Source organism: Bos indicus, chromosome 19, assembly GCF_029378745.1.
Source record: "Bos indicus isolate NIAB-ARS_2022 breed Sahiwal x Tharparkar chromosome 19, NIAB-ARS_B.indTharparkar_mat_pri_1.0, whole genome shotgun sequence".
NCBI lineage: Eukaryota > Metazoa > Chordata > Mammalia > Artiodactyla > Bovidae > Bos > Bos indicus.
This window is the reverse complement of record NC_091778.1, coordinates 41,756,656-41,897,605: the sequence shown is the minus strand read 5'-3', so window position 1 is coordinate 41,897,605 and position 140,950 is coordinate 41,756,656. Positions and strand designations below refer to the sequence as shown.

Sequence of the window (140,950 nt, the reverse complement as noted above, 5' to 3'; positions counted from 1 at the left end):
TCCTCAGCCTTACCCCCATCGCTATCTGGGATAATTCCTAGGAGGCAGGAAAACAGATATGAGAGCTCTTCCAAGCACCTTCCCATCATACATGCAACCCACCTTTACTGAACACCTACTGTGTGCAGGCTTTGTGCTAATACAGGGTATCCAGACACGGCTGAGACCACTGCCCACCCTCAGGGAGCTCACTGCCTAGTGAGGGGAGACAGACATATGAATAAAATAAGGGCAAGTGCCCTGGGAGTGTCTATATGGGGCATGGTGGGGACCCAGATGCACAAATGGTCAGTTCTACATCCAGGTCAAGGAAAGACTTCATGGAGGAAGTGACTCTTGAACCAACGGTCTTCCATCCATGCTAAAGGGATAAACACAGGTATTAGCATCAGGGGGACTTTCCAGGTGGCGCTAGTGGTAAAGAATCCACCTACCAATGTAGGAGACACAGATTTGATCCCTGGGTCGGTAAGAGCCCCTGGAGGAGAAAATGGCAACCTACGCCATTATTCTTGCCTGGAAAAATCCCATGGACAAAGGAGCCTGGTGGGCTACAGCCCTCGGGGTCTCAGAGTCAGACACAATTGAGCACACACACATTAGCATCAGGCTGACCTGGATTCTATCCCGGTTTTGTCACCAGTAACTGAAACAAGATACTCTCTGCATTTCACAGTTTCACAGAAAGAAGGGTAGGGAGGGAAGAGATTGAAAAGTAGCCCAGCACACATATGCTCCTCATCTCCCCTGCTAGAAACTAACTTCTCCACCTGGCTGGACATTCCCTGGTGGTAGGAACTGGTTCTCCTCCCCTAGATTAGAAGTTCCCAGAGGACTGGCTTGGGTGTCCCCTTCCCCTGTAGCCTGCTGGTATCCGGGAGAGGCTGTATGTAAAAGACATGGGATTTGGAGTTACCAGACCTGGGTTTGAGTTGCAGCACAGCCAACAAAGAGCTTTGTTATACTTGAAACTAACATAACATTGTAAATTAACTATACTTCAGTTTTTACAAAAAGAGTTTTGTGACCTTGGACATACACTTAATGTCTTGAAGGGTTATTTTCATCCTCTGTTTAAAAAAAAAAAAAAGGAGAGATAATAGTTGGGCATCCCCACAGTTTTGTTGTTGTTGTTTAATCACTAAGTCATGTCTGACTCTGCGATCCCATGGACTGTAGCCTGCCAGGCTCCTCTGTCCATGGGATTTCTCAGGCAAAAATACTGGAACGGGTTACCATTTCCTTCTCTAGGAAATCTTACTGACCCAGGGATGGAAACTGCATCTCCTGCATGGGCAGGAGGATTCTTTACCGCTGAGCCACCCCAAAGCAAGGTTGCAAGAAAAAGTGAGATCATGGACAAGAAAGGGCTTTGAGGAATGAAAAGCAGATGCTGTGTGTGGGTTTCCTCCACCTCACTGCTGCCTCTGAGGACTGGGAGCCCCCCAGAGACAGAAACCCAGTTCTCCTTCCCTGCAGTCTTTCCCAGCCCAGAGCTCTACCAGAAAAAAGAAAACTCCTCTTCCCCTCAGCATCCTTGTCCGTCCCTCACCTCCTGGGAGCTGGGGGGTGGGGGTCAGGAAGAGACTCCTGGACAGGTGGAAAGCCTCACTCTCTTCAGCCTCTTCCATCCCACCCCCTCACCAGCTTGTTGCTTAGAAAGAATCTCACTGTGTAGCTCATTGGTCTAGGGGTGTGATTCTCACTTAGGGTACAAGAGGTCCCGGGGTCAAATCCAGGATGATCCCCCCGCTTCTTGGGCTTCCCTGGTGGCTCAAATGGTAAAGAATCTGCCTGCAATACGGGAGACCCAAGTTCTATCCCTGGGTCAGGAAGATCCCCTGGAGAAGGGAATAGCAACCCACTCCAGTATTCTTGCCTGAAGAATTCCATAGACGGAGGAGCCTGGTGGGCTACAGTCTATGGGGTCAAAAAGAGTCGGATGTGGCTGAGCAACTAACACTTTCACAACTCCCTTGTTAGCTCAGTTTCAAATTTCTATTGTACGGCTCCAGCTAGGCTTCTTAGAGAATCAGTAAGAAAGAGAGCTCTGTTCCCAGGGGAAAGAAACAGTCCTGCCCTCAGGGAACACCCACTCTGCTGGCTTGCCCTTGGGAGCAGCTCATAGGAGTAGGGTAGAATATACATCCATATATATATATATATATATATATATATATATATACATATACATATATATATACACACACACACATACACATCCTATATATAAGATGGAATATACATAAAAATGAACGTTAACATTTAATGAGCATAGACCATATGCTAGACATGTTCTAAGTGCTTTACTATGTCCCTTTCACGACAACCTCATGAAGTAGTCCCTATCATGATTCCTTTTTAAAATGGTGAAAGTGAAGTACAGAGAGGCATGTGACTTACTCAAGGTCACACAGCAAGTAAGTGGAAGATCTGGCTCCAGAGTCTATATGATTAATCCCTATGTTTTACAGCCTTCCAAAACAGCTGTCAGAAGCATTCTAAGCAAATTTCAAGAGCAAATAGCTATGGTACAGAGTCCAAGCTAGGTGCACGGGATCAGAGCAGAGGTGGCATTGCCATGAGAAGGAGACTGACCCATAACTCTGGCTTCCTAGCCCCTCCCTGGCTGCCCCAGACTGTCCACTGTGCACACACCGAATAGGGAGCTCAGTCTCCCTCCATATTGGCTGATGTCTGGGTCCCAGATATGACATCCTCTGTGGTCACCCCAGGCATGGGCTGAGCAACGGTGCCCGAGTGCAGCTGCCTCCTTGACTACCAGGGCCCCACACTTGGACAGACCAGATCAGGAGAGCGAGGATCTCCAAAAAGACATTACAGTGAAGAGGGAGGTCTGGTCCAGAGGACAGAGCCTGGGTTCTTCCCACAGGACGTGCGACTCCAGAAGTGAACACCCAGGCAGGGAGCGGAAGGGGAAAGGAGAACCCATGTGGCCCTGGGCTGCCCAGAATCTGGTTTCATGTCTCCAGTTCATCCAGCTCTACCACCTGCCAGTTCTGTGGCACTTCCCCTTCCTCAGCTTCAGCTTTACCATCTGTAAAATAGGGGAGGGGAACTCATGGAATTGTGAAGCCCCTTCCAAACTGGAGTCATCTAGGAATCTAGAACCTCTGGAGTGCTTTTACGTGGTCCTAGGCCCAAAGCTGGCGTGGCCTCCAACCCTCCAAACAGAGTGCACACTGTTTCCAGGCCAACTGGCATCAGCAGAGTCTCTCTCTCATGGCTCAAGAAGCCTGCCCGGCAGAGGAGCCAAGTGAGTGATGTTGGGCTTTAAGAGAGCACTGTCACTACCCTGAAAGGTGAGGAGGCTCACCCAAGGGCACACAGCTAGGAAGTAATCCAGCCAAGACTTAAGCCAGATATCATGACTGTCTGCTGCAGACTTACCCCTCTGCACCATGTTGCTTCTGCTGTCAGAGCATCTCTGGTAAGCCATGGGCTCAGGACTCAAGGGAGGCAGAGATGGGGGAGCAAAAGCAGGTGCTACCCAGGAGAATCTAGCAGAGGACACTTGCAGAAGTAGAGACACAGAAGAGACTCTGGGCAGAGAGAGACAGCTGCTAGGTGGGGAAATCATTTCTCCCTGCCTGTCCTGACACCTATTATGTCAAAGAGCAAGGTGTCTGCTTGCCAGGTGCCTTTTGTCCTGATGGCTTAGAAGCCCAGAATTGGAGCAGACCCCAAGTTCTTCCCCCACACTCCCTGGAAGACCTCCAAGCCCTGCCTCCTACCCTCCTGGCCTCAGAGAACAGAGTGCTACCTACCCCTTAGAAAATCCCAAAGAGATATACCAAAGCACCACGGAACCCAGACAGATGACCCCAAAAGGGCTCTAGGGTTAGAAACCTCAGATAAGAGTCCTCAGATTCAGTAAAATCCTGGAGAGAGGGTTCCAGAAAGATGCCCCAGCACGCCCATTCCTGCCAGCACCGAGAATTCACAAATACCCTAGTCGTGCCTTCTGCTGAGTCCCATACCTCTCGTCTGGCCCCATCGCCCCATGCCCTGAGTCAGGATCTGTGGTCCCTCACATCAGGCTTGATGTGTCAGTCTTTCTCTCCTCCCCACCCCTGCCCTCTTCATCCCAGTCTTCCTCTTCTCCCCGCCCAGTAAAGCATCCTGGCCCGAGGAGCTTCCCAAGCTGACATCCCAACACCACTGGGGAACAGTAGGGAAGACCCCCCCAGGGAAAATGAGTGGATTGCAAGTGAGGAAAGGGAGTAACTATGGCCTCCATTTCTTCATCTGCAAAATAGGGATGATAACAACACCAGCCTCATAGGATTGTTATGAAAAGCTGTGCAGAGTGTTGCTTCTGATTATACCTCATTTAATAAATACATGTGGAAAACATAATGGGATACTACACATCCACCAGATTTGGTAACAATTTTAAATGCAATACCTGAATGTGGAGTAAGGGGACTCTTAAACAAAGTTGGCAAGAAAACAAATTTGTACAACCATATGGAAGCAGCCAACAGTCCCACCCCAAGAATATACCCAATAGAAATGTCTGGGGACTTCCATCATGGTACAGTAGATAAGAATCCACCTGCCAGTGCAGGAGACATGGGTTTGATCCCTGGTCCAGAGAGATCCCACATGCTGTGCAGCAACTAAGCCCAGACACTGCAACCACTAGGTCTGTGCTCAAGAGCCTGGAAGTCACAACTGCTGAGCCTGCACGCTGCCACCACTGAAGCCCATGTGCCTAGAGCCCGTGCTCCGCAACGAGAGAAGGCACTACACTGGGAAGCCCACACATGGCAATAAGGGAACAGACCCCACTCGCTGCAACTAGAGAAAGCCCGTGCACATCAGGGAAGATCCAGCACAGCCAAAAGTAAATAAATAATTAATTAAATTTTTAAAAGAAATGGCTGTGGGGGGGGGGGGGGGCGGTGTTCCAAAACACATGTGCAAGAGTATTCACAGTGGAATTATTCAGCCAAACATTGGAATCAATAGTAAAATAGGTAAGCCTACAGTTGAATAAACTATCACTACTCCCAACAACATAGATGAATCACATATTGAACAGATTACTACAGTATGATTCTATTATTCAAAAGCAGGCAAAACGAATCTATGGTTTTAGAAATCAGGATAGAGGTTACTTTTGGGGAGAAGGGTGGGAATAATCACTGGAAGGGGTCTTATAGGGTACAGGTAATGTTTACTATTTAGCCACATAGTGTATTAACTAGGTGAATTCATTAAACATTTCTTATTTCTGCACTTTTCTGTATATATGTTACGCTTTAATTTTAAGAAAAAACACTTTTATTTTTTAAAAGAGCAACAGGCTTTCAAGTTGGCCTGCCTGAACTCAATTCCTGGCAGTAGACTTAGGATAAGTTAGCTCACCTCTGTGCCTAAGTGTCCTCGTCTTTCATCGTGAGTGACTATTAGAGAGGGTGGCTATAGTGATTAAACGAATAAATCTGTGTAACATGCTCACAGTGATGTCTGCTCCTTGTTACGCACCCCTTGAGTATTATTAGCCGTAATCAGCCCAGTGCGTGAGATGAAGAGCCTGAAGCCAAAAATGCCTACACTGAATTCTGGATTTGCCATTTACTAGCCCTGTGACTTTAGCCAAATGACATCCTCCCTCTTATCCTTAAATGCCCTCTGTTGTAAAAGAGGAATAGTGCCAGCCCAGATTGACAGAGCTGTGCGAGAACCTACAGAAACTATCCATGTAAAGCGCTCAGCACAGTGCCCCGCAGATTAACATTAGCCGTGATGATTATTGGGCACCATGGTAATCCTATAAACCCATTTTATAGATGGGGGCCCAGGTAGTCAAAAGGTTGGCTTAAGGTCACATGCAATTAAATGTGATTTAAACCCATTTGGGGGATGACAGAGTTCCAACTGGCACCCCCACCACATTTCCCATCCACATAACCACCATCCTCTTCTCTCCTGAGCCTGTATTCCTCCCACTCTCGGCCCTCCCCATTCCCAGAGGCTCGATATTTGGAGCCAGGAATCCTCAAGATCTGTGCAGTCTGTTCCTCACCCCCACCCAGTCATGATGATCTAAAGCACAGCAGAAGCTGGGCCCGAAACCAGGGGAAAACCAGGCAGCCCGTAATGGAGAAGAGCTTTGCCCTCAGGTTGGGGTGCACAGGCTGTAAAGCAGAGAGCTCCTATAGTCAAAACCAAGGATTCAAATCCCAGCTGTGTCCTGATTAACCGTGCATTGTGGGTTTGTCTCTTCACCATGGCCGTCCCCAGTTTCCGCATCTGTAAATTGGGTACACCAGTCCCTACTTCACTCTGTAGGACTAACCAGAGGCTCAAACAAGGCTATCTGTGTAAGTGAAAGGACATATTTCCCAGAGAACAGGCTACAACTAGTGACTTCGTGCTCTGTCAAATCACATCAACACTCCTCCTCTACTCAGGCTCCCCTCAGCACCAACCAGGAAAACATGAATGGATGGGGGAGGGAGGGAAGAACTTGGAGCCCAAAGAGATGAGATGACCAGGGAAACAGATGGATGGGGTAGAAATGCACAGGCCCACACCCCAGCCTGCTCCTTCCTTTCATGCTCCCACCTCAATGCCTCTTGCAATTCTGACACCTATTCTGATGTGTGGGTTTTCCAACACCATCAAGCAATTCTCCAGTACTAGCTGGATGCCCTACAATTTAACCCAATTCTGACTGTCTACCTGGAGACATATCAGAGCCCCAGGTAAAAGACTCAGTCCTACAAGACTGCCGCCCCTCACCTTCAGATGCCAATTGCAAATTCAGGTTGTTGCCTGAACTTCTGACTGATCAGCTCCAGCTGTATATAAGAGATTCCAATGCCCCCTTCCTTAGGTTTAATTGGTTTGCTAGGACAGCTCACAGAACTCAAACATTTTCCGTATTAGAAAAAAAGAAAGTGAAATTATTAGTCGTTCAGTCATGTCTGACTCTGCCACTCCATGCAGTGTAGCCCGCCAGGTTCCTCTGTCCATGGGATTCTCCAGGCAAGAATACTGGAGTGGCTTGCCATTCCTTTCTCCAGGGGATCTTCCCAACCCAAGGATCCAACCCAGATCTCTGCATTGCAGGCAGATTCTTTACCACCTGAGCCACCAGGGAAGTTCCTTACCTACTAGATTACCCATTTATTATAAAAGGATGTAACTCAGGAACAGCCAGATGGAAGAGAGACATAGGGCAAGATTTGGGGAAAGGTAATGGAGCTTCCACTACCTCTTCCAGCAGCTCCACGTGTTCACTGATACACGAGCTCACCGAACCCCATCTCTTTGGGTTTTTATGGAGGCTTCATTACATGGTCATGGTTGATTAAATCATTGGCCATTGGTGATTGAACTCAATCTCTGGCCATTCTCTCCTCCCTGGAAGTCAGCCAGAGGTTCTAACCCTCTCATAACTGGGCCTTCATGGCTGTCCAAGTTTGCCAGGCCCATACGGGCTTGTGTGGAGTTCAGGAACCAGTAAGGGCCCTCTGGGCAAGAGTTCCCTCCAGGCCAGACACGCCAGCCAAGTCCTCAATCTCCTCTATCCCATGCCCTCCTGCAACCTCCCTCAGCACCCTTTTAAACTTCCTCTGGGGCCTGCTCACTTATCACTGAGCTTTTTAGCCATCCTTTTTCTAGTTGTCCCATTGCCACAACTAGAATGTGAGTTACTGGACATCAACAACTAGGCCTTTCTCCCCCGCTCTTCCCTCTGTTTTTTCCTCTCTCTTCCACCGTCCTCTTTAGCAACCCATATCCATCCTTTCCTTACACTCTTTCCCACAACAAATGCTATTCACGTGTAAGACACTGTGTCCCACGCACCCCCTCCGTGGTCTTAGACCAGCACATAATAGATGCTCAGGAATATTTACTGTTGGTTCACTGATCCTTTGTCCCACCTCTGCTGATGTCGCTCTCCCCTTGGGGGTCTTCCCCAGGACTGGGGAGCTCATCACATCCAGTGTCCTACCCTACTTCCCAGTTGTTGTCGTTCTTCAGTCGCTAAATTGTATCTAGCTCTTTGCGACCCCACGGGCTGCAGCACGCCAGACTCCCCTGTCCTTCCTATCTCCCAGTTTGCTCAAAGTCATGCCCACTGAGTCAATGATGCTATCTAACCATCTCATCCTCTGTCACCCTCTTCTCCTTTTGCCTTCAATCTTTCTTAGTATCAGGGGCTTTTCCAGTGAGTTGGCTCTTCACATCAGATGGCCAAAGGATTGGAACTTCAGCATCAGTCCTTCCAATGAATATTCAGGATTGATTTCCTTTAGAATTAACTGGTTTGATATCCTTGCTGTCCAAGGGACTCTCAGGAGTCTTCTCCAGCACCACCATTTGAAGGCATCAGTTCTTCAGTGCTCAACCTTCTTTACAGCCCAACTCTCACATCCACACATGACTACTGGAAAAACCATAGTTTTGACTATACAAACTTTGTTCTCAAGGCAAGAATGGTGGTTTAGTCGCTAAGTTGTGTCCAACTCTTGCAACCGCATGGACTGTAGCCCATCAAGCTCTGTCCACAGGATTTTCCAGGCAAGAATATTGGAGTGGGTTGCCATTTCCTTCTCCAGGAGATCTTCCTGACCCAGTGATTGAACCCGGGTCTTCTGCACTGCAGGCAGTTTATCAACTGAGCTACCAGGGAAGCCCAAGGCAAGAAGACTGGAGTGGTTTGCCATTACCTACTCCAGTGGAGCACATTTTATCAGGACTTTCCACTATGGGTGGCCCTGCACAGCACGGCTCATAGTTTCATTGAGTTACTCAAGCCCCCTTGCCATGACAAGACGGTGATCCATGAAGCAGCCTCTTTTAAGTACAGGGCCAGAAAGGAGAGGAAAGTTCCATGGATGTCCTTGGTTTGTCCCCTAGGCTTGGAGGGGCCTCCTGGAGTCCCGGGGCCCGTCTGGAAATGTCATCCATGGATCTTCCTGAGAGGACAGGACAGAGAACCCCTCCTTCACAGCTACTGTCTCCTCTTTCTCTTCTTCCTCCTTTTCCTCCCTGAAGCAACGTTCTCAGTTCGGCCTCTCAGATCTCACCATCCACTGTTAAAGACTAATGGGTTTTGAGGAAGCAGTGTGTGTAGCAGAACATCAATAGTCTGGGAATTGTGTGACCTTGGACATGTCACTTTGTATCTATCAGTGAAGTCTGTGCGAGTATCTTTCTTTTCTCTAAATAAATGATTCCAGATGCTTCCTTCCATCTGTCTTCTCGCATTTGTTTGCCCCAAATTTAAGTTATTTGCAGTGCCCTGCCATCCCCCTCATTCTTTCATCAGTTCCACCTCTGTGTGCTCTGGCATCAGTGGCTGAACTTGTCATCTCTCCTCCCCATTGCCTCCAGTACCCCCATCACCATCCCCCAGCACACACCTTTCTGCATCCAGGTAGCCCTGGAAAAGAAGTAGCAGGGTGCCCACAGAGACACCCTGGGACTGCCCTATCTCTGCTTCCAGAGGATAGACTGAACCTGATTCCCACTTCTCTGCTGAGCACATGTGAGGCACCACACTTATCTGCAACCCCACCTCACCCCATCCCTAGAAGTGGTCTGGAAGGAACAGAATATCTAAGAGCAGGAGAGGTGGAGGAGGGGAGTTTGTGCATGCCGTTGCTAGGGCTGCTGACTCTTTATCCATTTTCCAGTTAGGAGCAGGATTCATCTGCCCTGGTGGAGAATTCCTTCTCCTCCTCCTTTTTACCTCATGACGGTGCAGCCTTACTCAGGAAATTCTCTCCTGAGGCTCTTGCAGCTGATCCCTTCTGTTCCTCTGGATTTTCTTTCCTGCAGCTCCCTCACTGGATCCTTGAGTCCAAAGCACGGATGCTCCAGGACAGCCCCAGTGTCCTTGAGGCCTCCTCAGCTAGTATCAGCAATGGGTGCTGAGCTTTCCACTGAATTCCCAGAGGATGGGGCCAACTGTTGGAACAGTAGGCCGTAGCTTCCAGTGCTGGGAAAGACTGAAGGCAGGAGGAGAAACGGACGACAGAGGATGAGATGGTTGGATGGCATCACCAACTCGATGGATATGAGTCTGAGCAAACTCCGGGAGTTGGTGATGGACAGGGAGGCCTGCCGTGGGGTTGCAGAGTCAGACACAACTGAGCGACTGAACTGAACTGAACTGAGCTTCCAGTGGAGGGTGCAAGCAGAGGCATTTCCCTGCATGTTAGTGTTTGATTTTGCCCAGCCATCCTTCCTGCAGAGTCCTGCCCTCCTGCACCAGGGGTTTTGCCGCTGAGTATGTTGCCCCCAAGTGGACAATGATAGTACTGTCAGTACCGTTTACAGAGAGCCTCCTTGGGAATCTTGGGCCCAGACAAGGTTCTGAGGGTTCCAAGGCACAGGCAACCCCTGACTGCAGAAGGGCTTGTGGTGGAGGCTCTTCCCGACCCAGGGATTGAACCCAAGTCTCCTACATCTCTTGCATTGGCAGGTTCTTTACCACTAGCGCCACCTGGGAAATCCCTGAAGAGGGAGACCTGCAGGCAAACACCCCACAGTCACTGCTGTGTAAGAGAGAGAAATGCAGTCAGATACCAAGAAAACAGAGAGGACCCAGAGTGGTTAGGAAGAACTTCAGGGGAGGAGACGCTGGATCTGAGTCTTGAAAGATAAGTAGAAATTCACAATCTTGAGAAATCACCTAACCCCTCCAAGCCTCAGTTTTCTCAGTTTAAAGGGTTGTTGTAAAGATCGGGGGAAAATTATGTAAAGTGCTTATTATGGTGTCTGGTACATAACGGGCACTCAGAAATTTACATATATATATGATTTATTTTGAGGAACAGGCTCCGATTATGGGGGCTGACTAGTCTGCAATCTGCAGCAGGCTGGAGACTATGGCAGGATTTCTATGGTACAGTCCTGAGACAGAATTCTTTCTGGGAAATCTCAGTTTTCTGCTTTGCAGGCCTTCAACCAATCAGATGAGGCCCACTGACATTAGAGAGGGTAATCTTTCTACTTAAAATAGACTGATTGTAGATTATGCTAATTACATCTACAGCAAGGAGATCAAACCAGTCAATCCTACAGGAAATCAACCCTGAATATTCATTGGAAGGGCTGACACTGAAGCTGAAACTCCAATAATTTGGCCACCTGATGCGAAGAGCCAACTCACTAGAAAAGACCCTGATGCTGGGAAAGATTGAGGGCAGGAGGAGAAGAGGATGAGTTGGTTGAATGGCATCACCAACTCAATGGACATGAGTTTGGGCAAGCTCAGGGAGATAGTGAAGAACAGAGAAGCCTGGCGTGCTGCAATCCCTAGGGTTGCAAAGAGTCAGACACAACTTAGCGACTGAACAACATCTACAAAATACCTTCACAGCAATATCTAGACTAGAGTTCAACCAAACAACCAGACACCAGAGCCTCACCAAGCTGACAAAGAAAATTAACTGCTACAGACATTCCAAGCAGAAGCTACTCCAGACAGGAGCTATATTACCTTTCTCCACTTGATTAGGCTTTTTGAAAAATCACTCTGTTAAACTAGTAAAATGTCAGTGTTACATGGGACTAGGTTTAGACCTGATAAATAATTTATAGCACGATTTATAGAAATGTAAACTTCTAGGTAAAATCATCGTAACACCTTAAAGTTAGAAGTGATCTCGTAGCCCTTTGAGTCTAACTCTCACCCTGGAGAGATCCCTCCTGCAATAATACCTGGAAAATGGTCATCTAGACTCTTATTAAACATTCCAGTGGTGGGAGAAGTCCCTCTCTCCTAAGACTGTCCATTCTTGGACAGCTCTAATTGGAAACTTTTTCTTTACATGGTACTTTCTTATATCAGTATCTGTCTTATTAATTGTTCCTTTTAACCCATCCAAGGGCTTCCCAGGTGGTGCTAGTGGTTAAGAACCCACCTGCCAATGCAGGAGAAATAAGAAATGTGGGTTCTATCCCCGGGTCGGGAAGATCCCCTGGAGGAGGGCAAGGCAACCCACTCCAGTATTCTTGCCTGGAGAATCCCATGGACAGAGGAGCCTGGCTGACTACAGTCCATAGAGTCGCAGAGTTGGACACGACTGAAGCGACTTAGAACAACCTATCAAAGCTAATCGTATCCTGGATTTTTCCCAACCTCAAATAGAATACTTCCTTATACTTGCCCTAAATATTTATCTATCAGGTCAAAACTTCTTATACATTCAGAGGGCTCCAAACACCTTGATTCCAAAAGCCCATGGAGGTTTTCTCCTGTTGGAACCTCTGGTTCCTCTAGTTTTGTTTTTTCTTTTTGTTTTTTTTAAAAAAAAGACTAATATCCAGCTCCAACTGAGAGCCTTCTCTGTACTTTGTAAAATGCCTGCCTCCTGCCTGTGTCACTTCTTTCCTTTCATGATCAAGAGGGAAGAGAGAGAAACAAGGAAGCAGTATTTAGCTCTTTGGAAAAGACCATGATTTTCTTCAATTCCCCTAACAAAAGGGTATAGTTTTCTGTTCTCTTCAGGTGAATAACTTGCTCCTAACTCCACTCCATCCCTTTCAAACTTGCCTGGTCTCTCAGATCATCTGTGAATTGGGCCCTGAAGACCTAACCCTGTGGAGGACTCAGGAGGGATAGCTGTCAGGTTAAAGTCAGACAGATTAATGTCAGAAGACACCTCAGAGGGACTTCCCTAGTGGGACTTACATTCTCACACAAACATGCAGAGTCAGGTATGCCTCACCTTCAGTGAAGTGGAGAAAAGGGATGAGAGTAAGAAGGGTGTAGAACATGGATGAAAACACTTGGAAAATCACATGGCAAAAAGTAATGAAACAGAGAATTGCCCAGACCTACAATTATTGAGGGAAATCTTTTAAATTCTCCTAATTTAAGCTAATTTTCCACATTAAAAAATAATAGGTTCGTAACTTAAAATTTTTCAAATAAGATAGAAGGGAAAATATGAAAAGTTTTCTCTGTCTCCATGTATTTACAATTCCTTTAGATGTTTTCAAAGCATGAACATTTACCCAAATGGGATTATGCCCTACATACTATTCTTTACCTCACTTTTTTAAACTTAACAATATATCTTCATGATATTTCTATGTCAGTACACCTACATCAACTTCATTCTATATAAAAGAAATACTGCCCTTTCAAGGGGGGATGTCCAGCTGGAGGGTGGAGCCCCTCCTCCTGCTTCTGAGCAGAGAGACAGGAAATGCACATCTAGCAGAAATGCTTATGAAAGGATCTCATCCATATATGAAAATATACTCCAAAGGTCTTGAAAGAGCCTCAGTTTTATAAGCTGGCCTGAGAAGAGTCCCTGGAGACTCCCTGGAAAAGGAAATTTTGAATTGGTTTTGCAAGCATTAACTACAAATTGGCACTTGCCATGGGTGCTTGCCATCTACGTCTACAGGATTAAATCAAGTGCTGCTGCAACTGCTGACCTTCGGCACTCCCTGAAAGGAATCCAGGGCGGACAGCAGAAATGAGGCACTCTGTACTGGGGGGTGGGGAGTTGGGGGGAAGCTTGCAGAACAGGTCTTCAGACAGTTTCAGGAGTGAAAAGCATATGAAAAAGTTTCATATTTAGAAAAGCACTAAAATCCTTCATGGTGATGTCTATTCCTCGTGACTAGCAGAAAGCTTCATGAGACTAGCAGAAAACTGTTGGTAAAATATGTGGTTGAATGCATTTATTTCCCCTTCACCAAAATCACATATTTAACTATCCCTCCCCCTCTGCTTCTTTGGAACAGTTTCTCAGAGCTATCTGAGGTGTTGTCTCCCAGGCTCCAGTCCTTATTTTGCCCCAAATAAAACTTAACTCGCAATTCTCATGTTGTGCGTTTTTTTTTTAAGTCAACAGAAGAGCGGACTTGGGAAAACTGGCCGGGACAAGGGAGGAGGATCTTCACAAGGAGTAGAGGTAATATCTGCTAATGTGTTTTGAGCACTTACTATTTGCCAAGGATTGTGGACAGAGGAGCCTGGTGGGCTGCAGTCCACGGGGTCGCACAGAGTCAGGCACGACTGAAGCGACTTAGCAGCAGCAGCAGCAGCACTAAGTGCTTTGCATGTATTGTCTCACCCTCTGTGAAGGTACTCTCATTATCCTTTTTTTTTTGGGTGGACCATTCTTTTAAAATCCACATAAAAATTTGTTACAATACTGCTTCTGTTTTATGTTTTGGTTTTTTTGGCTGCAAGGCATGTGAGGTCTTATCTTCCCAAACAGGGATCAAACCCACACCCCCTGCATTGGAAGGCGAAGTCTTAACCACTGGACCACCAGGGACATCCCACATCATCTCCATTTTAGATGAAGAAAAGGAAGTACAGTGAGCCTGAGTGACTCACCCAAGGTCATACACCCAACAAATCAGCAGTCTGACTCAGGTACTCAACTTCACCCCTATAGGTCGGGGTAGAGATGGGAACAAGGTCAGAGTATGTAGTTTGGGCCCCTGCAGAGTTGGGGGAAGGTGGGAGTTGGGGAGGACTGTGAGAATGATAGCAGCCCCCTCTCTCCTTGGAACTGACTCCCAATCCCTTCCTGCCTCCCAGGACTAGAGGCTGTCGGGCCCCCAGAACTCCCTGTTTGTGGACAATGCCTGCCAGGACACTCATCCAGACTTCCTTCCTCCCCTTCTCCCCACTCAAGTCCTGCAGGATCCTCTGTGATAGTCTCTGGAAAGGAGAAGGGGCTAAAAGAGAAACAGTTTTTGTCCAGAAGAGAAACCCACCCCCTACCACCCCACCCCACCCCAAGATCACCCTGTATTAGAGGACTGGAAGGCTGTCTTAGGTGCTTCCATATCTCATTTAGCCCTGTGTACCTTAGATAGTGGGCTTCCCTGATGGCTCAGACGGTAAAAGTGTCTGTCTGCAACGCAGAAGACCCGGGTTCGATCCCTGGGTAGGGAAGATCCCCTGGATAAGGAAATGGCAGCCCACTCCAGCATTCTTGCCTGGAAAATCCCATGGATGGCAGAGCCTCGTGGGCTACTGTCCATGGGGTCTCAAAGAGTCGGACATGACTGAGCAACTTCACTTCACTTCACCTTAGATAAAGGGCTTTCCAGGTGACACTAATGGTAAAGAACCCTCCTGCCAATGCAGGAGACATAAGAGATGTGGGTTTGATCCCTGGGTCAGAAAGATCCCCTGGAGGAAGGCATGGCAACCTACTCCAATATTCTTGCCTGGAGAATCCCATGGACAGAGGAGGCTGGTGGGCCATAGTCCATACAGTCACAAAGAGTTGGATGCAACTGAAGCAACTTAGCACACATGCACGCACCTTTGATAAAAGATAATGGCATGGGAAACTGAGGCTCAGGGAGATATCTGATTCAGGCATGCGTGACTCCACAGTCCTTTTGACTCCCCAGCTCTGCTTCAGGGACATTGGAACAAAGACCCACACAGTCAGGATCAGGCTAAAATGCAAGGGGGATTTAAAACTGGATACCAGAAAATAGAACTGGAGCAGCTTATTAAGTTCCTATTGCCTCATCCTCAGATGGGTCTTGCAGGGAATTGCAGACTGGGCAAAGTGGAGGCCATGAAGCAGAGGCTGCATTGCCATTTTAAGGAAGGATGCCCACCCTCCCTTAATATATGGGGCCTTTGTGTTCCAAGAGATAGAAGGCAGCATGGCTGGTCTCTGACTTTCAAGGTAATCCTCTGTCTTGGGGAAGCTACAGGGAATGACAGGTTTGCCCTGGAGCCCAGGGCCTGGTCAGCCTTCTAGATGGACAGAAGCTACTGAACGGGCTTCCCTACAACTGCTCTGAGACCCTGGTGGTCTGGTGCATTAAGATTGCCTTTCTGTATCAATGCACATGCTTGAGCAGAGTGGAGCTGAAAACACTGGAGACCAGGAAACCAAGAGGATAGGGACCAGAGCAATGCCAAAACCCTATTCCTTTGGCTTTTCCAATTACCCTAGCCTGGCAGGCTACAGTCCATAGGGTTACAAAGAGTCAGACACTACTGAAGTGACTTGGCACATAGCACATGGGCCACTTCCATCCTTGACTTCCTGTCACAACATACTCTCTCCTCACTGGCCTCACTGGCCTCACTGGTCTTCCCTGGGGCTTTGCCAGCAGAGTGGGCGTTGGATACCCTGCAGTGGTTGACTTGGTTTTAGAAGGAAAAAAAGGATTAAGCCCACAAATTTATGCTAACCTAAAGAAAACCCCTGCTTCCTGATTCTGTTAGTCTACTGTTCTAAACACCTTATGTTTACATTCTGTAATCCTCACACTACCCTGAGGTAATGCTGTTATTTTTATTCCCTTTTTTGAGCAGAGGAAAAGAAAGCAACTGAGAAGCTGCCTTCATCAAGACCACACAACTGGTAAAATGCCTAGTCAGGGTTGAAACTCAGGGAATAATGATTGGAAGGAGGTATTAATATTTCTGATGGAATTCGCAGTCACTCAAATTGTGCAGTTTTTTTTTCTAGCATCTTGTGAGGGCAATGACTTTTCTGTCATTTTAACATTGTGGATTGAAGACAGAAAAAAAACACACACACATTTGAACATTTAAACGTCAGAGTAGTAAACATTTCGGTCTTTGGCATTTCCTAGTCAAATATGGACTACAGGGTTCAAGGAATAACACAGAGAAGAGTAAAAGTAACAACTACGAGGACATTCTGCTGGTCGTCTGAGGAAAAAGTTACTGTCTTAGAATGGCACCTAAACCATCCTCGACTCCTGAGGCGGTGACTTTAAATTATCCCCTTTGATTGACAAGTCGCTGTCTCAAGCCGCTCTTTCGGGGGTTTTGAACGCTGGTCTGTTTTATGTGGGCTCTCTATGCCCTGCCATTATACGAAAACCCAAGCTACGTTCACGTACGGCCAAGTATGGCTTTTGTTTCTTCAAAGTTAGGGGTGGGAGGGCCGGCTTTGAGACAGACTCCTGGTTTGCTGAACTGAACCGAATGCCCCGGCTGCTTGTCCAGAAAGCTGGCGCTCAGTTTTCCCAGGAAACGGAGCTAGGACTCCCGTTTCTTTCAAATTAAAAAAAAAAAAAAATCAGGATAGAGGACAGTCTTCAGATTTTAGGGATCCCGAAAGAAGACAGCAGCTCCGGGGCATACATATCTTCTCCTTTTTCTTTTCACCCCAACCTGGATCCCACTTCCGCAGCGCATTTTTCCAGAGTTACACAGAAAGAACAAACTAGCCCTCCTCATTGGCTAGATTCCCTGTCCGTGCCTCAGCTACGACTCCGAGTGGTGTCTTTTAAAACGGTCTAGTCCCGCCTCCCTCGTCTAATTGGTTCATTCAAAAGGACCAGCTCAGCTGTTTATTGGTGAATATAAAAAACCAGCTCTGATTGGTTTCTCTGGACGGAACTGATGAGAGCGCGTCAACGATTGGCCTATCTGGTTTGGGCGGGCTAGCGGAAGGTTCAAACCGGAGTGGAAGCTCTCTCCTAACCGACGTGCGTCTGTGGAGAAGAGGCTTGCTCAGTGATTGTCTCGAGGGTCCCACCGGTTTAGTCACTTGCAGGGTTCTCGAGCCTCTTCACGACCGTCACCATGGAGGTGTCGCCACTACAGGTACAGCTCGCGGGAGGGGCGCGTCGCGGAGCCTCAGCGCGTCCCGGCATCTCTCCGGCTGCCCGTGAGAGAGAGGCGTCTGGGTCGTAGTCCGGCCGCCGAGGGCTGGGCGTGGGTTTTCCGCGTCTACTCGGGTCCCCTGGGCTCGGCGTGATCGCGAAGAGACTGAAACCTTTTTCTGGTGCAAGTAGTGAAGTATTGTCGGCTGTACTGGCTTCTAGGGTGCGGCGTTGTGTTTCAGTTTCTAGAGATTCATTTGGTCCCGGTGTAGGTCGATGGCATCGTGGTCCGCATGTAGCTTTACGCGGCACTGAGAGATGCTTTCCTCTCCTACCTGGGGCTGAAAATGGGATTGGACGACCCTGACCTTGGACAGTGCAGAGCAAGGAACACGGTTCCCACTATGGAGCCGGCAGGTCCGAGATGCTCAAAATACGTCCCTCCTGTGTTTAAAACGTTAACGTGTCCAAAGGATGGAATCCTTATCCTCCCGTACTGCTACTGTAGAATCTGTTAAGTGCCTGAGACCTGGTAGGCACTCAGTAGATACGTGTGGAGTATCTGAAAGAAGGGGGTGTGTGCTGTTGATGGCATCTAACGCATGAAAGTATTTCCATGTCAGATACACATGGCAAAATAATACGTCTGTTTAAACTGACACTTGGGGGAACCTGCTGCAGTTAACTTATATTGCCATGTTTGTACAAAACTATGCCAGCTCCATTGATACCTACCAAAAGGCTGTGCGATTTGTTTTGGTGTGTGTAAGCAGACCACTACGATAGGTATTTTGTTTCTGGTTTCTGATAAACCTATGATTCAAAATCCCTTTTCTTTAATTTTTTAAAAAATTGCTAGCCTGTAAATGAAAATATGCAAGTCAGCAAAACAAAGAAAAATGAAGATGCTAAGAAAAGATTGTCTATTGAAAGAATCTATCAAAAGAAAACACAACTGGAACATATCCTGCTCCGCCCAGACACCTACATTGGCTCTGTGGAATCAGTGACCCAGGTAAAATCAGGCTAATTAAGTGTAGTTAAGATGAATACTTTTCCAGGTTAATTTTCTATATTTCATGTACTTTGTCTTCTGGAACTGGCCTAAGCTATCATCTACATTGTCATACTAATTCAGAAGACTTTACAGTAACCATGATAATAAAACAAAGTAGATATATAAAGTAACCGTATTTCTTTTTCTTATTTCCAGCAAATGTGGGTTTATGATGAAGATATTGGCATTAACTATAGGGAAGTCACTTATGTTCCTGGTTTGTACAAAATCTTTGATGAGATTCTAGGTAAGTATATTCTTAATACAAAGATCTACTGGTCAGATGTGAGAAGTATTATTCATAGCAAAAAACAGTTGGCAAAGGTTAGACAGTCTGCTGGAATCTAGGAAGTTGAGTTCTTAGAAACAGTCCTATGAATAAAAATTGCTAAATGAATACCTCATCAATGTTACTCCTGCACTGCTTGAGACTTTTTTCTTTTTATATCTTAGAGGTAAAGAGTGTTTTCTAAAATACTTTAAGTTTTTACAAATGTGTATTTTCTTTCAGTCAATGCTGCAGACAACAAACAAAGGGACCCAAAAATGTCTTGTATTAGAATCACAATTGACCCGTAAGTCTCCTGCTTAGTCTTTTGTTTTTTTGTAGCACCCTGTTGCTGTTAATTGCATTTACTTGATTTATAGTAAAGTTGAGCTTTTTTTTAATGGGATTTTGCAAAAGTGCAGAAAGGTAGAGTGCTAAAATAAACAATCTAGATAGCTACCATCTAGATCCAACAGTTGTCAACACTTTGCCATATTGTGTACCATCTATATTTTTTAATCATTTCAAAATAAATTATAGACATTATAACACTTTATCTCTAAATATTTCAATAAACATCTCCAATAAGTTCTCTAAGTATTCCAGAGTCTATAGCTATAACTTTTTCTCATGATGCTATTCAAACAGTAAACCAGCAGATGGTGATAAAGAATAATTTGATCTAACATTTCTGCTTATAAATGTCCTTTTGTGGGTAGTCAGGGTGTAGCTTCCCTTTGTTATTATCCTATTCAGTTATAACATAAACTATACTTTAGATTCTTTTTGGGAAATGTGTTAATGATGTGCTTGAGTGCTCCTAAGGACTTGATGCCATAGTCTTTTAAAAAATATTAAGCTAGTTTTAAACTACGTGTCGGAGAGGGCGATGGCACCCCACTCCAGTACTCTTGCCTGGAAAATCCATGGATGGAGGAGCCTGGTAGGCTGCAGTCCATGGCGTCGCTAGGAGTCGGACACAACTGAGCGACTTCACCTTCACTTTTCTCAACTGAGCGACTTCACCTTCACTTTTCTCTTCCATGCAGTGGAGAAGGAAATGGCAACCCACTCCAGTGTTCTTGCCTGGAGAATCCCAGGGATGGCGGAGCCTGGTGGGCTGCCGTCTATGGGGTCACACAGAGTTGGACACGACTGAAGCGACTTAGCAGTAGCAGCAGCAAGCTACATGTAATAAGAACCATAGTGTGTGTCGTTAGAACTAAAATATGAGTCCGAATAAATTTTGAATATTTTATTGGTGAGCAGGGACGTTTACAATTGATAATGCGCTTTCATATTTGTTTTGCCAGTGTGCTTTGTCAGGTGGGAAAGCTAAGGGAGCTGGGACAGTGCAGATGATCCTCTTAAAAGCGGTATAATAATATTGTTTCCAAATTTTGTCCTTTTCTTTCCATTGGGCATAAGTCATTTCCCTTTGTTTATCCTAACATTTTAAAGCTTCATATTTTTTCAGTATTATCAGTGTCTGCCCAGGTGTTGGAAAAGGATTGATTTTTTTTTTTTCCTTTTGGCTCCTGTTTCATGAGTGTTAGGAACTAAGTGTGCTGAATTTCAGAAGGTATATATATAAAGAGTCATAAAGAAATTGAGACGTGTGTTTTAGAGACAATGGAATTTAAATATGAAAAGAATTAAGCACTAGCTTAACATCTGTTTTACAAAAAAAGAATTCAATCTTCTTTTCTTAGGGAAAACAATTTAATTAGTATATGGAATAATGGAAAAGGTATTCCTGTTGTCGAACACAAAGTTGAGAAGATGTATGTCCCAGCTCTTATCTTTGGACAGCTCCTAACTTCTAGCAACTATGATGATGAAGAAAAGAAAGTAACAGGTAGAGTATTGAGGAAAATAAAAAACACATTTGTTGCTGAAAAAATACATCTTTTCAAAGATTGTGGCCTAAAGGTTAAAAATATGGGAGTAAATCTCTATAATTAAATAGCATTGCCAGTGATTAAGAAATAAAGCTGTAAATGAGATAAGAACAATTAAATCACATTTTACATTTATTTGCCCAGGTGGTCGAAATGGCTATGGAGCCAAACTGTGTAACATATTCAGTACCAAATTTACTGTGGAAACAGCAAGTAGAGAATATAAGAAAATGTTCAAACAGGTAAGTAAATGAGTATCTTGTGCCTTGATTATAAATTATGCTATAGCAATAATAATTATAAAATAGTGGCATTAATGGTTTAACATAATTTATAATCTATTAAATCATGGGAGAGGGAAAGTGAAGTTGCTCAGCCGTGTCTGACTCTTTGTGACACCACAGACTGTAGTCTACCACGCTTCTCCATCCATGGTATTTTCCAGGCAAGAGTACTGAAGTGGGTTGCCATTTCCTTCTCGAGGGGATCTTCCCCACCCAGGGATCAAACCCGGGCCTCCTGCATTGCAGGCAGACGCTTTACCCTCTACCCTGAGCCACTAGGGAAGCTCATAGAAAGTTACTCATAAACGTATATTAGGGGAGTTGGGGGGTGGGGGTTGGTTTGGTTGAGTGTGTGTTTTTCTTTTTTTAGGACTTGTAAATTTGTGTTATTTAATTCTAGTTTGTGAGATAACTTGAATTTTTTTTCTCTCCTCTATTCTTTATTTCCATAGACATGGATGGATAACATGGGGAAAGCTGGTGAGATGGAACTCAAGCCCTTTAGTGGAGAAGATTATACATGTATTACCTTCCACCCTGATTTGTCTAAGTTTAAAATGGAAAGCCTAGACAAAGATATTGTTGCACTGATGGTTAGAAGAGCATATGATATTGCTGGATCCACTAAAGATGTCAAGGTCTATCTCAATGGAAATAGGCTTCCAGTAAGTATTTTACTGAATGTAGGCAATGAGGTACTTTGTGTGACCATCATCAAAAGCAAAGTTGATTTTTTTTTCCTCCCATTTGTTTTTCTTAGCACTTCTCAGATATGTTCTGTAAAGAAAACATAATGCCACATTTTAAAAAAATCAGTTAACTTATTTTAAGTTCACTGAAGTCTTTCTCAAAGAATCTTCTAACTAAATCCTTTTGTGTCCTTTAATGACCACCCTCGTATACATATCAGTGAACACCGTTTCATTAGTTTTGAAAAATCTTTATAACCTACTTTTTCATTTACTTAAAAAAAATTAATACTATTATTTTTTAGGTGAAAGGATTCCGTAGCTATGTAGATCTGTATCTGAAGGATAAGGTAGATGAAACTGGCAATCCATTGAAAGTTATCCATGAACAAGTAAACCACAGGTGGGAAGTATGTTTAACAATGAGTGAAAAAGGCTTTCAGCAAATTAGCTTTGTCAACAGCATTGCTACTTCCAAGGTAATTTTATTTTGAATTATCAATCATGATTTATATTTACATATTTCATATAAGTATTCTTGTTTTAAATATATAAAATGAACTTGAATATTTGGCTACCTTGGCATCAAGGAAACTAAATTAGCTTTTAAAATGTTTGATTATTATTACAATTTTGAGGGTAATGGATTTACAGTTTGGTATTTTTCCTCATTAGGGTGGCAGACATGTTGATTATGTAGCTGATCAGATTGTGACTAAACTTGTTGATGTTGTGAAGAAAAAGAACAAGGGTGGTGTTGCAGTAAAAGCACATCAGGTACGATACTTTAACACTGTTCTTTCTTGAAAGTCAAGAAAGAAGCAAAAGTCTATAAATAAAGCATGAGTAAATTTTTAGTAATTTACTGTCAATTTTTACTGCAGGTAAAAAATCACATGTGGATTTTTGTGAATGCCTTAATTGAAAACCCAACCTTCGACTCCCAGACAAAAGAGAACATGACTTTACAAGTCAAGAGCTTTGGATCAACATGCCAGCTGAGTGAAAAATTCATCAAAGCTGTGAGTACTTGGAAGGAAATAAACGATAGAAGCATCTTCCTTTATTTTCCATTGCCCTTCTCAACTCTGCAGAAACCAGAATTCCTCCCACGTGTCTTCTCTCTCTGAAAAGGAAATTAAAAAAACAACCCTTACCGCTTACCAACTCTTACCAAGCCCTTAATTATCATCTATATGCCATCTCTATTTATTTGGCCATTGCATGTCACCAGTTCAGATCACTTCTGAATTTATCTCATCTAACTAGTTACCAAGCACTGAATGCCTTAAGTTGCTCTCAGCGGACACATCCAAAACTGAATCAGTTCTCTCCATACTCACTAATCACCATTCATGGAACTTCCCCACCCTCAAAAAACAAAACTATGTCCTGTTTTAGTCAAAGGTTCCAACCAACTGTTAGGTTGCATAAACCTGAATTCCTTAATTCAGCCTACAAGACCCTGCCGTTTCCAACCTTATCTCAGTACCACTTTTCCCACATTACCTAAGTCTCACTCCTACTGGCTTTAAATTACTCAAAAACAGAGTACTCTTTCCCTCTTTAGAGCTTTTTCACATTTCAGGCAGAGGGATTACCTTGCCTGAAACGCTTTTCACTTGGCTGACTACTTTTAGGTCTTAACTGTCATTTCTTTAGGAAAACCTTTACTTTATATTCATTTCCCTAAAAATTTGTTCCCATAAGACACTGGCCATATATTATTATACATGATATGCTTTCCACTTATCTCTTCATACTGTAATCACTCATTTTATTTCTGTCTTCCTTGTTGTACCAAACTCCTTTAGGACAAGGACTACAGCTAATTTGTTTTAACCACTAGATCTCCACATGGAGCTCAGTGCCTGGCACCATATAAGTATGTAGTCAGTAAATATTGAATGAAAACCCAAAGGAACCAGCTGCCTCAATAGTGATAATCTGAGACAGGAAAATGTGCCACATCCTGCCCATTTTTGTGGGAATTCATTTGTATTCCGTATTTCTGACAGAACTCTTTTTCCCTAACATGAATCTTCTCATTTTCAGGCGATTGGCTGTGGTATTGTAGAAAGTATACTAAATTGGGTGAAATTTAAGGCCCAAATCCAGTTAAACAAGAAGTGTTCTGCTGTAAAACATAACAGAATCAAAGGAATTCCCAAACTTGATGATGCCAATGATGCAGGTACATATTTAATGTTTCCAAAGTTTAAATCTTATACTTATTTGATTTGATTCATTGACAGCATACTGTGGGTATTTTTCCCTTGACACTTAATATTCAACAGAATATTTGTACTTTGTTAAAAATCAGCCAGTTCCCTGTTACTGAACACTTGGGTCATTTATGTTTTTAACTGTTAAAAATAATTTTGAAATGATTATTTTGGTGTATAAAACAAGAATGTTTATACAGTAGTCTTCTCAACCTTCCTAAGTCCCTGGCTATCTCTGAAAAATAAAATGACAGACATTAACAGGAAAAAAACAAGTGTATTTATTTAATATAGTTTTCCTGTGACCTGAAAATTTGTAAGGAAGTGAAAACCCAAAAAAATGGTTAAACTTAAGTGATTTTATGCTAGCTTTGATGAAGAATGCAAAGTTCTGGAAAGATATGATAGGACAGTGATTATTAGCTGATTATAGTAAACCTGGGGAAACTTAGTATGGCCTTTTCATTCAGATTCTTCTTGGTGACCTTTAATCTTAGATTAAAATGTTCTTTTCTTCCGGGTTTAAGGCGAGCACCTCCTTCATGAGGATCTTATGACCTGCTTCAGGAGAGAAGTTTAGGGGAGAGATCAGAGAGATATTCTTGCTTCTACTAAAGTTTTCTTTTCTCAAAACTCCCTGAGCTTAATAAGATAATGTGCCAAGGTGCCATATTTTAGAGGCATGTCCTAAACCTCATTACCCACAAAATATGTTAAATGTAATATGATCAAGCAAATGTTTGGCAACAGTATAATCATCATGAAAGATGAGTCTAGGAAACTAAGACTTTATTAACTTACAAACTTTAGTTAAACTATAAGTCCAATTACTTAACTCTATTTCACTCTCAAGCCAACTTGTTATGAATTGTAAGTTATTTGTGTTTTATCACATGTCTGAATTAGTATATTTGAGGTTGGACTAAATATGCTAATATTTATTTATTTTAGGAGGCCGAAACTCTACTGAGTGTACACTTATCCTGACAGAGGGAGACTCAGCTAAAACTTTGGCTGTTTCAGGTCTTGGTGTGGTTGGGAGAGACAAGTATGGGGTTTTCCCTCTTAGAGGAAAAATCCTCAATGTTCGAGAAGCTTCTCATAAACAGGTAGAGTATATAAAAACTATCTTCAGAATCTAAGCTTATATTTCACCCCCTTATTGGGAGGATATAAGATATATATAAGATTTTAAAATATATCTTAGTTTGTCGTTATTTTAGAAAATTGTGTATAATGTAGCATATCTTAACAGATCTTTCTGACTTAGTAAAGTATAGGCTGCTGCTAATAACTCAAAAATACTGGAATTCCAAAAAATCCAAGCAACGTATACTGTTATAATTCTTTGTTCCTTTAAAGTTTGTAAATAAAATCTTACCTTTTTGTCTATATGTCCATTTCAGATAATGGAAAATGCTGAAATTAACAATATAATTAAGATTGTGGGTCTTCAGTACAAGAAAAACTATGAAGATGAAGATTCACTGAAGACTCTACGTTATGGAAAGATAATGATTATGACAGATCAGGTCAGAATTAAACATGTCTTATTGTTGCATTGCTTTTCTGCCATGAAAGGATATTATTTATCTTTAGTCCACATCTAATAAGATATGTTTCTATTTTATGCATATTATATAATACAGGTTAAGTGAGTCTAAATTTGAATAGCTTTTTTTTTCTTTAATCCCCACAGAAAAACTTTTGAGAAATTGCCAGTATGTCAGTCACAATTTTTTTTAGTTTCTAAGCAAATCTTTTGTGTTTTGGCTTTCCAAATATTTCTAGGACCAAGACGGTTCCCATATCAAAGGCTTGCTGATTAATTTTATCCATCACAACTGGCCCTCTCTTCTGCGACATCGTTTTCTGGAGGAATTTATCACTCCCATTGTAAAGGTATACTGATTTCTAAGGTACCATAATGGATATTTGAAGGCTCTACTCCTCAACCCTGGATACACATATAACCTCAGTGATGTGTGATGGTATGCAGGGAACCCAGCAGTGTGGAAAGCCATAGCAATGTGTTTTTTTTACTTCAGGTGTCTAAAAACAAACAAGAAATGGCATTCTATAGCCTTCCTGAGTTTGAAGAATGGAAGAGTTCTACACCAAATCATAAAAAATGGAAAGTCAAATATTACAAAGGTTTGTACTGAAACTCACATAGAACTTCTCATTTTGTTATATACCATTGTACAGGTTTATATGGAGTAACTTGGTGTTCTTGCTTTTGTAGGTTTGGGTACCAGCACATCAAAGGAAGCTAAAGAATACTTTGCAGATATGAAAAGACATCGTATCCAATTTAAATATTCCGGTCCCGAAGATGATGCTGCAATCAGCCTGGTGAGTTTGAGTGTATTTCACAAATACATTCTGGTTTTAGAGGGGCTTCCCAGGTGGAGCAGTAGTAAAAAAAAAATTGCCTGCCAATGCAGGAGATGCAAGAAACATGGGTTCCATCCCTGGGTCGGGAAGATCCCCTAGAGAAAGAAATGGCAGCCCACTCCAGTATAGTTGACTGGAAAATCCCATGGACAAGGGAGCCTGGTGGGCTACAGTCCATTGGGTTGCAGAGTCAGACACAACTGAGCACATACACACACTGGTTTTAGAAATCAATGTTTTAACTAGTCAACTGAAACATTTAATTTTTCATGTAATAAAATGTTCTATAAAATAGATGATTTTCAGTACACATATTCCAAAGAAAGGAATCAGATATTTTAGAAACTGAGTTATTATGGTTTGTTAGTTTTTTCTAGAAAAAATATTTTGGTATCTGTTAGTGCCAGTAACATCTTTTTTACCTTCTAATTTGTAGGCCTTTAGCAAAAAGCAGACAGATGATCGAAAGGAATGGTTAACTCATTTCATGGAAGATAGAAGACAACGAAAGTTACTTGGCCTTCCTGATGTAAGAAAATTTTAAATATATCCCACAAAATGTACTATTTACTGACCTTTTAGAATTGATAGTATAGCAAATTAAGGCTACTAAATAAATGTTTCAGTAAAAAAGTTAATAGATAACTACTTATAAATATCCTTATTTAATGATTGCTGCATAGATGTATTAGACCTGAAAGAAACTACAGTCAATAAACTTTTTTCCTAATTGTATAGCAAATAAATTTGCTTTGTCTTTAAAACATAAAATACTTTATAATTCTTTGTTTTTGAAAGAATTACCATAGAAATGATAATGCTTTGTTTTATTTTTGCATTAAGCATTGTTAAGACCAGTGATGTTTTTTATCTTAAACTAGATCATTTAATACTCTCTTTGGTTCCTCAGGATTATTTGTATGGGCAAGCTACCACATATCTGACATACAATGACTTCATAAACAAGGAACTTATCCTGTTTTCAAATTCTGATAATGAAAGGTCTATCCCATCTATGGTGGATGGTGAGTTCTATTTTTACCATAAGATGGAAATCAATGCCTAGAAATGATTAAATTAATGATATTAATATTTGCACGTCTTTCATTTTGAAGGTTTGAAACCAGGTCAGAGAAAGGTTTTGTTTACATGTTTCAAACGGAATGACAAGCGAGAGGTGAAGGTTGCCCAGTTAGCTGGGTCAGTAGCTGAGATGTCCTCTTATCATCATGGTGAGGTAAACACATTATCTATAATGTTTCTGGAAAGCATTATAGCAGAAATACCTGCAAAGTCATTCTCCAAACAGTTGGTGAAAGTATAAGCTGGTACATCCATAGTAGAGAATAATTTGGTGAAATATATCAAACTATAAAATTGTTTATTTTGTAACTTAACAATCTGATTATAAAAATAATGTGCCTATAATGGGCTTCCCTGATGGCTCAGAGGCTAAGGAATATGTCTGCAATGCAGGAGACCCACATTCGATCCCTGGTTTGGGAAGATCCCCTGGAGAAGGGAATGTCTAAAACAAGGCTACTATAATCAAAAGATATGCAAGGATCTACATTCAAAGATATTAATATTTAGTAATGTTTGCTATAACTTTGTTATGCCAAAATTTAGACATGGAAAGTGTCCATCAAATGGAAAATTATTATAAATTATGACATCTGTACATGGAATCTGTGATATAAGTGATAGGTGGGGCTTCCCTGGTGGCTTAGAGGTAAAGAATCTGCCTGCCAATGCCGGAGACACGTGTTCGGTCCTTGGGTCAGGAATATCCCCTGGAGAAGGAAACGGTATTCTTCAACCCACTCCAGTATTCTTGCCTGGGAAATCCCGTGGACAGAGGAGGAGCCTGGCAGGCTAGAGTCCATGGGGTCACAAAAGAGTCAGACATGACTTAGCAACAACAACATATCTATAGGTACTAACACTGAAGAGCATAGTGAGGGAAAAGAAAAGAAGACCAGAATAATAATATACTCCAAACTGTTATCTTTGGTTATCCCTGGGAATGGGAAAGGGCAGTTTTCTAATTTTTCATATATGTCTGAATTGATTGCCTTTATACAAACATACATCTGTTCGTTTTTTATTTTGAAATTGGTTTTTTGCATTTATTATATAAAACATTTTTAAAGAATAAGATTTCCTGTAAGTTTCTAGAGTTTTAAAGAGATGATTGTCTTGCTTGTTGCTTCAAATCAAAATATAGTAGGTACTTTGTAGATGTTCACCTAGTAAATATTTGTTTAATGCTTACCGTGTACAGAGTATACAAAATTAAATCATATATATTCTCTACCTTTAACATATAATCACAGTTAAGCCAGAGGGCTACCACACATGTGCACATACACTCACACAACTATAGAGTGAAACGTGCTAGAATAGAAAGGAGTAGTGTTTAACACAGAGGAGGAAATACTTCATTCTGCAGAGGGTAAATGGAGGAGCTGTGCCTTCAGGGTTAAGACTTGATAGAAATTGCTGGAAGGCAAGCAATTTCTGAACTAGGGGCCAGAAGTCTTAGGTTTACGTACTACGTCTGCCATGTATTTATCTTGGAAAAGCCAGTAAACATCTACACTTCATAAAACCTTACAGGATTATAGTGAAATATAGTCATAACAATAGACATGTTATTATTGAGGCTATGGATGAGACTAATGAATCTTTTTTCCCCCAGATGTCACTAATGATGACCATTATCAATTTGGCTCAGAACTTTGTGGGCAGCAATAATCTGAACCTTTTGCAGCCCATTGGTCAGTTTGGTACCAGGTTGCATGGTGGCAAGGACTCTGCTAGTCCTCGATACATCTTCACAATGCTCAGGTGGGTATGCTTCCGATTTTTAGTAAATTGTCATTTCCAATTTTGAAGTCTTGTGAGTTAGTTGACCAAAAACAGAAAAATTCAGTTAATCAGAAAATGGATTTTTGATGCAAATGTTTGCATTCTTAATTGTTTTAAACTAGCTCATTAAAGTTTAGTCTACTCTTTGCAATGAGTAGAAAATCAAAATTCTATTTCAGTTTGATAGCTTAGCCTTTATATCCCTTAAAATGTTGTTTCCTTGCCAAACTATAAATGTTTTACTCTTGTTTCTTTTTATTTTCTTCTCTTTTCTTCCATCTAGAGCTGTGGTTATCAACCAGGGTAGATTTCACCCTTGAGGGGACATATGCCAATGTCTGGAGAATTTTTGATTGTCATGACTAGGGGAGCCATGCTATTGGCATCTAGTGAGGCCAGGGGTATTGCTGAACGCTCTGTAATGCACAGGACAGCACTTGCACAGCATAGAACTATCTGACCCAGTAGTGCCAAGATTAAGAAACTCCGATATAGAGTTTAAGCCAGAGTCAAGATAAGAACTTAATTCTTCTTAAATACCAAAGTGGAACTACTGCTTCCTTTACAAGTCTGTGGAAAGTACATTATGATTGGTCAATTTTCAACTGTCATCTTATTCATTCTTTCAACAGCATAGGGCATAATTAATAATTCCATCCCTGAACCTCTTTTTTTCTCTATTTGTCCTCCAGGACACTAGGCTGTTGGTTCTCCTCCTTATTAGTCTTCTTCACTGGGTCCTTCTCATCTTCCCAACCTCCAAATTATGGCCTGCCCTGGGGCTTCTTCATCTGATCTCTTTCTACTAACTATACTGCCTTCCCATCCAGGGATGATATCTCATGCATCCAGTCTCAGCTCCAGCCCTGGCCTCTAAATTTCATGTCCCTCTCAGCTTTTACTACTTGGATGTCTAATAAATATCTCAAACATAAGTTCAAAACTACACTCTTAGTCCCTGTCTCAGTAAATGAAATACCATCCTCCTAATTCTCAGGCTAAAAATTTGGAGTTACCTTTGACTTGTTTTCTCTACACTTGCATCCAGTTCATCAACAAGTCCTGGGGACTCTGAACTGGAAAAATACTTAGTCACCCCATTCAATATATAGACTAGTATAGTCTACCACCCTTCTTTCTGTTGGCAGTAGATTAACTTTTTTAATAGGTTACTCGAGTTCAAAACCTTCCAACTTTTTAAAAAATATTTATTTATTTGGCTGTATCGGGTCTTAGTTGTCACGTGCAGAATCCTTGTTGCAGCACATGAGCTTCTCTTTAGTTGTGGTGCATGGACTCTAGAGTGTACGGGCTCATTAGCTGCCTCACAGCATATGGGATCTTAGTTCCCCGACCAGGGATCAAACCCATGTCCCCTGCATTGGAAGGTGGATTCTTAGCCACTGGAATAACTTCTTCATTCAGAAAAAAATTAGAGCTTTATTTTAGCAAGCCAGACCCTATATGATCTGTGCTCCCCCTCCCCATGTCTTGATTCCATCTCATACTATCTCTTCTTCAAACACACCTGGCCTCTTTGCCTATAATCAAAGAGGCCAAGCACACTCCCTCAGTGCCTCTGACTTACTGGTACCTCTGTTTGCTGTATGTACACTTTCTCTCAGTTTCTTCTGTGTTCAAATATTATCCTATCAGAAAGGGCTTAGCATTCCTTAGCAACCCCTCAACCAATTTTAGGTACTTTATCTATTTAATATTTACCATACCACCTGACAAAATGTACATTCATTGGCTGTACTACTAGAGTATCTACCTGTACTGAGCTCCTTAAAGACTGAGACTTAATATCTGCAGTGCTTGACATATATGTAGAAAATACTCTAAATAATATTGGTAAATGAATATTAACAGGTAAAGCCAAGGTAGTTTTTATGTATATATCTGAAATAACACATGTTCTTTCCATGAAAGTTGTGTCAAAGCCAATATTTTTCTAAAACAACATTCTTTGTTTTCTCTTTAGCCCTTTGGCTCGGTTGTTATTTCCAGCAAAAGATGACCATACATTAAAGTTTTTATATGATGACAACCAGCGTGTTGAGCCTGAATGGTATATTCCTATTATACCCATGGTGTTGATAAATGGCGCTGAAGGAATTGGTACTGGGTGGTCCTGCAAAATCCCCAACTTTGATGTTCGTGAAGTTGTGAATAACATCAGACGTTTGATGGATGGAGAAGAACCTTTGCCAATGGTAACTATTCTGTGGACTAAGAACCTTAGTTTTCCTCTGGTTTCAATTCAGCAGATGATGTAGTTAAAGAGCATAAAAATTTATTTATTGCTTAATGTTAGATTTACTGTTTAATGCTGTTGGGATTTGTTTTAGTATCACATTTCGAAAACATTCTTTTTTTAAATACCAATTTAGCTTCCAAGTTACAAGAACTTCAAGGGTACTGTTGAGGAGCTGGCTCCAAATCAATATGTGATTAGTGGTGAAGTGGCTATTCTTAATTCTACAACCATTGAAATCTCAGAGCTTCCCATCAGAACGTGGACCCAGGTAAGTAAGGATTTCTTTTTTGATTTCTGTGATGGGGAAACATTTTTTATACTAACGTATGTTGAATACACAGGAGCCTAAGTTTTAGAAACTTACAAAAGGATTCTTTCTTTTAGACGTATAAGGAACAGGTTCTTGAGCCCATGTTGAATGGCACTGAGAAGACACCGCCTCTCATAACAGATTATAGGGAATACCACACAGACACCACTGTGAAGTTTGTTGTGAAGATGACTGAAGAAAAGCTGGCGGAGGCAGAGAGAGCTGGACTACACAAAGTCTTCAAACTCCAAACTAGTCTCACATGCAACTCTATGGTATGTCCTGTTTTATGATAAACGTGTTTCCATGTATATTACAGGTTAATATCAATTTTTAAAGGATGTCTTAGGCTACTTTTACATTTTCAAAGAATGAGGTCATTCCTCTAAAACCATTAAAGTTTAGCCAATTTATCTACTGTTGACTCTAATCTTGTTTTTTCTTTTCTAGGTCCTCTTTGACCATGTAGGCTGTTTAAAGAAATACGACACAGTTTTGGATATTCTAAGAGACTTCTTTGAACTAAGGCTTAAATATTATGGATTAAGAAAAGAATGGCTTCTAGGAATGCTTGGTGCTGAATCTGCTAAACTGAATAATCAGGCTCGCTTTATCTTAGAGAAAATAGATGGCAAAATAATCATTGGTATGTTTCTGGACCGATAACTACCTGTACTAAAATTACAATCTTGCCTCACTTCTTTAAACAGTTTTGGTAAGAGGAATGATAGGGAGGGAGGACAAAATCCATTTATTTCTGCTGGTTCCATGTGTGTCTTTCATATATCTAAATAAGCATTTATGGTTTAAAAGAGATAGCTTTTCCTAGACTGAGCATCTTGAGAAATCAGAAATTAGTTAACATTCCCTGGTGGCTCAGACGGTAAAGTGCCCACAATGCGGGAGACCCGGGTTCAATTCCCGGGTCGGGAAGATCTCCTGGAGAAGGAAATGGCAACCCACTCCAGTACTCTTGCCTAGAAAACTCCATGGATGGAGGGTCCTGGTGGGCTACGGATGGAGGGTCCTGGTGGGCTACAGTCCATGGGGTCACAAAGAGTCTGACAGAACTGAGCGACTTCACTTTCACTTTAGACAGAAGAGAATGGAGAGCTAGAAGAGGTCCCTGTGTAAACTGATTGATAACAGCAGAGAGAAGTCTGATAGAAAAACCAAAAAGGAAGGAGGATTTTAAATGGATTATATTATAAGTAAATTGTATACCCAAGACTGAAAGTCCTGTCTAAGGGAATTTTAAGACATTCCAGAAGCAACAAAATCAAAGTTTAAGTATTAACCAGGAATAAAACAGTTTTGACTAAAGTTAGAAGCCTCAGCTCTGGCCAGGATTAACTAAAAAAGCCAGGTAACTATGGGTTGTAGTAGCAAGTACCAAAACACGACAACACAAGTTACATAGTGATCACAGGATAATTTTCTAATGGTACACAAAAATGTTTAGTTTAATAGTTACATATTCATGGGTCTTTTAAAATACTATAACAGTGCATCTCAGTCCCCTAATTTTACAGATACTACCGCTTAAGACAAAGCTAAATAAATAATATTGGGTATGACTCAAAAAGTAAAGATTATATTTAGTTGACTAGAATTTAGGAAATACTAGAGACTGTCCAGGCTTCTTGAAGAGTTAATATAGAAGGCCTAAAGGTGTGACTTATGTCAAGTTAATTGGCACTTAGAACCTCACTATATCACAGCTAGTAACATTCAGTATCCCTCAAAGTCTAATAAATTGACTATAGTAGACACTGAGAAGGGGGTACTATAGAAAAAAGGGAACAAATGCATTGTAAGGGGCCATAATCAAGAGAAATCAATGTTTGGATGGTGGCACTAAGAACTTACCTGCTCAAGTGTTGAAATGAAAAGAACAGAGTATAATTGAGGTTGATATTTATCAGAAATAAAGGTTTTGATTGTCTTCTGTTATGATTAGATCACAACCTCATATATGATTTGACTGCCCCCTTGTGGTAATTTATATTTATCAGTGGTTTAGGGAGAAGACTTGGTGTCCACCAGGATGTACAAATTTATGCAAAAAGACCTTATAAGTTCCAGTTTTAATCTTTTGACTTAATATGGTAAAAACTTTATCCTTTCCTAAAATATTGCTCAAAACTACTGTCTCTGTGTTCACATTTGTTTAAATAGAAAATAAGCCTAAGAAAGAGTTAATTAAAGTTCTGATTCAGAGAGGATATGATTCGGATCCTGTGAAGGCTTGGAAAGAAGCCCAGCAAAAGGTAATTTCTTGGTTAGCATTTTCTATGTTATTAGAGATTGTGTACAATCTAATGTCTATATTTCACATTTCCTATTAAAGATACATTTTAATTTCTTGTTTAGGTTCCAGATGAAGAAGAAAATGAAGAAAGTGACAGTGAAAAGGAAACTGAAAAGAGTGACCCTGCAACAGATTCTGGACCTACCTTCAACTACCTTCTTGACATGCCTCTTTGGTATCTAACCAAGGAAAAGAAAGATGAACTGTGCAAACTAAGAAATGAAAAAGTGAGTTGTTGCTGGATAGTACATGTTGCTTGGTTGTAGTCTAATGGTGAAAGAAAATTGTGGGGTTTGGGAAAATGCTGTTTATGCACATAAATTAACTCTTAATTTTCTGACTGTCTTATGAAGGAGCAAGAGCTAGAAACATTGAAGAGAAAGAGTCCATCAGATTTGTGGAAAGAAGACTTGGCTGCTTTTGTTGAAGAGCTGGAGGTGTGTAGTTTATAATGCCCATGTTAGAATTTGTATTAATGAAATAAGCTATTCTAGCAATATACCTCGTCAGGAAATTTCACAGTTGACAATAGAAAGAATATAGGGGGCATAAGTAAATGGTACCAGGAAACACACTACCTAGAAGTTTTCACAGGAAGAAGGGAAAGGACAAAAGTTGATTTTTGACCTATTGGGAGTGAGAATTTAAATGTAGAAGAACACCAACCCAGCCCCCCAAGTAAACCTGAAAGGACAAAGACAGTTTCCTTCAGGGCTGGCTAATCAGTAGTTTAAGAAGATCCTTTGTTTCCAAATCAGTAATACTGTTTTGCAACATTATCTTTAACATAAGAAAAAGTATCTTAATTCCATAAATTAAGCTAAAATCTTTAATGTGAAGATTTATGTTATTGCACTTCAGTTTGGATGTCTAGCTTGTAATTGGTGATTGGATACATTACTGGAATCACATCCTTTCTGTTTATTTGAGTTTATAAACGTATACATTTATGTGTATGTATATGTATTTTATCCTTAATTCTGATTCCCCATTTTATCCTCAAAGGTTAAGTTGTAGAATCAAACGTAGAACTCAGTCTTTTATCTCCACTTTTCAAAGTGTGCCTTAATGTTTGAACAGCTTATCACAAATTTACCTTTGAGATGTAACAAACTGAAATCAGTTTAATCATTGCCTTTTATTCTGTCCCTAGGGATAAAGTGACATCTATGCTGTAATGTCCTTGTTAACTTATAGACTTGCTTTCTTTTTTTTTTGATGTGACCCCATTGTATATATATATTTTTTAATTGAAGGATAATTGCTTTACAGAATTTTGTTGTTTTCCGTCAAACCTCAACATGAATCAGCCATAGGTATACATATATCCCCTCTGTTTTGAACTTCCCTTCCATCTTCCTCCCCATAGCCTTGCTTTCTTATATCCACCTTTTCTAGGTTGTTGAAGCAAAGGAGAAACAAGATGAACAAATAGGACTTCCTGGGAAAGGTGGGAAAGCAAAGGGGAAAAAAACACAAATGGTAGAAATTTTGCCTTCTCCAAGTGGAAAAAGAGTCATCCCCCGAGTGACTGAAGAAATGAAAGCAGAGGCAGAAAAGAAAATTAAAAAGAAAATTAAGGTAATACTCTTGAAAGCTTATACATAAAACACTTTAAGCATTTTTCCACTTAGAACTGAACTAATCATAGAACTTCTAATCCCGTAGTTTGGAGTTTATCAACTCATCATAACTTCCCTTTCTTACGAGCCTGATTTATTTTCAATGTTTAAGTATCTTTGAAAAAGTCATACCCATACCATTATTCAGAGCTCTTAGCCAAAATAGAAAGAAAAAAAAAATCACTCTTTGACCAAATATATATTTGTATATTTGACCCTATATTATTCTGAATAATAAGTTGGCAGAATTTGCCCATTTTTGTTGTGCGGTCTTTTAGAGTGAAAATACTGAAGGAAGCCCTCAAGAGGATGGAATGGAAATGGAAAGCCAAAAACTGAGACTGGAAAAGAAACAGAAAAGAGAGCCAGGTATTGAAACATCTTAAGAAAAATGATGTAGAGTTGAGATTAAATTCTGTTTGTTACCTAGTATGTTCCACATAGATATTCAGAAGTTCTTCTTGAGGTCCATGAAGGACTATATCTGAAATTCCCTATCTTTTTCCTTGGTATTTGATTTTTGTAATGAAATACTTTATTGGGCTCTGAAGAAAATGCTCAGTTTGTTAAGTTTCACTTTCTAGCTGGTTATAAGGTTTTAATATATATAACATCAGTTCAGTCGCTCAGTCGTGTCCGACTCTTTGCGACCCCATGAATTGCAGCACACCAGGCCTCCCTGTCCATCACCAACTTCCGGAGTTCACTCAGACTCACGTCCATCGAGTCAGTGATGCCATCCAGCCATCTCATCCTCTGTTGTCCCCTTCTCCTCCTGCCCCCAATCCCTCCCAGCATCTGAGTCTTTTCCAATGAGTCAACTCTTCACATGAGGTGGCCAAAGTACTGGAGTTTCAGCTTTAGCATCAGTCCTTCCAGTGAATACCCAGGACTGATATCCTTTAGAATGGACTGGTTGGATCTCCTTGCAGTCCAAGGGACTCTCAAGAGTCTTCTCCAACACCACAGTTCAAAAGCATCAATTCTTCCACTCTCAGCTTTCTTCACAATCCAACTCTCACATCCATACATGACCACTGGAAAAATCATAGCCTTGACTAGACAGGCCTTTGTTGGCAAAGTAATGTCTCTGCTTTTTAATATGCTGTCTAGGTTGGTCATAACTTTCCTTGTCCAAGGAGTAAGCGTCTTTTAATTTCATGGCTGCAGTCACCATCTGCAGTGATTTTGGAGCCCAAAAAAATAAAGTCTGACATTGTTTCCACTGTTTCCCCATCTATTTGCCATGAAGTGATGGGACCAGATGCCATGATCTTAGTTTTCTGAATGTTGAGCTTTAAGCCAACTTTTTCACTCTTCTCTTTCACTTTCATCAAGAGGCTTTTGAGTTCCTCTTCACTTTCTGCCATAAGGGTGGTGTCATCTGCATATCTGAGGTTATTGAGATTTCTCCCGGCAATCTTGATTCCAGCTTGTGCTTCTTCCAGCTCAGCGTTTCTCATGATGTACTCTGCATAGAAGTTAAATGAGCAGGGTGACAATATACAGCCTTGACGTACTCCTTTTCCTATTTGGAACCATATTCATATATAAAGTTTCTTGAAGACAGTCACCACATCTTAGTCATGTTGTTTTATCCCCAGAGTTCAGCACTGTACCTGGGATATACTTAACACTCACTCAGTAAATTAAATAGAAATAACAACTCTAACCATTTGTTTATGCCTTTACTGAATATCTACTTATTTTTAAGATCTTCATTGAGCTGTTTTAACATACTCACATGCAAGATTCACTCATTTAAAGTGTACCATTTGGTGATTTTAGTATACTCAGTTTTAGAACAGTTTCTTGCCCTGCAAAGAACACTGTACCCATTAATGGTCACTCTCCATTTTCTCCCAACTCCCCCTCCCCCCAGGCAACCACCAATCTACTTTCTGTGTCTAGATTTGTCTATTCTGGACATTTTATATGAATGGAATCATGTAATATTTTCCTTTGTGGCTGACTTCTTCACTTAACATAATGTTTTCAAGGGTCAGCCATGTAGTAACATGTATCAATACTTCATTCTGTTTTGTTGCCAAATAGTTTTTCATTGTATGAATATACCACATTATATTTATTTGGTCATCAGCTGATATTTGGATTGTTTCCACTTTCTTTGGAGAAGTGTCTGTTCAGATCCTTTGCCCATTTTTTACATTGGGTTATTTGTCTTTTTATTGTTGAGTTAGTTGGAAGAGTTCTTTATATTCTAGATGCCAGATCTTTATCAGATATATGATTCTCAAATATTTTCTGCCAGCCTGTGAAATATCTTTTCATTTTCTTGATGGTGTCCTTTGAAGCACAATTTTTAATTTTGATGAAGTCTAATTTATCTTTTTCTAATGTTGCTCATATTTTTGGTGTCATATCTAATCTTTTGCCTAAGGAATTCCCTGGCAGTCCAGTGATTAGGACTCCATGCTTTCACTGCTGAGGGCCCAGGTTTGATCCCTAGTTGGGGAACTAAGATCCTGCGAGCCCTGTGGTGTAGCCAAAAAAAGAAGAAAAGATTTATCCCTATTTTCCTCTAAGAGTTTTTAGTTTTAGCTTTTACATTTAGGTAATTTTGAAGTAAGTAAGTTGCATATGGTATAAGCAAGGGGTCCAACTTCATTCTTTTGCATGTGGATATCCAGATGACCCAGCATCATATATTGAAAAAACTTTCCCTATTGAATTGTTTTCACTTTTGCCAAAAATCTAAAGTTTATTTATGGATTCTCAACTCTATTCCATTGATTGATGTATATATCTATCCTTGAGTACCTACTTTTGATAGGTAATGTGTGCTCAGTTCTGTGGGGAGTACAAAGATGAATAAAACAAATAGAAACATTTTTTGTTGTTGTTCAGTTGACTGGTCACATCCGAGTCTTTGAGACTCCCTGGACTACAGCACTGCAGGCTTCCCTGTCCTTCACTGTCTCCCAGAGTTTGCTCAAACTCATGTCCAGATGCCATCCAACCATGTCTGTTGTCCCCTAAAGATCTTAGTGTTGAAAAAGAAGTAGTAAGAAAATGGGAGGGGGGCTCAAGAGGGAAGGGATATATATATAGTTACGGCTGATTCACATTGTTGTATGGCAGAAACCAACAACGTTGCACAGCAGTTATCCTCCAAAAAAGTAATAAAAGTATGCCGTATGTACTACGCTGTTTAAACTACCTAGCAATCAGTACTTTGGCCACTTGATGCTAGTGGCCAACTCATTAGAAAAGACCGTGATGCTGGGAAAGATTGAAGGCAAAAGGAGAAGGGGGTGGCAGAGGATGAGATGGTTAGATAGCATCACCAATTCAATGAACATGAATTTGAGCAAACTCCAGGAGATAGTGAAGGATGGGGAAGCCTGGCTGCAGTTCATGAGGTCACCAAGAGTGGGTCACAAATTAGCAACTGAACAACACAAAGCAATCAATTAGCATATAAAGCCAATGAATCAAATAAGTATTATATAATGTGCATGGGACAATGAGAAGGCCCCCTTCGCAGAGTGGGAGGGTTTATTTTGAAAAATAGTAGCAAATAGTTATATCAAATTGTGGAGAGTTAGGAAACCAGGTTGTTGGAGAGGGTGGATATGTTGGATTCAACTAGGTATATGAAGAAAGAACTAAGTAGACCAGTAGGGAGACTGTTCTTCTTATCTTTGGGCCTAAATGAGGGAAATAAATAGCAAAGGGTGGGTATGAGAGACAGTTGGGGTTAAGAATTAACAAGACTTAGTGACTTTAAACCTCAACTCAGCCATTAAATGCCCCTTAAGGTTTGGGCCAAGCCATTCTTCCCTTTGCATTGTCTCCCTTGCCTTGACTTGTATAACTTATTGATCTTCCAGCTGTTCTTATGCCTTTCCCATCTCCACACTGTAGCCTACAAAACTCTTTAAAAATGCAAATCTGGTCATGTAAGTTCCCTTTTTAAAACAAAATTCTTAACAAGACCAGCCATTCTCCTCCTGACTTCTGTTTTCCAGCCATAATGGATTTCTTTCAGCTTCCTAAACGCACTGTATTTTCTCACTGAACTTTGTACGTGTTATATCCTGAACTAGAATGTTTGTCATCCATTTCCCTTCAGCTAGTTAACTCTTGTTTAAACTTCAGATCTCAGCTCAAACACCTCTTTCTTGCAAAAGCCTCATATTTATATATATATACATGCATCCATGGAAAATCCCATGAGAGGAGCCTGGTAGGCTGCAGTCCATGGGGTCGTGCAGGGTCGGACACGACTGAGTGACTTCACTTTCACTTTTCACTTTCATGCATTGGAGAAGGAAATGGCAACCCACTCCAGTGTTCCTGCCTGGAGAATCCTGGGGATGGCGGAGCTTAATGGGCTGCCGTCTCTGGGGTCGCACAGAGTCGGACATGACTGAAGCGACTTAGCAGCAGCAGCAGCACACGCATACTATTGATGCATGCCCTATGTAAACACATATACTGTGGGATTACTACTACTATGGGATTAGATGACCAAGCTATAAGCTCCTTAGCAAGGGGGACTATGTCTGTCTCCGTTCACCATTGTATTCCCAGTACTAGCACAGAGTTAAGTATTAGGTTGGCCAAAAAGTTCATTCAGTTAGTGACTGCTTTGTTGAATAAAGTCCTTGGTAAATAGAAAAAATATATCTTTTATTTTTACACTTTAAGCCAAATGAAGTTTTTGGGCAACCTAATATTTGAAGGATAGATGGATGATAGATGGAGAAAAGTGAGTCAGAGAATATGTAAAGATGGTTAATTCCTATCTCCTTTCCAGTTACCAAGACAAAGAAACAAACTACATTGCCATTTAAACCAATCAAGAAAGCAAAGAAAAGAAACCCCTGGTCCGATTCAGAATCAGATATGAGCAGTAACGAAAGTAATTTTGATGTCCCTCCACGAGAAAAAGAGTCACGGAGAGCAGCAGGTAAGGAAAAGTGAAGAACATGCTGCATATTCTGAAAAATTCAAACAACCTGTGTATTTCAAGATACATAATCCCAGAAATTGTTATCTTAGAGCAGTAATTAAATTTTTGAGAAATTAAGACATCTTTTCAAAGATTAAACTGAAGCTTATATCTTCAGGACATATTGTATTAATATGTGGATTAAATATTTCTCCTGTTGTCCTCTTTGATTCTTTGCATATGTATATTTTTAACAGCAAAAACCAAATTCACAATGGATTTGGATTCAGATGAAGATTTTTCAGATTTTGATGAAGACACTCAAGATGATTTTGTCCCATCAAATGCTAGTCCACCTAAGATCCAAACTTCCCCAAAGTAAGTATCCTCTCTAATAGGGATTTTAGCATGATTGTTTTTAATAGTTGATGATATATTCTTTGTTGTTTGACACATTTAGAACTGGTCGTCAGGATGTTTTGTTTTATTTTATTCTAGACATAGTAACAAAGAACTGAAGCCACTGAAGAGTGCCTCATCAGGTATGTATTTAAGTAAAAATTGTGAGATGTCTGCTTTACTGGACACTCAGGTCCACCTGGCTTCTAACCCAGACTATATTATCCAAGTCCTGTCTTTGAAAATAAATGTGGGTTCTTGTTAGTATTACATTGATATTGGTCATTAGATTTAGTTTTGCACATGAATAAGTTCTCCATTTAATATATTAAAAGTAACCATGTGCTTGCCAGGTACTGTGCTAGAGATACAAAAAATAACTTTGCTGATGAAGAACCCAGAAATTAGAACAAAGTTATAAAAGTGTGTTTGAAATATTCCAGAAAAGTCACAAACATGGTGTTTGAATAGGAATTCAGAGCAGGGACAAAGCACGGATTTTTGTGTATTGCTTATATGTACTACTTTCCTTTCCATTTGAAGTAACAGAGCTTGATGCTGATGATGCTGAGGATAATGCACCACCTCCTCCAAGCTCTCCTGCTGCAGATTTCCCAGCTGTAACTGAAACCATAAACCCTGTTCCTAAAAAGAATGTGACAGCAAAGAAGACAGCAGCAAAAAGTGAGCCTCAGTCTTTGAATTGGGTAATATTGGGATTAACTAACTGGCTTCTACAAGTCAACTTCAAATTTTTATTCTCCAAATTTACTATAGGTATTAAAATAAAGACCTTGTCTAAATGAAAACAAATCCTTAGATCTTTATAATCAAAATTGCTAGTCAGAAGATTTTTAAAAAGTGTTTCTCAAAATGCCAGGTGTTATCCTAACTAGTCATACCTATGACAGGGATGGGACTTAGAAACAGTTACAAACACTTAACATGAAGCCTATAACTACAAAAAAAATCAGATACTTAAGAATATTTCAATTCTCTTATGCATTTTCGTCTCGATTGTTGTCTTTTCCTATGTTAAATATAAGCGGAAAGCAAGTTGCTAAAGAAAGTTCACTGTGGAAACAGTTCAGCTAAGAGTGACCATGATGAATGCCTGTCTTACAGGTCAGTCTTCCACCTCCACTACAGGCACCAAAAAAAGGGCTGCACCAAAGAAAACCAAAAAGGATCCAGACTTGGATTCCGATGTCTCTAAAAAGCCTAATGCCCCCAAAACCAAGACTCGCCGCAAAAGGAAGGCGTCCTCCTCTGATGATTCCGACTCTAATTTTGAGAAACTGATCTCCAAAGCAGTCACGAGCAAGGTACTCGTTCTAGTCGGTCCTTTCACTGTAGGTTTTTTTTCCCCCACTGAAAAAAGTTACTGTGAAACACGTAATCAAGCTTTGCTGCTAATAATTTGGCTCATTTTTAAGAAAATAAATGTAAATCCATTACCCTTGTACTCTATGTAGTTTAGCTGTAAAACAGCTAAATGTCACTAATCAGTCAATGAGAGGTTTGCCTTTGGTCTGTTTCTTACTACTTGTTAGAAGGTGGAAAATTCCTTGAGTTGTAGTCTGTTGGTATATTTTTTGCATTGAAATTCTACTGTCCGGTTGATACTGGAAATTATTTGCGCTGTTCTTTTTTAGAAACCCAAGGAGGAAAGTGATGATTTCCATCTGGACTTGGACTCAGCTGTGGGTTCTCGGGCAAAATCTGTAAGAACAAAGAAACCTATAAAGTACCTTGAAGAATCAGATGAAGATGATTTCTTTTAAAATGTGAGGTGATATTTTAAGTAATGATCTTAAAGTTAGGTAAATGTCTCAATTTCCTCCCCTCTGAATTTAGTTTGGGGAAGGCAGTTTTAGTTCAGGACCATTAAAGTGAAGTATGTAGAGCCCAAGTGTCCTTTATCTCTCTGTAATACTGTATAATACTGTGACCATCTCGTGGACAGTGTTTTGTTTTCTTCTCTGCTTTGTATATGTATTTAGTCTGTTTTCTTGTCTTTTAAAGTATGATTTTAGGTTCTCCTGGCCTCTCCGGATAGTTGTGTGGTAACTTTAGCATAATGTAGTTTGACAGTTCATTAAGCTAAAATTGGAGCCCTTTGACATAAAGTTTCTACTCTGCCTACTTTCAGTAAATATGAGATAGAGCATGATTAGTTCTCTGTTTTATCTTAGTTTTATAAGTAATTTTCCATCAGATAGAACTCTATGTAGTTCCAGTTCCAAATACTCACTCAGCCTTTTATATGCTGAATTTTTAAGCAGTGAAAAATTGTTCATATTCTTCATATCCTTTTGAATAACAGCAGAAACCGTCAATAAAATGAAGAAAATTAGATCCTAAGTTGTGATTATCTCAACACTTGACTTGTCCCCTCAGATTGCAAAGGAGTCAGGAACAATATTCTCAAAGAATATTGATACTATACTCAGCAGTGAGCTTTTATATCCATTTTGGGAAATCTCCATAATTTTCCATTTATAAACTTTTCAAGACCTTCCTGCATTCATTACATGTGTGTGACTTGAGTGATGTTAATGTTTTTGTAAATATTTACTACGTTTTTCTATTTAGCTTAATTCCAACTATTTTGTACTTTAATAAAATGTTGTAAACATTGCAACCCTTGATTGTTGCCCTTATTTCACCCTGCACTACACTCTTTTCCTTAGTCTGAAATATATCCTCTTCACTTTTCACTATAAAATAGCTTTGAGAACTATTCTCATCATTTTCTGATGTCCCTCATAACTCCTGGCCACAGTGATAGTTCTAAGAGAAAGGCACCATGACTAACAGCCAAGCAGATTTTTCCCTGAGCTTTTAAACATGGGTGCTAAATTCATCTCTTCCACACTCAAAAGGTGTTGACCCTACATCAATAAATAGCTTTAAATATAAATTTCGACTCCCTACTTTAATATTTTGATAATCCAGTCAACTGCTTGATGATGTCAGTAAATTATATTGGGGCAATTGGCTAATCATTTATGGGGGGAAAAAATGTTAGAAAGGCCCAACCCCTTCTCATCTTACAGGAAAGTTAAACTCAGACCTTTTTCCCCCTCCCCCACCCCCATGGCACACATTATGCAGGATCCCAGTTCCCTAACCAGGGATCAAACCCGTGCTTCCTGCATTGGGAACTGAGAGTCACCCACTGGACCACCAGGGAAATCCTTCACATAGACTATTAAGTATCAAAAACAAAACTGAAGGGACTTCCTGGTGGTCCAGTGGTTAAAAACTTACCTGCCAGCGCAGGGGACCTGAGTTCGATCCCTGGTCCAGGAAGATCCCACAAGCCACGGAGCAACTTAAGCCCGGGCATCACAGCTATGAAGCCCACCCACTTAGAGCCTGTGCTCCACAAGAGAATCCACTGCAATGAGTAGCTCCTACTTGCCTCAACTAGAGAAAACCCAAGAGTAGCAGTGACCCAGTACAGCCATAATTTTTTTTTTTTTAATTAAAGAAGTACTAGAAGGAAAGTCTTGAGTTACAGAAGGATAGCCATCCTAAACACATCCCCGAGGGTGGCGTTGTCCAAAGAATGGAAAATGAGCCCTTTTATCAGAACCTGAACAAAAAAAAAGGTCAAGCTCTTTTTGTCGCAGTTCTCACCTTAAGAAATTGGAGAAGGGGACGTGTGGAAATCGACGTAAATACAAAGGAGAGTTCAAGTAACACAAGAAATATCAGTGTCTTGGTTACAACATAATTTTACAAAATGCTTCCAAAGGGGAAAGTAGGCAAAGTGTTCAATCCCTGGGTTGGGAAGATCCCCTGGAGTAGGAAAGGGCAATCCATACCAGTATTCTTGTCTAGAAAATTCCATGGACGGAGGAGCCTGACAGGCTACAGTCTGTGTGGGACAGCAAAGAGGCAGACACCACTGAGCACGTACACACACGGAGGCAAAGTGTGCAATCGCTCTATTTTTCACAACTACATGTAAACCTATAATATCACAAAAAAAGTTACATACAAAGCTGCCTATTAAAGCTTCTATAATAATAAACTGAAAGTTACCTAAATGTCCAACAAGAGACATCTGGTAAAGCAAATTATGGTACAATGAGGAATACCAAGTGCTCACTATGAACGACCATGCAGGGACTTCCCTGGAAGTCCAGTGGTTAAGACTCTGAGGACTTGCCTGGTGGCACAGTGGATGAGAATCCGCCTGCCAGTGCAGGGGATTTGGGTTCCATCCCTGGTCTGGGAAGATTCCACATGCCATGGAGTAACAAAGCCCAAGTGCCAGAACTACTGAGCCTGAGCTCTAGAGCCCTCGAACTCCAACTACCGAGCCCACACACCAACTGCTGAGGAAGCCCTTTGCTCCAAGGCCCACGTGCAGCAACTACTGAAGCCTGATACCTAGAGCTCATGCTCTGCAATAGCAGAAGCCACTGGAATGAGAAGCCCATGCAATGAAGAATAACCCCCACTCGCTGCAATTAGAGAAAGCCCGCACAGAGAAAAGACCCAGGGCAATTAAAAACAAAAAAAAACCTCATTCCGGTGCAGCAGGCGTAGGTTCAATCCCTGGTCAAGGAACAAAGATCCCACTTGGCACACAACCAAAAGATTTAAAAAAAAAAAATCATTTAGATTATTTGACTTGATATTAAGTGAAGAAAGCAAGTTGCAAATCAAAGGTGAAATCCCTGTCTGATGTGTATGCATTTGCTTACAAAATGAATCGTGGGAAAGTGGGAGAAAAGCATATAAACCTTTGGAAAGAAAAAAATCAAAAATGTTTCCCTTCAGAAACCAAAAGTTCTCTCTTGATCATTAATGCACTTGCTAACTAAAAAGACTCCAAGTGAATTCAGTCCTTGACTCCTCATTCCTTAAGCTGCTGACATTCTAGGAGATGAAAATTCTAGTTCTAATAAACTTAGTGTTTATATACGCTTAAACCCTTTAGAGATTATAGTGATTTCCTACACATATGAAACATTGCTTAGATACATAAGCACGTGTGTGCCAAGTTGATTCAGTCATGTCTAACTCTGCAACCCTATGGACTAGCCAACCAGGCTCCTCTGTCCATGGGACTTGCCAGGCAAGAATACTGGAGTGGGTTGCCTATGCCCTCCTCCAGGGGTCTTCCTGACCCAGGAAAACAAAATATATTTAAATAAAATTATTTAAAAAAACAATTTCTTACCAGGTCCACCCCAGAACTACTGACTTTTTAAAAAGCACTTGTTTTAACAAGCACTCCACCTAATCATGATGGAGAACCAATGCAATGTGCATTGAAAGGCCTTACTGTAAGTTGCAGCAAAATGTCAGTTGCTTTTCTCTGGATAATGAGATTTGGGTGATTTTTGTTTTCTTCTTTGTATCTTCCTATGGTTGACAAAAATAGTAAATATTACATGTTCTCTTTCAAAATGAAAGTAACTTTATATGTATTTTTCTGCTTCTGAAAATAATGTGAACTCCCAGGTTGCTCAGTGGTAAAGCATCTGCCTGTGAATGCAGATGTAAGAGATGTAGGTTCCATCCCTAGGTCAGAAAGATACCTGGGAAATTTCATGGACAGAGGAGCCTGGCAGGTACAGTCCATGGGGTCGGCTGCGACTGAGTGACTGAGCACGCATGTACAAGTAATGTATGGGTTCTGGTTCTAATATGATGCTGAACTGTTAGCGCTCCAGGAATTGCCCTCAGGGCTTTTTCTCTTTCACTCAGGGGCTGCACCCTTGCAAATCTCAGCAGGATGTCTGCAGGGTGTATTGAAAACTGTGATGGTTAACTGTGTGTGTCAACTTGACTGGGTTAAGGCATGCCCAGATAGCTAGTAAAATAGAACTTCTGAATGTGTTCTGTGAGGGTGTCTCTGGAAAAGATCAGCATCTGAATCAGTAGGCTGAGTTAAGATGATTCCCACCAATGCAGGTGGGATCAACCACTCCACTGAAAAGAACAAAAATGTCGGGGGGGTGTGAATTTGCTCTCTCTGAGCTGAGGTGTCTGTTTTCTGCCCTCGGACCTCCATACTCCTGGTTCTCCACCCATGGGACTCAAACTGAATTACACCCCAGCTTTCCCAATTCCCCAGGTTGCAAATGGCAGATTGTGGGACTTAGCCTCCATAATTATGTGAGCCAGTTCCTATAATAAATCTCTTAAATAAATATATATACATCCTATTGGTTCTGTTTTTCTGGAGAATCCTGCCTATGCAAGCTCCAAAGTCCATTTAGTACCGAAAGAACTGAAAATAACCTAGGATAGTGGATGTGGCAGCCTTGGTTCTGAATGCTGCAGAGAAGATCACATGGACGTGAAAAGAAATGCAAATAAAAACTACATCGAGGGGTGACTGCTTAATCCCAGGCCTTGCAGGTTAGTTTTTTCTAGGTTTGGACCCAAGGCTTCTGTTGAAACCATGCTCCACCAGATCATTGGTCAGGCCAAGAAGTATTCTAGCTTGATCCCCCTCTTCATATTTATTGGGCCAGGATGTACTAGAACAGCATCATATGTCACGTGCCTGGCATTGTTTAATCCCGTTGTCAGCTGGGACAGAAAGAATAACCCAGACCTCTGGAACCAGCTGGGACCTAATCAGTACAAGTTCAACTCTGTGAGTGTAGATTACAGCAGACTGAAGAAAGAAGGTCCAGACTTCTAAATGAAGCATTTCACTATAAAGTTGCTTAGAAGGAAGGTCTTCCAGAAGCCATTCACACAATTCCATCTAACCAGGAAATACTTGCCCTCTAAATGCACAAAACCATGTTAGTGTATTGTGTTGGAGTTTACACTGATTAATAAGTAGTCTGAAACTTAAAAAAAAAAAAAAATACAATGAGGGGCTTCCCTGGTGGCTCAGCAGTGAAGAGTACATCTGCTAATGCAGAAGACACAGTTTCCACCCCTGATCTAGGAAGATACCGCGTGCCGAGGAGCAACTCAGCCCATGTGCTACAACCACTGAGCCTGTGCTCCAGAGCCCGGGAGCCATGACTACTGAACCCAAGTGCCACAACTACTGAAGTCCGAGTGCTCTGGAGCACATGCTCTGCAACAAGAGAAGCCACCTCAATGAGGAGCCCACACACCATACCTAGAGAGTAGCCCCCACACCTAGAGAGTAGCCCCCACTCTCCACAACTACAGAAAATCTGATCACAGCAACCAAGACCCAGCACAGCCAAAAATAATTTAAAAAAATTTTTAAGGCAATTTTCTTTTTTAAATCTACAATGCAGGGGACTTCCCTTATGATCCAGTGGTTAAAACTCCATGCTCCCAATGCAAGGGACCTGATATCCATCCTTGGTCAGGGAATTAGAGTCTGCATGCCCTAAGAGCCCATTATGCCAAGACTAAAGATCCTGCATGCCACAGTGAAGACCGGGCACAGCCAAATTAAAACAAAAGCTACAATGAGGTATCACACTGGTCAGAATCAGATCAGATCAGTCGCTCAGTCATGTCCGACTCTTTGCGACCCCATGAATCGCAGCACGCCAGGCCTCCCTGTCCATCACCAACTCCCGGAGTTCACTCAGACTCACGTCCATTGAGTCAGTGATGCCATCCAGCCATCTCATCCTCTGTCATCCCCTTCTCCTCCTGCCCCCAATCCCTCCCAGCATCTGAGTCTTTTCCAATGAGTCAACTCTTCGCATGAGGTGGCCAAAGTACTGGAGTTTCAGCTTTAGCATCATTCCTTCCAAAGAAATCCCAGGGCTGATCTCCTTCAGAATGGACTGGTTTGATCTCCTTACAGTCCAAGGGACTCTCAAGAGTCTTCTCCAACACCACAGTTCAAAAGCATCAATTCTTTGGCGCTCAGCCTTCTTCACAGTCCAACTCTCACATCCATACATGACAACAGGAAAAACCATAGCCTTGACTAGACGAAACTTTGTTGGCAAAGTAATGTCTCTGCTTTTGAAAATGCTATCTAGGTTGGTCATAACTTTTCTTCCAAGGAGTAAGCGTCTTTTAATTTCATGGCTGCAGTCACCATCTGTAGTGATTTTGGAGCCCAGAAAAATAAAGTCTGACACTGTTTCCACTGTTTCCCCATCTATTTCCCATGAAGTGGTGGGACCGGATGCCATGATCTTCATTTTCTGAATGTTGAGCTTTAAGCCAACTTTTTCACTCTCCACTTTCACTTTCATTAAGAGGCTTTTGAGTTCCTCTTCACTTTCTGCCATAAGGGTGGTGTCATCTGCATATCTGAGGTTATTGAGATTTCTCCCGGCAATCTTGATTCCAGTTTGTGTTTCTTCCAGTCCAGCGTTTCTCATGATGTACTCTGCATAGAAGTTAAATAAACAGGGTGACAATATACAGCCTTGACGAACTCCTTTTCCTATTTGGAACCAGTCTGTTGTTCCATGTCCAGTTCTAACTGTTGCTTCCTGACCTGCATACAAATTTCTCGAGAGGCAGATCAGGTGTTCTGGTATTCCCATCTCTTTCAGAATTTTCCACAGTTTATTGTGATCCACACAGTCAAAGGCTTTGGCATAGTCAATAAAGCAGAAATAGATGTTTTTCTGGAACTCTCTTGCTTTTTCCATGATCCAGCGGATGTTGGCAATTTGATCTCTATATAGAAGCTCTATACAGTCAGCAAAAACAAGACCAGGAGCTGACTGTGGCTCAGACCATGAACTCCTTATTGCCAAATTGAGACTTAAATTGAAGAAAGTAGGGAAAACCACTAGACCATTCAGGTATGACCTAAATCAAATCCCTTATGATTATACAGTGGAAGTGAGAAATAGATTTAAGGGCCTAGATCTGATTGATAGAGTGCCTGATGAGCTGTGGAATGAGGTTCGTGACATTGTACAGGAGACAGGGATCAAGACCATCCCCATGGAAAAGAAATGCAAAAAAGCAAAATGGCTGTCTGGGGAGGCCTTACAAATAGCTGTGAAAAGAAGAGAAGCGAAAAGCAAAGGAGAAAAGGAAAGATATAAACATCTGAATGCAGAGTTCCAAAGAATAGCACGAAGAGATAAGAAAGCCTTCTTCAGCGATCAATGCAAAGAAATAGAGGAAAACGACAGAATGGGAAAGACTAGGGATCTCTTCAAGAAAATCAGAGATACCAAAGGAACATTTCATGCAAAGATGAGCTCGATAAAGGACAGAAATGGTATGGACCTAACAGAAGCAGAAGATATTAAGAAGAGATGGCAAGAATACTCAGAAGAACTGTACAAAAAAGTTCTTCACGACCCAGATAATCACGATGGTGTGATCACTGACCTAGAGCCGGACATCCTGGAATGTGAAGTCAAGTGGGCCTTGGAAAGCATCACTACGAACAAAGTTAGTGGAGGTGATGGAATTCCAGTTGAGCTATTCCAAATCCTGAAAGATGATGCTGTGAAAGTGCTGCACTCAATATGCCAGCAAATTTGGAAAACTCAGCAGTGGCCACAGGACTGGAAAAGGTCAGTTTTCATTCCAATCCCAAAGAAAGGCAATGCCAAAGAATGCTCAAACTACCACACAATTGCACTCCTCTCACAAGCTAGTAAAGTAATGCTCAAAATTCTCCAAGCCAGGCTTCAGCAATATGTGAACTGTGAACTTCCTGATGTTCAAGCTGGTTTTAGAAAAGGCAGAGGAACCAAAGTTCAAATTGCCAACATCCGCTGGTCAGAACAGTCATCATCAAAAAATCTACAGCCAGGACTTCCCTGGTGGGCCAGTGGCTAAGACTCGGCAGGCATACTCCCATTGCAGGGGGCCCAAGTTTGATCCCTGGTTGGGGATCTAGATCCCACATGCCACAGCTAAGACCAAGTACAGCCGAATAAATAAAATTTTTAAAAATCTACAGCCATCAGACTAAGGAAGGCCTGGAAACGTAGGGGCCACATGAGCTACAGCCTCAGCTGCATCAGCAAACACCGGGAGCACCCGGGAGGCTGGGACAATGCTGGTGGCATTCATCACCACAGGCTCAACTTCAACAAATATCACCCAGGATACTTTGGGCAAGCTGGTATGAGGCATTACCAATTAAAGAGGAACTAGAGCAGAACTTCCCTGGAGTTGAGGGTGATCCAGTGGTTGGGACTCTGAGCATCCAGTGCAGGGAGTATGGGTTGGATCCCTGGTTGGGGAACTGAGACCCCACATACTGTGCAGCCAAAAAAAAAAAAGAAGAAACAGAGCTTCTGCCCAGATGTCAACCTTGATAAATTGTCAACTTTAGTCAGTGAACAGACATGGGTATAAACGCTGCCAAGAACAAGAGGAGGTGCTCCTATCGTCAATGCAGTGCATTCAGGCTACTAAATACAAACTTCTGAGCAAGGAAAAGATCCCAAAGCAGCCTGTCATGGTGAAGGTCAAATTCTTCAGCAGCAGAGCTGGGAAGGTTAAGGATGTGAGTAGGGCATGTGCCCTAGTAGCTTGAAGCCACGTGGTAGGAGATGCATTAAATGTTAACAACTGCTTTAAAAAAAAAAAGAAGAAGGTCTACAAATAATAAACTCTGGAGAGAGTATGGAGAAAAGGGAAACCCTCCTACACTGTCATTGAAAATGTAAATTGGTGCAGCCACTAAAGAGAACAGAATAAAAGTTTCTTAAAAAATTAAAAATAGAGCTGCCATATGACCCAGCTATCCCACTCCTGGGCATGTATCTGGAGAAAATCATAATTCAGAAAGATACATGCATCACTGCAGCACTATTTACAATAGCCAGGACATGGAAGCAACCTAATGTCTATCAACAGAGGGATGGATTAAGAAGATGTACATATATACACTGGAGTATTACTCAGTAGTAAGAAAAGAGCAAAATAATGCCATTTGCAGCAATATGGATGGACCTAAAGATTATCATACGGAGAAGGCGATGGCACCCACTCCAGTGCTCTTGCCTGGAAAATCCCATGGACGGAGGAGCCTGGTGGGCTGCAGTCCATGAGGTCGCTAAGAGTCGGACACGACTGAGTGACTTCACTTTCACTTTTCACTTTCATGCATTGGAGAAGGAAATGGCAATCCACTCCAGTGTTCTTTCCTGGAGAATCCCAGGGATGGGGGAGCCTGGTGGGCTGCCGTCTATAGGTTCACACAGAGTCGGACACGACTGAAGCGACTTATCAGCAGCAGAAGCAAAGATTATCATAGTAAGTGAAGTAAGTCCAAAGAGAAAGACAAATACCATATGATATCACTTATATATGGAGTCTTTAAAAAAAAAAAGAGAGAGAGAGAGAGCAAATGAACTTATTTGCAAAACATAAGTAGAGTCATGGATGTAGGAAACAAACTTAAAGTTATCAAAGTAGTGGGGAACTGGAATTACTTTTACTGGCGCGATACACAGCAAGATTTCCAAGGACCCTGAAGCGCTTTGTCCATATATATTCCTCTTTGCTTTGCTGTGATGACTCCAACTATGAACTGGAGGAGAGTGTATGGACAGAAAACTTAGAGACCCGCTGAAAGGTATGACACAGTAGGATGAGCAGGCAAGGGTGAGCCCACTGTCTCATGCTCAGCAGTCAGGGTCCACACTGTAATTGTGTGATGACACTGAACCTCTTATAGAGTAGCTTCCCAAGGTCTGAAACAGTGGCCACAAGACAGACGAGCACATCCTTTGCCTGGGCTGCAGCTTTTAGGAATAGCATTTTGTATAGTGCACAAGACTCCATTCTGACAGAGTAGACAGGTTTTTCATAATTGTGGAAAATCACAGTGTTAATGTTAAAAGTGAATGGGAGGAATTCTCTGCTTTCAATACATGATCTATGTAACCATGGAAGTTCAGTTCAGTCGCTCAGTCATGTCCAACTCTTTGTGACCCCATAGACTGCAGCATGCCAGACTTCCCTGTCCATCACCAACTCCCGGAGCTTGCTCAAACACATGTCCATCAAGTCGATGATGCCATCCAACTATCTCATCCTCTGTCGTCCCCTTCTCCTCCTGCCTTCAATCTTTGCAAGCATCAGGGTATTTTCCAAGGAGTCAGTTCTTTGCATCGGGTGGCCAAAGTATTGAAACTTCAGCTTCAGCATCAATTCCTCCAGTGAATATTCATGATTGATTTCCTTTAGGATTCAGTGGTATGATCTCCTTGAAGTCCAAGGGACTCTCAAGAGTCTTCTCCAACACCACAGTTCAAAAGCATCAATTCTTCGGTGCTCAGCTTTCTTTATCTTTATGGTCCAACTCTCACATCCATGCATGACTACTGGAAAAGCCATAGCTTTGACTAGATGGACCTTTGTTGGCAAAATAATATCTCTGCTTTTTAATACGCTGTCTAGATTGGTCATAGTTTTTCTTCCAAGGAGCAAGCATCTTTTAATTTCTTGGCTGTAGTCACCAACTGCAGTGACTTTGGCACCCAAGAAAATAAAGTCTGCCACTGTTTCCATTGTTTACCCTTCTATTTGCCATGATCTTAGCTTTTTGAATGTTTAGTTTTAAGCCAACTTTTTCACTCTCCTCTTTCACTTTTAAGAGGCTCTTTAGTTCTTCACTTTCTGCCATAAGGGTGGTGTCATCTGCATATCTGAGGTTATTGATATTTCTCCCAGCAATCTTGAGTCCAGCTTGTGCTTCATCCAGCCCAGCATTTCACTTGATATACTCTGCATATAAGTTAAATAAGCAGAGTGACAATATACCTCCTTGACGTACTCCTTTCCCAATTTGGAACCAGTCTGTTGTTTCATGGCTGGTTCTAACTGTTGCTTCTTGACTTGCACATACAGATTTCTCAGGAGGCAGGTAAGGTGGTCTGGCATTCCCATCTCTTTCAGAATTTTCCACAGTTTGTTGTGATCCACACAGTCAAAGGCTTTAGCATAGTCAATAAAGCAAAAATAGATGGTTTTCTGGAACCCTCTTGCCTTCTCTATGATCCAATGAATGTTGGCAATTTGATCTCTGGTTCCTCTGCCTTTTCTAAATCCAGCTTGAACATCTGGAAGTTCTGGGTTCACATAGTGCGAGACCTGGCTTGGAGAATTTTGAGCATTACTTTGGTAGCATGTGAGATGAGTGGAATTATGTGGTAGTTTGAGCATTCTTTGGCATCGCCTTTCTTTGGGATTGGAATGAAAACTGACCTTTTCCAGTGCCATGGCCACTGCTAACTGTTCCAAATTTGCTGAGATGTTGAGTGCAGCACTTTCACAGCATCATCTTTCAAGATTTGAAATAGCTCAACTGGAATTTCATCACTTCCGCTAGCTTTGTTCATAGTAATGCTTCCTAAGCTCCACTTGACTTCACATTCCAGGATGTCTGGCTCTAGGTGAGTGATCACACCATCGTGGTTATCTGCGTCATGAAGATCTTTTTTTGTATAGTTCTGTGTATTCTTGCCACCTCTTCTTACTATCTTCTGCTTCTGTTTCTGTCCTTTATTGTGCCCATCTTTGCATGAAATATTCCCTTCGTATCTCTAATTTTCTTGAAGACATCTCTAGTCTTTCCCATTCTATTGTTTTCCTATATTTCTTTGTATTGATCACTGAGGAAGGCTTTCTTATCTCTCCTTACTATTCTTTGGAACTCTGCATTCAGATGGATATATCTTTCCTTTTCTCCTTTGTCTTTAGCCTCTCTTCTTTTCTCAGCTATTTGTAAGGCCTCCTCAGACAACCATTTTACCTTTTTGCATTTCTTTTTCTTGGGGATGGTCTTGATCACCACCTCTTGTACAATGTCATGAACCTCCGTCCACAGTTCTTCAGGCACTCTATCAGATCGAATTCCTTTAATCTATTTGTCACTTCCACTGTATAATCATAAGGGATTTGATTTAGGTCATACCTGAATGGTTTAGGGGTTTTCCTTACTTCAATTTACGCCTGAATTTTGCACTGAGTTCATGGTCTGAGCCATAGTCAGCTTCCTGTCTTGTTTTTGCTGACTGTATAGAGCTTCTCCATCTTTGACTGCAAAGAATATAATCAATCTGATTTCAGTATTGACCATCTGGTGATGTCCTTGTGTAGAGTCATCTCTTGTGTTGTTGGAAGAGGATGTTTGCTATGACCAGTGTGTTTTCTTGACATAATTCTGTTAGCCTTTGCCCTGCTTCATTCTGTACTCCAAGGCCAAACTTGCCTGTTACTCCAAGTATCTCTCAACTTTCTACTTTTGCATTCCACAACATGTGAAAGTGAAAATCGCTCAGTCATGTCCAACTTTTTGTGACCTCATGGACTATACAGTCCATGGACTTCTCTAGGCCAGAATACTGGAGTGGGTAGCCTTTTCCTTCTCCAGGGGATCTTCCCAACCCATGGTTCATATCCAGGTCTCCTGCATTGCAGGCAGATTCTTTACTCGCTAAGCCACAAGGGAAACCCAAGTATACTGGAGTGGGTAGCCTATCCCTTCTCCAGCAGGTCTTCCCGACTCAGGAATAGACTCATGGTCTCCTGCATTGCAGGTGGATTCTTTACCAACTGAACTATCAGAGAAGCCCATTCCAGAATATACATTGCAGTTACTGGGGAGAGATTTGCAATGCACCATGGGGAAATGGCAACCTACTCCAGTATTCCTGCCTGGGAAACCCCATGGACAGAGGAGCCTGGAGGGCTACAGTTCATGGGGTTTCAAAGAATCAGACACAACTGAGAGACTAAGCACTAGCTTGATGGGGAAACTATCAATCCCGCCTTCAAGAATCTCCATGGAAACCACAATTGTATCTTCTCTTGCTGGATGGAACAGACAAGTCTGAATTGGATGGAGAAATAATTGCATTACCACCTGTATGGTTAGAGAATTCCAGGGCACATATTCAAATTATGTGCTTTGTAATGGTCTTTCTAAACAAAAAACATGAAGCAATGAACATGAAAAGGCTAAAAATGGGAACATAAACACATACCTTTAATAAATTCCAAAGCAAAAATTTGGAGAGCTACATGGTGGAGAAGAGCTCTGGCAGATGCCACATTAACTAAGAAATCAGTGTAGGAACCCTCCTACACTGTTGGTGGGATGTAAGTTGGTGCAGCCACTATGGAGAACAGTATGGAGATTACTCAGAAAACTAAAAATAGAGCTACTATATGATCCAGCAATCCCACTCCTGGACATATATCTAGACAAAACTCTAATTCAAAAAGATACATGCACCCCTATATTCATAGCAGCAGTATTCACAATAACCAAGACATGGAAAAAAAAACTAAATGTCCATTGACAGATGAATGGATACAGAAGATGTGGTACGTACATACAATGGAATACTACTCAGCCATAAAAAGAACAAAATAATGCATTTGCAGCAACGTGGATGCAACTAAAGATTATCAGTAAGTCAGTGAAGTAAGTCAATATCATATTGACTTACTACTACTCTTGCCGGATGGGACGGACAAGTATGAATTGGATAGAGAAATAATTGCATTACCACCTGTATGGTTACAGAATTCCGGGGCACATATTCAAATTATGTGCTTTGTAATGGTCTTTGCTAAACAAAAAACATGAAGCAATGAACATGAAAAGGCATGTAAGTCAATATCATCTTCAAGAGTAGATATTGAAGTAAGACAAATATCATATGATATCACTTATATGTGGAATCTGAAAACAACCTATCCACAAAATAGAAACAGAAATAGACTCACGGACATAGAGAACAGACTTATGATTGCCAGGGGGGAAGGGGCTGGAGGAGAGACAGAGGAGGAGACTGGGGTCAGCAAATGTAAGCTATTATATATAGATTAGATAAACAACAAGGTCCTACTGTGTAGCACGGGCAGCTACATTCAATATCCTGGGATAAATGGAAAAGAATATAAAAAAATGCATATGGATGTATAACTGAATCACTTTGCTGTACAGCAGAAATTAACACAACATTATAAAAAAGAACTATACTTCAATTTTTTAAAAAAATTTCAGTCCACGTTACATGATTAAACCATTTTGAGTTGGGTAAATGACTCCATACAAACTGGAAGGTAAAGATAGAACTATAGAAATGATGAAGCAATCAAACTCACGGTATTTATGATTTTGTGTTAAATTTAGGAACATTCAGAATGTGTTTGTGTTACATATTTTTTTTAAAGATTTATTTATTCATTCATTTATTTTTAGGCTGCACCCCATGCGGCATGTGGGATCTTAGTTCCCCAACCTGGGATCAAAACGTGCCCCTCCCACACTGGAAGCACAGAGTCCCAACCACTGAACCACCAGGGAAGTCCCTGTATTACATATTTTTAATGTTCCTAATGTTTAAAAGAATTTAAGTAAAGAAATCTGATAGATTAGCCCTGTAATTTCAATTTAAATATGTAACATTTTTATTTATTTTTTAATTTAAATTTATTTAATTGGAGGCTAATTACTTTATAATATTGTATTGGTTTTGCCATACATCAACATGAATCTACCACGGATGTACACGTGCTCCCCATCCTGAACCCCCCCTCCCTCCTCCCTCCCCGTACCATCCCTCTGGGTCATCCCAGTGCACCAGCCCCAAGCATCCTGTATCCTGCATCGAACCTGGACTGGCGATTCGTTTCTTATATGATATTATACATGTTTCAATGCCATTCTCCCAAATAATCCCACCCTCTCCTTCTCCCACAGAGTCCTAAAGACTGTTCTATACATGTGTGTCTCTTTTGCTGTCTCGCATATTTTTAGATGATGTTTTGATTTCAACTTTGGGGGAGGTGTGCCGCACAACTTGTAGGATCTTAATTTCCCCAGCAGGGCCTGAACCTGCACCCCTGGCGATGGAAGTGCAGAGTCCTAACCGCTGGACTGCCAGCGGATTCTCAGAGTTCAACAGATTGGATTACATTTGTAAACACTACCATAAAATTGAAAAGAACTTGAATCTGGACATTTGTACATTTGGTTTGTTTACATAAGTTATTTTAATGCATCAGAAGATAAGTATCTGTTAGAGTTTTCAGTCCCATCGGACATTGGAAGTGTTCGGAAATTCAATTAAACAGGTTTGCAATTAGTGTCCATTATGCAAATTTAACTTAAAAATTATAATTGAATATGAAACAGCAAGTGAAAATGATTATTCTTATTTTTATACTCAAATTATATTACCTGTATAACTAAAATAGCAAAGTGTATAAGTTGAAGACTTCAAAAGGAAAAAGTTAGAATTTTTTGTTTTAATTGAATAAATTCAAACCCAAGGATATTGATTTTGTGCACAAAAGCGTCCTTCAGACATCAAACTCAGATTAGTAGGAACGAGCCAATTTGCTCTATTTCATAAAGGATGGGAAAAAGGCAGTTGTTAAGGGGGGAAGGATGACCAGAGTGGATTGTGGAGGGACAAGAGGGTGAAGGGAGAGGAAGAGGAAAGAGAGTTGCCAAAAGAGTTGGAGAGAGAGGTGTAAAAATGACTTTTAATAAGTCTTAATTGCTCTCATCACTCCTGCAAACACAAAGTAACATTACTTTTTTCTTTTTAAATCAACTTTATTGAGGTATAATTTACATACATAAAATGCACTCACTATAAGTATACATGGAGAAGGCAATGGCACCCCACTCCAGTACTCTTGCCTGGAAAATCCCATGGACAGAGGAGCCTGGTGGGCTGCAGTCCATGGGGTCGCTAAAAGTCAGGCACACCTGACTTCACTTTCACTTTCACTTTCATGCACTGGAGAAGGAAATGGCAACCCACTCCAGTATTCTTGCCTGGAGAATCCCAGGGACAGAGGAGCCTAGTGGGCTGCTGTATGGGGTCGCATAGAGTCAGACACGACTGAAGCGACTTAGCAGCAGCAGCATAAGTATACGTATCGATGACTTTTGACAAATGTGTACTCCTGCATATCCACCATCACTACCAAGATATAAAACTTTTCCATCACTCCCCAAAATTCTTTAGTGTCTCTTCAACCCTGACCCCCAACATGGATCTGATTCTACCATTATAGGTTAATTTTACCTATTCTAGAACTTCATATATATATGTGTGTGTGTGTGTGTGTGTGTGTGTGTGTGTGTGCGTATGTGTGTATATATATATATGCTTTTAACTTTATATACATATATTAATATATATGTATGTATGCTTTTGTGTCCGACCTTTCATTTAACATCATGTTTTTGAATTTAACCATATTTAGGTATCAAGTAGTCATTCTTTTTTTAAATTGCTGAATATTATTCCATTGTAGGACTTCTCTGGTGACTCAAATGGGAAGGAATCTGCCTGCAATGCAGGAGACCCAGGTTCTATCCCTGGATCTGGACAATCCCCTGGAGAAGGGAATGGCAACCCACTCCAGTATTCTTGCCTGGGGAATTCCATGGACAGAGGAGCCTGGTGGGCTATACAGTCCATGGGGTCGCAAAAAGTCGGCAACAACTGAGCGCCTAACACACACGCGCACGCACACACACACGCATTCCATTGTATGGATCTGTCTGTCCATTCACCTGTTGACAGACATTTGGGTTGTACCAGTTTGCACCCATTGTAAATAAAACTGTTATGAACGTGAGAATACAAATCTTGTTTATAAGCATATTTTTTCATGTCTCTTGGGTAGCTACCTAGAAGTGGGCATTTGTTTAATAAATCTTTGCCTTTCTAAGAACCTGCCAAACTTTTCAAAGCAGTTGTATCATTTTACCCTCCCCCTTATATTTTTCCTCGGTAATTTCTGGAATCAGATTTGTTTGAGTAAGACAGTATCTTCAATGGCCTCAAGGTGGCCCCAGTACATCCCGGTGAATGCAAAAGATGTTTTAACTGGAGGAAAAGAAGCCAAATCCATAAGTGACTTTGTCTTCTGCATTTAGTCTTTCTGTAATTTTCCAGGGCCTGGTGGGCAGCACTCCTTTGAACCCAGGAGTATCTCTTTCAGGGAGGGAGTTACTTTGGTCTGCCCATCAACTGAGCTGGAGTCAACCTGATCCCACTTCTGCCCCCGGGGTGATGGAGAGAAGGTCACAGGTCCACCAGCAGCGATTCTAGCAGCTTACGGATCTTGGCAGTTATAAATACCAGCTATTCAGAGCTCCGGGGCGGGAAAGGGGACTTGGAAAGACGCTTCTTGATAACAAACCTGTCCCCTTCCCCACCTCAGTCCCAAAGTAGTTTCTCCCTTCCGTCTTTCACTCTAGGCTTTCGAGGAAAGGAAGAGGAACTCCCAAGCCTCTTTGTCTCTCAGATGAGGCTGCCTGCAGGGCCCAACCACACTCAGGCCCAGTTATCGTCCTTACTGAACAAAGCTGCCCCACGTACAACCTAGAAAAGCGCGGCATGGGCCAAGAGACCAGCTGGGGCCTCCGGTTGGTAAGAGTGATTCTTCTGCCCAAGGACGCGAACAAGGGCCTGGCACAGGCACGTGAATGAAGGTGCACTGGTTTGGTAGGACCTGAGGTGACAAGGTGACAAGGTAGACTGAGGCGGCCTCCTCCTTCCTCAGGAAGCAGCTGGTGGGGGCAGACCTGGGGCAAACCTTATCTGCCCGACTCTCCATCTCAGGGCGGAAGGTGAATACCAGAAGTGGACTTCTGACAGTGAGGGCTACATTCTCGCTTCTTCCACGTAACGCCACTCAGAATAAAGATTCCATTTCCCAGGCTTCCTTGTGGAGGGAAGACCAATGATATGCGAGCAGGTGGGTCACGTGGCAGCCTCTCGGGACTTTTTAGATGTTCTTGCGCCTGTTTCAGCCACTTCATCGCTTTCTCTCTCCGCTGCCTGGAATATGATTGATACATTCTGTGAATCCTGCAGGAGGGGGCTACACCCCAGGAGGGGTTTGGAAGGAGCCGACTGCTCCCTACTTAGGACTTTTGGGCGCAGAGCTGCTCTGCCAGTGCTGAATAGCCCCCACCGTCCTTTTATGTGAGAAACAAGGTTCCCTCTGGTTTGAGCCACTGTTCAGTATCTTTGCTCTTAGAGCCAAATCTCATCTTAAATAATTATAGAGCTAAGGGAAGAAGTAAGGCTGGACAGGGAAGCAGGTCCCAGCTGGTGATAAATCACAGAGCCTGAGGGGTCTATGGTGAACCAAAGGCTGAGGACAGAGGGGAGGAGGCAGAGAGCTGGGGCGACCAGTGACCAGAAGATCATCTGGTCTGGAGGCTTTTCAGACCAGCCTGGGGACCGGCTCAGAAACGGCACAGCTCTGCGGGGAAGGGGCTGCAGCGGATTTGAAGGGAGTAATCAAGGAGAAGCGGCCATGCCCCCTGCCTCTCACCCACTCTTCCTTCCTGCTCTGTTTGAGCTGGGGCAGATTTTCTCCATTAACCGATTTTGGAGTTTTCTTTTCTACCCAAGACTGGACATTCTGATTGCCGATCTCAGACTGGATATTCACTTAAGTGATCACAAGCCCTGGAGGAGATCAGAGGGAACAACGGAGCCGTGGGACCCAGCAGCGTCATCCTCTTGAGGCAGAGAAGATCTGCACCCTCTAAAACGCTTCCACCCCAATTCACTCATTCAGCCACCGCACAGATCTACTAAAGTGCCAGGAACTGTCTAGGCATTGAGGGCAGGACAGTATATAAAGCACCAAAAATTTCTGCCCTCCTGGAGCTTCCGTGCTAATAAAGGAGACAGATGCCACACAGAATAAATAAGAAAAATATAAAGTATGTTATGAAGTGGTCAGTGCAAAGGAAATAAAGCTCAGAAAGGAGATAGGAAGTCAGGGGTTAAATTCCAGTTAGGGCAGCTAGGAAAGGCCTTACTAAAAGGCAGCATTTATGTAAAGATTTTTTTAATGTTAGAGGGACACAGTGGAGAGAAAATATAGTTGTGGGTTGCTGATGTCATGGGTATTAATTTACCAACATGAGTGTGCCTGCCTATGTGTGTTCGTGTGTGATGGACATCATGTGTGATGGACATGGGAAGTTGTTCCACAGTCCAGCGGACCAGGGTGAGGTGTCTGGGATGGAGACCAAGTGTGAACCAGTCTGAGCCCAGCCCCAGACCGCAAGTTGGGCCAAGAATGGGGCCAAGTGCTGCCAGCTCTGGGCAGCATCAGTGACACCTCCTGCCAGGCTGGCACTATCTGAGAAGGAGGATGGGCCCCAGAGATTGCTGAGTCTCCTGTGTCTGGCCCTGCAGTATCAGGGCTGGGCACAGTGCAGGGGAACCACAGCTCCACAGCTCCCCGGCTCCCCCCTTGCCCACCCACCACCTCTGCCATTTTCCACTCTCCACAGGCAGATGCATCTGCTCTGATGAGGATTTTTCCAGGCTGGGCTGGTGGGCTAACCCGGCAGTGGCCATGAGGTCAGGGCAGGGACTATTCCAGGGGCGATGAGGTGTGTCCTTGGGCCCCCATGGCTGGGGGCAGGATTCATGGGTCAGGGAGCAGCTTTGCCAGGAGCAGATGGAGGTAGGGAATGGGGAGGTGGCCAGTGCTCCCAGCCCACATCCTGTTTTTGGAAAGGGCCCCAGCATATGCTTTCCTTTGGACTTGATCCAGGCTGATGTCTCCCCACCCAGGCCCAGTCCCTAGGGAACCCCAGCACTCCGGAGCATTAACCTAGGGTTTTTCCAGGCAGGGCTGGGCCGGAGCCAGTGTGGGTGAAGGACACATTTCCCACCCCTTCTTGAAATCGGACCAGGGGTCCCCATCAGCACATGGAAAACCAGACAGGCCCCCATGGCCGGAGAGGAGAGAAAGTGTCACCAAAGAGGTGAGTCCTGGCATGGCTGCCACCAGCCCCACACAAAGCCCTAGGGACTGTGAGGCCCTGGGAAATCCAGGCAGGCTGGAACTGGAACAGATCTACCATGAGCTTCAGAACGTGGGCTCCAAACCAGTGAGGCTGGGTGTGAGGCCAGGACCCTCTCTTTCTTACTGCATGACTGTGCCTTAGACCCTCTGAGTCTCAGCTTCCCATCCTTGTCAGGAGGATGAAATAAGTTAATTCTTATGATGAGTGGGGCCTGGGGCCCGACCCAGAGCAACTGCACAGGCGAAGGAGGAGAATGGTGTGGGCCCAGGCTCCTGGAAAGGCAGAGAGGACAAATGAGCACTTAACCTGGGAGTGTCCCCTCCATGGCTGCTCAGGTCACCCTCGGTCATCCTAATTGCCCTTCTCTATGGGACAGCTTCTCCAGCTACCTAGAGCAGTAGAAGGTGGCTCAGTTCAAAGCCTTGTAAGGGAAAAGAAACCTTTCTTTTACTTTTCACATTATAAAATGGCATGCTCATTACAGTAAATCTGGAAGTTACAGAAAAGCAGGAAGGAAGCAAAAGCTTTTATTCAAGTCCCAAGGCCAGAACACCCTTGAAACCCTAATGTTTTTCCAAAAGAGAAATTTCTCTGGGCTTGGGCTTTTTTGGTTGGGACCTCAGCATTAAGATGCAGAGCTGGAAGGGAACTTGGGGATCAGCTGGCCCAGGCTCCTCAGCTGACAAGCCAGGAGACTCTGGCCCAGAAGAACTAAGGGACTTGTAATATCAGGGCTTGAAGAAGAGTTAGCAGGTGTCTGCTGCTGCTTAAAATACCAGTGCCACCAATACCAGCATCAAACCCCACGCCAGCCCTGAAGACCACCTTCAGGGGGGATAGTCCCTTGATCGTGGATCTAAGCCTTCCATTAGGAGAGTCTGTTGGAGATGGGCTTCCTTCAGCAGGGATGTAGCTCTGGGTAACCCGTTTCCTCATTTCCAGTGGGGGACTCAGCCCTGGGATGGGGGTGGGGGTGGGGAGATGAGGGGATGGGAAGGGAAGGCTGGCAGAGTCCAGCAAGGGGCGTGGCCCTGGCTCTGTTCCCAGGGGTGGAGCCAGTCAACAGGGTCACCCTGTCCCTTTAAGAGAAGGGGGAGCACTGACCCCTCTCAGCCATCCTGTCTTGTCATCCATCCTGGCCAAATCCAAAAGGGAAAATGAAAGAGGGACCAGGAGGAACAGGTCCCAACCATCTCCCAAGGTTCTTCACTCGGCTTTGACATCCCAGCGCCAGCTGCAGCGTGAGTGGTTACGGGTGAGGGTCTGGGGGCCTGTGGGAGCTGTGAGGGGGGTGTTGGGGAAGCTGGAAGCAGAGGGACACCAGGGAGGAGATGGGAAGAGTGGGCCAGCATTCCCACCGCACAGATGGTAGGGGACACCTAGGACGACGGATCCTGATGGAAGTGGGGATCCTTCCCTTTGTGTCCACTCCCCAATTCTGAGAGGAGTTCACTGCAGTTAAAAAAAAAAAAAAAGGAGGGAGGCAAGAGAAATGGTGGGCGGAGAAAGAAGAAGGTGAATCCTTCTGGGTCTGCTGGCTCCATTTCACCCAGAAGTACCAAATTGGGTCAGAGCCTTGGGTTCAGGGCACCACTCTTGCCCACAGAAAGCATCCTGGAGCACACGAGGGCACTGCTGGGTTTCTGCTTCCACACATGTAGTCAGGGGCCGGCAGGGCTCATGTCCGAGGTCCTTTCCCTCCAACTTGGACTCGGAGGAGCGCAGGATCCAACCCAGCAGTTCCATGGGTGTCTGACCAGAGCACTGGGGCGGAGCTCCTCCTCAGCGCCCAAACTGAGACTCATCTGAGTCCCCCTAAGCTAAGCCCTTTGTTCCCTCAAAGTCCCTGCTAAAGCCAGGTCTGGCTGAGCCCCTGGCTCACCTCGAAGTTAGAGGCGGTCCAGCTGATCCCACCCCGATGGGCGGGCGCAGAGGGTTGGGATCCTGATCCTTCGGCCTTTTAACTGCCCGCGCCGCGTCTATCTCCAGCGCCATGGGGGAGTGGGCGTTCCTCGGCTCGCTGCTGGACGCCGTGCAGCTGCAGTCGCCGCTCTTGGGCCGCCTGTGGCTGGTGGTCATGCTGATCTTCCGCATCCTGGTGCTGGCCACGGTGGGCGGCGCCGTGTTCGAGGACGAGCAGGAGGAGTTTGTGTGCAACACTCTGCAGCCTGGCTGTCGCCAGACCTGCTACGACCGTGCCTTCCCCGTCTCCCACTACCGCTTCTGGCTCTTCCACATCCTGCTGCTGTCGGCCCCGCCGGTGCTCTTCGTCATCTACTCGGTGCACCGGGCCAGCAAAGAGCCGGGCGGCGCGGACGGCGGGGCGGGGGCCCCGGGGCGCCCGGGGGACCGCCGCGCGCGCCGCTGCTACCTGCTGAGCGTGGCGCTGCGCCTGCTGGCTGAGCTGACCTTCCTGGCGGGCCAGGCGCTGCTCTACGGCTTCCGCGTGGCCCCGCGCTTCGTGTGCGCAGGTCCCCCGTGCCCGCACACCGTGGACTGCTTCGTGAGCCGGCCCACCGAGAAGACTGTCTTCCTGGTCTTCTACTTCGCGGTGGGGCTGCTCTCGGCGCTGCTCAGCGTGGCCGAGCTGGGCCACCTGCTCTGGAAGGGCGGCTCGCGTGCCGGCAGCTATCTCCAGGCCGCCGAGCGCGACAACCGCTGCAACCGCGCGCACGAGAAGGCGCAGCAGCTGCTCCAGCCGCTGCCGGCCCTGCCCACGCGGCGACCGGGCACCGACCCCTACGCCCCACCGGCTTATGCGCACGGGGCGCCTGCCGGTGACAGCGAGGGCGGCAGCGGCCGCAGCAAGGCGTCGCTGGCCACCATCCGTCAGGACCTGGCCATCTAGAACTGCCTGGGGCAGGAGGTGAGGCCAGAGGCCGGACCCCACCATCCCGGAGCAAGAAGTGTCTCCTCACCCCCTGTTGGCAGGGTTTCCTGCCCCAGCAGATGACACGCAGGGCGCATGGCCCTCCAGGCAGCACCCACACTTCCCAGCGGAGCTAGGGACATCGAATCAACTAAGGCCTGTCCTTGGTGCCCTGATCCAGGCAGAAAGGAAGGAGGCCAGGGAGGCTGAGAGAAGGTGGACCAGAGGAGGGCAGAGTCAGTGGAGAGTGGACGTTCTGGAGGAGCCCTGGGTGTTTTACTGGAAAGGAAAACAGCTGTGATACCAGCATCCCCCGGGCCCTCTCCTTGTTCAGACTGAGGTGTAGCCTCTGCTAAGGCTCTCTGTGTACATACACAAACACGGGTACACACATTTGGTGTGAGCATAGGTGCCCTCGCATGTGTAAAACCTGTGTAAGCACTTTGTGTGTGTGTATGCATGCATATATATCCTGTGTGAGCTCTGGATGTGCACACGTGTGCATATACACATGTCCATCTTGCGCAGGCTTTCTGCACACACGTGTGCCTACCCCTGTGTGCATTCTGCGTCTGTGCGTGTGACGGTGTGTCCTATGTGAGTTGTGTGTGTGATCTGTGACATGCCCGGTGTGGGTGGCCAGGATCCAGGGCAAGCAGCAGCCACGGTGGCTCCTCCCATTCTCAGGAAGATCTCCCCTCCTGATCGAGCCTGCGCAGGAGAGGCGCTGGAGGGGAGGCAGTCCTTCACCCTGGGCAGGCTTCAGTCCAGGTACCATCTGCACTCTCAACTTTGTGGCCTGGGCAAGGTGGCTGGGCCCTTCTTTCATGAAGACAGAGTGGGGCTGGGGCTGGGGTCAGAGGGCAGGACTCTTTTCTAGCTTCCTCCTCCTTACCCTGCTGCTGTTACCCCAGTCCATAAACATCCTCCTGGCCCTGCATTTTCTTCCTTCACTTCTTCCCTCACTCCAACCCTCTGGAAATACAAGGAACTGTCTACAGGGCTGCCTCCTGTTCATTCCTGCCTCTCCTCTGCCCCTATCAGCTTCCTCCTTCACCACACCCATGGGGATGCTGTCCATAAGCAGCCAGCACCTAAGTAAAGGGCTTCTCTGGTGGCTCATACAGTGAAGAATCTGCCTGGAATGCAGGATACCTGGGTTCGATCCCTGGACCAGGAAGATCCCCTGGAGAAGAAAATGGCAACCCACTCCTGGCAAATCCATGGACAGAGGAGCCTTGTGGGCTACAGTCCACGGGGTTGCAAAGAGTCGGACACTGCTGAGCAATGAACACACACACACACACCCCCTACGTGAAAAATCCAGGGGTCACCATCTAACCACAGGACCGTCACCAGACTCTGCTGAGCAGGCTGCCAGAGCCCCACTCTGCACGATTGTCTTCTATGCCTCTGGTCATTCCCTGTCTATCCTCCATTCCTTCATGCCTCTTCCTCAGCTTTTCTGCCTGGACTGCACATAAGCAGAGGGAAGAGTCTTTCTAAACAGGTACCCCTGCTTACTCTTTGGGGCTCCCCTGTCCTCAGGTAAGTCAAGCACCTGAGCGAGGCTTCTGAATCCCCCACGTCTGGCCCTGTTGCATCAGGTCTTCTCCAGCCCCTTCACCTCAGCTCCTCCAAAGTTTCCATGCTCCAAACCGATCTAAACTTTCTGTTCCTGCCAAGCTGTACCAGATTTGCTTCTAAATGTTTCAACTTGCTGTTCCTTTGCCTGGAGCAGCCTCCCTCTCTGCTGACCCCCTTCCTCTAGTTAACGCCTCCCTGCCTTTTGGTCTCATTTGGGAAGAAAATGGATGCCTTCCTGGACAGACAGACCAACCCCACAAAACCAGAGCTAAGGCCCCAAAGCAGCACTTCTGTTGGATGCATAGTTCTCTCCTCCTTGCAGGCCCATAGTAGGTGCTTAGTAAACTCGCGCTGGGGGGCTTCCCAGATGGTGCTGATGGTAAAGAACCGGCCCGCCAATGCAGGAGACATAAGAGACATGGGATCAATCCCTGGATCGGGAAGATCCCCTGGAGGAGGGCATGGCAACCTACTTCAGTATTCTTGCCTGGAAAATCCCATGTAAAGAGGAGCCTGGCAGGCTACAGTCCATAGGGTTGCACAGAGTCGGACACGACTGACGTGACTTAGCACACACACACACAAACTTGTGTTGAAAGTGTTCTCCAAGCCCAAACACTTACCCACGCCCACAGAGTGTGCCGCCATCTCTCTGCCCAGAGTGAGTTCTGTGTCTGCCTCCCAGACCCTTCCGCACAGACTCAAACATGAATGTCCAACTGTTTGCCATGTATATTCATTCAACAAATACTTGTGAGCACATACTATATGCCAGGCACTGTTCTGCAGAAAGAGGACGCGAGCCACCTATGTCATTCCAAGTTTTCCATTAGTCACATTACAAATTGAAAGGAAACAGGTGAAATTCATTTTCGTAATATATTTTGTTTAACCCAATACATCTAAAATATCATTTCAAACACATCATCAGTGTAAAAAAAATATCACGGAGATGCTTTACATGTTTCATTTTGTGCAAAGTCTGGTGTGTGTTCAGTGCTTGAAATCCTTCTCAATTTGGACCACCCACGTATCTCAGGTTCGGCTGTCGTCTGTGACAAGTGGCTGCTGTATTAGCAGATCCACTTGCAAAACTTGCCCTCTCAAAGCTCACATTCTGGTGGAGAAGGCAGACAATGAACACAGACTGTGCTACCAATCAGGGTAAGAGTCAAGGGAGAGAGTGCGGCCCCTGGGGAGTGTCGGGGAGAAGAACTGGCAACGGTCTAGCTGGACGTCTCTCCAGGGAGAGCATTCATGTTGGAGGAAATGGCAAGAGCAAAGGTCCTGAGGAGGAATAAGCTGAAAGTGTTGGAGGCCCAAGACGAGACTGGTGTGGCAGCAGTGGAATGAGGGGGCAGTGGGGGTCACCAGTAACTGAGATGGCATCTCAGCTTCCTTAGCTCTCACTTCAGTTGCTGGGGCCCAGGCACCCCGGCCATCTCCATCCGCTGTTGCCATAGCCTGTCTTCTGCCCGCCTTCCGCATCCTGTCAACCATCTGATCCTCTCGTTTCTCCACCTAAGCATTTCATCCCCTCGTCACCTGTTTAGAAGCTGCCCAGGAGCAGCCGTCACCGATGGCCCGGTGTATGCCCTCCCTCAGCCTCTGCTCCGGCCCCTGTGATTCTAACCTGAACACTTCACTCATCAGCTTCAAACCCTTCACTGCCAGGGCCCTCAGGATCCAGTCCCACTCCTGAACTAGCCTTGTCCTGATACTGTCCCAGCCTCTACACCCTCATCTCTTTAAATTTATTTTTTTTAATGGAAGGATAATCACTTTACAGAATGGCATTGGTTTCTGCCAAACGTCAACATGAATCAGCCATAGGTATACATGTGTCCTCTCCCTCCTGAACCTCCTTCCCACCTTCGTCCCCATCCCACCCCTCTAGGTTGTTTCAGAGCCCGGTCTGAGTTCCCTGAGTCATATAGCAAACTCCCATTGGCTCTCTAGTTTACATATGGTAATTGTTTCCATGTCACTCTCTCCATGCATCCCGCCCTCTCCTTCCTCTTCCCCCCAGTTGTGTCTGCAAGTCTGTCCTCTGCGTTTCCATTGCTGCCCTGTAAATAATTTCATTGGTACCACCCTCCTAGATTCCATATATATGCGTTAATACATGGTATTTGTTTTTCTCTTCACTGTGCATAATAGGCTCTAGGTTCATCCACCTCATTAGAACTGATTCAAATCCATTCCTTTTTATCAGCCTCACCTCTTTTACCACTTCAACCAAAGCCCAAAATGGTTAAAACACAGAGCTGGGGATAATGGCTGAGCCCAGAAGCTTTTATTACCTCTGCATCCCACCTAGCTAACTCGTCCCCTTACAGAGTTAGGTGGGCAGCAGGGGTACCTCTTTCAGGAAGCTGTCTCAGCCCTGCTCCAGGTCTGGTTAAATGTCTGAGTTGTGGGTTCCCGTAGGCAAAGCACATGTCAGCCGTTGATGACCAAACTCCACAGCAGTGGTTCTCAACTTGGGGCGATTTTGCCCCCTAGGGGACATTCGGCAATGTCTGGAGACATTGATGGCCCCTCACGACAAATAATTCCCAGTGCAAAATGTCCCTCGTGCCATGGATGAAAACTGCTCTACGGTGATGCACTGCGAACCATCCAGAGCGTCCTCAGACCCCAAAGGTTCTCAGCAGCAAAGTTACTATCCCAGGGTGGGCGTTCTGTATGTTTGGGGGTCACTGACTTAGTCATCACAAGGAGGGGGATCCTGCTGGCATTTGGTGAGCAGGGGCTAGGAATGTCAGTGTCCCCCCACAATAAAGAATTGTGACACACCCCTATAGAATGTCCCACTGACATTTACATAGTGAAAAACCTCTTTATAATTACCTGAGCCCGAAACTTTACTCTGTTTTACATACAAAATATTGAGGGTTTAGTTTTTGTTTTTTTTTTTCACATGGTTGCATTATTCATTATCTGTTTTTATTTCAACATACACCCGTATTCTTTAACTTTCCTGAGCTTCCTGTACAGAATAACTTCTGACCTTCTTCTTTTAGATCCAAATATTTGTTAAAAATAGAAGCAAACATAGAACTATGTCCTATTGTCTGGTGATTGTGCCCGTGCATTGACATATTGAAATTCACAGTTCAGGTCAGTTCAATTCAGTTGCTCAGATCAGATCAGATCAGTCGCTCAGTCATGTCCGACTCTTTGCGACCCCATGAATCACAGCACGCCAGGCCTCCCTGTCCATCACCAACTCCCGGAGTTCACTCAGACTCACGTCCATCGAGTCAGTGATGCCATCCAGCCATCTCATCCTCTGTCGTCCCCTTCTCCTCCTGCCCCCAATCCCTCCCAGCATCTGAGTCTTTTCCAATGAGTCAACTCTTCGCAAGAGGTGGCCAAAGTACTGGAGTTTCAGCTTTAGCATCATTCCTTCCAAAGAAATCCCAGGGCTGATCTCCTTCAGAATGGACTGGTTGGATCTCCTTGCAGTCCAAGGGACTCTCAAGAGTCTTCTCCAACACCACAGTTCAAAAGCATCAATTCTTCGTGCTCAGCCTTCTTCACAGTCCAATTCTCACATCCATACATGACCACAGGAAAAACCATAGCCTTGACTAGACAAACCTTTGTTGGCAAAGTAATGTCTCTGCTTTTGAAAATGCTATCTAGGTTGGTCATAACTTTTCTTCCAAGGAGTAAGCGTCTTTTAATTTCATGGCTGCAGTCACCATCTGCAGTGATTTTGGAGCCCAGAAAAATAAAGTCTGACACTGTTTCCACTGTTTCCCCATCTATTTCCCATGAAGTGGTGGGACCGGATGCCATGATCTTCATTTTCTGAATGTTGAGCTTTAAGCCAACTTTTTCACTCTCCACTTTCACTTTCATTAAGAGGCTTTTGAGTTCCTCTTCACTTTCTGCCATAAGGGTGGTGTCATCTGCATATCTGAGGTTGTTGAGATTTCTCCCGGCAATCTTGATTCCAGCTTGTGTTTCTTCCAGTCCAGCGTTTCTCATGATGTACTCTGCATATAAGTTAAATAAACAGGGTGACAATATACAGCCTTGACGAACTCCTTTTCCTATTTGGAACCAGTCTGTTGTTCCATGTCCAGTTCTAACTGTTGCTTCCTGACCTGCATACAAATTTCTCAAGAGGCAGATCAGGTGTTCTGGTATTCCCATCTCTTTCAGAATTTTCCACAGTTTATTGTGACCCACACAGTCAAAGGCTTTGGCATAGTCAATAAAGCAGAAATAGATGTTTTTCTGGAACTCTCTTGCTTTTTCCATGATCCAGCGGATGTTGGCAATTTGATCTCTGGTTCCTCTGCCTTTTCTAAAATCAGCTTGAACATCAGGAAGTTCACAGTTCACATATTGCTGAAGCCTGGCTTGGAGAATTTTGAGCATTACTTTACTAGTGTGTGAGAGGAGTGCAATTGTGTGGTAGTTTGAGCATTCTTTGGCATTGCCTTTCTTTGGGATTGGAATGAAAACTGACCTTTTCCAGTCCTGTGGCCACTGCTGAGTTTTCCAAATTTGCTGGCATATTGAGTGCAGCACTTTCACAGCATCATCTTTCAGGATTTGGAATAGCTCAACTGGAATTCCATCACCTCCACTAACTTTGTTCGTAGTGATGCTTTCCAAGGCCCACTTGACTTCACATTCCAGGATGTCTGGCTCTAGGTCAGTGAGCACACCATCGTGATTATCTGGGTCGTGAAGAACTTTTTTGTACAGTTCTTCTGAGTATTCTTGCCATCTCTTCTTAATATCTTCTGCTTCTGTTAGGTCCATACCATTTCTGTCCTTTATCGAGCTCATCTTTGCATGAAATGTTCCTTTGGTATCTCTGATTTTCTTGAAGAGATCCCTAGTCTTTCCCATTCTGTTGTTTTCCTCTATTTCTTTGCATTGATCGCTGAAGAAGGCTTTCTTATCTCTTCGTGCTATTCTTTGGAACTCTGCATTCAGATGTTTATATCTTTCCTTTTCTCCTTTGCTTTTCGCTTCTCTTCTTTTCACAGCTATTTGTAAGGCCTCCCCAGACAGCCATTTTGCTTTTTTGCATTTCTTTTCCATGGGGATGGTCTTGATCCCTGTCTCCTGTACAATGTCACGAACCTCATTCCATAGCTCATCAGGCACTCTATCTATCAGATCTAGGCCCTTAAATCTATTTCTCACTTCCACTGTATAATCATAAGGGATTTGATTTAGGTCATACCTGAATGGTCTAGTGGTTTTCCCTACTTTCTTCAATTTAAGTCTCAATTTGGCAATAAGGAGTTCATGGTCTGAGCCACAGTCAGCTCCTGGTCTTGTTTTTGCTGACTGTATAGAGCTTCTCCATCTTTGGCTGCAAAGAATATAATCAGTCTGATTTCGGTGTTGACCATCTGGTGATGTCCATGTGCAGAGTCTTCTCTAGTGTTGTTGGAAGAGGGTGTTTGTTATGACCAGTGCATTTTCTTGGCAAAACTCTATCAGTCTTTGCCCTGCTTCATTCCATATTCCAAGGCCAAATTTGCCTGTTACTCCAGGTGTTTCTTGACTTCCTACTTTTGCATTCCAGTCCCCTATAATGAAAAGGACATCTTTTTGGGGTGTTAGTTCTAAAAGGTCTTGTGGGTCTTCATAGAACCATTCAACTTCAGCTTCTTCAGCATTACTGTTTGGGACATAGACTTGGATTACTGTGATATTGAATGACTTGCCTTGGAAACGAACACAGATCACTCTGTCGTTTTTGAGATTGCATCCAAATACTGCATTTCGGACTCTTTTGTTGACCATGATGGCCACTCCATTTCTTCTGAGGGATTCCTGCCCACAGTAGTAGATATAATGGTCATCTGAGTTAAATTCACCCATTCCAGTCCATTTTAGTTCGCTGATTCCTAGAATGTCGACATTCACTCTTGCCATCACTTGTTTAACCATTTCCAATTTGCCTTGATTCATGGACCTGACATTCCACGTTCCTATGCAATATTGCTCTTTACAGCATCGGACCTTGCTTCTATCACCAGTCACATCCACAGCTGGGTATTCTTTTTGCTTTGGCTCCATCCCTTCATTCTTTCTGGAGTTATTTCTCCACTGATCTCCAGTAGCATATTGGGCCCCTATTGACCTGGGGAGTTTCTCTTTCAGTATCCTATCATTTTGCCTTTTCATACTGTTCCTGGGGTTCTCAAGGCAAGAATACTGAAGTGGTTTGCCATTCCCTTCTCCAGTGGACCACATTCTGCCAAATCTCTCCACCATGACCCGCCCGTCCTCGGTTGCCCCACGGGCATGGCTTAGTTTCACTGAGTTAGACAAGGCTGTGGTCCTAGTGTGATTAGATTGACTAGTTTTCTGTGAGTATGGTTTCAGTGTGTTTGCCCTCTGATGCCCTCTTGCAACACCTGTCTTACTTGGGTTGCTCAGTCATGTCCAACTCTGCCACCCCATGGACTGTAGCACACCAGGCTTCCCTATCCATCACCAACTCCAGGAGCTTTCCTTTACCGGACAGTGTGACAGCATGGTGATTTTTTTAAAGCATGTGTTTGGTATGTTATATTAAATTTCTGTCTAGTTCATAAAGAAACCTGATGGGAAGTGTTAGAAAATATTTGCTAGAGGACGAGAACCTCTGTCCCACTCCAACCTAGGCCAGACTGTGACATAAGTGTGAAGCTGGCGCCACCTGATGGCTGAAGTAGAAATGGCCGGTGGTCTCCCACAGAAGAGACTTCCCACACAGGAATCGCATCCTGCAGGGGAGCCTGCTAATTGTCCCCAAACACAGCCTCTCCTGCCAATTCCCTAGACCTCCCCCAGGCCTCGGTGCTTGACATTTCTTCAAGGGCTTCAGAGATCCAGGAAAGAGTTCTGGCTGAGAGGCGGGAGCCCTACTGTTGTTCAGTTGTTAAGTCGTGTCCAACTCTGTGATCCCTTGGACTACAGCATGCCAGGCTTCCCTGTCCTTCACTATCTCCGAGTTTGCTCAGATTCATGTCCATTGAGTTGGCGATGCCATCCAACCATCTCATCCTCTGTTGCCCCCTTCTCCTTCTGTCTTCAATCTTTCCCAGCATCAGGGTTTTTTCCACTGAGTTGGCTCTTTGCATCAGGTGGTCAAAGTATTGGAGCTTCAGCTTCAGCATCAGTCCTTCCAATGAATATTCAGGATTGATTTTCTTTAGGATTGACTGGTTTGATCTCCGAGTCCAAGGAACTCTCGAGAATCTTCTCCAGCACTACAGCAGCAGTTCTTTGGTATTCAGCCTTCTTTACAGCCCGTCTCACGTCTGTGCATGACTCCTGGAAAAACCATAGCTTTGACTACACAGACCTTTGTCCACAAAGTGATGTCTCTGCTTTTCAATACTGTGTAGGTTTATCATACTTTTCTTCCAAGGAGCAAGTGTCTTTTAATTTCATGGCTGCACTCACTGTCCACAGTGATTTTGGAGCCCAATAAAATCAAATCTGTCAGTTTCCATTTTTTTCCCCATCTATTTGCCATGAAGTGATAGCAGCCCTTAGTACTGTTCCCTGATCTGCCACTTATTTGTTGGGTGACCCTGGGCAAGGGCACTGCCCTCTCTGGACCTTGATGTCTAGTGTGAGGGGGTTAAAACTGGTTTCTAAGGACCCTCAAGGCCTATCACACTCCACTCTCTCGATCAGGAGCATCCAGGTGCCATCACCTGCCTGTCCCCTGTGCCTCCTGCCCACAGACGTGACGTTGGGGGCGGGACAGGGACAGTTCTTCCTGGAGGTGGAAGAACAAGTGGCCCGGCCTCCCAGGTTCCATCCCAATCCTGAGTTCTTCTTAGATTGCAATGAGCGAGCCCCTGGCCCAAGTCCCCCAGGCCAACTGCCACTCTTGTTGTGGTCATCGGTGGTCACTAAAGATAGAACTCTGCCACTAAATGGCTCTGATTCAAGCTCTAGCTTCCCAAGGGCTAGGGACTCTCAGAGAGCTGAGGTGGCTTTCTCTCTCGGGCTGGGGACTCCCTGAAGGCTGAGGCGGTCTCTCCCTCTCTCCCTCCCACCTCTCTACATGGGTCCCTGACAGGCTGTGAGACCCCTAGACCAAGGGCTTCCTAAGGGCAGGCCTGTCTCCTCCCAGTATCTCCAAAGCTCTGAGCACAGCAAGGCAGGTCCCGAAGGCAGCTTGGGCCCCAGTCCCTGCCCAGACACCGAGAGAAGGCGGCGAGGCAGCGAGGCTCTGAGGCGCGTGTAGAATAAATATAACTTTATTCTTTATCCAGTAGATCTCAGTGGCAAGTCCAACAGTAACAGGTGCACCAGCGGGCTCTGGGGGGGATGAGACCCCAACCCCAGGGCAAGGAGGGCAGGGCAGAGCCAGCTCCCCCAGCCCCGGGGGAGCAGGGGTGACGTGAGGGGACCCCCTGTAGGCCCGTCCTGCGGGGCAAAGAGGGGGCATGGGTGTGGGGTGGGGGGCAGGCCAGGGAAATGGAGGAACTCAGGCCACGTGTCTGTCGGCCTGTCTGTCCACTGTGTGTGTGGGTGTGTCTGTGTGTGTCCGGGGGCCCTGTGGGCGGTGCTGGTGGCCATGAGGCTGGAGGGCAGGGGAGCTCGGACCCCCTGGCCAGCCCCTTCATAGGGAGGGGAGCGCTGGAGGGCTTCGATGACGTGGGCTCTGATGGGGAAGCAGAGGACACAGGGCGGAGAAACACACGCCTGGAGGTCCTGAGGCCCCGGTGCTCTGCCCCCAGCCCCATCCCGGGGGTGAGCCACTCCTTCCAGGGGTTGCCAGGAAACTGTCCTTGCCCAGTGGTTAGGCAGAGAGAGAGGAGAGGGCAGGCCTTGGAAAGTTAGTACTTCACAGTTTTAAAGAGAAAACTGAGGAGGAAATGGCTGGGGAGGGGGCCTTGGGGGGCACAGGGACTTGGAGAGACAGGGGAAGCCCCTTTCAAGCCACTCCCCTCCCCCGGGGCCCATCCCCCCCTCCAGCTCTGAATCCAGCTCCCCCCAATACACAGCACACTTCAGTATAAATGTGCTTAAAATGAAAATTCTTATTTAAAAAAATCAAAACCAGAAAAAAAAATTAAAATAAAAACAAAACCAGCGAGAATTAATACCTGGGGGTTGGTATGGCAAAGTATGTACAGGGGATTCCCCCACCCCGGCCCACCCCCTCTGTCACCAACCGAGGCAGGGGGGGTTCCCCAACCGGGGGGCAATGGCTTGCAAGTTCTGAGGATGGGGGAGCCAGGTCCTGGCATTTGCTGGTGATGAAGATGTGGCGAGGTGGGCAGAAGGGTGTCTTGATGAACACAAAGCCCGCAGGCCCCATCCCGAGGCCCGGGACCAGGGGTCCTCACTCAGTCCACGGCCACGGCCCTGACGTCAGCCCAGGCTCCAAGAGCGGGCAGTCCATCGCAGGCCCGGGCCTCTGTCCGAAGAGTCGCCGCCACCTCCTCCCTCCAGCCCCCCGGGCAAGGGAGGGCAGGTGGGGCGCAGGGCTGGTGGGGGTTGCATGGTTGGTAGAAAGGCAGAGAAAAGCCAGGGCACGGGGTGAGGGCTGTGTCCATGGGGCAAGGGCAGTCACGGGGAGTGGGTGGCCGGGCTGCTTCTGTTTGAGCTGGGGCTGAGGCTGGGGCTACAGCTGCCGGGCGGGGGAGCCAGGCCACCCCCGTCCCGCCCCCCACTCCCCGCTTGTCCGCTCAGAGTGTCCAGGCCCTCTGAGTTCTCCAGCATTTCCTGGATGAGAGGTGGCATGGAGCCCGGAATCTCCATCTTCAGCGTGATCACCCGCTCAGCCCCTGCAGGAAAGAAGGGACAGAGGTCAGGAGTGTGGCCACCTTGCTCCTCTAGCCCTGCACACAAGCGTGGCCCCAGGAGGGAGTGTGCAAGGGGTAGGAGGATCCACAGTACCAATATCAGCTCCCGCCACACACCGACCCCTGCACTGTTTCCTGATGTAAGCCAGCTCTCCTAAGCCCCACAGCTGAACGGCAGCAGGGAAAAGTGGCTCCCAGCTCTGGCTCTGGGGTCACTGGGCTTGATGCCAGGCCCTTCCTACGTGCTGCTGACTCTCCTACTGACATCTCAAGACAACTCTGCAAATGTTATCCCTGCTCTGCAGATGGGTAACTGAGGCTTAGAGCCGTTGTGTGACCCACTGAAGGACACACAACAGTCTGGTTCCAGAGCCATGCCCTGAACTAGCATGCCAAGATGACACTGCCATGTTGGGGCTCACAGGCACGGAGGTCACCTGGGCACGGTGAGGTTCAGGTGAGTGGGGCATCACAAGGACACAAAGATGTGGGGTACTGGCTCAGACACAGGAGGCCTGACTCTGGACATGGATGGCAGACACACAGGGAGAGAGCCTCACCCTTAGCACTGATGCTCCGCAGGTCTGTGATCTTCATCAGCATCTTGGGGAACATGTGTGGACGGCTGGGCCTCCGTTTCCGCACATAGACCTTCAGTGCCTCAAGCAGCGGCTCCTGCAGCATGTCCACCCTATCTGGCTGCTCCAGGTCCTGCCGGTCTGAAGAAGCAGAGAAGCCCTCTGCCTGGTGAGGAACACAGCTGCGGGCCCCATCGTGACCACCAGGGGGCGCACCTGTCCAGGCCTTGGGCAGAGTATCTTTGCTCCTCAGGCCTCCCCACCTGGCCCTACTGCTGCTGCTGCTAAGTCGCTTCAGTCGTCGCTTCAGTAGTGTCCGACTCTGTGCGACCCCATAGATGGCAGCCCAACAGGCTCCCCCGTCCCTGGGATTCTCCAGGCAAGAATAGTGGACTGGGTTGCCATTTCCTTCTCCAATGCATGAAAGTGAAAAGTCAAAGTGAAGTCGCTCAGTCGTGTCGGACTCTTAGTGACCCCATGGACTGCAGCCTACCAGGCTCCTCCATCCATGGGATTTTCCAGGCAAGAGTACTGGAGTGGGGTGCCATTGCCTTAGAGGCTCTCAAATGTGAGCAAAGAAGGGCTGGGGCACAAGGGTGTCCCAAAGCTCGCCCTGAGAGCCCAGTTCATGGAGGTCACACCCCTGAACACAGGCAGTGCATCTTAAGCAGAGCCAGGTCTCCCACTCGAGCTGGTTATTCTGGACACCAGCCCAATATGGCAGAACTCATGACAATAAAATAGTAACAGCAGCCAGCATTTACTGGGTCTTCCTCTGGGCACACTGTGCCTTACTTATTACCTCCTAATCCTCCCATCAACTTTATGAGGTGGAGACATTACTGCCCCCATTTTACAGAAAGGGAGGCTCAGAGAAGTTCAGCGACCTGCTGAAGGTCACATGTTGTCCAGGATTTGAACCTGGGTGGTCTGACCTCCAAGTCCTCACTCTTAAGCCCCCTGGAAGGAGCGCTGCCTAGAAATAGGGAACCAGAGCTCAGGTCTCTATCACTGTTCCCTTGCCCTGTGGCCACAGACCAGACCCTGCTCCGCTGGGACTCATTTTCCTGTCTGACAGGTGCCTTTTTGATCAAATGATCCCCCAGCTTCTCCCTGGGAGAGGCTCCGCAAGCCACACCACCACCCCTGGGCCTGGCCCCCAGACCCAGGCCCACAGCCCACCTCCACAGATGAGGCAGATGGCGCTGAGCAACCCAGTCTCAGCGTCATCCATCTCCAGGGGCAGCAGCTGGTTGGCGAAGGCGAAGACCAGGTCTGTGAGCGGGCCAAAGCCGGCGTTGTGCATCTGGGTCCGGTTCAGGGTCAGCCCATCCGAGAAGGTCATTGTGTCCTGCTCGGGCGTGTACCGCGTGCAGATCCGCAGGATCTGGGTGCAGAGGGTTCTCGAGTTCAGGAACTCACATCCGCCAGCACTTCCGGCACCAGCATCCCCCCCCAGGACCACCTGGCGGGCAGCCAGACTACTGCTGTTCTACAGAACCTTCTGTGCGACACAGTAGCCACCAGTCACACTGGTGACCAGTGGGCACTTGAAACATGCCAAGTGCAACTGAGACACTGAATTTAATTTTAATTAATTTCAATTTAAAACAGCCATACACGGCCAGCGGCTACTGTATTAGACAGTGCAGATCTACAGCATCCTGCCTCCACACAGAGAACTAAGAGGGCAACAAAACATTTCCAGGAAGGCCAAGACCAAAGTGGATTTCAGTCTATGGTTCCCAGGACTGGGGACAGAGCAAGAGCTCAGTAAATGTACCTCATCTTCAGGTCTTTCAAACCCTGACCCTGCCTCTTGCATCTCCCTTCCACCAGGAAGAGCAGCCTGGTCACACCCCAGGTTCCCGACCTTGGAGGAGGCCGAGAGGGAACAGGAGGGCTGAGGAAGACAGGGAGGACAAGCCTCCCTCCAGCCTTGGAGTTGACAATCTCATCCGCCCCCATCCTGCCTCAAGTCCAGCCCACCCTCTGGCCCCACCAAATACCCTGCAGTCCCCTGAATCCCACTGGTCCCACGCCAGCAGGCCTTTCACAGACCATTCTACACACCTCTAGAGGCCACCTCCTCTGGGGCTCCTCCCTGGGGCCCAGTAGTGTGGCTCTCTGTCCTGCAGGGAGGGGACAGCCCTCCCCCATCTGCAGCCAGCACTTATCACAGTTTTGCAACCTCTGTTTACCTATCTGTTGCCTCCACCAATGGAAGGTTCTCGAGAGGGGACAGTGGTGTGTTCACCTCTGTTCTGACACCCAGTTCAAGGCCTGGCCACACAGGGTCCCAGGTGAACCTTTATTAGACTGAATAGATGGGAAGATGGGTGGGTGGACGGAAGCACTGAATCAAAGATGGGCTGAGGGTGGATGAATGAGAGTAGAGGTGAATGGGTGCACACCCGGGTGCTGGGCGGCTAAGCAGACAGGTAGACACGCGGGGGAGAGGAAGGGTGGCTGTTCAGGTGGCTGGGCGTTTGGACAGGTCGACTCCAGATGGATTTTTAGGAAAGTGGTTATTTGAGCGGCAGGACATCCTCCAAGAACACAGGGGTCAGTGCCTAGGCGGGCAAGGTGCAGACCCTCACCAGGATATCCAGGCAGGCAGCCTTGAGGAGGGTGATCTGGTCCGCAATGGTGAGGGTGGTGAAGCCGGGCAGTTGCTTGGCGAACTCCACAGTCTTAATGATGCACTTGGTGGAGAGTTCACTGAACTTGTCCCAGAGGTCAATGTCCAGAGAGACACGCTGTTCTGAGCTGTTGTTCTGGGAGGATGGGGGGAGGGGGGGAGTGGGAGGAGAGTGAGGGCCTTCCCCTGGTGGCACCCTTCTGGGCCTGGCTCTACCTGGCCCCACCCGCAGGCCTGCCCTCTACTGGCCTTCACTTCCTGAGAGGCAGGGAAGGGGTGGACAAGGCAGCCCAAGCAGGGTTGCGGAGGGGCAGGCCTGAAGAAGCAGGGGTGCCCCTGGGGGGCTGTACCGAAGTATATTTGCCCAGCTGGGGGGAGGGGCAGGCCTGACAGCTGAAGGGGTATGAGGTCGCGGGGGGAGCGGGCCATACCGTAGTGTATTTGCCCAGTTGGCAGAGAGCAGGGAAGGTCTCCTGATGCGCTTTGCGCACCTTCTCGATGAGCTCCCCCACCTCCGGCGTCAACGTGTAGCTCTCGGAGCACTCGGGCTTGGGCACCTCCTTCTTCTTCTTGTTCCGGTCATTTCTCACAGCTGTGGAGGGCCCAGGCCGCACAGTGAGAGGGCAGGTGGGGTCAGCGGTCCATCCCCCAAGCCGTCCAACCCCAGCCCAAGCTCCTCCCACCAGACTGAGAGCTGCGGAGGCCACCGGGTGTGGTCAGGCACGCACACAAAAGTGCACACGCACGTGAGTGCACAGGCAGGCGGGACATCCACACACAGCCGGTCCCTCGGCCCCCCTCTGCGGTGCCCACCCGGCCCACACGCCGAGGCCTGCCCCAGGGCCTGTGACCACAGCACACGTGCCCCAGACCAGCTCACTCTCCAGGGTGAAAGCCCGTGCGCAGGGTGTCCCAGGTCTGTGTTCTCAGCCTCCCTGCCCCCTGCTACTCCGGCCTGCAGGGAGAACCGACCCAGCCCTCCCGGCAGTGTTTGGGATGGGCTCAGAGCAGCTCCCTGGGCGGGCAGACACGGAGGAGGGCTCCCCAGCCTGAGAGTGGGGGGCCGGGTGGCAGAATCTCTCGGCCCATTAGCCGGGGGAGCTGACAAATCACCGGGGGCGCTGAGCCGCACACACCACTCGGCTTTAAAGAAGCGATGGGGTCGTTACCAGCCGATTATCCCAGACACACAATCACTCACAGGGCCAGTGGTGGCGGCTGCTGACGCTGGAGGAAGAGAGGGTGGGGGGTGGGGGACCCAGGGAGGGGGTAGCAGGGTGGGGGGGGAGCTGGCATAATTTGGAGATCACTCATGTCGATTCTGCAAATTCAATAAAGTGCAAGGGAGAGAAGGGAGAGGGAGAGGGAGAGAGGGGGGATAATTTGGGAAGAGAAAATTGCAGCTGTGACAAGACGTTTATCATTCGGAAGCTTTAATTCTATTGAAATGGCAGCTGCTCAGCTCCGGGGCACAGAGCAGCCAGAGAGGAGAAGGAGGGAGGGGAAGGGGGAGTTGGCAGTGGGAGGGAGAGGGGGCCCCACCCTGGTCCCCCTGCCATGAAAAGCTCTGGGATCGGGAAGGTGGCAGAAGCGGAGGAGGAGGTGCTGGGCCCTGCGGGGAAGGGTCCCAGGCCTGCAGGTCCCAAGTTGTCACCTGCTCTGCAGCGTGGAGCCACCACTTCCTACGCTACAGAACAACACAGCCCTTTCCTCCTGAGGCAGGAGGTGGCCGGGTACTTCAGGGTTCCTCTACTCCTGTCGTCCCACCATGTCCCCTCCCCACTTCCTTCTTCCACTGCCCTGCCCACAAAGGGCTAGAGGGTCCTGCAGCCCCCTCCCCCACCCCATCCCCCAAGGCTCGGGCTCCATGGCAACGGCCACGCAGACAAGGAGGCGTCTGTCAGCGTCATTTATCTCTGACATCATCAATCACCGGTCACCAAGGCAACACCCATGATTCAACACAAGAGGGTCTCCCTGTCCAGCCCTCCTTCTTTCCCTCCATCGGGCCTCAGCTGAGCCCAAACTGGAAACCCCCATTCCTCTGGGACTGGAGAAGTCCCAATTCTCTCTTCCAACTCCAGGTCCCAGGCTCCACCAGACAAAGGCTCTTAGATCCCGGTGCCTGGAGCAACCCTCAACACATGCACACAAATACCCAGCAGCACCCCTGTCCTCAGATGCACGATGGGGTGGGGGACTCAGGGATGCTTCTGAGCCCCGCCCCAGAGCCAGTCAGAGCCTGGAAGCAAGCTGGCAGGGGCAGACACGTGCATACACGTGAGCAAGCACACACAGCCCGCCTCACACGAACAGGAAGGGCTGTCCGCCCATGGACACACAGATGGTGAGACAGACAGGTCCGGTCCGTGCAGCTATACGTGAACTGTCCTCAACCATGAGCCAGGGCACCGCATCACGGCAAGGTCCATTTGCACCCACACGATCACCCGCATGCCCCTGCTCCTCTGGCTTTAGGGGCCAGGAGCTCACACCCTGCCCAGTGCGTGGCACGGCCCCGTCGGTGGCACTCACACTCCTTGGACATGCCCACTTCGAAGCACTTCTGCAGCCGGCAGTACTGGCAACGGTTCCGGGTCACCTTGTTGATGATGCAGTTCTTGTCCCGGTGACACGTGTACACCATGTTCTTCTGGATGCTGCGGCGGAAGAAGCCCTGGGTACAGAGAGCAGGGAGTCAGGTCAGCCACACCCACAGTCGAGCGGTGCTGGCCTGTAGCCGCAGTTCGAGGGCCAAGGGTCAGGCGACTGCTGTCCCCAAGCCGTTGGCCATCCCCTACCCGAGAAGGCCAGAAAAGACGGGGAGAAGGGTACGCCTATAAGGATCCCCCGGAAGAATCTGAGTATCTGCCTCCACACTGGGGTGGGGAAAGGGCTTCCCCCACCCTGCACACATAGACCTGGCTTCCCCACCCCTGGGGAAGGGGACCGCAGGCTGCTGGTGGGTCAGGAAAAGCAGCAGACGGGGCTAGATGGGAGAGACAGACAGAGCTCTAGAACCCAAAGCCCCGGGCTCAGTGTGCAAGAAAAGGAGACAAGCAGGAGGGGCCAGAGAGATACACACACGGGCTGGCCTGGCCTGACAGGTGGAGACATGAGTGCTCATAGGCAAGGCAGCAAGACACACGTTCACTAACCAGGCAGATGAGCACAGATCACAGGGTGACTAGGTTGGTCAGAGGCTGCCCATGTGGGCTAACAGCGAGACGGACAGACGCCTGACCAGGGCAGACCACGAACAGCTGGTCTGGACAGGACAGGCAAGACACAGAGAGTCCAAGGCCTTGTGCTTTTTGCCCTTGACCTCTGCCCCACACCTGATGGCCACTCCACACTGAGGGGGAGCGTAGGGCCCCAAGCCCCGAAGCTGTGCAGCTTCTGATCCCCAATCCCTGGAGAAGAAACAGGTACAGACAGACTCAAGCCCTGGGGAGAGGAAGCGGGAAGGCCATGCCCACAGCTTCCGGAAAGGTGGCAGTCCCTTCTGCACCCTGGAGCCTAATGTGGGCACGTGGAAATCCGGCCAGAAGCTGGGGAGCCCCAGCCCAGGCACCTGAAGGAGAGACCAAGGCAAGGCGCCTGCTCCTGACGGCCTCCTGCCAGGCTGCTATGGCGAGGTGCAGGCAGGCCACCAGGGGCAGGCCTCCTGGGTCCCCAGCCAAGAGCCAGTCGGCAGCCAGTTCACCATGGCAACACGGGCAGCGGGAGCAGAGCGGGTGTGAGCCCTGCCAGCTGGAGGATGGAGATGCTGGGGGAAAGAGTCAGGGCTGGAGGAAGACCTCCGGTTTGGGGGACCCCTGCTCATCTATGGTAAGGAGGTTCTGCTGAAGGCTTCCTCTCCTCCAAGGCTCCTGCCACCTTCCACGCAGAAGTTAGAGCAGCAGCCTTAGGGACACCCCCACTGCCGGTACAGTCCCCAGACCCGGCGGTGGGAACATCCCACTTATCTAATCAGGACTGTCCTTCCCCACGACCCCCTGGACTCACCTTGCAGCCTTCACAGGCGCTGACCCCATAGTGGTAGCCGGAGGATTTGTCTTGACAGACAAAGCAAGGCTTGTAGATGCGGGGGAGGGGAGGTGGCGAGGGGGGGCTGGGCACAATCTCTTCAGAACTGCTGCTCTGGGTCTCAATGGCTAGAGAGAGGAGAAGGACCGTTAGAGACCCAGGCCACCACCCTCAGCACAGTGCCCACCTGGCCTCCAGGTCTCGCCCAGGAACCTCTCCCAGCTGCCCCAGGGCTGCCAGATGTCAAACTCTGGGGCAGGGGCAGTCTTGGGAAAGCTGGCACTCCCCACAGCCAGACTGCCAATGATGCCTCCAGCACCCCATCAGTCCTGCCTACTTCCCCAGGACCCCACCTTCAAAACCAGAAACATCACATAATAAACCATCAAACTGGTATGTGGATGTGGCTATACTGGGCAGGTGCCAGGTGTAGGTATCAGCCTGGGTCCACAGCCCTGGACCCTGGGCGCCAGGTCCCACCTCCCCCAAGTGAGGAAGGGGTTAAGGCCTGAAGGAGGGAGGGGCCAGGACACAAGCTGGGGGCAGAGGAAACTGGGGTCAACAGGATATTCAAAGTTGGCCACTCCCCCACCCCTTCTGCTTCCGCTCCCCTCTCCACCCCCACTACCAGCAGCGACAGCCCCTCCTCCGCCCAAGCAATCCCCTGGCCAGGGATCCAAGGCCGGGTGCAGTCACAAATGCTGGGGCACAACAGGCAGGGACTCCCTCAGAGAAGCAGGGGGACCCTGTGGAGACAGGGGGAAGAGTCCCTGTGGGCCCCGGAAGCCCATGGCTCTGAGTGCACCCTGGCTGGGGGGAAAAGCATGACAAAGGGGGTCTGTTCCCATCAATGCTCTGTCTGTCTGGCCATAGAGTCCATAGTATGTCCGGGTTACTGTCCCCCTCCCCTCCTGTTATTCAGCTCCAAGAGGGCAGCCAGGAGGGTGACCCCGCCAGCAGGGGCAGCCCCCACTAGCAGAATCCTCCCCAGTGCCTGGCCCCATGCCCATCACCCAGGCAGAACAGGGCAGGGCTAGGTGGGGGCTGTCTGTGCCCCAAGCAAGGGCAGCTGTGGGTGCACTGTACTAGATGGGAACTGTGACCCGGTCACCCCCAGATTCCCAAGGGGCCAGTGGCAGCCTCCTGAGGCCTTCGCCAAGTCCACTGGTCCAAGGCCAGGGATGCCTCCCTGAGTAGATAGATCCCTGCCTCCTCCCACACCCCAGACTCCTACCTAGCCTCACCCCAAACCCCAGCACACAAGGTTCTGGAATTCAGCGGGGCCGAGTTCCTGTCCAAGCACCTCATAGCATCTCATAGTGGCTCATGTGGCCCCAAAATCCAAGCACAGAGAAAAGAAGCACTCAGATGGGGGGCTGGCAGGCTGCAGGCTACCACCCTCCCCCCTTACCTGCAGACAGGACCAGAGACTGCCAGGCGGCCGATGACAGGGAACCAGGCCAACAACCTTGGCAAGGCTTTCCTGGCTCTTAGTTGGGCCCGGGCACCACTTCCCTGGTCAGCCTGCTGACCAGCACTGCTATGGCCCTGCGTCCCTGTCCCTGCCCAGAGAGCAGCCTGCAGCAAAGGATCAGTGGATGCTCACACCACACCCCCAGAGATCCAGACTCTGCTGACCCTCCCCCACTACTCTGCTCCTCACCCCAAATCGAACTGTCCTGGCCTGGTTTTCCCCCACCTCACTCTCCCGGAGGCCAGACAAGCAAATCAGACAGGCGAGAGGCCTGAGAACAGCTGCTGTGGGGGGAGCAGGGTTGGGGGGCCTGGGTGAGGCCAGGAGGCAGAGGGGTGAGCGACAAAGGAGCCCTTTGTTGTGCTAACTTTTTCCAAGACGTAAAAGGAGTAACAATAGACAATCCAGACTAGTGGGGGGGGGGGGTGTTGTCAAGGACAAGGGGATGTGGGGGGGACCGTGGCCTAGAATCCCAGTCAGCGTTCCAACAAACAGGGGACCCAATAAGCAGGGGCTGGAGGCACTGACCTACCCTCCTCCCATCCGCTCCTATCCAGTCTTTGCCCTGGGTCCACCTCCCCCAAGTCTCAAAGCTCTCCAATGGACCAGAAGGCAGGGGGAGAAAGGACAGAGGGAGCTCTGGGTTCAGAGTGGGCTCGAGAGAGGGGAGGTGCACGGACGCACAGGGGGTGCCCGGGTGAAGGACAGACAGCTCTGAGGCCAGGGACTGACTGGAGGGCCAAAGGCTTGTAGAAATTTGGAGCTAAGGCAAAGTCCAGAGGCTGTTTATGAAACTGGAAGAATGTGCTTTTTTAAACTGTGCTTTTTGGCAGGATGGGGGGTGGGGGCAAGCTGACCCAAGGTGGGGGTACAGTTTGGTTTCAGTGAGGCCTCCTTTCGGCCCACCCCATAGCAGCGGGCTGCCTCTGGGGCCGAACTCTGCTCTGCACCCTCTACCCCCAGCACAGCCCCACCTGTCACCCAGGTAACAGCTTGGAGGCTTCCCACTGTGCCCTTTGAACCCAGAGCCCCAGCCCAGTCCCCACCTCCCAGGAGTGTAGCCAGCAGCCTCAGAGGAACAGGGGACACTCTAGGACCCTCCCACCCTCTGCAAGAGTTAGCCTGAACTCTGCACACCTGGGGGAGTAAGGACTGCCACGACCTGGCCCCTCCCCAGAGGCCCCAGCACAAGATTTCTCCTCTTCCTGCAGGAAGACTGCACGGGAGAAGCACCACACCTTCTCGGGCTCAAAGTTCCAGCGCCTGGCGGAGGGCTGGCACCGGCCCAGGAAGCCAGGCGTCCCCTCCCTCCCGTGCTGCCCCACCCCCGGCGGGCAGGAGGCGCAGAGCGCTCCGGAGTCCCCAGCGCCCCAGAGCCGCTCGCAGGCGCACAAGGGGCCGGTTTCCTGGAGGAGATCAGCAGGAAATCAGCCGGGCCCCCGGCCAGCGGCTCCCCTCCCAATCCAGCTGGCGCCCGGTCCTCTGCAGCTCCCCTCGCAGCCCCCGGGGGAGGGCAGAGGAGGGGGCGCCGGGCGCTGGGTCCCGCCCTGCCTCCACCCCGGAGAAGGGTGGGGGTGGCTCTGGGTGCAGTGCCGCGGCCGGGGCGGAAGAAGGCCCCTACCCAGCGGCCGCCGATAACCATCTCTCCCCCTCCCCCCACTAAGGGCATCCACGTGCTTCACATTCTTGGACGTCTGGGAGCGGGCGGAGGCAAGAGCGGCGAGATTGGTGGGGGACAGATGGAAAGCCACTTCCTCTGTACCCCTTATCCTCTGGCGCCCCAAATCGGGGGCTCTGGCGAGGAAGGCAAGGTCCCCAGGGTCCTGCAGGATCGGAAGGTCTCTTCCCACAGCCCACTTGCTGTCTCTTCCCACCCCTGGTGGAGGTGGCAGGAGGGAATGGAGAATTTGGTGGAGAGGACCCCCGAGGGCTCCTGTCATCAAAGGCCACACTGGTGGGTTGGGTAATGACCCCATGTGCTCTAGACTCGCTCGGGTCACCACCCCCAGCCTCCAGGTCCTTCCTGTGCCCCACAACCACCCCTAAAGCCCCCCTCCCAGCCTACACAGCCTTGGGGGCTGAGCCCACTGCCACACACCCACACTCCGACCACGGAGACAGGGCAGCCCAGGCCTCTGGCTCCACGCTGCCCCATGTCCTCCACCTCCCTGTCGCCTGCTGGACTCCAGGCTCCCTGGGACCTTGTCTGGCCAGTTTGGGGCCAGGAAGAGCTGAGCTGCCCCCAAGGGCTGGAGCCCAAAGTCTCAGATCCTCGCTCCTCCCCAGACCTCTGGCAAAGGCGGCCAAGACTGTGGAGGGAGGGACCACGGCAGCCATACCCTCAGTGACCCCACTCTGGAGAGGGGACACCGTCCTCCAGTTCTGCGAGGTCAGGAAGAAGGGTCCTGGTATATGTCACATTTCTCGCATGTCCCCTTCTCCCTAAAGTCCACTCATGAACACCCCTCCCTCCCTCCCTCCCACCGTCTGCAGCCTACCAGGCAATCTGCCCCAGAGGCAAAGGTCAGGGGGCAGGATGATAGAAGCTGGGGGTGAGGTGGCTCTGAGAGGGGCAGAGATGGGCGTCGCCCCACTTCAGGTCACTCTTCCCACGGCGAAGGTGTTGGGGGCTGCCCTTCAACCTCCCGCAGCCCGCCAGGCCCCCAGAGACCCACTCCACCCCTCCTCCCCGGCAGGCTGGAGGGAGGCAGCCAGTCCGGGAGTGGGGGGAGAAGCCCCAGGGAAGAGCTGAGCCCAGAGAGGACTAAACCGGAGCCAAGTAACAATAACCCCCTGAGCGCCGTTCTGGCCCTCAGGTACACTACCTCACTGCTGGGTATAAACACGCCCAGGTGTGCACCCCAGGCACTCACGGCTCCCGCCAAAGCACAGAGCCCCTCCCTTCCAGAGAAGCCTGAACCCAGACAGGGGACAGCCAACAGAGGAGGTGCCAGGACTCCGGGATTCTCGTGGGCGGCCCTAGTAGGGACAGCCCAGCGCCTGCCCCCATCCCCAGGTGAAAACAGGGAAACAAAAGGACACGCTGGGTTGGGAGGGGACACATTCCTCACTTCCAGAGCAGCTCCAGACCCACAAAAAATCAAGCTCAGCCTCCAGAGGACAAACCGTGTTAGGATTACGGGGAGGGGGAACCCTTCCCACCAGATTAACTTCCCCTCTCCATTCCTGGTGCAGCCAAGTATCCAGGACCAAGGCTACCCTCAGACGGACAGGTGGCCTGCCCCAAGGTCTAAGGGCCGGGTAGGGTGGCCGACGGGTATCTGATGGAGTTGCCCCTTCTTGCAGCACCCCACTGCCAACACCAAAGACACGGAGCGCTCCCCTGACTCCCACCCAGACGACACAAGGGCAAGAGCTGGGGGCAGCAGCTGCTGCCCAGGAGGGACTGTCCCCCAGGCTTTGGCAGGGGTGGGATCAGAGGAGGCGGCCCCTCCTCCGAGAAGCAGACAAGCCCACTCTACGACCTTCACCCCACCCTCCTGGATGGCAGAAAGGACCACTCAGCTGTGAAGCTATTGGATTCCAAGCAAGGAGATATAAACTGGGGACAAGGGACTTCACTGCCCCTTCAAGAAGTCGAAGGAGAGATGAACAAACGTTTCCTGAAAAGAGGAGCCCCCAAAGTTCCTCTGTCGGAACACAACAGAAATAAGCGCCCAGGATTACTTGGGGGGAGTCCAATTGTCCAACAAGGGCACCCGACTTTCAGCAAGAGAGTCAAGGGAAAGTTAAGGGTCAGAGACAAGATCACCTCACCTCGTCCCCAGTCCGCACCCCCTAGTAGCAGCGGAAGCCCCACAGTCCGCCCCCACCCCCAGCTCCCACAATAGCAGAGGAAGGCCGATACCTACAGTGGTTTGAGCCATTCCAAAGCGGAGTCCGGAGCGGAGTGGAGTAGGGGCCGGGAGCAGGGAGCCCCTTCTCCGGAAGCAAACAGGCCCGGTTCTGGTTATAAAAATCCACCACCAGGAAGGGATTGGGGGTGGGGGTGAGCCCCCCCACGTCCACACTCTCGTACATCTTCCCCGCGAATACAAGAGGTCCGGGCGGGGAAGTCCTGCGCGCCGCCTCCCTCACTCAGTCGGCGGCGCCATCCAAGAGCTGCTGGGGGCGAGGGGCACGTCCCCCTCGCCCCGACTGGTGACCCGGGCCGGGGGCCACCTTCTGCCCGAAGTCCCGCGTCCAAATCGGCCGGCCGCCCTGCGAGTCCCAGGTGAAAGCAGGCAAGTTGTGTGTACTGGGGGAGGAGGGGAGTCCGCCGACTGCCCTCGGGAACGCCCGGCCGAGGCCCGGGAACTCCGCAGCTTCACCTCGAGGGGGCTCCCGTCGCGAGTCTCATGGTGTCCGAGGCAGCGTCCCGCGGCTCCCCGAGCGCGCCGGCCGGAGGCGGGATCGGCGCGGGGCGGGGGGTGACCGAGCACTTCCTCCTCCCCACCCCGGGGCTCCCGGGCTTCTCCCGGGCGAGGATTCGGGTGAGGTGGGGACCGCGCGGCTCCGCCTCCACCAGGCCCGGGGCGGGCGCCCGGCACTTGGTCTCCGGCGGTGCGCGCCGAGGTCCCCCCACCCCAGCCTGCGCGCCCCGTCCCCTGCGGTCCCACCCCCTTTCCTCCGCCCCGTCCCGTCCAGGCGCCGCCCCTGCCTTAACCCTTTCCCAGCGGGTCCGGTTGCAGCAGACGCCAAGCCGGGAACTGAGAGGGAGAGGCGGGGTGTGGAAGGAGATTGCGGGGAGCCCGGGCAGGGGGAGGAGAGAAGAGCTGACGGAAGGGGGAAAAGGCTCAAGAGCAGGAGTGCGCGGAGTACGGACGGAGGCTGTGGACCAGGAGAGGAGGGGGCTCCACCAGGACGGAAGAGGGACGGGCGTCTCCCCCATCCCAGTTCCGGCTCCCAGCCTCCCCCGTGGTTGGGTCAGTCCCCGGCCCGGTGAAGCTACGGCGAGGGAGGTGGTAGGCGGGAGGAGGGGGGTGGTCCCGGTGTCCTCCCCCAACACACCCCCCCACCCAGCCCGGGCCTCATTTGCCTAATGCAATGCGGCTGAACTCTCTCTGAACTCGCCTGGCGGCGCCTCACCTCCGGGTGACCCACCCACCGCTGCCCGTGACATCACCCGCTCGCCAGCGTGCCCGCGGGGCTCGCCCACCAGCCCCCTGCCCGGTTGGGCCGCTCCCCGGGAGACGCCCGGAGTGGCGGCCGGAGACGATGGGCCAGGCGCTTGTGGCCAAGTGTGAGCGCCTTGCAGGGTGTCCCGGGTGTGACATTGTGCGGCACCGTGTGAGAATGAGACACCCGACTTGTGTCATTGTCTGTGACATCATGTGTGACTCCGGCCACCCGCCCGACGGAACCTGAGGCGGCAGCTCCGGCGCTTTGGCAGAAATGCTTGTGCTGAGGGGGGCTCTCCCTCCACGCTCTGCGTGCTTCCGTCGAGCAAAGCCCCGCCCAGGGTGTCTCCCAGAGGCAGAACCACCCTGGGCCCCCCACCGCACCGCCCAGCCCTGGAGTGAGAAAAGGAGGGGCTGATGCCTTCCAGCTGACCACTTCCTCCCGGAAGCCCTCGGGAGGCCTGTTTCACTGGAAGAAAGGCCTAGGTTGGGTAGGTCCAGGGAAGTGGGGGGATGCCCTGGGAGAAGAGGACATCTTATTGACCCCCTCTGGCCCTGCAGCCGAGTTCCTCATTTTAAAAAGGGATAGGAATTTACGTGCTTCCCAAGGATATTGTTCCAAAAGCCAGGTTTCTAAATTATGTGGTCAGGTAATCCTCACAGCCAATCCAAGAGATAAACACTATTATTCCTGTTTTACAAATAAAGAAACTAAGCTCTCAGCAAGGTCAGATGGGTTGTCCAAGATCACACTGCTAATATAGAGTATTTGAACTTTCTGCCATCAAAGCCCATATTCCCACCATGCCAAGCCAATGCAAGGAAAACTATTTTCTGATCACCTCCTAGGTGGATACCATGGGGAGCATGCCTTTTTAGACCTTATGGTGAAACAGCCATTTAGCAAATAATCACACATATATGTTTATTATTGCATATATATATATATATAAAATTGCAAGCTAACTGGTATTATGACACAAGTAAGCACATAAAAAACAAATAAGCTTGAGGGAGAATTAATGTAGGCACCTAATTTAGGTTGGAGGGTCAAAGCAGAGACCTAAAGAAAAAGTAGAAGTTTAAAAATTAGTTAGGCAAAGAGCAAGAAGGAGTGGAGTTCCAGTAAGAGCCTATGCAAGGGTCCTGGGTTATAAAAGTCAGAGAGTTTACTCAAGGAACTATCAGAGGACTAGAGTAGATGGCATATACAACTCAAGAGGAAAAGGAGCACAAGACCAGGCTGTAGAGGTGGGCTGAGACCAGACCACGTGGGCTTGCTGAATTTTATCTCAAATGCAGGGAGAGACCACTGAAAGGTTCCAAGCAGAGGAGAGGCAAGATCTGATTTAGTGTTACAAATCAGCTTTAACCTTGTGAAGCTGTGTGGAGAATGGATGGTAGGAGGGCAAGAGAGACCAGTTAGAACAGTCCAGGAAGCACACAATGGTTAGCACAGCCCACAGCCTCCCTGGTGGCTCAGAGGTTAAAGCGTCTGCCTCCAATGTGGGAGACCCAGCTTCAATCCCTGGGTCGGGAAGATCCCCTGGAGAAGGAAATGGTAACCCACACCAGTATTCTTGCCTGGAGGATTCCATGGATGGAGAAGCCTGGTAGGCTACAGTCCACAGGGTCGCAAAGAGTTGGACACGACTGAGCGACTTCACCTTCACCTTCAGGAAACTGCCAGTGGTGATAAGTGAGTGAAAGTTGCCCAGTCGTGTCTGACTCTGTGGGACCCCATGGACTATACAGTTCAGGCCAGAATACTGGAGCGGGTCGCCTTTCCCTTCTCCAGGGTATCTTCCCAACCCAAGGATCAAACCCAAGTCGCCCGCCAGTGGTAATAAAGGAAACTAATCAGTGTGTGGCTTGTGCTACAGCAAAGTTCCAAGACTGCAAAGTAGCAAAGTCTACTGGGCTGGGGGACAGGTGGGTGTGGGGCTCCAAAATGAGGTCTCACCTAAGTGAGGTGTCTGGGCTGCAGAAGCAATGCTGGGACCTGGAGCACAGATGCAAGCCTTGGCTGGGGATGAGACTGCTGGGGAAGAGGGCAGATTGCTTCCAAGGCCCTTGGTATCTTTCCTCCCAGTGACAGATCCAAGGCACCAGTTATGTGCCAGGCCTTGCGTTCGCAGCTTTGAGGTGCTCAAGGATCAGGGACTGTCCCTGCCACCAAAGACCTGGTGATGGGGAAGAGATCTCCCAGATGATTACAGCTCACGGTGGGTATCAGGTGGAGAGGAGTCCCTTCGTGGGAGAGAGATGAGTTTTATAGAAGAAAAAATAAGGACCTGCGGGCATTCAAAGGAGGTAGGGGGTGGGGTGGAGAGTGAGCGAGGAAGAGTGAACTTCTGTGAAGGTTTCTGGGAAGAGGCGGTATTCAAGATGTTCCTTGAAGGATGGATAGGATTTCCGGAGCTGGAGAAGGGGAGAAGTCGGGGTGAGATGCCTGTTCTGGGCAACAGCAAGGTCACGGGGCAGGTCAGAGTAGAACACAGTGTCCTGGGGCAATGGGAGAAGAGGGAAAAAGGAAGGTTCCGGCAGGTTCTGGCTGGCCGCTAGGGGTAGCAGGGGAGGTGGGAGGGCCTAGTGGCAGGTCTGGGGCCTCTGTCCTCCTCTGCCACATCCCCCGTAACTCCTCCAGCACTGTGTGCTTAGCAGGCCCTCAGCAGGTGTGGGCTGAAATGAACTGGCCCCCAATTACCCTCCAAGCACGGCTCCCTCTGGTCCCCGACCCCATCTAGAGGGGATAACAAACACGAAATAATGAGGCTCAGGGGCCAGACAGACATCAGGTCCCAGTACAGGGTGCCATCCCCCAAGACAATACCAGCTCTACCCCCTGACCCCGTCAACACTCATCTTATAGGGTACTTGAAGCTCGCCCAGGCCCTCACCAGCAAGCAGGTCAGCATGGCCTCCTAGCAGCCTGCCCAGCAAGGAACGGATTAGGAGTCTTGATTTAAAGAGGAAACAGACTCAAGAGAGGTTGAGTGACCTGCCCCCCGCCGCACAGGAAGAGCTGTCCTTTAAGACTTCTGCCAAAGGGGCCTTGGTCCGTGGGCTGAGGTTCTCTGCAACTCAGAAGTAAGAATGGGGAGGGGAGGACCTCTATTTCTGATCTAGCCAGGGCTGAGGGCCTCTGGTCTACCCTGGGAGGTCCGGCTCCATGGGCTATGCCCCACCTTTGAAAAGGGAGAGGAGGAAGAAGGCGTTGTGGGCACCACCCCAAAGTGATTTGGAGAAGGGAAACATTTCCTCTTTCCACAGACACTACCCCTCAAAGGGTGGTCAGGCCTGCACTGGCACATCCCCATGGGCACAGGGCTTTGGCATGGGCACACACTGTGTCTCAGGTCTGGGCCAGCCTAGAGGACAGGCTTCCTTCCCGGAGTCCCCTCCCCCAGCCCATGCTGGGATCCGGCCCTGAGGGGGTCTGTGCACTACCAGTGCCTTGAGATAAAAGATGAGGGGGGCCCCATTTTAATTCAAAACCCCATCCAACAGTCTTTCAGCTGATTCTGCATTTTGGACCCCAGGAAGGGCACTGCTAGCAGTTCCCCCGCCCCCTGGGCTGTCTCTCCTATTGTCCAGGGAAAGAGTGGGCAGAGGAGGGAGTGGCAGAGGAGAGGAAGTCTCCCCAGGCTCCCCCAGACCCTAGAGCCACTCCCCCGTTTCTAGGCATACATAGCAAATGTGTGGATGGAAACGAAAAGTCTGGACCCGGTCTTTCGGGGCTCCCATCCCCAGCTCCCCTCCCCGTGGCTTCCAACTTCCCTGCCCCCACTCCACAAATGGAAACAAAATAAGAATAAGAATGTGGCTTTTACACTCCGTTCCTCCAGTGTCTGTCTGGAGGTGGGGGGAGGGTGCCCGCTGAGCTCTGCAAACTCCCGGGGCTGCAGTGGGCTGATTGGGGGCGGGGATGGGTGTGAACAGATTGTATCCGCAGCTTCCAGGACAGGATGGAGATCTGGCCCGGGCCTCTTATCGCTCTTTCCCTCCAGCCTTCAGGATCAAAAACAGAAGAGGGGGCGTGGCTAGGGGGAGGCCTTCCCTACGCCCCCTGCTGGGTAAAGGCGGGAGGTCCAGAAGCAGAAGCGGGGCTTCCTCCTACCTTCAGCCAGGGAAGAGGGGGTTTCACCATGGCCCAGATCCGCCGCCTAGACTCCTCATCCCCAGGGCTCCCCACCATACCCTCCCAGGCTGCCTATCTGGATGGCAGACAACAGCCCAGCTGTAGGGTCACTCAGCTCAGCCACATAACCACCAGCGCTGTTTCCCCATGTGTAAATGGAGATAATGTCCCTCTCCCGGATTGTCGGGATTAAGATTTGTAAAACAGAGATAAAGTCCCAGGCACACAGTAGGTGCTCCACAGATGTCAGCATCCCATTCTCTCCAGCTCCCACCCAGAAAAGGGTCACGATCCCTTTCCCCTGTCATAAAACCCAGGTACCACGGCCACGAGACAGCGATGAGCGCACGCACGGCGAGGAGCAGAGTGCATTACGTCGGCGATCTTGCCTAACCTCAGCCGTCTGAGGGAGCTTCTGCTTAGATCCCTGTTTTACAGACGAGGAAACACGCTCGGAGAGGTTGTCACACTTAGTAAATGGCAAAGCCAGAACTCAAGCTCCACAGCCTACTCCACAGCTACCCCTCCCACCCCATGGAATTCCCAGGGCAAGCAATAAAAAAAGGCAGGTGCGTTTCCTCTCCAGCCTAGACTAGCGATAAGAAATAGAGACCCTTCCCCCTCCAAACACACAATCACAGACCCCTCCCCCTTACACATTCGGTGCCCTACGTCACCTCCCCCTCCAGCACACAAACACATTGACACCCCTCCCGGCTCTGGATCTGATTTTCCTCAAACACACTCTGACCCTCTCACCCAGTACTTTTAAGCCATTGACCCCCTCCCCAGCACAAACCCAACCTTGACCTCCCCACCCCTAAAACACACCCAACCCTCACCTCCCTCCCCAAGCACACACAACCCTGACCCTCCCCACAAGGCACACAGAATCCCAAGCCTCCACAGTAAATACCAGTCCTCAAGAGACCAAGCCCCCAGGGCTGGTTTGGAGGAGGAGATCTTGTACCATCCCTGGAACTTCCCACTCTGGCTTCCCGGGAGAGGGAGAGGACAGCAGGACAAACACCCACCCCTCGCCACTGACCTAGAGAACAGTTCTGTCCTTCCACAGGCCACTGAGTCTCTGAAGCGCACCCAGGGTCCGGCCTCCCCCCGCCCCAACTTGGTGAGAGGGATGGAAGTTGTGGAGGGGGCATTATCCAAACACCTTTGTTGGCGCCAAGTGGGAGGAGGGGGCCTCCTGTGCCAGGCTGTCTGCAGGAAGGGTGGCAGGGGACCAGAGCATATAATCGCTCCTGGTGGGGATGGGGGCCACAGCTGTCCACCATCCTGGGAAATGCCTGGCCCCCAGCACCAGCCCTCAGGTGGGGGGAGCGAGGCTGCCTCCAGGTCTGAACTTTGATCTGTCATGCTGCACTACCCAGAGCTGAAAGCCAGGGTTACCAGGTCCCACAGCCTTCCACGACAAAGAGGGAGATGCCTGGCTCTCTTGGGGTGGATGGACAGGTTTCTGACCTAAGGGGAAGGAAGGTCAGGGAGAAGCTCAGAAGCTGGGGGTCTGGGTAAGCAGAGGTGTTGTTGTTTACTAGGAAGAGGCAGGGAAACCCACTGGCTCACAGAGGGAGGAGGGCAGGAAGGGGCATTGCTTAACTAGAAATGTGGGCACCCCACCCTGGGGGAAGAAGGTTACCAGGGTGGGAGGTGGGGTACCCGGAAACCCTCCCCACCCACCTCGAAGAAAGAGGAAGAAGCTTGCAACATTCAAAAAGGAGAGCAAAACACTCGCTTGTCCGGCACAAGATAAGGGTCAGGCCAGCCCACCGTGAGCCAGGCCCCAGGGGGACAGTGTCCAAGGCCCTGTTCCCAATCACCTGGGGAAGAGCAAGTGGTCCACCAGCACCAGGCTGAGCGCCCTCGGTTTCTCCCTCCCTAAAAACCCCACCCTGGCGGGAAGCAGACACTCCAGTTCCTGGAACTGGGATGTGAACTCCAGTTCCCACACAGATCTCAGGCACCACAGACCCACCCGCCCCTTCTCCAGCATCCCCTAACTCAGAGACTGGCCCAGCATCTCCAAACTCAGAGACTGGCCTCTCCCATCACCAAACACAGACTAAAGACCAGGCCAGAATCGTTCTGACTCCCAGGTCACAATGTGCCTGCTGTGCCCCCTCCATGGGAGGAAACAGAAGGTGGAGGTTTGAGGAGGCAGCATCCGCCTGCCCCCTGCCCCGGGGCCCAGAGGGTAGGGACCTAAAGGAGCACAGACTTACAGCCCCTGCTCTCAGTGGCTGGTGGGGCTGGAGAGGGAGGAGGCCACCGTGCAAGCCAGAGGAGGCGAGCCAGGAAGCAGTGGTGGCGGTGGGCAGCCGGCCAGTGTGGGCAGTGAGGCGCCCAGCCAGGGCCTGCCCCAGGGACAAAGAGACTCCCTGGCTCCGGGGAGAGTGTGCTGCCCCCACGCTGGGAAGGGGGCACTGACCCAGCCCAGCCAGGCGCACAGGGCAGCAGTGCCAGGCAGCTTGCCAGTGGCGTGGGAGAGGCGGTGGGTGCCCGGGGCAGGGTGTTCAGTCCCTGCCCGCCAGGAGAGGTGGGACACGTTTCCCAGGTCAACAGCTGACCGGCCAGGCCAGCCTGCCGTCCATGGTCCCCTTCTACGGCTTCCACCCCCTCCCGCCCCAGGCCAGGCCCCGGCTCCCTCCTCCCCCAAACCCTGGCCTGGCGCCCAGCTGGGCCCTGGGGGCCAGAGTTACTGTAAGCGGCCTGGCAGGACCGAGGCCTGGACTCTGCCAGCTGGCCTCAGTGCCGCCACCTCCCACTACCTGGCTCGGCCAGCCAGGGAAGGGTACCGAGACCCCCACCCAGCCAACAGGCGACCCCCCGTGGCAGACGGCGGAGGCGGAGAGAAAACACAGGCCCTGCCAAGAGCAGGCCTGCGCGCAGAGCCAGAGTCCAGGCCTGTGTCCCCTCCCCGGACTCTCCCCCCATCACCAGGCTGCCTGTGGGGCCCTCCCCTGCCCCGGCCCCTCCCCACAAAGGGAAGCACCATGCAGCCTGGCCAGCGGTGAGGGGAGGGGGTGCTCCTCCCAGTCCCTTCTCTCAGAGGCACTGGATGGGGTGGGCTGGAGGTGGGGTGCTGTTCTCAGTAGACCAGCCATCCCCACCAAATGTTGAGAGGTTTGTTTACCCGCCTCCAGCCTCCTTGTCCAGTGCTTGGAGCTATTTATAAGGCCCTCAAAGGCAGAGCACAGGAGGGGGCGTGAGGGGCCAGAGGACAGCATTGTCTCAGCTCTCCACACTCCAGGCCACCCCCCAACACAAAACACAACCACGGTGATTAGCCTACTGGCCTTTCATCCTCAAGCCCCCTTGTCCAGCAGGTCCCCCTTGTCTGGAGGAAACCTGGCTGCTGAGGAAGAGATGTGCCCAGAGGCCCAGCCTTGGGCCTGCTGCCCTCCACGGCCCCCTCCCACGGCGCTCCCCGACCCCACTTACTGGCTGGGGATGGCGTGCTATAGCCGCTCACTGGAAGCTGGTGCTGGAGAGTGGTCAGAGCGCCTGGCGGGGAGAGTCCACCCAGCATGGGGGGGAAGAAGAAGGCGTAGGGGGGCACCGGGTACCCATTGAGGTGCCCTCCCCCAGGTGTTGGGCAGGAGCTGCTGTTGCTGGCCATGCCAGGCGGCCACAGTCAGAAGCGCAGGCAGACAGTCTGGCGGGCTTCAGGCCGCCTCTCCTCGGGGCATGGGGCCTGGGCCCAGAGGGGGCTTGGGCGGTCAGCCCACCCCCCCTTCCGTCCCGGAGCTGCAGTCCAAGGCCAGCAGGCTAATCTCAGGCTCCTGGCACCCCCACTCTAGGGGGGGCCGGTGGGCTGGGGGACGTCCCAAGAGCCAGTCCTTTGGTCAAGCGGTTCTGCGAGCTGGCACTTTCCCGGGAAGGTCCAGAGCGGGCCCTCAGGATGCCGAAAAGGAAGCCTCTCCTGGGTGGGCCCCAGCTAGGCGGCTGTGGGGGCCATGTCCCGTGATGCTGCAGAGAGAGAAAAGACAGGTGAGTGGGCACCGAGGAGCGGGCTCACGGGCATTCCCCGTGGAGCTCCCCAACCTGGGCAGCCGGAGATTTTCCCGTGGCACCCGGCTGAGCAGACAGCTGGCACCATGCCTGGCTGGCAGAGACAGCCTGGGAGTAAGGCCCAGACACTGCTGGGGGTGGCAGGACAGCACAGCCAGGCTGGGGAGACGGGGACAGAGCCCAGAGCGAGGAGGGCCTCTCACCCACAGTCCTGAGAGCAAAGCGTCCACGCTGCCATGCCACCCTGGAGGATTCCTGCAGCAGAGAAAGGCAGCTGGCCCTCCTTCCCCCAAAGCAGGTTACCTGAGGTCAAGACACAGAGAACGTGTGCTTGAGAGGAGGAGGGAGGGGGAGGAAAAGCCGCTTCCCTAAAGCATTGGCACTTCTCAGAAAAATGACTCCTAAGCCAGGGGGCCTTGCTTACACCACTTCCCCCCCAAATCCAAGCCCAAGCACCCCAGATGGGTTTGTCCCACAGACCCGTTTACATACCTACAAATAGGGAAATGGGAGCTGAGACTCCTGAGTGTCACCTCCATTGCCTAACAGCATGATGGGCTGGGGGTGAAGAGTGTGCCAGGGACTACCTAGCATGGAAGCCCCCTACTCTCCTCGCCCACCATGAAGGAGCAAGGGAAACTGAGCTCAGACTTCACCCACATCCTCTGCCTGCAGAAGCAACCTCCCTGGAGGGAGTGGGAGGTGAGCAGAAGATGAGAGCCCAGATGCCCCCACCACCATCAGTGTATACACAGATCCACACCCTGTTTGAACAGCTGGGGCCTGAGGATACACAAAGATAACACCACAGGTAGCAAGAGACAGAGGTGAACCCAGAAATTCCACGACACAGTGAGACAGGCAGCAACAAGAGCAAAGAAAGAGACAGGAAGAGAAGCATCCACGAGAGGCCTAGGAGGATATGTATAAACAGTATCAATAACCATGCATGTATTTATATATGACTGTGTACACACACACACACACACACACCTGTGACACATATGAAAAAGCAAAGAGAAACACGGCTAATCAAAGCCACAATGAGATACCATTTTGCATCCACCAAGATGGCTATAATCAAAAAGACTGATACTAACAAGCAGGTGAGGATGTGGAGAAATTGAACCTTCATACATAGTAGGCAGGAATGTAAAATGGTACAGCTGCTTTGGAAAACAGGCTGGCAGTTCTTCAGGAGGTTAAACACAGAGTAATATGACCCAGCAATTCCACTTCTAGGTATCTACCCAAGAGAAGGTAAAACATTAAGTCCACACAAAAACCTGTACATGGATACAAACCTTCATACCAACACTCCTTATAGCCAAAAGAGTAGAACCCACCCAAAGGTCCATCAACAGATGAACGGATAAATAAAATGCTGTACATCCATACAATGGAATAGTATTCTGCCATAAAAGGAACAAGACACTGCGACTTCCCTTGTGGTCCGTGCTCCCAATGCAGGCAGCCTGGGCTTGATCCCTGGTCAGGGAACTAGATCCCACATGCTGCAACTAAGAGCTCCCATGCCACAGCTGAAGATCCCACACAAGGCGACGAAGATTAAGGATCTCGAGTGCTGCAACCGAGACCTGGCGCAGCCAAATAAATAAATGAATGAATATATTTTAAAAAGGGACAAAGTCCTGATATATACATCATGGATAAACCGTGAAAACATCCTGCTAGTTGTAAAAGACCACCTGTTGTATGATTCCCTTTATATGAAATGTCCAAAACAGGCAAATCTAAAAAGGCAGAAAGTAGCTTGTGGTTAGTTACGGGGTGGGGGGGGTGTGGGTGTGGGTTTGAGGGAAATGGGAAGTGACTGCTGAATGGTACGGGGGCTCTTTCTAGAGTGATGAAAAATTTCTACAAGTGAAGGTGGTGATGGTTGCACAACTCTGTGACTATAGTAAAGTCACACTCACTTATACACTTTAATAGGTGAATTTCATGGTATACAAATTACATCTCCATAAAGCTGTTAAGGGGAGGAAGGGAAGAGAAAAGAGAAGAAAAGAAAACAGGGCCAGAGAGACTCAAAATAAGGATGGCCTCCAACCCCTTCCTCTCCAGGCTCAGGGCATAATACCATGTTCCAAGCTCCAGGCTCCAGGCTCAGACCTGGAGTCCAGGGGACACGCATTGGCCAGCATTTGGCCAAGAACGATGCCTGAGATGGAGGAGTTCTGCCAAGGCCACTGTGGACGAGGCCAGGACTTCTGGGCCCAGCTGGGCGAGCCACCCAGCCTGTGACTGTGTGGGGCTGAGGGGGGAGGTGGGGACAGGTACTTGCAAGGGAGGGGGCAGCTCCCCAGGAGTGAAATCTGGACCTTGTTAATGACCATGATTTTTATTTTTACTAATTATGACCTCCTTAGGGCCTCTCTTACTCCTGAATGAGGTGCCCCCTTCCTTCCCCAGGCCCCCGCCGATTCCCTCCCAGGCAGAGAGGCTGACGTCAGAGGAACAGGGGCCCCACCCATTGGGCCAGCTGCCACCCTGGCCCCCCTACACACCCCTGAGGGGCCCCGCACAAGGGGAACTCGAGCCAGCACGAGAAGGAGGGACTGGCTGAGCCTCAGTAGTGTTGACAGTCAGACCCTCACACACACACACACACACACACACACACACTTGCAGGCACTTACACGCAGAGTTCTAGGGAAAGCGTCCGGTGGGCAAGGGCACGTTTGCACACCCAGCCTGTGTGCGTGCAGACATGCATGTGGCACATGAGGAGGGGGAACCCAGACACATGATCCCCCACACCTAGGCTCCACACACAATGAAGCTGGCTCCAGATCTGCGTGCATGGCCCAGGACACAGCTCCTCACAGACACACAACCACAGCCTCACGGTCTCCCAAACTGTACTTTGCCTGGTCCTCACCCAGCCAGGCTGGCCTCTGCACCTGCCTCCCTGTGGGCCAGCCCCCCAACAGCAGCAGGGTCCACACACACAGAGAAACACTCCAGTAGATTCAGGTCCATAGGGGGGCCTACCTCCCGAGGTGAAGCCCAGGAAGCCATTCACTCCAGACTCCAGGCCTCCTGACCGAGCTTTTGGAGGGTGGGGGCGGATTCAGTCTGGACCCTCTGGAGCCCACCCTTGACCCCAAAAGAGACTAACAGCTACCTTAATATGCCTCAACTCTGCCCCTGAGAAGTTTGAAACTGGACCATACTTCAAACCTCACTCACAGATACACACCCCAGGGAGAGGCTGGAAGGCGTCCCCCACCCCCATCAGAGCTTCACCAAAGGAGCTCAGCCTGCAAACTTCAATGCAAAGTTACTCAACTCCCTGGGGAAGGCCTTGAGTCAAGGGAGGGGGTAAAGGTCACAGAAATGGGCCAAGGGCCAGGCTGGCCAGGGAACAGGGATGGGCAAGGGCAGGGATGAGGGGGGGTGGGGCCAAAGAGCACAGGCTTGGCCTCAATAGGTTTCTCTGGAACCATGACCACCCTCGGGGAGATGCCTGGGCCCTGGCCCCAGGCACCCAGGGGTGGAGAAGACACTGTCAGAGAATTGAAACCAGCACCAAAGAAAGGGAAAACAAATTACCCACATCCAACCTCCACCCTGTGCCTGCCACCTCCACTGCCCACGGGCACCCTCCCTCGAGGGAGGGAAAAACCACAGGCCCTCACCTCCCATACACCTAGCTCAGCCTCAGCACAGCACAAAGAGGGTGGGGGGAGGGCTGGAGCACTGACCACCAGCCAGGCACCCCTGACCGCTGGGGACTCCCCCGCCCTCGAAGGTGCCAGGATCCCTTCCCCAGCGTCAGGAGTCCCAGCCCCCCGTTCCTTAGGTCCCCAGAGTCTCACATCTAGAGAGAGACAAAAGTTGGCCAAGCCGTGAAGACAGCAGAAAGAACCAAAGGTTTTGAAGGGTCAAATCTCAGCTCTGCCACTCTGGGTGACCTTAGACAAGTCACTTAACCTCTCTAAGCATCTGTTTACTTGCCTGTGAACTGCCTACCTCAACAACTGGCTGTGTGATTTCAGAGATAAAAGTCCTGGAAAGTACCTAGCACAGTGCCTGGCACACAGGAGGTGCTGGGCAACGGGGTCCCCTGCTTCCCCATCTGCCAGCGCCTCCTCAGCGCCTCCCTGGCCCATGTGTCTGCACTCCCCTCCTTCTCCCCAGCCAGGGCTAGTATCTGCTGACGGGGCTGGGCGGGAAAATTACCCATTTTCCAGGGTCTGTTTCCCCCCTAGACCAAGGAGCGGAATGTAGGGAGAGGAATACTTGGGGTGTGGGTGGAGGCCTGACCACAATCCTTTCCCAAATTCCCTTCTTTCGTTTCACAAACCAAAAAAGGGAAACCTTTGGATTTGGGGAGCGGAGGAGGGGAAGAGAAATAGTCGATTTATTTCCCTGCCCTCAGGGAAGGGCAGCCAGGGGTCCCCAAACCCAGCCGGCCTTGTCCTCCTCTTCATCTGCTTCTCCTCTCTGTTCCCAAGTTCCCCCACAACTAAGGCTCCTAAGGAACAGAGGCCAGGCAGTTCTGGATAGGCTGAGAGAGAAGGGGATAAGGATTGAGGAGCTTAAAAGAAGGGGCGACAGGGGCTTTCCTAAGCATTCTAGACAGTCAATGAATCATATGCAAATGACACCCAAAGCTCAAGCTCAACTTGGGGGTGGGGGGCAGGGAGTCCAGCCCTGGCAGAAGCAAAGACCCAGTCTCTCTGAACCCCCTTCCCCTGCCAGGAGCTGGCAGGGCAGGGCAGGGCGGGACAGGGCAGATTTCAAACCAGAACAGTGGGCTGGAACTATTTATAAACTTTCCAGGAAAACACACACACACACATACACACACAAAGCCACAACCTCTCCCCCTCCCCCATACTTCTCAGATCAGCAAAGTAATGAACATTACTTCTTTTTCGCCCTTTTCCAGGGGCCCCTCTCTCTTCCCGGCCATGCGCGTCCTCTGTTTACCTTTTGCTCACCCGGCTCTAGGCTGCAGGAAGCCGGCAAGACCAGCCTCATTTTGAAAGAGACCACCCCAGGCAGGGCAGAGGAGGATCGGCTGGGTGAGGCTGGGACAAGTGGAGGGCATCTCTTTCCCCACCAGTCCTCAGAAGCCCAGGCCTGCCTCGCCAGAGCTAGGAACTGTTTGAAAACCTGCCCCAAGCGCTTGCAGGGCACATCACTGGAGACAGTTAGGGGAGACCTGAAGTCCAGAGGCTGGCCTCAGGATGCTACCACTGCCCGACCCCACCCCTGTCTCAAGTTGCAGTACTTACTCCCAAAAAGTGGGTCTCATGTCTCCCCAACTCGTACCCCCCGGCCCAAGCTTCTGCCCCAGCCTCACTGGGCTGCCTGATGTCCACAGGCCATGCTCCCCATGTGACTGAATCCCAGGCAGAAGGCAATTGGATAACTCAAGCCCAGGACAGGCCAGGTCTGCAAGAAGGAAGTGGGGGGGCATCTCTGCCAGTCAGGGCAGTGTCCCAACTCTTGCACCTCCAGGGACTGCACCCCAGAGGCCCCTGGGAGATGTGACTGGGGCCTCCAAAGCCCAAGGTGACTGGGGGACCCGTTCAGAATCAGAGCTGAAGCCTCCCACCCAGTCTTCTCTCGGAGCAGAGAGCAGGTGAAAGGGCAGGGGGCAGCTCAGGCCTCAAGGAGAGGGACTGGCCCACGGGGAAGGAAGAAAACAGGAAGAGGAAGAGATGAGGCTGCTGAGGCCACAGCCAGACCACAGGAGTGTGTGGACCACACAGAGGCAGCTCTGTCCGGGTGGAGGACCAAAGGGGCACAGACAAAAGGGGACCCCCCCCAGCTTGGAAACCACCGTCTTGTCTTCACAACCAGCCTGGCATGGGGCTTTCCCCACCCCCACCTTGGCAGCTGCCCCCTCACCACTGTCTCCCCTCTCCGCAGGGCAGGAAGTACAACTATCACAATGCGGGGGGCAGGGGGAGGTGGGGGTGAACACAGAGAGCAGAAGGTGTGTAGGGGTGTGTGTGTGTGTGTGTGTGTGTGTGTGTGTGTGTGTGTGTGTGTGTGTGCGTGCGCAGGTATAGGTGTTGCGTAGATGTAAGGCTATAGCAATCTACCCTGCTAACTCCTCAGCCCTGCCCCAGCCCTGGGAGTGCCAATTCTGAATCTGAGGGCAGAAAGACTGTCAGCAGCACACAGTGCTACGAGCCCCCCTCTCAGCATCCCTCCCTAGGGACCGCACTGCAGGGAAGCTGGGAACGCCCCCCCTCCTGCCTCAGGATATCCTTTTGGCTCTGACCCCAGACCAGGCCTGAGTCAGACTGTGCCCCGCCCCATACCCCTCTATCCAGCAACCCCCCAGGAACTTCCTACTCCACACTCGCCTACTCAGTTGGGGTTGGAACTAGAGGGAATCTCTTCCCCTACTTTAGCCCCCTCCGAACAGAGAAGCCCACCAGGGGGTGGGGCAGATGGTCACAAAGTCCCACGACCTGCCCCTTCAGCTGAGGGCCCGTGGGATCAGGGAGAAGTGGATGCAGGCTGTGTGCAGAGGCGAGAGGAGGCGCTGCAGAGCACCACCTCCCCACCTCCAAATCACACAAAACCGGGGATCCTGCCGGGGCCCTCCCTACTCCAGCCTGGACCCCAAGAAGCCGCAGGAACTCCCTGGGGAAAGCAGTTTCCATGAGAACACAGGATGGGAGAAGGTTCCGAAGGGAAAGAGGACAGGAGCAGACATTCCTAGAACGGGAGTCTTTCTAGGCCAGCGGGACCCCCAGGTGGAGGTCTGCACAACTAGTCAGACTCAGTCAGCCACAGCCAAGCGCAGCCAGACGTGGTCACAGTCTCCTCGACACTCAGTCTGACTGGGTGGCTGCGACTCCTTCCCACAGACAGAAGTCTGGGGGGCCCTGGGGGATCTGGGGCATCAGAGACCACACACACTCAGCCTGAAACAGCCCCCTGGGCAGGCCCCCTCCAACCCTCCCGCAACTGTGGGCCTAGAGGGAGGGGCAGTTTGCTCCCCACAAGAGCCAGGGTAGTGCCCAAGGCGGCCATCTCCATGGCAACCAACAACAAACATCCCGGGAACCACAGTGGGACAGGAAGTGACAGTCACGTGACGGGAAGACAGTTTTTTTTTTTCAGTGGGGGGTGATGAAGCTTGTTAGCAGTCCCCCGCCCCGGGGGAATCAGCGGTCCCCTAAGTTTACCCCACTTGGAACTGGAGGAAAGGGGGCAGCTGGGAAGGTGCACCCCACACTGCAGTGTGCGCAGTTGGCCGCAGGGCTGATGGGCCCTCCCTCCCTGCCTGCCACTCATGGTTCTCCCCGCTGGGTCCCCCTCCCTTCCACTTCCTGCCGTGACTGGAGATCAGAGAACTCCCCACCACAGCTTCCCCTTCTCAAGTCTCGATTCCTGGGCTGAAGGTTTCACTGTGGGGCGAGGGACACAAGGAAGGAGGGCTGGGGACCTGCGGTAGGACCCGGGGGACAGGAGCTCCAGGGGAGGGGCTGGGAGGGAGCTACTCCAAGGGAGGTGTGTACACACAGGCGCACCAAGAATGGGTCACCGTGACATACCACCAGGTGCAGTGACACAGACTGCCTGACCTCAGGCAGCTCTGGGTGGAGGGGAGCAGAGCCACTGGATCTGGCACGCCCCACTCCACCCTGGTCCTGAGCCTCCAGGTTCATCTCAGGCGTCTACTGGCCTCCAGGCAAGCAAGGTCCCAACGGTGCCCAGCCCACACCACCTCTCCCCTGCGTTCTGTGCTGAGGAATCCCCCTCCCAGCTCCAAGGTGCCCGCCCAGACGAGGGCACCTTGACCGGAGGTGGGGGGAATGGAACCTCCCGCCACCCCCCTCCCCTTCTCTGCAGATGTCCCAGACTATATTTAGCCCAAACCGGGCGGCCAGCCAGACCCAGACTCCCCACTGGCCCGGAGCTGAGCTCCCAGTTTTTATGCAATTAAAACATTAACAGAGAACCACCCCCATCCACACACCCCACCACCACCCCCCCAGTCCAGCCAGAGCAGCAGAGCTCAGAAAATTTGAACATGGGCAGCCCAGCTCTGCAGCCAGGGAAGGGGGTGGGGGTCATCGGGCAAATAGCAATAAATTCATCCCCTTGCCCATCTCCCAGGCCCTACCCCCACATGCAGGACAGGCACATCATCCATGAGATCAGGTTGACACTTGGGAGGGGAGGGGAGGCTTTCCTGGTTCCGGGGCCCGGCCGGAAGGGAAAGGCATACCCAGTGGGTGGGGGGGTTGCCTGGCTGCAGAAATTCCACCTGTCATTTTGCAGCCCCCCTCCCCGGCCAGCTCCAGTTACAGGGCTGGGGGTTGGCAACAGGTGCTGGCCAGGCTGGCAGCAGACTAATCCCCACTCGTTCCCCAGGCTGACAGTGGTGCCTGGAGGTCCAGGCAGGGGCCCTGGCCAACAGGATGCTGGGTAGAAGAAGGAGACATTGCTGCCTGGGGGCGGGGTGGGGGGAGCCCAGACCCCTCCTGTAAGACCTGGCCCCCTGGACTCTGCGTGCTGGAAGGTCTGGCGAAGGCAAGGAAACCTTAGTTCCATAGCACCTATTTCATTTCCCCAAGATGCCAGGCGGGCGGGCTAGAGTGTGGGAGGTCTGTCTGCCTGCCTCTTCCTCCTCCTCCTCTCCAAATTCCAGGAACAGGCAAGGGAGGCTCCAGTTGCGGAGAGAGCGAGCGAGCAGGCGGTCCCAGCTGAGAGGGAGGAGGGGCTGGGACTGGAGCGGGAGGCAAGATCCAGACGAAGCAAGAGACACCCACACCCAAGCCAGACGGGACAGGCACACCGACACTGACACGTTCTCACACTCTGGGCCCACTCCTCGTGCGCCGCCCACTGCGCAGGGACACCCAGACTCCCGCAGCCAGTCCTGCCAATCTCCAGAACACTCCCTGGACACACACAGAGATCCGGGACTTCGCCCCCACCCCACATCCCCCCACAGACTCTGTGGGCTCCACACAGCAGCCAGAGGGTAGAGAGGGGAACAGAGGGAGGAAAGACAGCAGGCGTCAGAGAGGACGTGTGGCCAAAACCCTGGGAATTGGGGTATCAGTTGCCACACTCCGTTTCCAAAACCCAGTAAGTCAAGACAACCCTGGCCATCTTGCCAGGGGCCCTGCCAGCTTCCCACACTCCACAAACCACCACCACCGGGAAGGGTGTGGGGTGCTGGGCGAGAGGAGATTTACTCATCGCATTGGGGTGGGGGGGAGGATAGGATTACCTTCCCCAGACGCCCATCACCCCTGAACCCAGACAGTGCTCCTAAATGGAAGCAGAGTCCCAAACTCACCCACTCATACAGCCCAGTCAGGGTCCTGCCCTGTCCATGCTACCCAGAGAATAGGGAACAGGGCACGAAGGTTTTATCTGGGGGCAGGCCCCACCCTGTCACAGAATTCTGTGGACCATCCACCTAAGACCCTCTAGTCTGATCAAGGAGTGGGGAGGGGGTTGGGGGGCGCTCCCTGAGGGCAGACAGAGCCAGGTTCCAAGGACCAAATGATTTAGAGGAAGGGGAGCTTAATTAACTGGGGTCTGGGTCAATACCCCCAAAACAGATCCCAAGGGCCACTCAGACGATGCCCTTTCCCCCCACAATAGACAGGGTGGCAGGAACCACGTCATGGCACATGTGGGTGACTGTGCCCAGCGGGGGAGGCATGGGGGTGATTAGGATGGGGCTGCCCACAGCTAGCTTCCTGCCAGGCGGCCACATGGTTAGGAGTAGGAGGGGGACCAGGGAGGTTTCCCAGAGTGGTAGTAGGGGCATTTAGGGCCAACCTGAAGGGCGGAGATATGGGGGCTATAAAAGGAGGCAGCCAGGATCAAGTTGCTCCAAGCCCAGGGTCTTCTCAGAACTGCCCCTGCGTCTGCACTGCCCTTACCAGTCTGGCGAGGAAAGTCCTGAGGTGCCCACCTCATGTACACTTATTCACACACTCCAAAGCCAAGATCCTCCACTCCCACAGACCTACTCAAGTCTGATACCAGTGACCCCTCTGTCTCAGGACCGGCATGGCCCAGACACCAGGCAGAACTGACGTCCGAGTCCCTCCCAGTGCACCAACATCTTTCATAGTCACAAACTCCCTGACTCCACAATCACCCCCCTCCCCACCCCCTCCAGCTCCAAAGACTCTTTTATCCCCTCCCCCAGACTCATCTCCACCCCTCACAGGGGAAGCCCCAAGGCTCCAAGCCACCCCCACTGCAACCTGGGGCTTCCCCTGCCCAGCCTCCCCATCAAGCACAAGGCCCCGGAGGAGAGTTTGGGGCTTGAGCCCATTTCCTAGCAAGACCTGACAACCTTACTGAACCACTTCCCCAGAACAACCCTGCCCTGTGACCACTGCAGCCAGCGAAGGGAATGAGAGACATCTCTGAATCTCCTAACTGGGCAACTGGAGGAGGGATGGCAGTCAGGAGTAGAAATGAGTGTTGGGGGTGAGCCCGCAGTGGGTGGAGGTGGGGGGGGGAGTCTCCATCTGAGAACATACACACACATACATGTGCACACATCTTGCAAGGAGAAGGCAATCTGGTTACAGAAGAGGGAGCTGGCATTAGGTGGGGGCCAAGGGTACCCCCCTCCATGCCAGCATATGGGCAACCTATCCAAGGTAGGATGAATGGTAGAGACGTGACTCCCAGACTGGGGGGCTTTTCTTATCTGATTTTCACATGAGTTAGTCCCCATCCCCAGCCTGGCACAATGGAGGCATGGCCCCCTTCTCAGGGAGTAGCCTGACAGTAAGGCAATGCCCAGAGAGAAGGGGCACTGCCAAGCAGACTTTCCAGCGCCCCCCCCTCCCACATACACATCTGGCTCGCAGCTTCCTCGCTTTCTGGGTGGCACCAGGTCCCAGACACCCTCAGCAGAGCAAAGACGACCAATCTGTGCCTTCCTCCCTATGCCCCCAAATGCTTCCACAACCCCACAGTGCCACCAGATTCAGAGACATCCCTCCCCTGGCTGCACTGGCTCCTGTCCCCAGTTCTGACGGCTCCCCGCACTCCACGGGGGACACCAGCTGAATGGGCCCCGCCCCCCAACCGGCTGCCTCTGGTGGGGGTGGGCCCCAGGGCTGATTTTCCCCAAACCACAGGGCGGCTCAGATAACAGGAGAAAAAGGAGGGGGCTAGTCCGTTGGGCATCCGATCTCTCCCCAAACAGGTTTCAAAGTCTTTTTGTTTTACTTGTTTGTGAAAAGAAAAGCGAGAGAGGGCAGGAGTTCCCAGCGTGGGTTCTGCCACAGCTCGGCCGCCGGAGACACGCGCGGCAGACGGCCCCAGACATCTCCCGGCTGCGCGCGAAGACACCGGAGCAGACAGACGCACAGACGGGGCTCTCCCACCCTGAGCACGGCGGCGGGTTGGGAAGCCCAGGAAACCCCAGGTTCCCGTCGGAACTCGCCCGGCACCGGGTCCCCGCCCGCGGGTGCTATCAGGAACAGGCCAAGGGGCCCCGATGTCTGCGCGAGGCGGAGGCTCTCCAAAATCCCCAGGGGAGAGGTTACCTCGCAGTAGGGGGAAGCAATCCGTCCGGGTCACCCGCGGGCACAGCGTATGCCCTGACCCTGAGCCTTGGAGCCGCTCGGCGTCAGGGGTTGCGGGGTCCAGGGAGAGGAGCGGTTTGGGGGGCCGTGGCTCAGGGGCGCGGGGCTAAAGCAGCGGCCATGGCGAGTCACGTGCGGAGGCTGAAACTTTACCCGGAGCCCCAGACTGGGGGGGCGGAGGGTACCGAGCAGCGGGGAGGCCCTCACCCTCGGGCCCGCCCCCGCCCGCCCACCGACCAATCACGAGCCAGGGGCGGGCACACAGGATCACGCCCCCCCCCCCATAGACCCAGGGAACGGGCGAGTCTTAAAGGAGCCGCGCCTAGCAGAAAGCTCGACCGTGGGAATCTGGGAGAATCCCTCCCTCTGCCCCAAAAGAAGAGATTGAGAGCCAGAACTGGAGTTCTGCGCAAAGAATGGAATGAGGATTCAGTGGAGAAAGGACTGCCGTGTGCGGTATCACACTCCTTTCCCCCCAACCACACACACCCACACTCAGGAGCGAGGATCACGAGCACACACCCTTCACACCTAAACCTGGGTTAGACAGGCGACGACGTAATTTGGAAACACATGCAGAGATTCTGGCCCTAGCGGTCAAGGCTCTGACCCCTTTCATTATAATCTTTCTCCTGGAGCCCCCTGAAAATGAGAGCTGTGTGATCTTGAGCGAGTCGCTTCCTTTCTCTAAATCTCAATTTTCTCACTGGCAAAAAAGGAGTGCAAAGGCATGTAGACCACCTCCAAGCACGGCCCCCTCCTCTTCCCTAAACACCTTCACAACTTGGGTGGGTCGGAGGAACTCTGGCCCAACCCAACCTTTCAGCAACCCCCAGAACCCTTCCCCCAAAAGAACAGCGATTCTCAGGGGTATTCCAAGACCCGAGCTGGGGGCGCCCAGGAGCACCCCTACATTCTCAGACTCAAGCTTCTCTCTCCTGATCCAGGCTGGAGGAGACAGGAAAACTCGCATTATTGGGGCAGAATCTGAGTCACTCTCCCTCTGCAGAGACCCCAGTCCCCGACACGGCCACAAGCCCCCTCCTAGCCTGCTGCTCCGTTTGAGAGGACCATCTGCCCACTCTAGCCGTCTATGGCGGGAGGGAGGGGCGGGGGGCGGACAGAAAGAGGAATCAGTAAGTGAACACCTCCCTCCAGGTCCTCGGTCAGAGAAGTGGCCACAAGTGCCCCCACAGGACTTCCCACTGTAAGGGGAAGTGCCTACTCCCAGGCCTCCTGTGAGGAGACAGCATGACCCGGCTGGCAGAGCTCTCAAACCCACCGGCCCGACGGTCCCCGCTTTTTAGACGAGGAACCCCAGTCTGCGACGAGTGGACACTAGGTTTAATCCCCGATCGCCCGGCACAGGTAGCACAGCTGGGTCTAGGACTGAGGGATCTCATTGTCTCTCTCCAGCTTTGGGCCCCCAGCCTGTTTGAGGTAGGACAAGCAGGGTCGGAAGGACACTGTGCCCTGAGGTCCGGCGGCGCGGGGAGAGAGCGTCCGGGTGACGCTTCCCCAGGCCCCTACCCGCCCGCTGGGCCGGGCTGTCTCCCGCTCCCGTCTGGATTTCCGTCCGCCGGTGCGAACCAGCCCCTCCCGCCCTGTCCCGGCCAGATCCATCCGCAAACATGCGCTCAGCGGGCAGGAATGTGCCAATGGCTCCCAGATGTGCACGCCGACGCTTAACCCCTTGTCCCCCAACTCCCCCCCTCAAAAAAAGGCCTTCTAGCTAGAGTCCAGCCAGCAGCAGGGGGCGCCGCTCAGGGAGGGGACTCAGTGCCAACAGCCCCCCAGCTCGCACAGTCTCCTCCTAGATTCCACTAGTCTAGATTCTGCCAGGTTTCCTTCCCGCGGAGGCCAGAGGGGAAAGATCAAGGACACTAAAATGTATCGTGCACTTTGCGCACAGGCATACTGCCTCCCACGAAGGGGGGCCTTCACGTACACCTGCCAGCACATGGGGTGAGGTTCACTCGCGCACATGGGGATGCAGGTGTGCAAATGCACACTCAGGACATCCAAATATGCACAAGCATGTGCACATTAGCACACACACATATGCACACATATGTATACACACAGAATTTGCACATACAAGACAGGCATTTGTGTACCCACAAGGTCATGAAGCAGAGGGGAGGCACACTCCTGAAAAGACAGAGCAGGAGACCCACATGCAGATGAGGGTAGAAATTCACGCACCCACAAACCTGCTCCCCACAGAGGGCAGACACTCACGCACAGAAAATTGACATCCATGTGTACAAGCACACAGCCGCACACTTTAGGGCACTGCCTCACTGCTGAGTTGAACTCCAGCTCTGCAGGACCCACTCCAGGGTCCCCACCCCCACCCTCCAGGGACTCCCACGCAAGAAGGAGAAGTGCTCCGGGGCCAAAGGAGGGACACAGTCCCAGGGACTCCTCACTCTAAAAAAGACGCCCCTTCTTGGGGCCTAGCCTTCCCCTCTGGCAGGCAGAGGAGATGGGCTGCGGGAGGAGCCTGAGCAGCTGATTTCCCAAGACAGGCATCCCTCTCCCAACTGGAGGAAATCTGAGAAAATCCAGATAGGTGTGGGGCCAGTGACAGCCTCAGTCAGACAAAGGAGATACAAAATAGCTGTGAAACACCCTGAGAGAGCCTACACTTCCAGCAAAACAAGGCCTCCCTTTCTCTGCCTGTGGGGAACTCTTGAAGAATAGCATCACTAGTAATCTGAACAGAGGATGGGAAATACTGCCCCCGCAAGACCACCTGGATGCAGGTGGGGTGGAGATGTCTGCTGGAACCTGAACCGACCCCACCAGACTCCTCTCCCCCTCACTAGCTGCTCAGCTTATCCCCCTCAACCCCCCTCATGGCCCCACCCATCTCACTTTCACAGTCCTGGAGAGTCATCCAGGGCAAGGCTCCTGCTTACATTGTACAGATGAGGAAACTGAGGCTCAGAAAGGGAATGGCCCTGCTCAAGGTCATAGAGCTTGTCAGTGGCAGAGCTAAGAGCTGAGATTTAAACTCACAACCCCTCCTCAACCCCCCATTTATCCTGAATATATTTCCATGCAGCACCCTGCTCCCTCTTCCTTCATCCCCCAACAGAGCACAGGGCAGAAACACCAGCCTTGCCTGGCTCTGCAGATTTGTGGGTGGGGACAGGACATGCTAGAGAGAGATCAGAGAAGATGCTGGGGGCTACATACATAGCCCCCCAACCTCACCCCCAAGCTCAGTGCCCACCTGCCCAGCAGGCACGGCCAGTGACTCAGCTGCATCCGGGGGAGATGCCAGGGCAGTGACTCACCTACCGAGAAGAGCTGAGCCTGGCACCTTGCCAGCCCCAGGACAGAAGTGACTTAGTCACCGAGACTGTGATACCCAGCAGGCACAGCCCAGGGATTGGGGACAGGGGCAGGCCATGTCCTCCATGGTTATCTGCATCCCTGATGAAGAACAGGCATCCTGGGGCAAGCCATGGCGCTACCCACCCCTGAACCCTTACTACGGCCCACACCCACCATGACAGGCCCTGCTTCCATGCAGACAAGTTTTCTGAGACCCCTGGGCTGCCCTGCCCCTCCCCTGAATGAAGCCTGCCCCTTGCCCATCACTCACCACCCACTCTTTCCCCGGCCCCACCTCCTCCTGCCACCCAAGTTGTACGCAGGCTGTGAGTCTCCTTTAACGTGTCTTGGCAGCACCTCCTGCCCCCACAGCCCCTCTTCCCCCCGCCATACACATATGCACTCATACACATTTCTGCCAGCCCTGCTTCTGCCAGCAGCTGCTGAAGTTGTTCAGCGGGAGGGGAATCGGGGTGCAGGGATTGAGTTACCAGAGGCTATGGGGTGGGCTGTCACCCAATCCCTTCCCCAGCTCATCCTTCCCGCTGGATACAGCCTCCCTCACCCACCTGCTCCCCTCCCACCTCTGGCTAGCAGCCTACTGCCCTTTAAGCCCCTCCACCCCCACTCCACCCAAGCTAGAAAATAAATGTTCAAGGGTATTTGTCATGCAAAGACCAGCCCAGGATATGAGAGAGACAGAACAAGAGAGAAGACAGAGACAGACAGACAGAATCATTCCTGTGCCCAGGCTACAGGCACTAGGTGTGTGGATCTCTGTGTATGTTGAGCCAGAAACGGACTGAGTAACTCCCCAAGTCTTGGGAGAGTTGATGGGGCCCAAGGGGAGCCGACAGGCTGAACAACCTCAATCCATTTGCACTATTGATTTCTCATACACTGCAGCCGGCCTGATGAGGGGGGATGATAAATCAGCCCCCCAGAGACATAGAAACTGAGTGGAGAGAGGGGGAGGGGCCCCTGCACCACAGTTGGTGGCCCACTGAGACCTGCTTGGTGGGGAGGAGGCGGGCTGAGTGGCAGGAGGCAGGGTGGGGAGTGTGTGTTGGATTAAAGCCTGTCTGGGACACCTCCTTCCAGCTGGATCTGAAGCTGATTGGAAGAAAGAAGGTGATGGACAGAAACACCTTTAGCTCCCCAAGCAGGGCTCTGAACAACCCCAGAGGGTGCCCTTCACCCTCTGGTCTACAGAATGGCGCCCCCTGCAGCTTTGCAACATGCTGGCCCCTGGGATGAGGCTCAACTCAGGGACCACGTATCTCTGCTGAACTTTCTCCCCCACCTCTGGGCCTCAGAGGGCTCACTTCTGACTGTGATCAGAAGCCAGTGGCAATCTCCCTGCTCCCACCCCCTTCCTTTGTTGGGTGGACTGGCAAACAACCCCTGTGGCCTAGGCGTGGCAGGACGGGGGCTCACAAAGGGCTCTGTATCCTAGTCCTTGGTCGGTCCCCAACTCCTCCTGGGACTGTGGGCACAATCCCCCACCCTCGCTGGGTCCCTAAAATGGGGTTAGGCCGGATGCCCCTTTTCGAAGGTGTCTCCAAGCTCCCGGCGAGCCAGCCTGTGAGACTGTTGGAACCAGCCCAGCACCTCGATTCACACCAGTGGCCACAGGCCACCTAAACAAACCCCAACCCTGACCTCCTTCCAGCCTGGACACAGACTCTCTCCACACACGGTGGAGACTTATAAACAAACCAAGCTGGGGTTTACCAAAGACCCTGCATAAACAAGCAGAGAGGGAAAGAGACCAGGAGCCTGGCCAGGCCCTACTTGCTGCCGGACGGACAGACAGACAGACAAGGTAGCACAGCCCAGTTGGGGGAGGGGCTGTGACGAGAAAAACAAAGGGCGCAAGGGGCCTGGATTGGGGTTCCAAAGCCCCCAGTGACGGGCTGTATGTCCACGGGCAAATCACATCCCCTCTTTCCCGCTCTGTAGGGCAAACGGATGGGCCAGGTGCCTCCAAAGCCCCTTCTGGTTCTCTTGGGATAGAGAGAGCCCTGGGGGTCCCCAGGACTCCCCGCCCAGTCCAGCCCATCCTCTGGTCAGGCCCTCTTCTCAAGGCCCTTCCCCTGCCCGCCACACCTCCTCCTTACTCTGTCTACTGCCCCCCTGGCCCTTCCTCACTCCTCCGCCCGCCGGCTTGCCCTCACCTTGGCCAAGCCCCTCTGCCTGCCCCGTGCTTTTCTGCACGTCCCTCCTGCCAGGGGACAGACCAACTAAAAATAGTCCCTGCAGCCTTTCTCGCCCACAGCTGCCCAAAGAGCAGGAAATGAGGGGGGCAGGGAGGCCCATGTCCTGCTCTCCCCCACAAACTCCCAGCCCCAAATCAGGTCCAGCCCTCCAGCCTGGGATGTGTGCCAACTTGGCCATCTCGGGGGCACCCCACACCCCTTCCCTAGGGGGAGGCCCGCCCATAAGTGCCTACAGTCTGAGAGCTGTCCTCACCCCACGGGAGGGGGAGAGGAGGCCAGCGGTCTGGAGGGAAACCTTCCCAATTTCTGACAAATCAGTGCCAACCACACTGTGGGCACCGAGAGGGCAGGGCCTGGCTCCACGGACTGGTCTTTTGAGGGCAGAGGGAATCGGTGTGGGGAAGTCTGGGCTGGTTCTCTTCATCCTGGCCCAGCTGGAAGGAAGACAAAATAGTGCCCCAGCCTCAATTATGCCAATCCCCCATTCCCCTAAATGTGTGGGTGCAGACAGAGGGGTTTCGGTAGCCACCCCCAGATGCCATGGGGTAAGAAGCTTTAGAGGAGAGGTCTTGGCTCCCACACATAAAGATGGAAGCCTAGAGGCAAGAACAGGTCATGCCTGCCAGGCTGGGCATATGCTGCCCCCAAGCTGAGTCAGAGGCTGGGAGGGAGGAGCCGGACGCTGGGTGCCAGGGGCTACAGAGCCTCCACCCCTATCCCACCTGGGACTCCTGATACCTCCAAGCCCTGGAAGAAGGCCCTCCCTGCGCAGGAGGAAGGAAACCAGCTTAGCGACTCTCTGGAGGCCTGCAGGGCAGCTCTGCACCAGGAGGCAGGCGGGAAACCCAGGAGTCTTGGCTCCCGGCCCAGGGAGGGAGTGAGAGAAATACCTCGGAGGGGAGGAAACAGCCTGGAGAAAGGCAGACGCAAGTGCCCCCAGCAGCTCCCAGAGCTCCAGGAGAAACTGGCCAGAGGGGCTGCAGGGGGAAAGTGAACACATTTCTGAACAAGAAGGGAGAAGAAGGCAGAGCCCCAGGGATGCAGGAAGCAGGGCAGGCCAGCCAGGCTCTCACCTGCTCTCCTCTCCTCCCATCAAAGCCTGTCAGAGTCTGAAGTGCTTATTAAGGGCATGAAATATCAGGGAGGTCCTAGGGGCCTACGTGTGTTCCCCCCTCCCCTTATCTCCAGACCCCAGCCTGTTTGTTCCTGAGCTTCCCCTGGCACCCCTCCCCTGGGGCCCAGCCAAGTCAGGAGTCAGCAGGCCCAAGGTGGTGCCTGGGAGGCCTGGGCAGTGCCAGGGGCAGCCCTCATACCATCCTCCCACTGGCTTCCCTCCCGCCTGCTCTCGGCCGCCACACATATCTCAGCTGTCGAATCCGATTAGGGCTCCTGCCCAGTGAGCCGGACAAGGAGGCCATTGGGCAGGGGAGAGACAGGGACAAGGACGCTGAGCAGGAACGGCAGGAGGAAGGTGGAGACGGGGCTCAGGGGAGGTGTGGAGCCCCAGAGGACCAGAGAGCTGGTAGCCAGCTATGACCCGCATTAGGGGAACTCTGCAGCCCCTAGGGCAACAACCTGGTTCCTCCATCCCAGAGATGGGCAAGGATGGGGGAAGGAAACTGAAGGCAGAGAGATGACCTAGATTAGAAAAAGAATCCCATCCTGGAACTCTATCCCCGCCCTCCCACCCTGCCACACCCCCACCCACTACCATTTCCAGTGGGCTGTAGGATACATCTTCTAATGAGGTCTTTATGGCTGCATCCCTATCAGGCAAGCCGGGCTTGTTACTAATAGCCATTTTTATAAATTAAGAAACTAGAGGCTTAGAGACCTGTATAAATGCACGTAGTCAAATGAGCGAGCTGAGTCTCAAATTCAGGCCTGATTCTCAGTCCACTGCTCACAAGCAGAATTTACTTTCCTTCCTGGGTCAAGAGCAGAACTGAGTCTGAAGTCACTCCATTATCCACATTTTCCTCCAAAACCACCCCGTAGGGGATCTGGGGGATCATGGAGGAATACAGAACATACCCTACACCTAGATAGAGTGACCAGATAGAGGTGCGCCACCCACCCCCCACACAGAGAGCTAGAGGGGTTCCCTCAAAGTGTGACCTGTCTCTTCCATGGCTTCCCAGCCCAGTCTGCTACACCCAGAGGCTATACACACACTTATACACACGGTTACTCAGACAAGTCATACACCCCTCCTGCCAACCCACCAAACCAGAATGAGATGCCCTAGATCTTCAGAGAACAAGGTCTGTCAGCCCCCCAGAAGAGGGACAAACAAGTCACCCTAAATACTAGGTATCATCCACCTCTCTCCCAGAGAGCCTGCAGGAGGGCAGAAGCCTCAGGGCAACACCAGGAGCTCGAGCTCTGAAAACCAAGGAGCCCAGGGAGCTGGCATGGCTGGGTGGCCTCCCTGATTTGGTCCACACCCCCTTCCCCAGCCATCTGGGCTGATTCTATTCTGGCCTGGGCCACACTCTGGGATCTCTCCCCTTCCATGCATATAGCCACCTCTATCCCAAGCTTATAGATCTTACAACCATATGGTCTACACACACACACACACACACACACACACACAGTGGGGGTGTGTGTGTGGGGGGGGCGCTTTTCCATAGGTGTTGAGGTGTTGGCAAGGATGGGAAGGGCTCTAACCTGAAAGAACGTCCCCCCACCCCAGGGAAAGGTCACCCCCAAACCCCTAAAAAGCTCACAATCTCCACTACCCTCCCGCACAGCCTTTGGCCACTCCAACGTGCCATGAGCCTGGAAGCGGGCACTGGGTCTACAAGGAGAGTAGGGATTCGGGGGCAAAGTCCTGGGCTCTTAGGGCTGGAGGGGCGGGGAGGGTAGGCAGGGAGGAAGCAAGAGAGAAATCCCCAGGGAGTCTTGGCTTCCCCAGCGGTCTCCCGGTCCGGCTCCCGGTCACCTTAGCGTGCCAGTTCTCCCCTCGAGGTGAGGTGGGGGAAGGGGGATTAGGAAACACTGCAAAGAAGGGAGCGGGGTCTGGCGCCCGGGCAGACCTTACCCCCACTTTCCATTCTTAGCTGGAGAACGGGAATGCCTGAGGGGCGTGCAGCAAGGGCGCCGGAGGGCGCAGGGGCTCCGAGCTCCCAGGCACCCCTGTGTTCCCAGGCCCCCACCTCCCTGGACTACAGCGAGCCGTGGGGGAGGAGAGACGGGGAAAGCCTGAACTGCCGAGAGGGAAACGGCCGGATGAGAAGCGGAGAGGCCAGGCGGAAGGCGGCCGAGGCAGAATTGGGAAGGGGTGTTCGAGGTCCTACCTGCTCAGGTGCGTGCCGGCGGGGGGCGATGGGGTTCCCAGGAGAACCGGGGAAGCCCTCTCAGCTCGATTCAGGATTCCCCCCTGCTTCTGGGTTAGGCTGCTGCAAAAGGCACAGGTTCCCGTTGGGTCCTAAAGCCCATTCTCCAAACTCTCCCCGCCCTCTTCCACCAGCCGTGACTGGGTCAGCGGGTGCAGAGCTGAACCGATGGGGCAGAAAGAACTCACTGGTGAAAGAGGTCTGAGTCATGGGCTGGGGACAGCCACAGTCCCCGGTGTCAAATACACAGCACATGGGAGATTTTAGTTGAGGATATTATGGGACAGAATTAAAGAAAACATTGCTTCTGCCTGGCCTGAACGGATGGATTTGAGCTTTGGGACTGAAGGTGGGGTTAAGATGGCTTTTCTCACCATTCCCAACTAGCCTGGGGTCTGGGGAAGGGGGTTGTTCACTTTGGACAGGAGCTCACTTCTACCCTCCCCCTCCTAGACAGAGCACAGTCTCCCCTAAATTATTCCTAAATGCCTAGGAGAAGGAGGTCATGCCAAGGGGAAAGAAGGCACTGATTTCTAGCAAGTGGAAAGGGCAGTATGACTTAGGTAGCAATTGGAAATTGGCATTTTTATATCCTTAGACTGAGGCCTGTGTGTCTGGAAGTGTGTTGGGCTCTGCAGATACATGTAGCCAAGTGAGAGGGTAAGCCGGTGGGGCTGGGAGTCTTTGGGTTACATCCTTTGGCAGAAATGGCAACTGTCAGTGAAGGAAGGGGATGCAGAACCTAGGGGTCGACTCGGGCTCCCTACCCGGCCCTCAACTGGATCCTGAAGCTTTACCAGAATGAATATGTTAAAGGAGAGTATTTTCCCAGGTACTATTTAGGATAAATAGGGGGCCGGAGGGCCTCAGCATTAGATCAACTTCAAGGTTTTTGTTGTCTAGTCGCTCAGTCATGTCCGACTCTTTGTGACCCCATGGACTGTAGCCCACCAGGCTCCTCTCTCCCTGGGCTTCTCCAAGCAAGAGCACTGGAGTGGGTTGCCATTTCCTTCTCCAGGGAATCTTCCTGACCCAGGGATCAAATCCTATATTTTGGCAGGTGGATTCTTTACCGCTGAGCCACCAGGGAAGCCCGCAACTTCAAGGTTACAGACCCAGTTTAGGATAGCCCAATTTCTCAAAGGGAGAACTCAGAGTTGGGGGCCAAGGTGGGCCAGGGAATGTGGAGGGAAGGCTGCAGAGGGCCTGGTAAACGTTTTGCAAGGGGAGTTGCACACACCTCCAGCAGCAAAGCAGGGGAAACGTCACAGGGTGAAGGGCCAGGGGAAGTCAGGGACAGAGTCATGGAAGGGAGAGGGCACGGCCTCTTCCTAGAAGGGGGACAGGGTGGCAGCACTGCTTCCGCCCCTGTGTCAGTCTGGCAGGAACTGGGGAGAGGAGCTGGATGGCAGGTTGGGAGGGCCCCAGGGTGGAGCCGGTGGGGTGAGCTCAGGTCAAGCCTTTCACCCTGATGTGCCTCAGTTCTCTCCCAGCTGTTAACCAGGGCTCTGGGTTCTTCCCAGGCAGTTAATGAGTGTTTACAGAGGAGCTTGGAGATCTTCAGATCTCAGCTGGGCCACCACTACAGTTATAAAGCTCAATAAGGGCTGAGTGTCATTGGGGAGGGGAAGGAGCAGAAGAGGGAAACAGACGACTCTCTTACAACCTAAGGATAAAGCCACGCTCAGAGAGCAGAGCCAGCCTCAGCTGCCACAGGATATCCTTGTGCCCAGGGATGGAGGTCATGTACCCTCATCCTTCTCACCACCACCAAAGGCTGGCCCGCAGCTAAGTGTGGGCAGAACCCAGACTACAGCTGGTCTTCATTAACTCCAGCTCTTTTTCACCCCCCACTGTGAACCCACAGCTTCTACAGGCCCAGGCTGGAGGGGCTGCCCTAGCCCGACCTCACTGCTGACTCTGGGGTAGGGGGCACCTACTGTAGGCCAAGCTACCAGCTGAAAATAAGGTCGAAGCAAGACTCACTTTTCCCACTGGGAGAGAGCAGAGAGGAAAGAAAGGAGTGTGGGGGTGAGGGTGGAGGTGGGGGAATTTAGGGCAAACAGCAGGCAGTGAAGTCAACTGGATCTAGGCCCAGAAACCCCCACACCCTGGGGCCAAGTCTTACTCTAGCTCTGCTTTCAGCCCAGTCTTGGCTGGGCCCCAAACTAGGGAAGGCCCTGGCTGCCCCTTTCCGCCTCCCTACCCCCACCCTTATTAAATACACATTTTATCTCTCAGCATCTTCATTATCTTAACTGAAGGAGACAAGCAGTGGATGGCGGCGGCAGAGAGCGTCAGGAGAGGGGGGGCGGGTGTGGGGAGCGGGCGCACCCTTGTTGTAAAGTGCTGATGAAGCTCTTTCAGGCAGTGTGGGAAACAGAGGCGGGATCAAAGGCAGCGAGGCTGATTCAGAACTCAATTAGAGCTTTTTAAAAAAGGAGCTGGCTCCCTCCTTTTGCCAGGCTTCAGACAGCCTTTACCCAGGCCCCTTGCACCCAATTAGCTTCTACTGCCAGCACCCTGGGGCCGGGGTTGAAAACCAAGGGGAGGCCAAAGGGCACAGCTTCTCCCCCTGCAGACCCACCCCTTCTGAGAAGGTGGAGACCTACTGCTGTGCGTAACTTAAAAGGTCTCCGAGGGCACCTGATCTTTTCAGGAGGAACCTGAGATCACACCTTTTCCTCAAAAGTTAAAACAGCAGGACTCCAAAGGTGGGCTCCTCCCTAATCCCTTGCCAACTAGAGGCCACGCAGCTTCTGGCCCATCTCTGGGGACACTAGGTAACATCCAGACAGACACCCCCTCCTCCCAGCCAGTGGGTGGGACTCTTTCCCTCAAAGCCAGGGGCTCCTGGGAGCAACATGGAAGTTGCCTCAAGCAAAATATCACATCAGAGGGAGCCATTGGGACGCATCTGTGAGGCTGAGAAGCCTCATGACACATGCGGCAGGATGGAGCGCCCCCTCTCCCTGCTCCACCTCCGTGCAGAAGCATCAGCCCGGGCTGCCTCCAGATCAGAACTGTCCTCAAGATGAAGGGGAGGCGGCGTCTTACTCCATCATGGATCAGTTCGCTCAACAACTGTTAATGGAATACGCCCCTGGCCCCCGCAGGTCTCAGGCACTGAACTAGGTGCTGGGGACAGATACAAATGTTAAAAAAGCTCTCCACCTCGGCTCTGTTTTGGCCTCTCTCTCAGTAGTCAAGGTAACCTCTCCACAGATATTTTTAAAAAGCCCCAAGTCGCATCTCCTTCCTACTTCTCAGTTTTTATTGGTGTATCTTAAAAGGGCGCAATGAGGGGGAAGAAGGAGAGAGCTCTGCCAACTTTGGATCTCTGGGCAGCTTGGACCTCACACCCTCTTGCCAGTCATCCAGACACAGGCAGGTCTTCACTGAGCCAGAATTGTCAGTTGCAGCTCCGGGGTTGAAACTCAAACCAGTTTTATTGTGTCTGAGTGTGTTCCATGGCAATACCCACCGACACTCTATGGCAGCTTCCTCTGCCTCTGTGAAGAAATAAATAAACCAGGAGACAGACACACACACCCCACCACCTTCGAGAGGAAGAATGTAGGTCAGCATCTCTGCCACTACTCCATGTGAAGCGGCCTATGCTCCTGGCAGAAACCAGTAACCACAAGCCCAGCCCAGCCTCCTAAAAATCCCACCGCCTTCCCAGAGCTCTCAGCTTCAGCGAGAAAAGGACTTTCTTCCTGCTCTCAGTCTGCTCCCCGGCTGTCTGAATTACATTTAAGACTCCGCTGTCAAACATACATCAGCCTGTGCTCCCATAAGGGCAGCGGAAGCCAAGCAGGGACTCGAAGTCAGCTTCACGCATCGTTGACGGAACCAACCCTGTTCCAATTGCTGAAGTCTTAAGAGCAGCAATGACCTAGAAATTGACAGTGGGGGGAGAACCGAAGGGAAGGAAAACTAACCAGTACACAGAAAACCCGATTTCCTAATTCCAGGGGAAAGGGAGAGAGAGGAGGTAGATGGGGGAAGAAATTTGGCCTCTTTGAATCTGCAAATGCGACCTTGGCTCAGTGCCATAGAGGATACACAGCAGCCCCAATGCGAGTCAAGCCATGTTCCTGACTCCAGCCCTACAGTTAAGAGGAAGGCGCCAAGCCTCAAACACAGCGAGGTGGGCAGGTCGCTCCTCTTTGGGCAGGATCCTACTGTGGACACAGAACAGACAGCAGCTGCCCACAGTGTGGAAACAGACTGTAAAGCAGTCACGTCTCTTAAGGCTGCAGCATCCAATAAAGCGTAATTTAAATCAAGCCTCGCATCTGTTCTCAATCCCATTCAGTCTCTGCTTTCCATCAGCCTTCGGACAATCTCTGCAATTATGCTCATTAACCCTTATAGCCCCGGACACTTTCCAAGCTGCGAGGTATAGACCTGTGTTCTCCCCCCGCAAACTGACCGCAGAGGGAACAAATGCTCTAGTGAAGGAGAGTGTGAGACATTCAGACTCCTGTCTACAGACCACGCTCTGCTACACACACCAGCAGGTAGTGTTCATTTCAGAGGGCTCTCTCTGTGCCCTCCTTCTATCCTGTACCACCTGCCGCAGCCCAGATCACATTGCAAGGAGACAGTGGGCAGCATGAATGAAACAGTGGCCAACTGATCATTTGTACACGTATCAAATTCTCAAACCCAAGCCATGTCAGGAAGGCAGGAGGCAGAACTCAGGGAGCAGCACAGACTTGGTCACTGGCTGTCAGACCATTCCTATCACACACGGTTTGCATTCCAAGCATATGCTTGAGTTATAAAAGTACAGCAGTCTCCCAGAGGAATCAAACTTCAGTTTTTTTTTCCCCTTCCCTCAACTACCCCAGTCCCACACCTGCACTCCTAAGGCAGTCAGTGTTATCATGGTGCCCTCTGGTGTCCCCATCACAAATTGCCATTTAATGCCACTGGAAGCCAAACCCAGAAAAGCGTGGACTTGAGTAACTATGTGGATTAATTTATCTAAAGAGACTGGGAAAATGAGGTTCCAATGACAATCCAAACCCAAACGAGGGCATCTTGAAACAAGTAAGTGGCTTCAGCTGAGGACCGTGGGACAGTTTGGGGAGGAATTTTCACATTGCCTTCTGAAAAGTTTGAGCTCTCTTGAAATGTGATAGCTGAAGAAAACAAAGACTGCAACTTGAAAATAAATATATTCACAATCTGTAGTCACATTCTCCTGACCACCCCCACAACCTTGGGAGTGCCCAGGAAATTCAACGAGTCTTTAAAATGTCGCAGTGCGGAAGTCTCTGCAACATAACACGAACACAGCACACTCCAAAAAAAAGATATCCTTTGATCAAAGTGTCCTCCAATCTCCACGTCAGCTGGCTTATTTGTCTGGAGTCTCCTTTTTCGTTCTGCTTCCTCTGATCCAAACGTTCTTGAAAATATACCAATGTTTGAGGAGACTAAGAAATCAATATATGAACTTTCTGCAGCACCCATCTGTATACCTGTAAGCATGTTGGTTAGGGGCACACTCAGGGTAGAGGCGATGAGTGTAATTAAAAAGGGTTTCCTTGGTAGTTTGTAATTCATAAATATAATAAAACTCAAAGATATAATTCTGTGCTAATAGTCACGAATCTATAGATTATTTTTTATCAGGTTTAAGTAAAAAAAAGGTCACTTGCTTTCAGACCTGAGTGTATAAAGTACTAAAATGAAGACTCCATCGGTCTCTAAATGCCAGCTGGATACTTTCGGGTGGGGTATTAGTAGAAAAGAATTTAAGGCAATCCAGTAGCTAAGATATTTCCAACTAAAGCTTTGTCTTTCAGAGCATGCTCTATTTCCGTCTCTTCAATCTTCAGAGACACCTGCAAGGAAGAGAAAAGGACTTTTTGTGGCGGAGAACTCACAAAAGCCAAGTTTTTATTACAGAAACCTTTACTATGTTAAACTTTTCTCACAAGAGTCAAGCAAGCTAAACACTTCTTTTCCAATAACATGGGGGGAAAAAATCTGATTCATTCTATAGCCATATCTTCACACACCTTAAATCCTACCTAACAAACAACAAAAAAGTGTTTATCTAATTGTGATCATTTTTAAATCTTTACTTTAGCAAAAATCTAAGCTCTTCAAAGCAGGACAATTAAAAGCAATGTCCCAAAGAAGCAGGTCGTTGTACCTTTGTGAAGCGGGTTTCCTTGTTTTTCTTTAATCCAAAAATGCCTCTGGCCTCCAAGAGACCGGAAAGTGACAAACACTCCGACTGGGCCACAGCTGCCACCTGCTGTTTGCGACAGACGTTACTGTAGGCTTCATGTAACTGGAAGGGAACAAGGGGAAACAAACGTCGTTTAACAGCCCTCTCTCTTCTAACTTTGTCATCTTTTAAAATAATGTAAATCTGGGTTTGCAAAAGAGTTATCTGAACGTCCTAATGCTCTCCATTTTCAATAAAATCCTTGAAAATGCTTTCTGGAGGTACCGCCAAAAACCTACACTGTAATGCAAGGAGGGGGCTTTATTGTGTTTCATAGGGAGAGGCAGAAATAAAGGGGAGAAGATTAATGGTAAAGGCTCAACCATAGCCCAAGGGAAATAAAAGTCAGCTGCCTTTTACATGATACCAGTACTTATTCTCACCGTTAAAATCCATTTTTAATTCACATCAGCTGCAGCATCATAGGCCTTTAGGAAAATATCTGCTCTGCAAAGCAGATTCTCCTCTCCACCCCAGCTCCATCTGCTGAGATTCCTGACTAACCTTCCCCAGGGTGACCTCTTTGATTTTCAACCGCCTGGTCAAGAGCAGCAAAGAGCAGACCAAGATCTTCTGCTGGAGGGGAAAGGAATCTTGTGCTCCTTCTTGGCTCAATGTCATTCTGTTTCCATCAACTTCCGAGATGACTTGTGATATGTGAATAACACCAACCCGCTTGGGAACCAATGACTCAGAGGGTGATTTACCTATCAAGTAAATAAATCAGGATTAACTCGATTCGAGACAGATGATACTAAGTTTTAGTGGAAGGAGAGGTTCCAGTTCTGTAATGAGAAGTCAAAGGATGAGACACAGCACGATCCTCAGGAAGATGCCAAAATGTGACACGACTTGGAAAGTAAGGTTATCCTCTTTCTGGGCAGAACGGTGAGCTATTTCATCCTGTATGATGCAATTTAATGTCAAAAAGATGAAATCTACCTCACGAAAGAATAAGGACTAGACAGAGAACTAATGTAAGGTTCCTGATATCTCAAAGGAAAAGAAGGACAGAACCTTGAATCAAAGATGACTGGGCCTGGTCATTGATAAAGGCTGGAAAAATTACCTAATATTTCAAATCAAGTGAGTGGCTAAACGTGGACAGTCCTAAGTCCTCTTGATAGCCTCCCCAAATGACCTTCGAGGTTTGGTTCATTTGCCCAAACCAATCTCCAGGAGAGCAACACTTGAGAAAATGTCATCGGATAGTTCAGCAGATAGCACCATCTCAGAAGCCGGAGGTTGGGAAACTGCCAAGGAGCCACAGAGGACTGTGGCCTCATTGTCTGGATGCAGGAATGGCAAGACAGAGAAGGATCTGCTCTGTAATAAACTTTGCCTCATGTTGCCTCATGTTACTTCCTGAGACCAAGTCAGTTGTCCCAGAAGAGTTTGCTTCGATTGTTGTTCAGCTGCTAACTCTTTGCAACCCCGTGGACTGAAGCACACCAGGCTTCCCTGTCCTTCACTGCTTCAATTCCATGATCACAGACAGGATGCTACCGAGGACTAAGCGTACTGGAGAAACTGGAGTTCAGTGGTCAAGAAGCAGAATCTCACAACGCTGAGAAGAATTCAGGTCTAGTCTTACTCCCTATCCAATGGCTGAGTCTCTTCATAACAGTTCCAAGAAGAGGTCACCTACCCAGCTTGTGTCTGAGTCTCTTCAATACTGGGACACCCCCACTGTGTCAAAAGAAGACCAGTTAGTGCTCTTTGCTGGAAAGTGCCTTCTTTTTTTCTTTTTTTTTGGCTGCACCACAAGGCATGTGGGGTTTTAGTTCCCCAACCAAGGATCAAACCCACACCGCCTGTGCTGGAAGCGTGGAGTCTTAACCACTTCCCTGGAGCCACCAGGGAAGTCCAGGAAAGTATCTTCTTATATTTAAAGTCATTCTCCCTGTAGCCTTCTAAAGCCATTAAAGCTAACCACATCTACCAGAGGTTAAAAGACAGGAATTAGATTAGTTTAATAATTTATGACAAGAAGACACAAATTCTTTTAGTTCTGTGTGTGTGAGCGGTGCTCAGCGGGTCCACTGACAAGCCTAAATGTTCCTGGTAGGGGAAAAAAGGGAATGATGTGAAAAGTTGAAGAGAAACCAGCATCTAATCTGTGCACTGGCAAATATTACCTACTATCAGTCAAAGCACTGTTCAGCTACTTCTGAAATATTTTTATTAATCTTCTTTCAACAAGTTGATGATAAGGAAGAAACAATCAAATCAGACTGTTCTGTTTCTAAAGATTAACACGATATTAACCACAAGATATGCAGTTCATGGCCATTTTACATCCTCTATAGCTAAGAGGACAAGGCTGAGGGAAAGGAAAACTAATTTTGTCGTTTCTGTGAAAGCGTGCAGTTTACTGTAGCGATGCTATCTTTGTATCGCCACCCTCTGAGGCTTGTTGAAAGTCTAGCGATATCCCAAGCTGAACTAATTCTTTCCCTGTCTGACTCTTATTTCCTGGGCTTTGCTTTCACCTATATCAAGACCTAAAGTGCACTCGATACAAGTACCCAGAGAGACGCTGATCCAATCTTAGTGTCTAGTTTTCATTCCTAGGACTTGGAAAGAAAACCGACTCTGTCCCAACTATTCATGTAACACCCTGGAGAACCCATTTCCAGTAATGCGTGGATTACTGCACTGGCAGGCAAGACTGAAATAAAGTAGATGAAACTGATGAAAAACACAGACACCCATACACAAATGGATAACAGGATTTAACTATGCTCATCTCATTTTTCTCTCTCTTTCAGAAAAGTAAAGCTTCTAATTATAAAGGAAGAGGGAACAGAGATAAACTACTCACATTCAGACAGTGGTTTGAGGATAGTCTGACTTTTGACATCTGACTCTACAACTTCAATAGCCCTCCTATAAAAAAAAAAAAAAAAGTATTTCTAGAGTTAATTTAGGCTGAGCCAAACCAAACACCACACCAAACCACCAAGCCCAAAAACAGGCACATTAACACAAAGCAACATGTTTTATAATTTTAAAACCCAAGAAAATTGGATTATGCCTCAACTCCAGGGGACCTAATTGCCTCGAAATAAATCATGGACCAGGGAATCCGAGAAACTTCAACACTACTCAATTTCCTCTTATAGAGGCCGAGTAAGTCATCATACATTGAGCCAATGATAATATTTTGGACAAGGAAAACATGTCATGGATAGAAGAGAGGACATGCAGTGTGGGTGACTGACTAAAGAGAGACAGCACCACCTATACACACCAGCCCTCAAAGAGGAGCCCGCAGTTATCTATACATAGGCTATGTGCAGGCTAAAACCACACCAGCCTACGTGACTCTTGCTCATAGCTGCAGTCTTTATCCAAGTAGTTTGCTGACTAGGAAGAACTTTCAAATCCAGGATCACATCATCTAGCAAGAGGAAGAGCTTACTCTCCCACTGCTCTCTCCAAAGTACTTTGCCCACAGGAAGCCACGAGCCAGACCTGGATCTTCTGCGTGGCAGTAGGGGGAGGTTGGACCAGCGGGCCAACACAGCAAGTGTCATTTTAATGGCCCCAGTGTCCTACTGGGAAAGAAGAAATTTCATCAGTCAGCACAGAGGCTTTCCCCAGCAGGAGGGGCCAGGGGATGGGAAGGGGGAGAGAGAGCGGTCTGGAACACAACTATGGGGGACCACCAGCTGGAGGAAGGGGTGCTCACAAAAGCAAAGGAAGGGGCAAAAGGAGTCTCAAGGCAAGGATGGTTCAGGTCCATAAATAAACCTGCTTGAGACCAGCTAATGGAAAAGTAAACTGGAGTCTTTTTTAATATAAATGTAATTAACCAATCTATAATCACCACAGGGAGTGCCAGCAACATCTCATTTGTTTCTCCCTCTGTAGGTAATGGACTGATAATGTTTCAGACATTAACACGGTGGAAATGCAGAGCTCCCCACTGAGAAACAAGTCCTCCTTTCTGAACGTAAAAAGTGGCAGAACGGAGCCTCTTAAGCCACATTCATTTGAGTTACACGAGACAATTAACAGCATTTCTCCTTTTTAATAAAAGCAGCCAACAGTGCCATAACTCACCTGCAAATATCAAGCGCTTTGCGAACATCTCCCGAAACAGCAGAGACTTTGCGGGCGCAGAACTGAATGGCAGCATTGTCTAGGACCTGGTCATTAGATGCCTTTGGACAAGACACAGAAGTTTACAGTTGAAAGTACACAGCTCCTCTTCTGCAATTTAGGTCTCAGACATGAGTACTTTCACACTTAATTCTAAACTTGATTGACCAAACTTTAGGGTCTAAGAGATGCCTTTTCTGCTTAGGAATGGGAATTTCATACATTGAAGCATTTTGTAGGAATGTGGTGGAGGTTCACAAAGGGGAAAAAAGCAACTGAAACTTAAATTAGCAAAACTACACTATACTAAAATCTACTTGGTCAAGAGAAAGTGTTTTCTTGGTCCTATTTTTAAAAAAAATTTTTTGGCCAGACCATGAGACATATGGGATCTTAGTTCCCCGACCAGGGATAGGAGCTGTGCCCCCCTGCATTGAAGTGCAAAGTCTTAGCCACTGGACCGCCAGGGAAGTCCCAGGTCCTATTTTTTTTTTTTTCTGTTTCTTTTCGGCTGTGCTGGGTCTTCACTGCTGCGTGGGCTTTTCTGTGGTTGTGGCAAGCAGCAGCTACGCTCTACTGTGGTGCACGGGCTTCTCCTGTTGTGAAGCCCAGACTCCAGTAGTTGCGGTTGCCAGGCTCAATTGCTCCAAGGCTTGTGGGATCCTCCCGGATCAGGGATGGAACCCGTGTCTCCTGCACTGGCAGGCAGATTCTTTACCACTGAGCCACCAGGGAAGCCCCCTCAGGTCCTATTTTAAGACTATTGTGTGTGTGTTCGTCGCTCAGTCATGTCCAACTGTTTGCAACCCCATAGACTGCAGCCTGCCAGGCTCCTCTGTCCATGAAATTCTCCAGGCAAGAATACTGGAGTGGGTTGCCATTTCCTGCTCCATGAGACTATTAGAGAAGCATTTGAGTGACTCCTCTCTTATGTTTATTCCAATACTGAAGCACCTAATAAATGGAGCCATGGGTGGAAATTCACACCAAATGTTCTCACTATGGCCCAAAGGAATGCCTTGTTTAGCCATGCAGTCAAAGCAAAATATTTTAGAACTATTGTTAGGCTTCCCTTTCACAGGTGATACAAGGAACAGACACCTGGGTACAGTGCTTGGCACTCACCTGATTCAGTCGATCCTGCAAGATGGTGGCTATCTGATTTTTGGTATAAGGTGGGAAGTTCAACAGCTGTGGCTTGCATTTTTCTCTAGCTTGAAGCCTCGGCAGAATTCTGTCTGTGAGATCCAGAGTATTAGCAATACCTGAGGAGGAGATATGTAACACTTATCATCAGTGGTCAAATCATCCTAAAAGGAAAAATAAACCTTCTGAAAGCTGAATAAAATTTCTAGTCATAATCCAGCATTCCAATTGTTGCTTCCCACTCATCCCCCACTCTCAATACTCATTAGGTAGGATGTACACAATCACTGAAGAATGCTTTTTTTTAAAGTGTTCTTTATTTCTTGGCTGTGCTGGGCCTTCGTCATGGCATGTGGGAAGAATGCTGTATTCAAATTAGGTTTACAATTCTGACTAGTAAGCAGGACCAGACACTCCCAAAATTGACTGTTGCTGAAATGCAGTATTATGTCATTTCTATTCAGAGTTAACAAAAATGATTTGATTAGTGAAAGTTAAAGTCGCTCAGTCGTGTGTCTGACTCTTTGCAACCCCATGGACTATATAGTCCATGAAATTCTCCAGGCCAGAACACTGGAGTAGGTAGCCATTCCCTTTTCCAGGGGATCTTCCCAACCCAGATCTCCTGCATTGCAGGCAGATTCTTTACCGGCTGAGCCACAAGGGAAGCCCTGATTTGATTAAGTTCCCTATTATTTTATAATAACTTTCCTTTAAAAAAAAATTCTTATTTTATTTATTTTTATTCTTTTTTGATTGAGCTGCACAGTATGTGGGATCTCAGTTCCCTGACCAACTCATGCCCCTACCGTGGAAGTGTGGAACCACTGGACCACCAGGGAAGTCCCTATAGTAACTTTCTTATTATGGTAAGAAAGCAGAAAGCTCGTGTAAGATAAAGTAATAGGTGATCATTTCCTAGCAGTCCGGTGGATAGGACTACTCGCTTTCATAGCTAAGGTTCAATCCCTGGTTTGGGGAACTAAGATCCCACAAGCTATGTGGCACAGTGAAACTTTTTTTCAAAAAAATTTGCTTTTACAAAACAAAACTGATAAGCCGAAGAGATTTAAAAAAGAAGTCTTTAGAACCACCATGTAACATGAACAACAGAGCACTAACCAATCAGCACCAACCGAGAATTGCTTAGCCACGGCCATTCAAAGAGTGTGTACAAGACATCCTGCCCTCTGCTGTCCAGCTGATCCATCTCGTCCAACACCAACACACTACAAAGAAGCAATGAGGATCCATGTTCACCTTCTTAAGTCTCCAATCTGTTTGATGTGGGCTGACTCTAGGTCACATTCCTACAGCTCAAACTAGTTTGAAGGTAGTCATCTACCCCATTTGGTAACATACAGCAATGAGCTTAAAAACATTTTCCCCCAATTTGAAATTAGAAGGTTTTTTTTTTTTTTTTCTTCTTTTCTTCTTTCCCTTTAAGCTTATGTAACTACCTCTCAGAGAGAAAATATAGGAAATGTTCTTTCGAGGAGTAAACCGATAAATTCAAGAGACAAGACTGTGAGTTTGTGGGCAACAGATCTCGGAGACTTTCACAAAGCAACATGCAACAGAGCAATGCTTACATCATGGGGCCCTTCTCTGCAGTCATATGGTTTTCCAGTCTCCTCATCATGTCCTTCCCAGCTGGCCTGGATACTTCTTCCTGACAAATCTCCTGAGCAATGGCTGGGAATACAGCCTGGGCACTCCTCAAGGACATGCAATTCAGCACGATAGTTTTAAAGCCTTTTAGTTCCTTCTAGAAAAAATGCAAACAGGCAAATTAGTTTGGCCTCGGATAAACTTCTGATGGAACGTGAAGTGTCTTTGAGGGGTTAACAGCATAAGAAAATAAGCTCCATTTTCATTTGGAAAGATTTTGACAATGAAATTAAAAATGTCTTATTTGGGGGAAAACTGCAATCCCTGAAGTACTTCCACTTTTTCTTAACCCTTAATAACCAGATGTCATTTTAGTAAGAGCATCATAATTCAGACTCTCAATGTACCTTGAGGTCTTGTAGAATTCGGCTTAAGCAGGCAGTTTTTCCAGTTCCAGGAGCACCAGAAAGATAAAGACTTCCAGCTTTTTTCCCATAGATGTGCTCCCTTAGGAAATTCCTGATGACATCCATCTCCTTTTCCCTGGCAGGCAGCTGATCCGGGACAGCTGTAGTCAGGACCTGTTTCGCTTGCTGGTAGCAAGTGCCTGTGCCAGACATGAAAGGACAATTAGACACAACAGAGGGGACTGAGAAGACCCACCGGCTTTCACTTGGAATCATCAGCCTTGGTTACGAGGCTGCACTAACAGCTGCCATGAAAGAACCAACCTTCTTGCTTGAACAGTCTCAGACATGCAGATTCTTTCTCCGGCGGACACCTCTGTTCAGAATTGGTTGTGATGTCCTGACCTTTTGGAACTGAGGGATGTATTTTGTTTTGGTGAACTCTGGTGTGTTCTCTTTTGCTAGGAGACTTAGTTGTCAGCTGACTGTCAAATACCAATCTGCGTCCCTTTGACGTCTGTGAGCGAGGGGGACCATTCTCTTTCTTGCCTTGCTTTGGTGGAGAACAGGGAGATAAACGGGGAGTGTTGCACAGGTTGTCGTCACCTGAAACATATTAAAATCAGAATGGGTCACTCATAGCAGTGGACAGTAAAGGACTTGGAAAGATCTCTGCATCCACCCCTCAAAAGGGGGATGAATTTCTACCAGGGTCAGAATCACCAAAATAAAATGCCTCTCAGACAGAAGCAAACATCGGCCACCAGATGGCACCACTGAGTCTTCCTAGTTGGTGGAGGTTTTAATGAGAGGAAATTCTAGGACTGCTCTAAAACAGGGCTTTCCAACCTTGGCATCATTGATATCTTGGACCAAATAATTTTTTACTGTGGGGGACTGTCCTGTGCACTGCATCACAGTGAGCAGCATCCACCGTCAGTGGCATCCCCTCAGTTATGACAACTAAAAATGTCTCCAGGTACTACCAGATCACCCTTCATTAAAAATAGATGCGCTAAAACAAGAAAGGGAAAAAAGAAAACAAAACTTAAAGAAACAAGAAAGGATTATCAACCACAAGAACTGTCACCTGTTTCTCATAATTTCACAACCACTGAGGCAAGTTTCAAAATACTATGTAACGAACAGTGACACTGACAGAATCAAGTTCAGTATTAGGAACTGAAGGTTGGCCCTATCGAGTAGTTCAGAAAGCGATTTCAAAAGCAGCTTAACTCTGAAGTTCAGTAAGCAACCATTCTGAAAATAACCAAAGGGAATAGAATTGTTTTACTTGTACTCAGAAAGCTGTTTCAAAGTCATCTTATTATTAAGAAAGAGGTTGAGAGCTACGGGTTAAAAAGTACTCAAACAATGGCTGTCTTACCCAGACGTTTTCTGGGGCTAAGAGGCAGAATTTCTGCACGAGGAGAACACAGGATAGCCTGGGCATTTGTCAATTCTAGTTTGGTGTCACTGGAGCTTTTAGCTTTGTCCACTGTCCGAGACGGTTTCTTTTTTGGAAAACTGATTGTAGCCTGTGACTGGGAGCGGGTTCGAGGCATGATGGCAGCACAGCTGGGTACAAAAAAAGGAACAGGACATCCAGTCAATATGTAAAAGTGAAGGAAAAATAATTAACATGGAACTTAAACCAAATGATCAACACTCATTTCATAATCAGATTATGTTGTGACAATATTTTAGCATTTAATTCGGCTTCATATCCAAATCTATGCAACAAGAAATACCTTGTCTACCTACTACACATAACAGGCTGCCATAAGTTTTTTAGGTATTTACTCAGCGTCTCTTGTAGCTCAGCTGGTAAAGAATCCACCTGCAATGAGGGAGACCTGCATTTGATCCCTGGGTTGGGAAGATCCCCTGAAGAAGGGAAAGGCTACCCACTCAGGTATTCTGGTCTGGAGAATTCCATGGACTGTATAGTCCATGGGGTCGCAAAAAGTCGGACACGACTGAGCGACTTTTACTTTTATTTAAGTTTTACAACCATTTTAGAGGTAGGTACTATTATCCTTTTCTTACTGATAAGTAAACTGAGAGGCAGTGAGGTCCAACATCATAGCAAAGTAAGATATAAGACCAGGTATTCTGGCTCCAGAACCCAAATTTTTAACCACTCAAGCCATGCAATAAGAAGATGATCTTAATTGGCGCCTACAGCACTTCTAATTCTCTAGCTCCAGGCCCGGAGTAGACCATTATCACCACCTTAGCGCAGCAGCCTCCCATACTTACAGGCTTCCCCAAGCCCTCAGTCCCTACTCCGCCCAACCTCGGCCCCACATAATCCCAGATGTTCGGGGAACATCGCCCTCCTATCGCACTCAGCACAACTGTCAGACCATTCCGAGGGTGCATTCCTCCCTACCCGACCCCGACCTCATCACCTTCTGGCGATCTGAGCTCTCCTCCCGCGGTCCTTGCCCCAGGCTCTCACAAACTCCGCCGTCCCCAAGGACCCGGGCCTCCTCTCCTTTCCACCATACAGGGCTGCGTCACCTCGGTGCCAGCTCTTCCTCACGTCTCCGGCAGACAACTTCAGGGACTGTCCACGACAAGCTGCTGGATAAACCCCACACCGACAGCAGCAAAGCCCAGCCACGCTCGCGCCAAATCTGCACAGCCGCAGCTTTCCCGCCTCCCGCCAAAGCCCGGCCACGCTTCTGATTGGGTGTCGCCAGAGCGCCGCGCGCGCCTTGGAGGCAGCCCCCTCCTTCACAGCCAATCAAGCCGGAAGGTATACAACCAATAAGAGAGCCCCAGGTCTTAGCGCCACCGTGAGGCCACGCCCACAGATCCGTTTACATCCGGGGCCTCTCCAGAAAGACGCGCGGTTGCGCCGGGGCCGTGTGAGTCCGGCTGGCCCCGCCGCAAAGCCCGGCGGGAGATGTAGTCTTTGCAGCTCGCGACTGTATTCCCACTCCCTTTTTTGGTTCTCGATGCCCTTTCTCAGTGTTGCACGTACCCCTTTTCATTATCCTAATGGGCTAGACCCTGATGCTGGGAGGGATTGAGGGCAGGAGGAGAAGGGGACGACAGAGGATGAGATGGGTGGATGGCATCACCGACTTCATGGACATGAGTTTGAGTGAACTCCGGCAGTTGGTGATGGACAGAGAGGCCTGGCGTGCTGTGATTCATGGGGTCACAGAGTCGGCCACAACTGAGCGACTGAACTGAACTGAACTGAACTGAATGGGCTAGACTTTCAGAGAGATACTACATAATCAGTTAATCAGTTCAGTCGCTCAGTCGGGTCCGACTCTTTGCAACCCCCTGGACTGCTGCACTCCAGGCTTCCCTGTCCATCACCAGCTCCCAGAGTTTGCTCAAACTCATGTCCATTGAGTAGGTGATGCCATTCAACCATCTGATCCTCTGTCATCCCCTTCTCCTCCTGCCTTCAATCTTTCCCAGCATTAGGGTCTTTTCCAATGAATCTGTTCGCAACAGCTCCAAAGTATTGGAGCTTCAGCATCAATCCTTCCAGTGAATATTCAAGATTGATTTAAGATTGACAGGTTTGATCTAACTGCAGTCCAAAGGGATTCTCAAGAGTCTTCTCCAACACCACAGTTCAAAAGCATCAATTCTTCAGCACTCAGCTTTATGGGCCAACTCTCACATCCATACATGACTACTGGAAAAACCACAGCTTTGACTAGATAGACCTTTGTCGGCAAAGTAATGTCTCAATACCTACCATTATTTGGGCAATTCTGGGTGCCAGGTTTGATGCCAAGTGCTTTACTAATGCTCAACACTGCAAGGCACAAAGCAAATCAATCCGCTGAGGGTTAGAGGTCACAAAATTTTTGGTGGCCTTGAAGGGCCTAGGATCATTATTTGATACCAAAGTCAGTTTCTTTGTAAAGTTCTGCATAAATAACACTGCACTTCATCACATTAGCCCCCTTATTTGTGTTTCAAAGATGAGAAATAGGGCCAGGCCTTTGCTTTTATTTTGTTACAGATAAGAATATGATATTTTGTGTACCTTCCCATCACTAGTCCCATTGATCCACACAATGTGGGGAGTGGAGAGAATTATGGCCCCTTAATTTAAAAATATTTTTTAATGGCTAAACACAAGGGTTTCAGGACCAGAGAAGATCTCTATAGAAGAGGCAAGCTGAGCTTTTAATGAAAAAATATAAATTAGAGCAGTAATTTACAGGCCAGCTTCCAAAGCTAATAACCCAGTTAAGCCTCAGGCGCCATTAAAAACCAGAACCCAATTCTAGGTGATGGTAAGCATTTATCTCTCATCCTTCTATATCAAATGAAATAGAGCAATAAAACCAGGTAATAGGAAAACAACAATATTACAATCAAGTTAGTTGTAGTTGATTCATATAGGGTATAAAAGCTAATACTTATGTGTACGCCAGGCTTTGAGCTCTGGTATTTTACCTATATCACCCTATTAATTCTCACAGGAACCCCATGAAGTTGGAATTATCTCCATTTCACTAATATGGAGACAGAAATAGAGAGGTTGGAGATGTGCCCAAGATCACACAACTAGTGAGTGGAAGAATTGGAATTTGAACCCAGGAAGTCTGAAAGGAGATCAAACTCCTAACCAGTAAAAACATCCAAGGAGTAATAGAAAAGTCAAAGTTTCTCAGTCATGGCCAACTCTTTGAGACCTCATGGACTATACAGTCCATAGAATTCTCCAGCCCAGAATACTGGAGTGGGTAGACGTTCTCTTCTCCAGGGACTCTTCCCCACCAAGGAATCGAACTCAGGTCTCCCACATTGCGGGCGGATTCTTTAGCAGCTGAGCCACCAGGGAAGCCCAATAGACAGATGCAGGTTCTATAGCAGAGAGAGGGCAAGGGAACACATTTGAGGAAGGCTTTCTAGGAGATGAAAACTGTAAGAATGAAGGGCATAGGCTGCCACAAATGGAGAAAGTGTTACCATAGAATTGAGGCTTTTTTACCAGCTGGTATTTCTGATCTCTTAATAGGGCAATAGAACCTAGGAAGCAACTTCCACTGTTGCTATTTATTTCTATAACCTGGGCACCTAAAAATTGTCCTTCATAACCAATGGTAACAAGTGCCCAGCGAGCTTTTAAGGGATGGTGGTGAACAACCTACCTATCTTAATTACAGAGGGAGCAGAAGCAGCCATGAGTACTTAATGTGCATACTGGAGCCTATGGAAGCATCCACCAAGAAATACAGCACTGGTCCAAGAAAAGCCTACAAGAGTCAGGGACTATGGGGAAGCAGGCAGAGAACTGCAGAATGTCCAGATTGAAAGATCTCTGAAAGGGTACCTACTTGAAGCTTTCCCTTTCCAGTACTCCAGTAGTTATGAGATACCATCATAATGTTTCTTGCTTCTGTACCTCGTCTGGAATACTGCTCACCATCCTTCCCTGGCTAATTACCATGAAGACTTTTAGTATCCCTCATAGGTTTCTCCTGGTGGCTGTCCTGCTCTCCTGCTAGACTGTGAGCTCCTTGGAGGCAAAGACCATGTCCTATTCATCTTCATACTGTCACTGTCTGACACAGAGCTAAAATATGCAATCAGTGCTTGCTGAATGAATGGAAAAGACATTCCTGCCAAGCGGCTATCCATCTTTTGCATGAACATTTTTTTGTGGTCAGACAGTACACAGTCCTTTAAATCTCACACCCCCCTAAACCTAGGAGTGGAGAATGAATTATGTGTAAAATGATCCAGACTGGGCTCCGGCGATGTCAGAGACAAAGCATCTCTCCATCGTTATCCTCCAGGGTGATGAGGATCCTGAGGTTGACATTTTAGTCCTTTTAACTCTGTCTGCAGAGTAATAGGGAGTCAGAAGCAGGCAGCCTCCTTACAGTAACCTGCAGTTTGTGGCTGGGCTGGGTCAGGAAACACTGAAGCGACACTTTCGCCATAGCAGCTATGCCTCGGTAATAATTAAAGTGGGACAGACTAGCGTCCTTATCACCTGCTAATCCACACACAGTATCATGGGGGAAGGAATGAAATCACACAGGAAGAACCTGTCTGGCATCCTTTTGTGAGTCTGTGCACATGTCTTTGTGTGCACTGGTGGGTGTGACTAGCAATACCATCCCAAAAGGACAGAGAAAGCTGATAGGAAGTTAGGAAGTTAAGGGTCATTTAGGCAACCTCCATTTGAGAGCTATTCAAAGGCACAGGAGGAACAATTACATCAATAAATAGGTAGTTTATTAATCATATTAATAACAATGATGAATCAAAGAATCAAGAATTCGGCCTATCTGGCAAATATGGATGAAAATGAAAGGAGGCCCTTTTTCCCCCCTCACTCCCTCCCCCCATAGGTTTTTATATCAAAACTGCGAGTGACTCATCCACACACCCGTTATGAATCAGTCCAGGAAATAATTCCAAGACCTCTGCTAGTGATGAAAGTACAGGTTAAGCTCATTAAATCTATGGTGATTATGTCAGCTGACCACAGTAAGCCGAGACTGTCTGGTTCAATTTCGACACCTGAAGTCAAAGTTCAAGGAAGTCAGCTAAGATTTCAACTTGAAAAGGAGTGAAGGAGAAACGCCAACATCCACATAAAAAACCGACGCACACAGTCTGTGTTCTGTCCTCACCTTTTCTTCACACCTCACTGTGAGAATCTACCATTCGTACAGGCGGAAGAACCATCAGGGATAGAGACAAGGCCTGGGGGATCTCCTTGGGCTCCCTGAAACCATGGGCCAAGGGGAGTTAGGTGGCAAATACAAATAATGACCAACTCTCAGAATCACCCGGTAAGCTTGGTGAAATAGAACTGTGAGTTTCCAAACACAGCAGGAGGGGAGGAGAGAAAATTCTCAGGAAGCTGCAGATGCTTATGTCCAAGTGAGTGTTTCTACTGCTCAAGGGGACCTGGAGTCAAACCACGACACCCCCAAAGCAGCAGACTTCTTCCCACTCTCTGCCACCACTTGTGGCAGTAAGTATCCCAGACAAGAGTACACAGTTTGCAGGTTTTTTGTGTTTGTTTTTAAGCAAGGTTTAATTAAACTGCACGGCATCCAGAAGAAAGAAATGTACCAAAGAATCCAACCTGAGACCAGATTACACATTTGGGGGGGGAGTGGAATCAATGCTAAGTGGGGGGAGGGAGTACTGTAATCAGAAACGCCGCCAAAATAAATCATACAATAAATTATTTTTTAAAAAGAGAGAAACTGATCAACATGCCAAGATGGACACGCACATACATACACACACTCTTCACACACGTCACTCTAGTCTTGTATTCAGTGTTGATGAGGGCTCCCGTGCTGGTTGCCATGGGAAAAGACAAAGGTTAGACACGAGAAGAGAAGGCTCAGCCCCTCTGCCACCAGTGGAATGAGGTTCAAGACAGTTAAGAGAGGGAACCCACTCACTTGTCAGAAACAAGAGTAGAAAGAAGGAAACAGCAGTTTATCAAGGAAGATTTAATTGCTTCAAAGAGGGACAGAGGAAGAAAGCACAGAAATCTAACACAAGTAAAGGCACAATGAATGTGGAGTTGAATGGAACCAAACCCTTCCTTCGGTTAGTTATCCTTTATTTTGTTTTTGTAAGTGTTTTGAAGGTGGTTGTCGTTTTGCTTTATTCTGCTGTTGAGAGATGAGTCCTGAAGGCAGAGTCGTAATGCCTCCCATTCCCTAAGTTAGGGTGGTGCCCAGAGAACCACCATGACCACGTGGAGCTGGGGACTGAGATTCAACAGGGAAAGAAAGCCTACAACTGGAATGTCAGGAATCTGATCTGTAGTTCATTGTAGGTTGGGTTTCCAGAAGAACAGACAGCTCAGTGTAGTGCCATCAAAGGGCCTCAGCCG

At 48.8% G+C, this 140,950-nt stretch overlaps 4 protein-coding genes and 2 pseudogenes across 13 annotated transcripts; 4 read left to right on the top strand and 2 right to left on the bottom strand.

Moving 5' to 3' along the window:
• The first annotated feature begins 17,417 nt into the window (after positions 1 to 17,417).
• TOP2A (DNA topoisomerase II alpha) lies at positions 17,418 to 43,733 on the top strand. Of its 2 annotated transcripts, none has more exons than XM_070773433.1 (35): positions 17,418 to 17,578; positions 18,437 to 18,592; positions 18,791 to 18,881; positions 19,146 to 19,209; positions 20,615 to 20,760; positions 20,948 to 21,045; positions 21,540 to 21,752; positions 22,082 to 22,255; positions 22,452 to 22,553; positions 22,661 to 22,798; positions 23,832 to 23,970; positions 24,953 to 25,110; positions 25,408 to 25,533; positions 25,793 to 25,903; positions 26,050 to 26,155; positions 26,247 to 26,356; positions 26,835 to 26,927; positions 27,309 to 27,423; positions 27,514 to 27,635; positions 29,100 to 29,248; positions 31,254 to 31,485; positions 31,663 to 31,797; positions 31,914 to 32,114; positions 32,290 to 32,485; positions 34,018 to 34,109; positions 34,213 to 34,377; positions 34,504 to 34,587; positions 35,549 to 35,731; positions 36,051 to 36,141; positions 40,556 to 40,708; positions 40,948 to 41,068; positions 41,189 to 41,232; positions 41,633 to 41,773; positions 42,239 to 42,414; positions 42,745 to 43,733. In XM_070773433.1, the coding sequence occupies exons 1-35, from the start codon at positions 17,558 to 17,560 to the stop codon at positions 42,871 to 42,873; spliced, it is 4,575 nt and encodes a 1,524-aa protein (XP_070629534.1). In that variant the 5' UTR covers positions 17,418 to 17,557; the 3' UTR covers positions 42,874 to 43,733. The 2 variants fall into 2 exon arrangements, with proteins under 2 accessions (XP_070629534.1, XP_070629533.1); XM_070773432.1 differs by having other exon boundaries at positions 42,215 to 42,414.
• Positions 43,734 to 47,519: 3,786 nt separating this feature from the next.
• Positions 47,520 to 47,765, top strand: LOC109573582 (cytochrome c oxidase subunit NDUFA4 pseudogene; annotated as a pseudogene).
• A 2,940-nt stretch (positions 47,766 to 50,705) lies between these two features.
• On the top strand, positions 50,706 to 51,533 carry LOC109573286 (large ribosomal subunit protein uL15-like; annotated as a pseudogene).
• A 12,328-nt stretch (positions 51,534 to 63,861) lies between these two features.
• On the top strand, positions 63,862 to 66,694 carry GJD3 (gap junction protein delta 3). Its single transcript, XM_019982639.2, has 2 exons — positions 63,862 to 64,066; positions 64,815 to 66,694. The coding sequence occupies exon 2, from the start codon at positions 64,819 to 64,821 to the stop codon at positions 65,671 to 65,673; it is 855 nt and encodes a 284-aa protein (XP_019838198.2). The 5' UTR covers positions 63,862 to 64,066; positions 64,815 to 64,818; the 3' UTR covers positions 65,674 to 66,694.
• An 8,814-nt stretch (positions 66,695 to 75,508) lies between these two features.
• Positions 75,509 to 119,676, bottom strand: RARA (retinoic acid receptor alpha). 7 transcript variants are annotated; one of them, XM_070773424.1, is made up of 10 exons: positions 110,622 to 110,828; positions 99,291 to 99,390; positions 98,518 to 99,045; positions 84,306 to 84,454; positions 82,833 to 82,974; positions 80,729 to 80,889; positions 80,257 to 80,433; positions 78,839 to 79,043; positions 77,639 to 77,797; positions 75,509 to 77,060 (listed from the first exon to the last, which is right to left on the bottom strand). In XM_070773424.1, exons 3-10 carry the CDS (start codon positions 98,693 to 98,695, stop codon positions 76,843 to 76,845), a joined length of 1,389 nt encoding a protein of 462 aa, XP_070629525.1. In that variant the 5' UTR covers positions 98,696 to 99,045; positions 99,291 to 99,390; positions 110,622 to 110,828; the 3' UTR covers positions 75,509 to 76,842. The 7 variants fall into 7 exon arrangements, with proteins under 7 accessions (XP_070629525.1, XP_019837450.1, XP_019837449.1 ...); XM_019981891.2 differs by lacking the exons at positions 99,291 to 99,390; positions 110,622 to 110,828 and adding an exon at positions 119,527 to 119,676; XM_019981890.2 differs by lacking the exon at positions 99,291 to 99,390 and having other exon boundaries at positions 110,622 to 110,840.
• Positions 119,677 to 124,735: 5,059 nt separating this feature from the next.
• CDC6 (cell division cycle 6) lies at positions 124,736 to 140,320 on the bottom strand. 3 transcript variants are annotated; one of them, XM_019982612.2, is made up of 12 exons: positions 135,504 to 140,320; positions 134,477 to 134,667; positions 133,414 to 133,695; positions 133,090 to 133,289; positions 132,664 to 132,839; positions 132,194 to 132,300; positions 131,051 to 131,190; positions 129,887 to 129,987; positions 128,643 to 128,707; positions 126,323 to 126,525; positions 125,741 to 125,881; positions 124,736 to 125,426 (listed from the first exon to the last, which is right to left on the bottom strand). In XM_019982612.2, the coding sequence occupies exons 2-12, from the start codon at positions 134,652 to 134,654 to the stop codon at positions 125,337 to 125,339; spliced, it is 1,683 nt and encodes a 560-aa protein (XP_019838171.1). In that variant the 5' UTR covers positions 134,655 to 134,667; positions 135,504 to 140,320; the 3' UTR covers positions 124,736 to 125,336. The 3 variants fall into 3 exon arrangements, with proteins under 3 accessions (XP_019838171.1, XP_070629524.1, XP_070629523.1); XM_070773423.1 differs by having other exon boundaries at positions 132,664 to 132,836; XM_070773422.1 differs by having other exon boundaries at positions 135,616 to 140,320.
• Positions 140,321 to 140,950: the final 630 nt, after the last annotated feature.

Coding starts and splice junctions, on each gene's coding strand:
- RARA (XM_019981891.2), bottom strand. CDS start 98,695: ATGGCCAGCAACAGCAGCTCCTGCCCAACACCTGGGGGAGGGCACCTC. Junction 80,890..82,832: donor AGTGGGCATGTCCAAGGAGT/GTGAGTGCCACC, acceptor GGCCCTCCACAG/CTGTGAGAAATGACCGGAAC. Junction 80,434..80,728: donor AACTGGGCAAATACACTACG/GTATGGCCCGCT, acceptor CCATCCTCCCAG/AACAACAGCTCAGAACAGCG.
- CDC6 (XM_019982612.2), bottom strand. CDS start 134,654: ATGCCTCGAACCCGCTCCCAGTCACAGGCTACAATCAGTTTTCCAAAA. Junction 131,191..132,193: donor TTCTCGGTTGGTGCTGATTG/GTTAGTGCTCTG, acceptor TCTCCTCCTCAG/GTATTGCTAATACTCTGGAT. Junction 125,427..125,740: donor AGGAAACCCGCTTCACAAAG/GTACAACGACCT, acceptor TCTTCCTTGCAG/GTGTCTCTGAAGATTGAAGA.
- TOP2A (XM_070773432.1), top strand. CDS start 17,558: ATGGAGGTGTCGCCACTACAG. Junction 32,486..34,017: donor AGATGGCAAAATAATCATTG/GTATGTTTCTGG, acceptor TTGTTTAAATAG/AAAATAAGCCTAAGAAAGAG. Junction 36,142..40,555: donor GAAACAGAAAAGAGAGCCAG/GTATTGAAACAT, acceptor TCTCCTTTCCAG/TTACCAAGACAAAGAAACAA.
- GJD3 (XM_019982639.2), top strand. CDS start 64,819: ATGGGGGAGTGGGCGTTCCTCGGCTCGCTGCTGGACGCCGTGCAGCTG.